The sequence below is a fragment of the Cupressus sempervirens genome, chromosome 8 (genome assembly GCF_028749045.1).
Source record: "Cupressus sempervirens isolate cs-2001-9-10 chromosome 8, ASM2874904v1, whole genome shotgun sequence".
In the NCBI taxonomy this organism is placed as follows: Eukaryota; Viridiplantae; Streptophyta; class Pinopsida; order Cupressales; family Cupressaceae; genus Cupressus; species Cupressus sempervirens.
In genome coordinates, this window is record NC_143125.1 from 576,789,980 (window position 1) to 576,934,158 (window position 144,179).

The 144,179-nt window shown below is 32.9% G+C and overlaps 2 pseudogenes; both read right to left on the reverse strand.

Moving 5' to 3' along the window:
• Positions 1 to 15,901: 15,901 nt before the first annotated feature.
• LOC149543732 (C4-beta,C20-epoxidase-like) lies at positions 15,902 to 87,947 on the reverse strand (annotated as a pseudogene).
• A 39,292-nt stretch (positions 87,948 to 127,239) lies between these two features.
• LOC149543733 (C4-beta,C20-epoxidase-like) lies at positions 127,240 to 134,222 on the reverse strand (annotated as a pseudogene).
• Positions 134,223 to 144,179: the final 9,957 nt, after the last annotated feature.

Sequence of the window (144,179 nt, forward strand, 5' to 3'; positions counted from 1 at the left end):
GTTTTATGGAGGAGATCATACTTTCACAGTTTACATCTAGAGGTGTGTGTAGAAGGACATGATACAAGTTATGATTTGCATGGTTTCTCTGGTCTTCGTTATCTTCCTAGATGTTCAATTTTGCCTATATTGGATTTGAGATTGGTTGGAGATTGTGATCACTGGTTTGTGCTCATGCATGTCATGTGAGATGACATGGTTATTCCTTTATCTCTTTCCTCTGTTGGTTGTGGTGAACTTGGGAGAGCATTGGAGACTTGTTATGAGAATTTTTTCCTACAGGATATTAGTTAATATATTGTGGATGTCCTTGATACTACATGGATTCACTTCTTTGAGATGTTGTGAGTGGATTGGTTATAGATTTGACATTATCTTTTGTAGTGGGAGCTTCTTGGTATATATGTGGCAGGTATTGCTCTTGAGGCTTATGATTGCAGGTTGCAGATTGGATATGTCGGTGATATGAGATTCACTTGTTATACCTTTGAGGTATGGATAGTTGGATGGGTTTGGCACTTGCTGTGGGTGCTATTTCAACTATGGATATTTTGACAACTACAGATACATGTGATTACCTTTGGATCAGGTTATTTGTGCTTGGAATTTTAGTTGGTATAGGATTTTATGATCTTCTAATGCAACAAGTTGGGTGGCTTTCTCTTTGGATGGCTTCTATGTATGTCCAGTTGGAGTGGCATAATAGGAGGTGAGATCATTCATGTTTGAGATGTTGGATACTTTGATTTTGTTGCGGGTACCAGGATGGAGCACTTGGTTTATTTTGATCCATGATGGTGGATGTGTTGGGAGGGATTGTTCCCTTGTTCATTTATGTGGCTACGGATTGACCCTATGCAATGTATACAACAAGTGGGAGATTGTTGAGATAATGGGTGTTGCACACATTGCATAATATTGTTATATTTTATTTTATTAAGTAATGTTGTACCTAGATGGACGTGCAACATGTAAATATTCCCATGGAATATTCTTCATGAGTTGCATTGTAACATTGTGAAAATATTTCATGTAATTATTTAATATTGGGGAAAAGAATTAAATACCCAATATTAAATGTGAGGTCAGTGGGTTAGGTAGCACATGGTTTTAGCACATGGTTTATGTAATACCACTTGGTGGTTTTGTGGGACTTGCTACTATATAAGCAGCCACAAGGGTAGTTGTTGTATAGAAGAGAGAAAAAAAGAGTGACAAGGAGAAGACAAAAGGCAAGAGTCGAGCGGGACAAGGCTTGACAGGTTAGCCAAGGGAGCATTTGTGAAGGTTGAAAGCATGGCATGGGATGTGCGGATTCATGCTTGTTCACATAGTTTGCTCAGTTGTGGCTATGGCCATGAAGGCTTCCATGGTTGTATGGCAATGGTATTTTTGCTGAATAATACATGATGATGGATGCTTTTGGAGGCTGGATTTTTTTCCCTCAATGAGGGTTTCCAGGGTATATCTTGTGTCACAATTTTGTGGGTATGTTGTCTATTCTCTTGCATGTGGATTTTAATTCCGTGTTTATATTAGATTTATTATGGGTTATGTGGAAACGGTTATATTCTTTGTTGCCAAGTTTCCTTACAGCTTGTGCTCATGCTATTTATTTCATGTATTTGCAACTAAGTTAATTAAGGATAATCATAGATAATATCTTAAGATTTTCATTTTAAGTAGTTGCCAAATTATTTTAGTATTTACCAAGTTACAATATTTGCTAATGTAAACCTCATGCATGTGTATTTGCTGAGTTACTACAAAATATAATCTAGTTAGAGTATTGATTTGTATTGACATCTAAGGTATTTAAGATTTATTTAGTGGTAACTAATTCACCCCTCCCCTATTAGTTACTCCTCGTATATTTCTAGCAATTGGTATCCGAGCCTCTTGATGCTTGCAAAGAAGGTTTTAAGGACCTAAGCTTATGATCAAGATGTCTTATAGAAGAGAGATTCCCAAGTTAAATAGAGAAAAAATTGTAGCATGTTAGGAACTTATGAAGTTGCATCTAGCAACCATTAGTGATTCAGATTTGAAATATTTAAATAGGGTAAGTGCACTAAGTTGTGATGCCAAAAAGATGACACCTTTTTCTCTCATTCTAGTTTTGCAAAGCGCACACGTCCTATAGTGTGTACGCACTATAGTGCGCACGCACTATGGTTTGGGTGTGCCAAGTCATAGTGCGTACGTGCTATAGTGCATATGCATTAAAGTTCGTGTGCACTTTTCAAAAAAAAAAATTTTACAAAGCACGTACGCACTATTTACAAGTAAATTTAAAAGGCTTTAAATAGCGCGTGCGCGCTATAGTGCACATGTACTATAGGGTGCACGCGCTATTTAAATCTTTACATTCTACCAAGCCTAATATTTGGCTTTGCCTTGGGGATCCAACCCAAAGCTTTGGAGTCTATAAACTGGTTTGAGACATGTTTTGTTGCAAACATACAAAAAATGATTGATTTTTCTTGTGTGCTCTCCTTCCAGTTTCCTCGTGGTTGAGCATCGATAAAATCAGGTTACATGACATTGTAGGTCTCTGTGTTAGCTACACAACCATATAATTTGTTTTTTATTTGAACTATTTCAAGCCTTTCATCTATAATTTCTTTTGAATGTATGTCCATTTTTTGTCAAAAACTAACATGTACTAATTGGGCTGTAGATTTTAGCTCATTCATCAAATTTTGTAAAAACTTAGTTTTTTAGAAACTAGACTCCATTCTAAACACTTTGAAAAAAAGAAGTTTTGATTTTAGATTAGTTTTCAATCATTTCTAGGGGGAGCACATAGATATTTCACATTTTTGGGATGTGTCTAATTAAAAAATTCATAAAAAAAAAAAATACACATTATAAAATTACCCAAAAAATTTGGGTTAAACTACAGTGTTAGGTAACTTTTGACTGGAGCGATTAAATATTTTAAAATAAAAAGTTAAAATTTTAGGTGGGCCACACTTTGTATGTCATGTCCCCTTTTCAAATAATTAAAAATAATAATCTTTGCTAAGGCAGGCAGGCCGAAAAAGGTGAAGTTTCAGCAAAAGGGGATAATCATTGGAAGCGAATGGACTAATAAATAAAAATTATTATTAAAATATGTTTTATTAACCCCTCTTGGACATGAGTTAGGGTTATGCCCTCTTTTAAGGGGTTTGGAGGCATTCTGGGCTCATTCCAGAACTTGCTTTTTGCTCATTTCTTTGTTATTCTTCAAAGGCTGCCAAACCTGTGGAGAAGGAGACCCAAGAACGGGAGTTTGCAGGTTTCCAAGGAGACCCAAGAATGGGAGTTTGCAAGTTTGTAGGAAGGCTAAGGATGGGAGTTTGAAGCCATTCCATATGCATGCTCATGGAGAGTTTGCCTTTGTGCTGAACAATGCACATTTGTGAGTTTTCGGGTGTCTTTTTTGTAAGTGTTTAGTGTTTCCGATTGAGTATTTGATATCAGTTTGGGTTGCTATTGTATATCAGACTTTTAAATGTTAAAATAGAGCTGAAAATATGTATTTGGATATGATTATACTTCTGTGATATATTATTAAGTTTTTGTGATGATTCCAGGCTATTTTGTGTTATTTTCGGGAGCCCGATAAGCATTGTTTTTGTCCTCCATTTTGGAGCTATTGTGTGCATGTTATATAGATCTGGAAATGTCATTTTATAGACTGTTATGCTGCTCAAATTTCTGTAAAAATTTCCACTTTCAGATTTATTAATAATAGGTGAAGCTGTGAAGCTTTTGGCACTATTTTCGGCATACCCGATTTGGGGTTTCTTGAGAAAATTGGTGGATCTTTGTAATATTGGTTGTTTGGTTTTGAAAATATGATTAGAGGCATGAAATATCATATAAAATCAGTAAAGGGACATTTCAGTGGTATCAGAGCCATGATCTTGCCAGCCTGAGGGTTTGTAGAAGTTTGCATGTCAGTTTTGACAACTACCCAGATCTTACATGTCAATTTTGACAACTACCCAGATCTTGCATGTCACTTTTGACAACTACCCAAATCTTGTGCATTTCATAATTTATGGTTTCATGTTGCTTCTAATCAGTTGCATGTCAAAATCTATGGTTGCATGCTACTTCTAATCATTTGCATGTTAGTTTCTGGTGAATGAGGTGGTTGCATGTTCCTTCTAATCAGTTGCATGTCGAAATCTATGGTTGCATGCTACTTCTAATCAATTGCATGTTAGTCCTTGGTGTTTGAAGAAGTTATAACCTATTGGGGTTACACTCTACTTTATCCAGAATGGACAAGTATAGTACAGAGTCTCAGATGACACGATCTTGGACAATTGATATCCAGAGTCAAAATAGTAGAAAGGATGGTTATTTAGAAATTTGAGATAAACTTAAGAAAATAAGCCATGACATGTCTGAAAAATTGGTTGAGCACCACCGTATAATGAATGACATGTTCTCTGACCCAGCTAAGTTGGATAAGTTGACTAGATTTCTATTTGGCAAATTTTCTCACAAGGCAGATGACACAGTTACCAAGAACTTGCATGAGGAGTTTGAGAAACTAGCTTATAGCCAAGCTGAGGTCTCAGATTCTACTCCGCCACAAGAGGTAGTGAGAAAGGATATTATGCAGATTGATAGTAATGGTCAACTTGATACTCAAATTGAGACAATTGTATACAACTCATCAAAGGATGATGTCATAGGTATTCAGGATGGTATAGTTACAACAGGTAGTGACTACAACGTAGTGGGTTCAAATGATGATTATAAGGATGTTGTTGTGCATGATGGTGAGATACCTTTTAGAGATGAGCAGACATTGAGCATTCATGACTTTGCTGAGAAAGAGTACCAGGCACAATTAGATGCTTCGCCACATGAGGTTGAGGCAGGTAGTACTTCACATGATTTGTGTAGCCAGCTAAAGATGAACAAAGATAGTATTGTGACTTCATTATCTCATCATGATAGGATGCGGGATATGATAGAGGACCACATTCAGATGATTCAGTTACAGGGTAGACATAAGGGAGTTCAGGAAAAGTCTTCTTGTGTTGACTTACAAGCGATTAGGGAAGGAATGGGAATGATGAAGTTGAGTTATTTACATCTTCTATCAGATTGTGAACATCTTCTTAGCCTTGTCGAAGACTATTCAGATGCCTTGAGGAGGAAGGAGGAGGAAGCTGATAGGCTTTCTCACAAGCTTGAGGACACTCGAGCTTCTTTGGTGAATACTCCATTGGCATTACAAGACTGGGAGAGACATGGGGATAAGCATGGCATGGAGTTGAGTTTAGTTTCATCTTGCACTCCTGATACTCATCTTTTTGTGAACGGTAGATCATATGTGGTCGTTGATAATGTTGCGATTTCATCTTGTATTCACATCCAAGATACAGGGACAATGTCAGACAAGTATGTGGAGTTAGTTGGTATTGGTCATATTACTCAAGTAACGATTTTGCTTGAGTTACTAGCTGATTCTAGTTTACAGATATGGACTCGAGATTGTTATATTGGCATTTGGGATTTAGTTGACTGGAGATCTTTAACACTTTTTGGTAGCAGTGTTTGTTTGGGTGCTATCATGGATTTGATTAGCAGATTGCACGGTGTTGTCTTTTCTTGTGCTAGTAGCTTATTTGATGTTGGTATTAGTTTTTATACACCGATGTTGGGCTTTGTTCATATATCCAGTCGACCATACTTGGTGGAATGTGTTGATGATCTTTCATATTTGGCAGTGTGTACAGATGAGTCCCAGGATCATATTGACATTGATGACATCCAGGAGGATGCAGTGGGCAGTTGTGAAGACTTAGTTTCCTTGGGTATAGAGGAGTTGGACAACAGTGCTACAGTTTTTGATACTCCGTATGTTGATATGAGCTTTAGAGTTGATTCACAGGACATGGATGGTAATACTCTAGAGACTAGTAACTTTGAGGATACTTCTTTAGACAGTACATCAAAGGAGGTTTTTAGGAGACAGCCAAGCAAGTGCCATCATGTGTCTAATCAGTTGAGAGTTAGTGACCAAGACATTGCTATCACTTGCCAGCATTTCGATGCTACTCGTCAGTTGTTAGCAGTTTATGGATGGGGTTCTCCTACTAGTGATGAGCAGGAAGGCAGTTATGTTTCCTTGACAAAGTTCCACTCTTTATAGGAGGCTATCCAAATTTTGAGACAATATTATATGCTGTTGGTAGCCGATAGAGATTATCTTATGTAGTGGGGTAGTATAGCATATGATGCATTGTTGGCCAAGGAAGATGAGGTGAGTGAGCTTACTCAGTAGCTTGAGGTAACTTCTGAGATTCTTGAGAGTACACAGTTGGCTTTCAAGGAGTCACAGTTTCATTTGGCTAAGGTGACCATGGAGTTAGAGTGACTATAGTCTTTACCTGATTCTATACAGTCACAAGTTGTAGTGTTTTGTAATCTGAGGATGTCCGTGGCCAAGATTGTCAGAGACAGTGGAGATGGGGATGCATCCATCCTTGATACTAACATTGGCATATTAGATTCATTCCCACTAGAGTCAGGTTCAGTTGAGTTGGATGTTGTAGCATATTTTTGTATACCTAACATGGTGATGGCCTCTAGTACTGATGGCACAGAGACTAGAGATGTATCAAAGATCATGTGTAATGTTGGTGAGTCGGCAATTGGCATGGTTCTTACTAGTAATACTACTCCCTTGGTGATATCTTTGGAAGTAGTAGTCAGTTCCAACATGGTTAATGATCAATTGCAGTTAGTTTCATCTGGATTACAGTCTGAGCCATTGAATGAGATTAGCGCATTCTATCGGCATTACACTGTGAGGTACGCTCATCAATTTACCTTTGATGACCATGTTGATGAGATGATGATACAGAGATGTACTTTGGTTCCTAGTGCTTATCATTAGTTATGGGACAGTTTGATCCCTCAAGATGAGAGTTGTGATGGGTATGACATGGTGATAGGTTCTGCAGTTGACAGCTTGATAATATGTGACTTAGAGCAGGAGTTTGGGAGTGATGCTTTAGTGGGTGTTGTTATTGATTCTACTCCTTTGGCTATGACATCTCCTGACTTAGCTAGTGATCAGTCACAGTGGGTTGTATCACTTGTTCATGGTGAGCTGTTGATTGAGGTTGGTTTTTTTAATCAACATTATATTGCAGGGTATGTACATCAGTTATCATTTGATCCTTGTTTTGAGGAGTTGATGGTAGGAAAATTTGGTTTGGGTTCCATTTCTTACTCTTTATATTGTAATGTATTTTCACCATCAGTAGTGCATGGGAGTTATGGTTATGAGATAGTGGTCGTTGATTTGCAGATTTGTTTTGACTGTAGGAGTTGTACAGTGTGTGGATTCTCCATACTTGGTACAGTTTCATTCGAGAGCATTCACCATTGTTGCAAAGTTGGATTGTACATTCTGTATAGGCCTGTGGGATGCGTTGATGGTATTTACTGTGTTGATAGTTTGATTTGTCCACTTTACTTGGGTTTTGATGTTCTAAGAGTTTGTGTCTCATGGGTTTCTGACTGTGGCAGTGGTGATTTTGGAGTTTGGTTGAGCTGTAATTTTCAGTTTGATTATGGATCCCTCTTGGTCATATTGCAGAGGATATTGCAGGAGCCTGTGTTAATTGGCAGTAGTATAGTTCATGACTACATTTGGGATCTAGGTGGATTGATTGGTTTATTGTTCAGCCATTGCTTGAGGACAAGCAATATTTTGGAGGGGAGGACTTGTCATGTCCCCTTTTCAAATAATTAAAAATAATAATCTTTGCTAAGGCAGGCAAGCCCAAAAAGGTGAAGTTTCAGCAAAAGGGGATAATCATTGGAAGCTAATGGACTAATAAATAAAAATTATTATTAAAATATGTTTTATTAACCCCTCTTAGACATGAGTTAGGGTTATGCCCTTTTTTAAGGGGTTTGGAGGCATTCTGGGCTCATTCTAGAATTTGATTTTTGCTCATTTCTTTGTTATTCTTCAAAGGTTGCCAAACCTGTGGAGAAGGAGACCCAAGAATGGGAGTTTGTAGGTTTCTAGGGAGACCCAAGAACAAGAGTTTTCAGGTTTCTAGGAAGTCTAAGGATGGGATTTTGAAGCCATTCCATGTGGATGCTCATGCCAAGTTTTCCTTTGTGCTGAACAGTGCAGATTTGTGAGTTTTCGGGTGTATTTTTTGTAAGTGTTTGGTGTTTCCGGTTGAGTATTTCATATCAGTTTGGGTTGCTGCTGTATATCAGAATTTTAAATGTTAAAATAGAGCTTAAAATATTTATTTGGATATGATTATACTTCTGTGATAGATTATTAATTTTTTGTGATGATTTCGGGCTATTTTGTGTTAATTGCGAGAGCCCGATGAGCATTGTTTTTGTCCTCTGTTTGGGAGCTATTGTGTGCATGTTATACAGATTTGGAAATTTCATTTTATAGGCTATTATTCTGCTCAAATTTCTGTAAAAATTTCCACTTTAAGATTTATTAATAATAGGTGAAGCTGTGAAGCTTTTGGCACTATTTTCGGCATAACCGATTTGGGGTTTCTTGAGAAAATTGGTGGATCTTTGTAATATTGGTTGTTTGGTTTTGAAAATTGTATTAGAGGCATGAAATATCATATAAAATTAGTAAAGGGAAATTTCATTGTACTATGTTATGTTTTTCTGGAATAAACAATACCACTTTTTGTGGCCCCCTTATTTGAGGACCTGAAACTAAACCATTTTGAAAAAAAATTAGTAGTTTAGAAACTAGATTCAGAGGACTATGACTTTTGTCTTTGTCATATCTTAAAATTTTGAGCGTAACTATCTTAAAATTCTTGTTAAAGTCCAAAAATTGGTGATTTCAGGAAAAAGGTGTCCACTTATACCCCACTTTTGGCACCACAACTTCGTGCACTTACCCAACACTACTTATAAAGCTCCTACTAGTACAATGTCTATAGAAGAAATTGCTCAAAATAAAAATCATAATATCATAGTGATTGACATAGCATCAACTCTTAACTAGGATAAATTTGATGAAGTCAAAGCATGTGCTACTACTCATGAAATGTATATCAAAATGAGGGATATCTATAGAGGTGATGATAATGTAAAAATTGCCGAGGCAGAAAGCTTGAGAGGTCAATTTGATCAGATGAAAATGAGAGAGGATGAAAACATTGCAAAATATGTTGAAAGAATCAAAGCGAGTGTGAGTGCTATCAAAGCCTCTAGAGGAACAATTGAAGATGTAATAGTGGTAAGAAAGATACTTAGAAACCTTCTTCCTATATATGCAATCAGAGTGTCTTCTATTCAAGAGATGAGATGTGATCCAAATAACAAGATAACTTTGGATGCTCTAGTTGGAAGATTGACAACATTTGAACTATATAACTATGATAATTATACTCCTAGCTCTAGCAATCTTGAGTTTGCATTTGAATACAAGGTATCACTCAAGAAGAAAGACAAAAATTCTAAAAGAAAATAATCTAAAAGTGATGAGGAAGATACTTCTAATGGTGATCTTGAAGCCATTGAAGCATTAGTTGCAAGAAGGTATCCCAAAGGCAAAGGAAAGTATAAAGGCAAAATTCCTTTGTTCTATTTCTCTTGTGAAGAAGTTGGACACATTCCTGCAAGATGTCCGAATAGAGAAAACCAAGATGAAAATAAGCACAAAAAGTACAAAGGAATGAAGGATTCAAAAATTTCAAGAACTGCAAGGAAAAAGGTAAGAAATCTTGTTTTATAGCTAAAGATATAGATAGTAGTGAAGATGATGAAATGGTTTATATTGCTATAAAAGATGAATTTTATGATGATGGAGATAAAATGACACTTATCTCTCATGTTAAAAAAATGTAACATGGATTATTGAGAGTGGCTTCTCACAGCATATGTCTAGTGATAAAACAAAGTTTGAACACATGGAACATTATGATGGTGGTAGTGTGAGATTTGGAAACAATGAACCTTGTTGCATAAAGGGAAAAGGTTGTATCTCACTAACCAATGAACCTATCTATGTGATAATGCTTATTTGGTTGAAGGACTAAAGAATAATCTACTAAGTGGCACAATTGAATAACATTGGATTCAAGGTAGAATTCATGAATGGGAAGGCCAAACTACTAGAATGAAAAGGAAAGCTAGTTGGGTCTAGCAAACAAACAAAAGGTAGTCTATTCTACCTAGATCTTAGTGACATTTCATGTTTTATTGCTCAAGTAGAAGTAAATTATTTGTGGCATAAAAGGTTATGTCATGTAAATTTTGATAATCAAATCAAGATACGCAAGAAAAAAGAGTGTAAGAGGTATTCCTAGTTTGAGGAGACTTGATATGGGTCTATGCAAAATTGTGAAATTGGAAAGATGAAAATGACTAGTTTCAAAAGAAAGAACTATCATTTAGAAGAAGTCTTGGAGTTGGTTCATATAGACCTGTGTGGAACTATTGGAATAGAGAGTTAAGATGGAGAGAAGTTTTTTATTTTATTTTTTTATGATTATTCTGGAATGATGACTGCAATGTATCGAAAAGAAAAATATGAAGCATTTCAAAAATTTATGTGGTATCTTGTAAAAGTGGAGAAAAAAACTAGAAAGAAGCCAAAATGTTTAAGATCAAATAGAGGTGGTGAATTCATTTCAAATGAGTTCATAAATTCTAGATTGAAAGAGGAACTAAGAGACAAGTATCAGCCCTTGGTCGACCACAACAAAATGATATAGCTAAAAGAAGGAATAGATCCATCATGGATTTTGCAACAACCTTGATGATAGAAAATAATGTTGCAATCAAATATTGGAAGGAAGAAATCAGTACCATAGTTCATACCTTGAATAGAGTACAGTTGAAGAAAGACACAAATAAATCTCCTTATGAACTATTGTATGACTACGAACCTAAGGTAAGTTACTTGTGAGTATTTACTAGAAAATGATATATTTTAAAGGAATCAAGGAAAAGTAAACTCGATGTCAAAGGAGATGAAGGCATATTCCTAGGATACTCCTATAGAAGTAAACCATACAAATGTTTGAATTTTTCAAATCATAAAATCATAGAAAGTGAACATGTGAGATTTGATTAGTTTGCAGAAAAGAGTGAAGAAGAAAGGAGAAAAGAACCTGATGATGGTGAAATGAAGGTTTTATAACTTTACTAGCATATGCAACACATAAAGGATTTAAAGTATGTCACATCGATGTAAAATCTGCATTCTTGAATGATTCTTGAAGAGGAAGTTTACATAGAACAACTTGAAGGTTTTGTTGATCCTAGAAAAAAGAATATGGTGTATAAATTACACAAATCAATGTATGGTCTCTTGAGAGCTTGGTATGAAAAACTTCATAACTATTTGATAAGGATTGGTTTTTAAAGAATAAATGATAATAGTAGCATGTACATCAAAGAAGGACAAGACAAGAAAATTGTGTTGGCTGAAATCTTTGTGGATGACACTTTATTTATAGGAAATGATGATTTATCCAAGAGATTTTTAGAAGAAATGGGTAAAGAATTTGAGATGTCCATGTTTGGAGAGATAAAATTCTTTGTTGTGTTACAAATCTAGTAGAAGAAAGATGGCATCTACATTACTCAATCCAAATATATCAAGGAGATATTAAAGAAGTTTGGAATGGAAGATTCATGGCCAGTTGGAACACCTATGTCTACTAGAAATAAGCTTTCCAATAAAGATGATTCCAAAGAGGTAGATTAGACCACATACAAATCAATGATTGGAAAATTGCAATATGTAGTGCACACAAGGCCTGATATTGCATTAGCAATTGGAATGGTGGCAAGATTCTCAAAAATCCTAATTAAAATCACATGATTGAAATCAAGAGAGTCATGAGGTATTTAAAGGGTATTGAAGACTATGGATTATGGTACAAAAAAGGAGGTAATTTGGATTTGAAAGAATTCATAGATTTTGATTGGGAAGGAAGTGTTGATGAAATAAAGCGCACCAGTGGTGGAACATTTTTTCTTAGTAAAAGAGTAGTGTCTTGGACAAGCAAGAAGAAAAATTATATTTTTCATTCCACAACTAAAGTAGAATATGTGGCAGCAATAGTTAATTGTTCCAATATTTTTTGGTTCAAGCAACTATTGGTAGGTATGAAGATAGAAATCAAGGATCCAATTATTATATTTTGTGATAACACTAGTACAATTAATATATATCAAAGAATCTCATGATGCATATCAAAACCAAGCACATTGCTATAAAATATAATATTTTGAGAGAATTGGCACAAGATAAAGAGGTAAGATTGTAATATGTGAATACTAAAGAACAAATTATAGACATATTCACTAAGCCATTACCTAAGGATGCATTTTTGTACCTAAGAAGTAAGTTAGGGGTAATTATCCTATCAAAGCTCACTAAATGAAGTTTAGTGATGTATGAACTAGAGCATGATAAGGATTAGTTAGTTGATGTAGTATTGAAAAGGGCACATTGCATATGAATCATTACATGAGGTACATTGATATTCACTAAATATTGTCTTTGACATGAGATTTCAAAGAGGGAGAAATATTTTGTCATATCTCACAAAATATAAAGAGGGAGAGTACAAAGAGGGAGAACTTCTTTTGACATCAAAGAAGGAAAGTTTTCTATTAGAAGAAGATGTTGAAGACAAAAATTTTGTTGACATAGGGGGAAACTAAAAGGCAAAGGGAGCTCTCACTAATAGAGGGAGTTCTCATGGATGAGAATCATAATGAAACTAAGAATATGCTCCTTACTTTATTCTTTCTCTAAAAATTTCATTGTGTTATGGTATGTTGTGTTATCATCAATGCCAAAGAGGGAGATTATTGAAAATAATTTATTAGTTGTGTATTGTCTTTGATGTTACATAAAATGTCGTATCATTGCCAGTCAGCGTATGCCAAGATTACTCAAGCAATAGAGATAGTTTTTTGTGTCTGCCAAGCATTGCATAGCTTGCCAACTTTAGAAGATAATGTCTACTGAGTTCAATCAGTCATTAGGAGAAATTTTGTAGAAATTGAGTGCTAATTGAGCTCACTCGATTAATGAAGGAAATGTTGGACAAACTAGTGCTAATCAAGATCACTTAGTTACCAAAGGAATTTTTTGAACATGAAATGTTAACCAAGTTCCCTTGGTTGATACAGGAAAATCATTTCTGAGTTAGTTTCTACTGAGCAGGGTCAACTAAGGAAGAATTTTCTTTTTTGGCATATTGAGTTCAATTGATTTATTTGTGGTTCTAGCTAACTAAGGAGATGAATACTAAGTATTCTAAGTTGTATTCAAGATGACATGACAATGTGTAAAATATAAATATAAGGTCAAGTTTAGGATTGAATGTGTGGAAAACAATAGAAGATTTGAAGATGCTTAGAGGAATTGAATTAGAAGGATAAGTAGAATATCCTTATTGAGCTGCAAAGATACATTCAATCAGAAAGGATCATGTATACAAGCTAGAATTGAGATATGTAATCAACAGTTTAGTTACATCAGAATTTAGGTCATCTCATTATTACTTTCTAATCATTGTAGAAGTGATATAAATCTCTTAACAAAATTGGATTAACAACTATTTATAAATCCTCTAATAGGGTCGCACCTAAGAGTGTGTTTTTTATCTTTAAATAGGGTTGGCTCCAAATAGGGCTCACCTTAGAAGAGTGAAAATCAGTAAACTAGTTGCAATTGGTAGTTTTTCTCAAATTGGGTTTTCACATTAAATGTTGGTGTCACTTTTGTTCATGCTATTTCTTTTATCTATTTGAAACTAAGATAAATAAGCATAATCATAGATAATATCTTACTATTTTCATGTTAAACAATTGCTCAGTTATTTTAGTATTTACCAAGTTACAACATTTTCTAGTGTAAACCTACTATATGTGTATTTGTTGAGTTACTACATAATATAGTTTAATCAAAGTTTAAATTTGTATTGACATTTAAGGGATCAAAGATTTATTTTAGGGGTAACTGATTCACCCCTCCCCTCTCAATTACTCCTCTTATATTTTGAATAGAAAAGTATCTAGAGAATTAGTGAGACCAAAAGGAAGGACACAAAATTCAAAATATCCAATGTGACATCTAAATATTATCTTTGGAACATTCTCTTTGCTCATTCTTATTTGATAGTAACCAGAATGTAGATCAATTTTTGAAAAGTAGCATGCACCATGCAATTAAGTGATTAAATCATAAATTTTGGGAATACTTTATATATTTTTAATTGTTTTTTTGTTTAAGGCACAATAATTAATACAAATTCACACACTTCCATCTTTCTTCTTTACTATCATTACTAAACATACAAAGGGGTTACTGTTGGGTTGGATATGCCACATATCTAAAATTTATTTAATTATTTATTCTATCTCTTCCTTTTATTTTCAAGGATGTCTATAAGGAGTGTTTATTACCAATATTTTCCCTCTTCTAATTCTATAGAATGTTGAAAGCCTCTTTTTAGAGGAAGTCCTCGAGGAATCTCTTCAAAAACCCTTTGATGTTTATTTGATATGGGTTGGATATCTATATCCAGATAGTCTTCCTTTGTGAGACTATTTTATCTGGTATCATGCATTGTGCAATCAATTCTTCCTAGTTATGGTCGAGTATTCTTTCCATTTTCTTCCATGTTACTATTTTTGGCCTAAGCCAATAGGTATCACTTTTAGCGTAATTTTTTTCCTTTATGATTGAAATACATTATTGAAGTAGGACCATCAATAATAAATCTTCCTATGGAATTTATCCATTGTATTTCCATGATAAAATCATTCTAAATTTTTTTCATATAAGAATTTTGTTTACTTGTGTCATCAGAAGTAACCTCTAATGAGGGTACAATCTTGGTACATTACTCTATAGTTCCATTCCCAAATGCTACTTTAAATTCCTTGAACTCTTTTGTTTGTAATTTTATCCTTTCTACAATGAATGATTGCTAATAAAATTATGAGAGGCTCATATATTTACCAAGGCAATTATCATTTTCCCTCTTACTCTACCTTTAATTTGCATGGTTCTATTGTCATTCTTTTTTGAAATGGAATCTAGAACTTTGTGTTCATGTTCATTAATCTTTGATTTCTTGTTGCCTCCCCATTTTTTCATGTTTCTTCTATTAGGTTCATTTTCACTCTTTTTCAATGGTGGTCATGATCTCATGGTTCCTCACATTTAAAATATAGGCTTTTCTAGATCAATTCTTCTCTTTTGTAATAGTGTTCTTCACTCCAAAGTTTTGTGCAAATAAAACATAATTTTTCTTTGTGATCCCTCTGGTTTCTATTATTTTGATAGGGTAGTTTTGATGTAAATTTTTTTGGTCTTTCCTTTGTTACATTAGATTAAAAAATTGTATCTTTTCGAATGGCTTCTTCAAGGTTTTGGGGTTCGAGAGGTTTAACTTGTTCTTTAAAGGGTTCTTTAAGTCCTTCTATGAATGTGTAGGGGATTTCCCCTTAGGATATATTAGGGACCATTATTGCTAGATCTTGAAATTGATTTGCAAACTCTTCTTCTAATCCTTCTTGTTCAAGGTCAATGAGCTCATGGTACTACCATTCATTAAAGGTGGTAATTTTTTTGAGGCCAAAGGATTTTTTTCCAAACTGCCACCATTTTTGGGTTGAATGCCTTAAATGATGTATAGAAAACTTAATATATTATTAACTATGTGTTCATCATTTCTCGATTAAAATAATAATAAAAAACATTTAAATAATAAAAATCCTCTTCCATAGTTTAATATATCTTTAAAAGATGGAGTGGTATATGTGTATCATGTTTGTATGGCAACACAATTATGTGTAAATGAATTATTGTATGACTTTGAATTCATCTTCTCTATTTTCTTTATGATTCCTCTAATTCTTTCAATAATCTTGATTGAAAGTCGGAGAAAGTAAAAGGCTTGTGTTGTTGTGGATTATCATGTTTCAAAAGTAGTTATGGAGCCAAGATCATGGCATTGCATGCAAAGGTATACAAAAGGGGAACCAATAGACAAATCAACCATCCTTTACAAATCATGCAATGAACTACACATTCATGTATCTACCATTGGTCCATTCCTACAATCAAATTAATAAATATATATTGATCAATAATAAATGTTTAAATTATTATAACTGGGAAGATGGAAAGGACTAATTTAGCCTTGAGGTTGATCCCTAAATTAACAATAAAGTAGTTCAGTGAAGGCCTAATATTGATCTACTTTCCTTTTTTCAATCAAACTTCTAGCCCTTCGTTGTCATTATTGTAAAGTATTGTAAGGAAACCCTGATCAACATGAGTAAAAAAGATTTTCTCCCCCAAAAAAATTCCATGAGATGAGAACTCATTTATTTGCAACCAGGTGATACATTTTTCAAAATCAGAATTGTAGAAAGCATGAGGGTCCAAATCCAGGCTTATTAGGAAAGATACTCTACAAAAAAACCTTCCAAATGCCAATTCATAGGGGAAATATGAGAGATTTCAAATCTAATTCATAATATTGAGATGCAAACAAAAAAATAAGAACATAGAAAATAAGATGAATAGAAGATAAACATAGGGGACCTGATTTAATGTGAGAAACCCTTGCGAGAAACACCTATCCAATGTTACATACAAATAACAATGGAAATTTTACACAAGCTTGGATTTCCTTTACAATCAACCTAAATTTACAACATTTTGACACTCTACCCTCTTTCAATCTTCATAGCCTTCACAATCTCCACAACCTTAATAGCTTGTACAACCTTTTAGCCTACATAACTTGAAATTCCTCACAAATCCTAGAGACATTTATACATTGTGAAATTCATTATGGAATCCAGTGCATTAACTGTCAAGAAAAAAATGGTTATTGATAGCCTTGGAAATCCTCCATTTCATAGTCCCAACTATCACTCAACCTTCTAATGGTCACACCTTCAAATAGTGACTCCCTTTAGCATCGAGTGACTCCCTTTGGCATCAAATACTCCCTTTGGCCTACACACTCCCTTTGCCATCATGATAATCCCTTCAGAATGGGGCACTCCCTTTAGCATCTTGAAACTCAATTTTCACTTTATACACATAGACACCTTTGGTCATGCAAATGCCTTCAATTATGTGAATGCTTCAATCATGCAAATTCCTTTGGTGATGTGGGTTGCTTCAATAATGCAAATAATTTGGATATTCTATCACCACATAGGTACTATACATGGTATTCACCATAGAAAATATCGTCATCTCATCATATGGTGAACACACTCAATTCTCACCATATGGTTATCATCGTACAATATCGAGTCATTCGCAACAATCTCCCACTTGATGAGGTATGTACTCATATCCATAGAGGTACTTCACATGACCATGTCTACCATTACTTTTTCAATAACATCACATAGAAGTGCAACAATAAACTTGTAGCATCAAGAACATCAAAAATAAATTAACCATGTACCATGTCCACTCAAGTCTATATCAAATGAATTCCTCTCAAACTTCCTAGGGAAAACACTAATCGATCCAACAAACATATCTCTAATCACAAGAGAAAATGGAATCATCTACATCTCTAAATATGCATGAGAACCTAAAATTGATCAATCCATCCCATCTCCTATTTCAAGATATAAATATCTTGAAGTACTTGGAAAGTGATCAACATACTCAATACAGATAAACTTAAACCAAGATCAACATGTCAAAGTTCCAACCACGGCCTCAAGAACATAATCATAACAACATGATCTAAAAAATCTCAACTAGAGAGATTACATGCTCTATTTAAACATATCATAATATATTAAATGAAAACATAAATGACACCTTTATCAATGACTCTATTGAGCCCTCAAGATGTCAAATCTTCAATTACATGAAGATTAATATCTCTAAACAACATTTCAAAAAATGTGAAAATATGCTTGCACAACATCAAAATTTCAAGTCTACATCTACAAAACCAATGTAGATTATTCACTACATTACTGCCAACAATCCCCACTAAATTGTGGGTCAGGTCACACATGACATCGTAACAAATATCTTCTAGACAAAGATTGAATTACTCTAACCAGTCATCATGAGATGACTAATTAGCCAAAGAAGCACTGCTAGCATCTTCATCATCACTTTGAGAGGACTCATAATTAGAAAAAATATCCATCTTCTTCTTCTTCATCTTTGCTTTAAAATCCTTTTAGATATGACCATCCTACCTACAGTTCCAACACTTTTGTTTGGACTTGTTTCTAGAATATTTAGGGTTCATTCTGTTCTTTCTTTTGTCCTTCTCTTTATCTTGAATGATGAGAGCCTCCTTAGCCACCTTATAAGATTTCTTATGCATCTCCTCTAATAGAAGTGCAGCAACCACTTCATCCATTTTAAACTGGGTGATAGTACTTCCAATGGTCATTATAAGATGATCCCAAGAATCGGGCAATGAGAACAATAGTAACATGAAACACTCTTCTCACTAATAGACACATTGATAGACATAATTTTTTCAATTACCATATTGAATACATTTAAATGATTGGCCATATTTTTTCTTCTTTCCATCTTCAAAGAGTACTTCTTCTTTCTCAAGAAGAGCTTATTTACAAAGGTTTTTCCGTGATAAATGTATCCAAACTTCTTCCACAAAGAATATGCATTTTTCTCCTCATGAATGTTCAACAAAATAGAATCTACAATACATACCCTTATCAATCCTCTAACCTTTTGATCTACTAGATCTAAATATTCTTGCTTCCTGCTATAAGGCGTGTTGCTAGATATAACGATCCAAAAATCTTGGTCAACCAATATATCTTCAACTTTAAGTTTCCACAACTCAAAGTTTTAGTCATTGAAATTTTTAATTTCTATTCTCCCTAACATACACACCATCTTAACTTCCAAATGAATGCTTCACAAAACCCCACTTGAACCAAATTGACACAGATGCCCTACCCTACCTATAAGGATAATGTAAGAAATTTGTCTTTCTTTGATACCACTTGTTAGGAAGTTATAGTGTGGAAATGTCTTCCAAATGCCAATTTAAAGGGGAAATATGAAACATTTCAAATATACTTTAGAACATTGAGATGCACAAGAAAAAAAAAAGAACATAGAAAATAAGATGTACACAAGATAAATATAGGAGATCAGATTTAATGTGGGAAACTCTTTTGGGAAATATCCCCACAGAAGAACTTGAGTGTCACTTTTTGTATCTAATTAACTAATATTATATATAAATAACAATGGAACAGGCTCATATTGACCTTACAATCAACCTTGCAGTACACCATTTTGATGCTATGCCCCTTTTCACCCATCACAACCTTCATAGCTTGCACATCCTTTTCAGCCCATACTTCCTACAATTCATCATGAGTCCCACAAAAATTTATACATTTTTCAATTCATTATGGAATCTAGTGTAATAACTATCAAGAACAAAATAGTTACTTGTGACCTTGAAACTTGTCCACTTTATAGTTACAATGGTCACTCATCCTTCTAATAGTCACAATTTCAAATAGTGACTTCCCTCAGCATCGATTGACTCTCTTTGGCATTAGATACCCCGTTTGGCCTCTAGAGACTCCCTTCACCACTAGGATACTTCCTTTATAATGGGGTACTCCCTTTGGCACCTAAACACTCCCTTTTCCCTTTAGACACGTGAATTCATTTGGTCAGATGAATGTTTTTGATTATGTGAATGCCTTCATCTATGCATATGCCTTCAGTGACATGGATTTCTTTAGTGATGTGAAAACTTAGGTCATTCTGTCACCACATACTTACTATACTTTTAGTACAATAGAATATTGAGTTATTACCAACAAGGCTCACAAGAATGAGTTTAGTAATCATCTCTACAAGATCTAAAAAAAATAGTCTGAATGAACCTATTCCTTCATTGTAATATAGCACAAGATCTCCATTGGTAAGAATTTATTACAAGAAAATTAAAAAAACTAATTTGTTTCTCTCTCATTTAAAAAACCCAATATTTGAATAATAAAGATCAAAATGTACAAACCTAAATTAGGAAGCAAATAGCTTACCAAAAGTTGGATTTTTCTTCATGGGGCCATATCTTTCAAGAGATTTCAATGGTTGAATCTTTATTTGGCATATTGATCAGGAAAAATGATTCAATACTAATTGAAACCCTGGTAGAATGACTATAACTTCTCCCATGGTTCAAAGTTGTGACCATGTCTTTAAGCTCCACAAGCATCAACATCAATTCATTGCTAAGAGAGAAATTATTTTGTAGAAGATCTTGTGGAACTCCATGATCCATGATTCACTATCCCAAAAAATTTATATTTTTCGCACGCCTTTTTGAGTTTGACAACCTCTAGATGATATTGAAGACTTCCTTCCTCAATTCATTGGGGAAATTCTCAAATATCAATCACAAGAAGATCAACTTTAGGAAGACATTATAACAAGGTCATGATGACATTATATAGCAAAAGACAAAACTAGTCCTATCAATTTTTTTTTTAATTCTTAGGATTTATTCAATGTAAATTGACATCCTCATATTCAATACTAATTTAATTTCAATCCCAAACTTGGCTACCAAGCAAACTAGATGTAAGCAAAACACAAGAAAAAATTTCCTATGTAGTCAATCTCAATTAAAGAACTAAAAGAATTAGATTAGTGTGGGCCCTCCTAGTGAATTTTATATGTTCACTAGAAAATAATAGGTATAATGGAAAATTAATTATTATTATTATATGTTCTTATATGGTCTCTAGTCATACTGTGTCTTGTGCACAAACATATAAATTTCAGATTTATGTGTTTGAGTTCTTCCATGTCTTTTAAAAACAAAGTTGTCATTATATGTTTAATACCAATATTGTTGTTATATATTTATAAATAAGACATGTATATTAAAATTGTGACCTTTCTTTTAAGAGTATAAGTTTTCTACTTGTAGTTCATTGTAACCTATATTGATTCAATATGTTACATCCTCTTTTAAAATGATATGCAATTTCTTGATATGTGAACATGAATTTAGATTAAAGATTATCTTTATTCTATTGGATTATATGATATCTCCACTTGTATGAATATTACACTTGATGGTAAAAAATCTTTACACAATCAAATCCAGAAATATATCAGTTTAATTACTATGGATTGTGGAAATTTAATCTCTTTAATATTACACTATTTAGTCTATTGGATATATGGATTTTTTTTTTTAAATTATATTTTTAAACCAAAATAAAGCTATATTTTGTGTATTTATTTCAAACAAAATTATAGCATATTCTCCTTTAGAAAAGGACCTCATTTGTGCTTTACCAATGAGCTATCAGTCCCTAGCTAACAAGTTTTCTTGTTCAATCTCTATTTCTTGTTGGCTATCTATAATGGATCCATGTGATTGTGTTTTTCTTAGCATTTACAATAGTTGAGTACTCATAATAGAATGACCTATTGTAATGGTCCTAGTTATAGAATTCAATGGGAAATTTATCTTTTTCATTGGATAAGTTTTACTTTGTTAGGGAGGGATGTTGCATTTTTTGATGGAATATATTTTAACAATTATACAACGTATTTTTTTTAATAGTAATTTAAGTAGTAAAAATAAGGTGGTTTTCTATAGTATAGATCATACAAAGATTATCATCAAAGTAAAATTTTCATCTCATTATCTATATGTTTTCTTTCCTTGTTTTAACATTAATAGTAGTCAAAATTATGTGACTAGCTACAACCATAGTGAAGGTAATACTATCAGCTAATAGACAACACAAAGTCCAAGATCATAAGTAACACATTAGCCATCCATTAGAATGAAAACCCAACTACCTATGAGAGTTAACCAAAATACTATCAAAACCATTATAGTCAATAGTTCCATGCCAGTTACCAACAAGAAAAATAATTAAGGTAATAGTATTATAGTCCATATAAAAATTTATATATATATATTGGCCATGTACAAGCATAGTCTAGCCTTCATAAAATCAATCATAAATTTTTTTAAATAAATAACACAAAAGTAGGTCAATCATCATTCATTCTTCTCCTTGGGGTGATTTGGTTTCACCAACAATACGTTCAACTAGTCATCTGACATGCACTTATAGAGTCTCATGACACTCTCATCATCTTCCTATCCCTTAACTCTAGTCTTTTCCTCTGAAGCTAGAGAGTGGTTGTTAGCATAACCTTTATAGAAAACTCTGCTAGAGTGGTGAACCATATGTTCAAAACAACCTATAGGTTTCTCTATTTCTCTAGAGCTCCATCCATAGATTTTTCAATTAATCTTCAACATCTTTGAAAGAAGATTTGTTAAAATTGGGGGGCGGGAGGTGGTCCTAAATAGGTCGGTGAATGGGATGAGTAAAAGGGGTTAGGAATTGAATAAGGGGTTTCTTTGGGGGAGGAAAAAATGGGCTGTCCTCCTTTGGATTCCTGAGAGGTGAAGTATCAATCAAGGGAGAGTTATCATTTGTGTCTAGGTCATTATCCTTGGTTGTAAGATCAACCTTGTTCATGTACTAAAGGTGGCCAAGACATGGGTTTCCTTTTTTGTGGAGGCTTATTTAGTATCCTTGGGTCTATCCTCCTCTTCCTCATTGTAGAAGATCCTCCTAGCTTTTTGCTTCTTCCTAGCATGGGTTATTTTTTCCCTAATCCTCTTAAACTTAAAATCTAAATCTATCTATTATGGGATATCTTGATTTTTCTCCCAATTTTTCTTTTTGGATTTATTGGAAATTCTATTAGATATCTACCCCCCCTAGAGGAATCAACTCCTATCTTACCAAGGTCAACAAAAAGTTACATCATATGCTTGAAAGACACTAAGGGTTTACTACCACTGGAAGAAGGGAAATCCTAGGAAATAATAGGGGAATAAGGAATGTAGTTGGAAAGTAAAACATGGGAGGCATTGGAGGTCAGGGATTGTAGAAAAATAATATTATTGGGAGGGTACATGGCATACTAAAAGTTTTAAAGCCAAAAAAATAAGGCCTTAGTGCAAAATGGTATAATTTTTATGTTCTTCCTTACATTTCCTAACATTCATTATATATGGATCTAAATAATGTAGTAAAAAGAAAGGGAAAAATTTTCATCATGACAATAAAAGTGGTTCAAAGGGGGGAAGTGGTAATACTAACTTACTTTGTGGTAGCCCTCTAAAGTTAGGTATTTCATGATAAAAAAGAAGACATTATTACATGCGGCTTGAAGCTTCTCAATATTAAAGCCACATCTTAACCAAGTCATCTCTTCATACTTGTCTCATCTTCAACTTTACTCACACATTTCCAATTTCTTCCTTCAAGTGAAAAACTAGTACCTTGAGAAATAAATTTCTCATTACTCTCAAAAGTAGTACAATTTATGATAACCTTATAGCCATTCTAGGATTTAACCAACAACACAAACACTAGCTCAACATACCCTTCCATGATATTCATGAACAAAAAGAAACTACCCTAAGTAATATACATCTAGGTAGATTCCTTCTTCCACTATGCAGTTTAAATTATGTCCCATCCCATTCCTTATTGACCAAAAACTTAGGCTCTTTTGTTTCCTCCAATAGAAACATTCAATTATATTTATGTTTGTTTTTTTAATTAGTATACGATTATTAATTTATACTAATATACTTTTATCTAAGAGTTAAATATTATGAAGTATTTGTCTCACTAAACTTGTAAAAGGCACAATCCTTACTCATTTTCTTATTATATATTAAAGGGTTTTAAATCTCTATGGATGATATTATCAAGGAACATGCCATCTCTTATAAATTGTAATTTTTTTTCAAATAGATTTGCATCCTTCTTTTAATAATCTATGGCATTTGAAAGATACCAAATCATTAAAGAGTATTTTCAGTTTTCAATTTTGATGCCATCTTTTAATAGGTAATTGGCCAAAGCCTAAATTAATTATTATTTATTAAAATTTATTATTATTATCGTGTATTGAGCATGAGTAGACTCAAACCCAAGATGTCCCAATGAGAGATGCACAAGTTACCATTGTGGTGTTGGCTCTTGCCATTTATTCTGATGCCATTTTAGTTGGTAATAAAATATATTATTAAAATATATCTTTATTGTTATTTAGATGACTTATGTGGGGAGTAGTTAAAACACTTCGTTGGTGAGGTTGTCACGAAGATGCCATCTCAATCTGAAGAGACCAACAATATCAATTTTGACTTTGAAGAGTGGTCTAAAGAGTCAATCTCACAAGTCATGTATCCTATCTACTAGGGTCCAAATTAACTATTTGAATTATTATGTGTTTGTGATTTTAGTATTGAAGAGGGATCAAAAAATATTTGCATAGAAAGAGGATTTCCATGCATAAAAATGCCATAAGTTTAATTTTAAAATGGTGTATAGATTTCCTTCTTAGGACAAAAGTAAAAAATATGACTTATGGAACATTCTTGTCTAGCCTGGGAGCCTAGCAATTTGTTATCAAATAAAGTCCACTTGTGGCAATGAGGAGATTGCAAGATTCAACAAAGAGAAATTATTTTGTATTTAACCAAACATAAGTAAAGAAATGTAGTTTGAGGGTATGAATCTGATGGGGAGATCTTACTACTTCTCAAGAGATCTTCTAGTAATTCCTAAGACCTATCCCTTGATCTTGCTAGGGTCCTCTTCTTAACCTACTAAGGGATCCCTCCCAAAATCCCTATCCCTTTTATAACTCTCTACCAACTCTCAACTTCCTCCTATGCACTAATTGGCTCAATTAGCCACTTTTCTACCCAAGTTGTTCTTGAGGTTAGGAATAGGTTTCCTCTCTATTCCTTTGTGATTTTCACTCCACTTTGATCCATTTTGATGGCTCATTTTGTTGGGTTTTCTATTAATTTCTTATTTTGCTAGTTTTAGGCCTTGTAGCCTTTTTTCCCCAATTAGGCTTCCTAGAAACTAGATTTCTTGGAAAAACTCTGAATTCCTCCAAACAACCCATTGAACCAACTATGGATTTTTTTCTCTACCCAACTAGGGTAAGTGCACCAAGGTAGTGTACAAAAAGGGGGTATAAGTGGACACCTTTTCTGAAATCAGGTAAACTTGAACTTGGATGAGACATCTGAAGGTCATCCACTAAAAATAACAAGATTTGTAAAAGATATATATTGTAGCACTTTAAATCTACTTTCTAAATAAAAAGAGTTTTTACAAAATGGACAAGATTAGGTGGGTCAAACCCTATGCACAAAAAAAAAGTTCCTAATTTTTTTAGTGTGCAACACACAAAACATAGTTATATTTAGTATTTTGCATATCCCTTTGGTAGAATGATGATTAAGAGTCATATCGAGAAGTTGTGTATTTTTTTATGATTTTATGATGAATATTTTTTTTATGAATTATTGAATAGATTACATCCTAAAATTTTGGTACATGTTCATGGGCTAAGCATAACTTGCACAAAAATAATTGAAAATGGAAACTTTTTTCTAAATGTGTATATAACCAAGTGTAGAACAATAATATATAATTTATATTGAATTTGGTTAAGTATATCAACATTTATTAAAAAAATTATAGACATATGTCTATGAGGAATTTCAAGGCATTGATAAAGTAATTAAAGTTTACAATACTAATATTTTCCAAAAATATATGGTTAGAAAGCTAAGAAGACATGTAAGGTTATGGTGGCGATTTTAGAGATACCCACTTCACCATTAGTGTACTTGATGAAGATAAAGATGAGAATTCATCTTAGAAGATGAAAAAATTTCTAAAGGGAAAAAAATGGAGGTAAACTAGTCTCCCAAGCCTTTGGATCATTTCACTATCACCAAACCATAACTTGATTGGGTTTTTTATTACTACTAGACAATGTTAGATTGAGGGAGGGAGTAAGAGTGAGAGAAAGAGAAATATCAAGTAATGTATTATACTAACAAATGTCTATCATATCCCCCAATCCTTATCTCCATCTCTCTCTCTCTCTCTCTCTCTCTCTCTCTCTCTCTCTCTCTCTCTCTCTCTCTCTCTCTCTCTCTCTCTCTCTCTCTCACACACACACACACACACACACACACACTCCCTCTCCTTCTCTCTTATTCCCTTTGCCTCTTCATATCCCATTCTCTATCTTTATCCCATCCCCACCCTCTCTCTATCATTCTTTCCATTCCTCCCTCCCTCCTTCAATATACCTTTATGTAGTAGTAATACAAAACCCAACCGAGTTGTTAGTCCATATGGATAATGTAGTTAGAACTCAATTACCCAATTGGTTCATTGAGAACTATAAATAAAACAACATGTCAATGGTTATAATGTTGTTTTAGTGCGGTCCACCAGATTCTACTATTATTTCATGCATGATTTTCTATATCAAGTATGCAAGTGTAAGGTTTTTTGTGCTTGGAAATGCTAAATTTAATATTTTTCATGTGACAACATCTAATTTTATGTTACTATCTTGTGATTAAGCGTAAAATAAAGATGCAAATTTACTAATTTTTTTGATTTTATTGTAAACAAAACAAGTAAATGATTAAGGATAAGTAGAACAACATTACTAAAAGCCTTAGTGAGGCAAGATTAAATTAAGAATTCTAATGAGACTTCCTTTTTATCATTCCAAGGTAGACTCCCACGTAAGGATAAATTTATTGTTGATGCACTAAGAACATTAATAGAAAACTTTTGGTGTTGCAACACAAGGGCTTCACCAAACCAAACAAATGTTATCAAAAGATGAATTGGAAAAACAAACCATGAGCCACATGTAAAACATTTTTTGGATATGACAAACAAAATTTTATGAAATGTTTCTTCAAATATTTCCTCAAATTAAAATTAGCCAAAGGTTTTTTGAGATGAAAAAACCATTATATGTTAACATAAATCATACATGCACTACATGTTGTTGTAGGTTTCATGTTGAGTTTTCTATGCATTATCATGTTTACTATTATATATGTTGTACTTTGTATACAAAAAAAATATTGTAGGAATATGGTCTACAATCACCTCCTAAGTCACCGAGATAATTTATTGCAAGTTTACTATGTAAATGATATGATGAGTGCATTTATTTTAAGACCATGTGTTTGAAAGGGTTTTTCCCTGAATGTGGTGGTTTGAAAAATTTTCATAGATGCCTACATCTAGATAGCACACATAAAATTGTAACACACTAGTTTCTCTTCAAAAGTACAAGTCAGTTATATATGGTGTTAAAGATGGAAAAGAAACAAAGAGGTGTGAACTAGTGGAAATTTTTGTATGCAAAACTTATTTTATGAAATTGTTTCAAGAGAAAAATATTTTATGACTACATAGGCCATACACATAGAGCTAGATGGTTAGATGAGAAATTGACGTTGTGTAAGGATACTTTTCCCTTGGGTATGATTGTGTCAGTTGTTGAATTCACTAAATCTTATACACTAAAACATCAAAATAATGTGCAACCAATGTATTATAACTCTATACAAATATCAATTTTTGTACACATAGCATTTATTCATGCACATGATAGTATAGAGGGTGACATAAAAGTATTAAGAGAGTATCACTTCTATATCAATGATCATCAAACTTATTCATCAAAGTTTGTGCAAGGATATTTTAGTATTTTCTATGATAAATTGATTAGAAAGAGATGAAAGATACAATCAACACAATATATGGTCAAACAATTCCACGACACAATTTGAAGAATGGAAAGATGCTATAGTGGTTGAGTAAGATGCATGTGACAAGTGGAGTGCAATATTTTTGGAATTTCATTGAGGTAGGACATGGAAAGGGAGAATGATAGTGTTTATAGCATGTGTGAAAATGAGCCCTTAGTAGAGAAGAATTAAAGTACAAAGGTGGTGCAATATTAGAAAATATTAAAACAATTGTCGAATGGTGTGATTCTATTATGGGACTAGGTAATACAACTAATTCTATGGTTTCTATATAGTTTTGGTTGATACATGAACCTAACACTGAAAATTTACAAGATTGTTGGAAACTTATAGGATCAAGTGAGATGCATTCATTTTGAAGTTCAAATGCTATGCCACTAGCTATTCATACTAGAAAGTTTGCATGCTTTTGCTCTTTGTGTATGCATCATTTATGGGATGAATGTGAATCAAAAGAGTGGGTTGACCAATGGTCTTATAGATCTTTGCATCCAATTGATTTATATAAACTTCCTACAACACTAAAAATCAACTAGGTTGAAGCATCAACAAATTCTGAGTATGAATCTGATCTAGTTAAATCATGTACTAAGTTATCAATTTAATACTTGGTTAAAATAGACTAATTTTAATTTTTTCATTAACTTATCCTTCTATACAATTCATGTCATGTATATGTAGATATTGCATATCATAATAATAATGTAGGAACTAATTACTTTCTATGTCAGTGTATTGAGACAAAAAATAAATTGATACCTACAATCATTGATGGTGAGGATATTGAGTACCCAATAGGATCTGTCATTGTGACAGGCACATGGATTAGAAGGTAGTATAATTTTGTCCCCTACTATGAAGATCTCTTTAAGTAAATTTGTCATGTATATGTATCAATTTTGACTTTAAATTGTCTTTATAATTAAATGTAGGTACCCTTTCAAGAATTCTACCACATGTTTATTTGAGGATTTTGAGACACACAGACATATTCTTCATTACTCTAACTTTATTGTTGCGGAAAATACTCAATTGATACCTTATCATGGTAGGCCTCTTAACAAGAAGTTGTCAAAAGTATGTGAATATGATCAGGAGGCAATACTTGATAGAGTAAGGGTTAGAGTTGATCGACAAGGTTCCCTAGATTGATTGTGTGTTATATACCTCAATCATTCTACATATGGTAATTTAAAATTTTTTGAATATATATATTATGAGAAATGTTGCAACTACGTAGTGATATGCATAGGCATATGCCAAATTTTGTGTATAAAAAAGAGAAGACATATAACATATGCATATTTATATGTCATATTTTGTATAAAAATCTAATAAGAGATGTCACATGTGAATATTTAGATACCAATTTTTGTATATAAAAAATAGAAGACATGTAACGTGTTCATATTCATATGTCATATTCTGTATAAAAATTTAATAAAAGATGTCACATGTGCATATTTAGATGCCAAATTTTGTATATAAAAAAGAGAAGACATGCAACATGTGCATATTTATATGCCATATTTTGTATAAAAATCTGATAAGATGTTACATTTGCATATTTAGATGTCAGATTTTGTATATAAAACTGATAAGAGATGTAAATATTGTACATTATTATTATAAATTTTTTATAAATTTTTTTATAAATCTATCTTTTGAAAAAAAAATTGTGGATTTGATGATATCCTTAAAAAAAAAAAATCAATTATCTTCAACTTATATGGATTTAGATGGCTGTTCTCTTGCATTTTTCTCCTAAATTTCCTAAAACATAAGGAAAAAAATTCTATATTTGGATACCCATTTGACTTCTCTACAACATATGAAAAGATTGCAGTGGGTTATTTTGAACCCTATCCTTGCTATCACACTATTTCATCCCTTTTTAGTCTTAAAATAGCCCTCCGATTGGCACAAGGCATGATGATGACATCGTCATGAGGTCAATAGGGTCTATGAAGAGTTAGAGTAAGGTTTTTACCATAGGTAAGGTTTGTGGTTAAGTTTGGCATGATAGGAAGGTCATTTGACCAAATTGGTGAAAAGTTGCATTGTGCAACTTTGTAACTTTGAAACAATTTTTGGCATGAAAGTTGCAAAGCATTGAAGAGGAGCCCTAAAGGGTGATTAACCACCCAACCACCCTATGTAAAGAATAAGAAGAGTATTTATAGGTTGGTGAACTCATTTGGAGACCAAAAGATCACTTAGTGTTTGTTTGTCTAGGTTGTTCTAAGTTGGTCAGACATAGTCAACATTTGGTCAAAGGTAGACTCAAAGTTGAATTTGATCACTTTTGGTAATATTTAGTCTTTATACATTATTTGGGATCATCCCATGCCTAGTTGAATTCAAATTGGATAATAGTGCAAAAAGTTGTTAAAAATTTGCAAAGTGCAAATTTTGCAGTTTGCAGAAGTGCAATTTTTGCACTTTGCAAAAGTGTAATTTTTTGCAATTTCTTGCAAAAGTTATTTAGAATGCATGACCAAGTCCAAAATTTAGTTGGGAAACAACCAAATGACCTAGAGGACTGAATATGTGGTGGAGATCACCAAATCTTTGGGTTGGAATCAAGAAGACAAGTTTTGGAGCAATATTTTATACCTTCTAGAGTGTTGATCTATACTTTTCCAAGATTTTTTTTTGTTTTTTGTGATGAGATGATTGAATCCATTCCTTGAATTACTTTCACATGTTCAAGGCACTGATTTGAATCAGTACAATATATTAGAACAATTGATTGCATTCATTTTCCTTCATTATGTGCTTTCCTAGTAACTAGGCTTTTGAACTTTCTAATGCATTCCTAGCAATCCATGACTACTCTTTTAGCTCTAGTTGGTTGGGTTTAGGCTGGACCAACCTTTTTTCAGCCACAATATCCCTCCAATGGTATCACCCACGTTGAACAGAATTGTCCCTAAGGGTCTCTAAGCACCATCGGGTTGCAAACTTTGATCTATCATTTCTCTAAGCTTGTGCAACTTATTGAAAAATTGTTAGGTGCTACAAGATCACATTATCTAGGCCTACAACACCTTATCTCAATTTTTAGAGATTCAACTTTTTTTGGATTTGGTGTATGTATCTCACCTATTGCCAAAAGTTGCAATGTTGCTCAATTAAAATGATGAAGGTTGTGTATATTTCAAATTATTGGTCCCTGGATCAAATTGTCTACTTTGTTAGCTCTAGTTGGTTAGGATTATGCTAGGACCAACCTTGTTTTAGCCATAATGTCTCTCCAATGGTGTTGACCACACTAAATAGAAGTGTCCCTAAAGGTCTCAAAGCACCATCAGGTTGTGATCTTTGATCGGGCATTTCTCTAAGATGGTGTGAAGTATTGACAAACTTTTAGGTGCTAAAGAATTACAATATCTAGGCCTACAATAACCTATCTTAGGTTTTAGAGATTCAACTTTTTTTGGATTGGGCATTCATATGTCACCTATTTCCAAAAGATACAATATTGCTTAGTTCAAATTAACAAGGTTGTGTATATATAAAACCATTGGTCCCATGATTGAATCATCTAGTCCATTAGTTCTAGTTGGTTGAGTTTAGGCTAGGAAAAACCTCATTTCAGCCACAACATCCCTTTATCAGTATCAAAAACACTAAACAGAAGTGTCCCTAATGGTCTCTAAGCACCATCAAGATACGATCTTTGATTAGGAATTTCTTTGAGCTCGTGTGAGGTGTTGGTGATCTCTCACATGTGACAAGATCACATTATCTAAGCCTATAATAATCTATCTCAATTTTTAGAGATTTGATTTTGTTTGGATTCAAGATCTGTATCTCACTTATTTCCAAAAGTTGCAATGTTGCTAAATTCAAATGAGAAAGGTTGTGTATATTTCAAACTATTGGTCCTAGGATCAAATCATCTTCTTTGTTAGCTCTAGTTGGTCAAGTTTAGGCTAGGATCAACCTTGTTTTAGCAACAACATCTCTCTAATGGTATTAACCACATTGAATAGAAGTGTCCCTAAGGGTTTCTAAGCACCATCAGGTTGTGATCTTTGATTGGGAATTTCTCTAAGTTCATGTAAGGTGTTGAAAAACTATTAGGTGCTACAAGATTGCATTATCTAGGCCTACAGAAAACTATCTTAGGTTTTAGAGATTCAATTTTTTTTGGATTTGGCATATGTATCTCGCCTATTCTCAAAAGTTCCAATGTTGCTCAGTTCAAATTAGCAAGGTTGTGTATATTTCAAACTGTTGGTCCTACGATCAATTTTTATGCTCTGTTAGCTCCATTTAATTGGGTTTAGTTTAGGGCCAACCTCATTTCAGCCACAATGTGCCTCTAATAGTATCAAACACACTAAACAGAAGTGTCCCTAAGGGTCTCTAAGAACCATTGGGATGCAATCTTTGATTAGGCATTTGTTTGAGCTCATGTGAGTTATTTATGAACTCTTAGATGTTACAATATTGCATTATCTAGGCCTACAATAATATATCACATTTTTTAGATATTTGACTTTGTTTAGATTTGGCATTTGTATCTCGCCTATTGCTAAAAGTTGCAATGTTGCTTAGTTCAAATGAGCAAGGTTGTGTATATTTAAAACCATTGGTCCTAGGATCAAATCATCTATTCTTTTAGCTTTGTTTGGTTAGGTTTAGGCTAGGAAAAAGCTCATTTCAGCCACAACATTCCTCTAATAGTATCGATCACACTGAACGGAAGTGTCCCTAAGGGTCTCTAAGCACCATCAGGTTTTGATCTTTGGTCGAGTATTTCTCTGTACTCATGTGAAGTATTGAGAAATAATCAAGAGCTACATGTTCATAGTATCTAGGCCTCCAACAACCTATCTTAGTTTTTAGAGATTCTACCTTTTTTAGATTTAGCATCCATATCTCTCCTATTGCCAAAAGTTGTACTATTACCCAGTTCAAATGAGCAAGGTTGTGTATATTTCAAAATTTTGGTCTTAGGATCAAATTGTCCATTCTATTAGCTTTGTTTGGTTGGGTTTAGGCTAGGACCAACCTCGTTTCAACCATAACATCACTTTGATGGTATTGACCACATTGAATAGAAGCATTTCTAAGGGTTTCTAAGAACTATCGAACCATAATCTTTGACACAAATACAAAAATTGTGACATATTTTTACTTTTCATGTCTTATTACATCAAAATAAGTGACATATGATTACATGTGTTATAATAAATTTGATAAACATGTTACACTTTTTGTATAAAATAATGAATGGTCACATTGTTGATTAATTTCAAGAAAGTAAGCTAAAATACAAGTTTGTATGCACACACTGAACAAGTTAGATGGAAATCCAAGCATAATGTCTATCAAATTGAATAATATATTATTCCATATAAATCATATAGTTACAAATAGATGTTATGTCTCATCGATACAATACAAAAATTTAATAATCAACAAATTTCAAATGTGCACAGTACAAATACCAAATATATAAAATACAAAAGTCAAATACTCGACAAATGTCAAATCTATACAATATAAATGTCAAAAGTGCACAATACAAATCTTGAATATTTACAATACAAAAGTAAAATATATTTCAATGCAATGTGATGACCACAACTACATATGCATATCACTATCAATATCTATGACTATGTAGGATCATCAAAATTGAGCCTCTTTGATACAGTTTGTGGCTCACCAAGTGTCTATAGAAGAAAAATTAAAATACACTATCCAATATCTTATCTACAAGTAATATGAAAATAACTAGAAATTGGGTTCTAAATTGTGGATAGTTGATTTGTTCATTACCTCATCCCTTTGTCTCATAGTTGGACTGAATGATAATGATAATGGGCTCCTTCATAAATGGCTGGGACTCCTAACAAAATGATGAGGTAGAGTGATGATGGGAGACACAACTCCTAATGAATCAATACTCATGGGAGGCAAAACCACCAATGAATCAATGCTGGTATGAGGAACAACTTGTATGGTAACCAATAAAATGTTAGAATTATAGAGTTCCATTAGGGATTCCAAATAGAGTAAAAAAAAAATTTATTGCAACCTAAGCTAGATCTCTCATGCTAGCAAGAGGTACAACCATAGATGAATTTGTGCTAGTATGAGGCACAACCTATATAGTAAGTGATAATATGTTAGGATTATAGAGTGGCATTAGGGATTTCAAATATAGTAAAAAAATAAAAAGTGTACTACAACCTAAGCTATATTTCCCATGCTAGTAGGAGGTACAACCACTAATGAATCAGCGATGGTATGAGGCACAATGTGTATGGTAAGTGATAAAATGTTAGAATTATAGAGTAGAATTAGTGATTCCAAAAAGAGTGAAAAAATAAAAATATATATTGCAGCCTAAGTAAGATCTCCCATGCTAGCAAGAGGTACAACTACTAATGAATCAATGTTAGTATGAGGCACAAATTGTATGGTAAGTGATAAAATTTTAACATTATAGATTCACATTAGGAATATTGAATAGAGTAAAAAAACAAAAAATTATATTGCATCTTTAGCTAGATCTTTCGTGCTAGCAGGAGGCATGACCACTATTGAATCAATGCTAGTATGAAACACAACTTCTATCATAAGCAATAAAATGTTTGAAATATAGAGTATGCATTAGGGATTTCCATCACACACACACAAGTAATCCAAATTAATATCACAAGAGGACCTCAACTAAGACTCTACATACATACCTCTAGCCTTTGTTGTGTTTAACCTCATCTTTGATGCTCAGGACTCCTAACAAAATGAAATGGGAAAGGATTTGCACGAAGTGTCAAAGAGTGTTGTAACAAGTAAAAGATAAATAAAACATATTAATAAGACAAATTGTTGATAATTACTATAATTTTTTTAAAAAACCATGCGCTCATTTGTAAATGTAACTGTTTAGTATGTATATAGAACCAATGCATGCTATAACCTAAAATTTATGAGAAAGAATATATGAAATTTTACCTCTTCCATTGCCTCAACATCGATAATCTTGAGTGCATTCATCAACTCTACAAAACTCAATTGTTTCTACATATATTCATCAAATAAGTCAACATGTATTCATCAATATTGAGTACATGTATATACATTCATTCATAGTAAATCTTGAAATATAAACTTGACTTTTATTTAATACCCTTTTTGGTTTTGATGTTGTTCTTACTGATTTCCTTCCCTTTCATCTAGACCTTGAGCTACATGGAGTACCCTAAAGAAGAAACAAATATAACATAAGAGGAATCAATAAGACATTATCATGATTTCAACTCAAATCATAAACTTGATATGTGTACAAGCTATGATACCACATAGCTCTCAAGGCTAAAGTTAATGGAAGAAAGCATGGTATCATAAATTTGAGAAATTTCAGCTCTTGGCAAGCCCTATAAAATAGTTAAGAATATTGTTATAATATGAGATAATGTTGTAAATAGAAATAAGGCATTATAACAACAAGAAGATTAAAGGAGGGAGAGAAGACACAAGAAGGACTTGAAGGATGATATTGGAAGGATAATTGAAAGATAGGAAAAATTGGGGCTCAAAAATACTACAAGGCCTAAATTGAAAACAAAGAGATCAAGAAGGAAAAAGAGATACAAATGAGCTTTTGACACCTTGTCAAGAAATAAATATGGAGATTCACATGATCTCCACACTCTTACAAGACGCCCTATGTGATATGGAGGATGAAGTCGTGATGTTCATTAGATGGAGTTCAGTTATGGCAAAAGAAATATATGTGGATAGGAATTGGATGGATTTGATGAATTTGGGAGGATTTCAGTGGTGGTAGGAGATGGAAAGGTATTATTGTAATTTTAAGAATACCAATTAAGAAACAATATTTCAAAGAGATTATACTATTGTACTTTTACTTGAATATTTAAAAAATTTACCTTGGATGTTCTTGCTGCTAGCCTTGCACCTCTAGAAGAATAAGTACTATGTGGTGTTCTCGTACTACTTGTCGCACCCTACATTGCATATTATTTAAACATATCAATCTAAAGTGCTTTAAAAATAAATAAAAATTTACTTTGATGATATTTTGGTGATTAAAATAATATCATGTCAGAACTTATGAGGTTCATTAGATGGGGTTTGTGTAATGCTAGGAGAAAGAGTTGTGGATGGGAATTGGATGGATTTGACACATGGGTGGGTTTCAATGATGGTAGGAGATGGAAGAGGATTTATAAGAGGGGTTTAAATGATGGTAGGAGATGGAAGAGGATCTATAAAAATGTTTTTAGTGTCATACCAATTAAGAAACATTATTTTAAAGCCAAATTATTATTGTACTTTTAAGAATATTTAAATTTTTTTACCTCAAGTGTTCTTGCTCCTAGCCTCGCACCTCTACTAGAATGAGTACTCCATGGTGTTCTTGTACTACTTGCTACACCTTGCATTGTATATTATTCACATATCAATCTAGAGTGATTTATTTTTATCTTTTCACTTTTATGATATTTAGATGATTAAATAATATCATGTCAAAACTCAAATAAATAAACCTATGTTCCCTATCCACCAAAGATCATTACCATCAAATCATCTATGAGTGTTAAATCCCCACCTCCTTATGAATAACAAGTATGCCCATAATGTACACATGGATGAGATGACACTCCATTCTGAGACACCTCCATATCGATACCATAAAACATGTGTTTTAGGAATAAACCACAGACATAAATAATATCAAAAATAATAGATCACACATAAAAGAACACAAGACACTAAGATTTCATGTGGTTCACCCAATTCCTAGGCTACGTCCATCAAAAAAGGAGTCTAATATTATTATGATCCATTGATTACAACTTGATTACAATATGTAATCCCTTATAGCTCAATACTGCTGCAAGAACCAATTTTTGCATCACAACTATGAAACAATCCCTAACCCTAAGCTCTTTTATACAAGTATTTTTACCACTTTAGGGTTATAAATAATAATTACATGTCAACCCATAATCTCGATAAAATAGGGCCCAAAAAAAAATTCTAGGGTGATGCCTCAAGCCCTAAAGAATTTATGAAGTATGTATAGTACTTTTCTAATTAGTCATCACAATCTAACAATTTGTTCACAGCTAAAACAAAAAATTTGATTTGGCCCCGAAGACTATAATGATGCATGTGATGATGATGTATGTGGAACAAGTGAGGATGATACTAGTGGTGTGGGTGACACAAGAAAACATGACACTAGCAATGTAGGTGACACTAGTGATGCAGGAGATGTTGATGGAGCTATCATATGTTGTGATGAACAAGGTGGCATAGGTGATGATGATGGATATTTTGCATGCTATGATGACCCTAAAGGTGCATTTTTTGATTATTTAAGTGTCATAGGTGAAGGAAAACCACCTAAATGTGAGCCATGCTTAATAATAACATCTATAAATGATGTAGCCACATGAAGAGTTTGTAAATCAATAAGCTTGTTTGCAATTGATGGAAACATAATATGAGTCATAGTTTTTTGTGTTTCACATCTCCTCTCATGTTTTGATACCACCCTATAAGCCCCAAGTCTATCCTATGCAGAGCCTCTCCCTCTACCTTGGAACTGATAGATGCCAAAGTAATTTGGCTTCTCGCCAAGGATGAACTTAAAATATATTTTTCTCAAAAAACATAGAGGCACCTCATAATTGTGACATGATGATAGGTCAAATACCTATACCATCTATCCCATAAACATGATCTCGACCTAGTATGAGTGCACCGTTTTGAATTTTGATTGAAAAGATCATTGGAAAAGAGATTGTTAAGAAGGAGATTGATGAAGAAGATTATATGTTTCAATCATTATTTTGTCACTAATGTCAAACCTACTATTTTCTGGTAAGACAATTTATTATAATATTCAAGTACTATCACTTAGTTGATTGATGAAGAGGATTTGATCAACAAGATGTAACAAAAGAACCTAGAGGAAAGGTTGAGTTATGATTATGTAATGAAGTATAATGATTAGTTAAGATAGTGATGACATCATTTATTGATGATCTACTTAAGGTTACAAAAGTGGGCTACACTATGAAAGTTTAGAAGAACAAGTTAAACAATGTTTTTCTTCCAAGCTTGATCGAGTGGATAGTAGGTGTCGAGAAAAGTTAGTACAAGCTGAGTAGAAAAATAGTTGGAGACAAGTGAAAGAAAATTCTAGTGGATGCTGAGTGAGATAGTTGATGCCAAGTAAAGTTTAGTTGATGTCGAGTGATTTCATAGTTGATGTCCAGCAATGTAGTATGTGTCGAGCATTAGAAGATTGATAATGCTAAGCTATTACATTATGAAAAAGATCGTAGATTTGCCAAATATAAGCCGACAAGTTTTTTTTCTTAAAATTTGTAAACTAGGAGGAAGGTAAGGTTGATAAGATGGTGGCATAGAATTTGATGTAAACCATTTTTTGTGTGAATTCAAATGGATTCTAGGAAGAAGTTTCTAGAAGAGATATAAGATATGGGGTAGATACATTGTATGCTACCTAATCCATCGAAACCCTAAAGTGAATGATGGAAAATGGAAAAGTATCTTAATTTCCTATTTATAGGAATGTCTGGTCATGAAGCAAGGTTGTTATATGTGAGAACCCAAAGAGAAGAAGGAATTAAGGATTTTGCTTCATCAAATGACCCAAGAGAAGAATCTACATGGCATACTACGCAACAAGGCTTAAGGAGATATATGCTTGAAGGGTGAAAATTTTATTAGAACTACAAAGTGTAAAGGCCAAAAAAAATAGAAGACTGAACAAAGATTTGTAATCTACAAGAAAAGTTGTAAATTGTATCAGATCAAAGCTCTATTATTACTCTCTAACAATTGTATCAGTCTAGGCTAAATCGTTTGGATTAAGGTTGACCTAACAGTTATTAGTAAATCCTTTAACAAGGTGGCATTCCAAGTGAATGGCCTAAAATCCTCTAACGCAACTCACTTTTAACAAGGTGATTGAAATCCCTTAATCGGTTCACATTTAATAGTTTGTATTGTAACCTTTAATGAGGTTTGTCTTTTATAGGGCATCACTTCAAAAGAGTGAAAAAAGAGTAGCATGTTACTGGTGGTTTTTCCCAAATTAGGTTTCCATGTAAATAATTATGTCAAGTGTGCTGATGAATGTGTTGAGTTTTATGCTTTACATTTATGCAAGTTGATTTGACATTGACATACAAGTATTAGTAAATACACAATGAATGCATGCATGGGTATGAATTTTTTATGGGTTCACTAAATTGTGAAAAAAAGTTTTATTTTATACATCTAGACCTTAAATAATAGATTTACCCCCCCCTCTCTATTATTCTAAAGTAATTCCAACAATTGGTATTAGAGTCATCTACTTAAGAGGACTAGTTTTAAGGTACTAGAAGCACAAAGATCAAGATGTCTAAAAGAGCAGTACCTGAGCTCAATAGAGATAACTTTCCTACATCGAAAAGTTTGATGAAGATACACTTTAGAGGACTCAGAGATCATGCACAATCTACAATTACAATGGAACATGTTGATCCAACAGGAGTCCTAATTGCTAACGATAAGAAGAAAAAGAAAGAACATAATCAAGTAATGTTGGAGATTGCCTCTTCCCTAAGCTATGCCGAATTTGATGATATCAATGGATGTGACACTGTGAAGAAGATTTGGGATGCCCTAACCACCATCTATGGAGGAGATAAAAATGTTCAAAGAGCTAAATCTGAGAGCCTCAAAGGTAAGTTTGATGATATGAGAATGGAAGAAGGTGAAAATATTGCTCAATATGTTGCTAGGATAAAAGAAGTTGTTAGTGTAATAAGAGGAGCTATTGGTCATATAGATGATGATACTATTTTAAGCAAAGTATCAAGAACATTACTGCCTATCTATACTATTAGAGTTTCTACAATCCAAGAGTTGAGATGTATTGCAAGAAATGATCTAACATTTGAAGGTTTGGTATGTAGACTCACTGCTTTTGAGCAATCTAACTTTGATAATTACAAACTAGTGAGTCTTGAATCTACTTTCAAAGCTAAGTTGTTATTGAAGGATTCTGAGGAGGTAAGGAAAAAGAAGAAGAAGAGAAAGATAAAATATGCATCCAGTGACAATAATATAGATGAGGAAGACATTGAACAATTGGAAGCACTATTGGAAAGTAGATTTCACAAAGGTAAAGGAAAGTTCAAAGATAAGTTACCCATCATTTGTTTCAATTGCAATGAAGTTGGTCATATTGCCACAAGATGTACACAGAAGAAGAACTAAAGAGAATGCAACAAATGTAAAAAAAGAAGAGAAGATGATAGCATAGATTACAAAGACAAAAGCAAGAAGTCATGCTACATTGCTAATAAACATGACTCTGATGAACATGATGATGAAGTGGTATATGTTGCAATGAAGTATGAATCTAATGAAGATGAGGCAACTACACTTGTGACTTGTGTGAACAAAAATGATAAATAGATCACTAACAGTGGATGCTCACATCACTTGACTGGAGACAAAAGTAAGTTCATTACCTTATCATGTTATGATGGAAATAGTGTAAGATTTGGTAATGATGCACCATGTTTGATAAAAGGAAAAGGCTCTATCAAACTCACAAACAAGATTTCATGTAAAAATTCTTACTATGTTGAAGGACTAAATTATAAATTGTTAAGTGTGTTAGAATTGAATAATCTGGGATGCAAGGTTGAATTTTAAAAAAAAACTACCAAGATATATGAAACAAATGGGAAACTAATTGAAAAAGGTGATCAAACTAGAAGTAATATGTTCTATCTAGATATAGAGGATGTTCCTTGTCTTATTGTAGAAATTGATGATGTATGGCTTTGGCACAAGAGATTATGCGATGTTAATTTTGATAATTTGGTTAGTATCAGTACCATGAAAAGAGTTTGAGGATTGCCTGAGTTGAAGAAACCTAATAATATAGTGTACAAATAATGTCAGCTTGGGAAAATGTCAAAGTAAAGCTTTAAGAGTAAAGCTTATACCTCTAAATAAATACTACAGATTTTTCATACTAACTTATGTGGACCAATTGAAGTGAAAAGCTACAGAGGAGATAAGTACATAATGATATTTGTTGATGACTACTCTAGGATGATGGCAATCGTGTTTTTGAAATAGAAATTTGATGCTTTTGAAATGTTTAAGTGGTAGTTGGCATGAGTTGAGAAAGAAATAGGTAAGAGTTTGAAGTGCTTGAGATCAGACAGAGGAGGAGAATTCACTTCAAATGAGTTTGAGATGTTATGTAATGATAGAGGAATCAAAAGAAAAACATCTGTATGCAAGACCCCTCCACAAAATGGAATTTCTAAAAGAAGAAATAGGTCTATAATGGACTATGCTAGAACACTTATCATAGAGAAGAGTGTTACTTTGAAATACTAGAGAGAAGCTATTAGTACTGGAATATATACCTTAAACCATGTGCAAGTCAAGAAAGGTATTCATTCAAACCTTTTGAACTATGGTATGGATATCCACCTAATATAAAATATTTTTATGGTATTTGGAAGTAAGTGTTATATTCTTAAAGATGTTAGGAATGGAAAGTTTGATGCAAAAAGTGAAGAAGGTATATTCCTTGGATACTCCACAAGAAGCAAAGCCTATAGTGTTTAAATACTAACACTAACAAAATTGTGGAAAGTGCCAATGTGAATTTTGATGAATTGACAGAAGTACGAGGTTGAACCTATGAAAGAACCAGAAGAGTACAAATCATTTGTATACTTTTATGAAGGAATTCCTGCTGAAGAAAATGTTGCAAGTCAAGTTGGAAATCAACAGCAAGTTTTAGTGATTGTCGAGTCACACCCTGTGAATGTCAAGTTGCATTAAAGAACTAAGCTACATTCAAATGTCGAGTTACAAAATGAAGTAGATGCACATTCTAATTTTGAGAATAGTACACATGAAAGAGATGCTAAGATACCTGATAGAAATGTACATAGTGACTCTAAAGCTTAAAGACAAAATGTAGAAACAAGAGTGGAGAAAAGACTGTCTAAATATGTCAAAAGGCATCATCCTACTGATCAAATCATTAGAAACAGAGATGCTAGGCCAATGACAAGAAATAGATTAAGAATTGAATAATGTTTTTTAAGCATGATGGAGTCCAAAACAATAAAAGATGCATTAAAAGATGATGAATGGTACAAGGCCATGGAAGAAGAGATTCAATAGATAGACATGAACAAAACATGGAGTCCAGTTCCTAGACCAAAAGACAAGAATGTGATTGGCACTAAGTGGGTATTCAGAAAAAGGCTAGATGAGAATGGTGAAGTGATAAGAAACAAAGTAAGATTAGTTTGCAAAGGATATCCACAAGAAGAAGAATTGAATATGGTGAGACATTTTCCCCTGTTGCAAGAATGGAAGGAGTAAGAAATCTACTTGCTTATGCTAAATACAAAGGTTTCAAAGTTTATCTAATGGATGTTAAATTTGCATTTCTGAATGGCATACTAGAAGAGGAAGTCTATATATATCAGCCAAAAGGATTTTTTGATGATAACAATAAGAACATGGTATGTAGACTACACAAAGCCCTATATGGATTGAAGCAAACACCAAGAGCATGGTATGAGAGACTTCATACTTATCTTATGAAGATTGGATTTGAAAGTGTTGATGATAACAATAATTTGTACATAAAGGAAGAAAAAGACAAAGGTATGTTGCTATCTGAAATATTTATTGATGACATCATATTTAGAGGACATGATGCTTTATGTAAAGATTTTGCAAACTAGATGAAACAAGAATTTGAAATTTCTATGTTTGGGAAAATCAATTTTTTTGTAGGAATGCAAGTATATCAAATGAAGTATGGTATATACATCACTCAGTCAAATTATGTCAAAGAGATATTGAAGACATTTGGACTAGAGGATTCCAAACTAGTAAGTACACCTATGGTGATAGGACACAAGTTGTCAAAGAATAATGATTTAGCTGAGGTGAATCAAACATTGTATAGGTCTATGATTGAAAAATTGCAATACGTAGTACATAACAGACCTGACATTACATTAGTTTTATGGATAGTTGCAAGATTCTCTACCAATCCTAGGGAGAATCACTTAATGATTGTGAAAAGAATAATGAGATATTTGAAAGGAACAAAATAGTTTGTTCTATACTACAAGAAGAATGAAAGGTTTGACCTAAGAGCCTAAACTGATGCTGAGTAGGCTAGAAACATTGATGATAGAAAGAGAACCAATGGAGGAGAATTTTTCTTAGGAAAAATATTGGTTACATGGACAAGCAAGAAACAAAGTTGTACTTCCCAATCTACTACTAAAGAAAAATATGTTGTTGCTACTGTAAACTGAAGAAACATTGTACGGATCAAACAACTACTCAAAATAATGAAGGAATAAATCATAGAACTAGTGATACTTTATTGTGATAATACAAGTGTTATCAATATATCAAAGAATCTAGTGATGCACAAAAAGACAAAACACATTGCAATCAAATATCATTATGTAATAGAGTTAGTTCAAGACAAAGAGGTGAAGATGGAATATGTTAACTCAAAGGAGAAAATTGTTGATATCTTCACAAAACCATTACCTAAGGATGCTCATGAGTATCTAAGAGGTAAACTAGGGGCGATATGCCTATCAAAGGCTATGTAAGAAATAGAGGGAGTGCCCTAAATCAAACAAGTTAATGTTCATATAATACAATTTGATGTAGTGGATTTTACTTTAGGAACCTCCTAAAGTAATCATGGAGCTAGAACTACAAATTAGTCACAAGCAAGGTGACAGAGGGAGAAATGAGGAATCTGTAAAGCTTATATCTATATATTTTAGGGATAACAAGTTTTTTGGTATAGGTCTTTGGCATTGTTGTTAAAGAGCAGCAAAGTATATTAAATTGATCAAATAGAGAAAAAGTGATTAGAGAAGAGAGTAAGAACTAGAAAGAAAGAGGGAGAAATTCTAATCTACCTAGTAAGAGGGAGATATAAGAAGGAACTCAGAGGGAGTCTTAAGGAAGAGATTTTTTAACGTAATCAAAAGATTGAAGTTGTTGATAGAGGAAAGAATACAAGTTCTTTCTTTAGTATTTCCTTACTATCTTAACCTAGTCAGATTGCTTGAACAAGATGTTCATCATTTGATTGACTTGGATTGATCAGTCTGCTTTGTCATCAATTCCAAAGAGGGAGATTGTTGAAATCTAATTGAAAAGATCATTGGAAAAGAGATTGTTAATAAGGAGATTGTTGAAGAAGATTATGTGTTTTAATCATTTTTTTTCACTAATGTCAAACCTACTATTTTTTGGTAAGAGAATTGCTTATAAGATTCAAGTACTATCACTTACTTGATTGATGAAGAGGATTTGATCAACAAGATGTAACAAAAGCACCTAGAGGAAAGGTTGAGTTATGATTATGTAATGAAGTATAAGGATTAGTTAAGATAGTGATGATATGATGTATTGATGATCTACTTAAGGTTACAAATGTTAGCTACACTAAGTAAGTTTAAAAGAAAAAGTTAAACAAAGTTTGTTTGCCAAGCTTGACCAAGTGGATAGTAGGTGCTGAGCAAAGTTAGTACAAGCTGAGTAGAAAATTAGTTGGAGCTGAGTAAAAGAAAATTCTAGTGAATGCCAAGTGAGACACTTGATGTTGAGTAAAGTTTAGTTGATGCCAAGAATCAATAAACTTTAGTTGACTCTGAGTGATTTCATAGTTGATATCAAGCAACATAGTCTGTGTTGAGCATCAAAAGATTGATAATGTTGAGCCACTATATTATATCAATGATCGTAGATTCACCAAATATAAGCTGACAAGTTTTTTTCTTGAAACTTGTGAACTAGGAGGAAGATAAGGTTGATGAGCTAGTGGCATCGGATTTGATGTAGACTATTTTTTAGGCAAATTCAAATGGATTCTAGGAAGAAGTTTCTAGAAGAGATACAAGATATGGGGTAGATACATTGTATCCTACCTAATCCATCCAAACCCTAAAGTGAATGATGAAAAACTAAAAAGTGTCTTAATTTCCTATTTATAGGAATGTCTAGTCATGAAGCAAGGTTGTCATATGAGAGAATCTAGAGAGAAGAAAGAATTAAGGGTTTTGCTTCATCAAGTGACCCAAGAGAATAATTTGCATGGTATGCTAAGCAAGAAGGCTTAAGAAGATATTTGCTTGAAGGGTGAACAAGCTATTATAACTACAAAATGTAAAGGCTCAATAGAATGAAGGACTGAATAGAGATCTATAATCTATAAGAAAATTTGTAAGTTGTATCAAATCAAAGCTATACTATTACTCTCTAACAATTGTATCGGTCTAGGATAAATCCTTTGGATTAAAGTTAACATAATAGTCATTAGTAAATACTTTAATAGGGTGGAATTCCAAGTGAATGACCTAAAGTCCTCTAACATGGCTTATTTTTAACAAGGTGATTGAAATCCCTTAACCAAGTCACATTTAATAGTGTGTATTGTAACCTTTAACAAGGTTGTCCTTTCATAGGGCATCACTTCAGAAGAGTGAAAAAGGAGTAGCATGTTACTAGTGGTTTTTCCCAAATTAGGTTTCCACATAAATCATTGTGTTAAGTGTTTTGATGAATGTGTTGTGTTTCATGGTTTACATTTTTGCAAGTTGATTTGACAGTGATATACAAGTACTAGTATATACACAATGAATGCATGCATGGGTATGAATATTTTATAGGTTCACTAAATTGTGAAAAAAGGTTTTATTTTATACATCTTAACCTTGAATAACTTATTCACCCCCCCCCCCCCCCAACCCTCAGTTATTCTAAAGTAATTCCAATACACCAATGAATAGGAAAATTTTTGGTTGCGTGTAATAGGGAGTTGCTAGATATAGGATTGGTGAAAAGAGAACATATAATACCTTTCTTTATGTCTTTATCTTTCATTTTCGGATATGATAACCCATCAACATAAAATTCATGACACCTATCCCTCCATGTACCCAATTTTGTGACCTCCCTAGACACCTTATCTGCATTTTGGGCCATTTCTTCAAGTGTATTCGCTAGCGTTGAGTGGTGAGAAAGTGTAGATGACTACAACCTATTAACCATTTGGGTAATGTTAGCACTATTTTGTGTAAGGAAGTTTATTAGGTCCTCTTGTACATTAGTTAAATGATGTAATTATATGCATGGAGGGTTTATAGGAGGTAGTGGTTGTTGAATGGGAACATTGAGTGGAGGGTTTTATGGTTGTGTCACCAAGGGTGGAGAGTTTTGTGGTTGTGTCACTACAAGTGGAGAGTTTTGTGGTTGTGTCGAGATGGGTGGAGTGTTTTGTGGTTCTATAACAATGGGTGGATGGTTTGATTGTACAGGAGGTGATCTTTTTCCTCTCCCTCATTTTCTTGAATTCCTTGATGCATCTATATAAAAAATATTTAAAAACAATTATAGAACTTATAGATTACAAAACTACATTACAAAATTTGATGGAAAAAAACATAGAATATGAATAGAATGAAGACCTACCTCATTTTTATGGTGCCATGGATGAAAATAAAATCAAAAATCAAAATTTCCCCCAAATTTGATCAGGTTTTAACCTTATCCTTCATATCCCACATTGTTGCTACTGTTTAAGGGTATAAAAATACCCTCAAATGTGAGCAACAGGAAAATATATATATTTCATAAAACTTGATTGGTTTTTAAGAAGCATAATTTGGAAAACCCAATCAATTTATTAAATAAGATAATTCAAAAAGCCCAATCAGGTTTTACAAATTATAATGGTCAGGCTTGGATACCAAGCCTAGCCCATGTTTCACTTTCAAATAACCTAATCGGGTTATTGAGATTTTTGGTTGTTTTTGGGTTTGCAGCTTTTTGTATACCGACTTGGTGACTTGCCCTCTAGACTCAAGGATTTATTGGGTCTTAGGTCTTGACACTATCCGTACAAGGGTGTTCTTAGCGACCCCTATTTTCAAGGATTTTAGGAGCATGTATGCCATTCAGCCTTCTAGGATTCCATTGGTTGTTAAAAAAAACTCCTCTACTCATCTCCTTGCATTCACACAACAAGGAAACACCCCTCTACCCTCTTCCACCATTGATTAGTTCAATCCAATCCATTTATCAAGTTCTCTTGCTAATATTTTGTACAAACCTCTAGCGAGAATGTTGTTGGATTCGCCTAAAACTTGGTAGAAAAAATAGTCCCCCTGCAAGAAATGACTCTAAAATCTGTATTTACACTATATAAATAGTCCCATACTTAATACCAAGAATCCATGGGAGTTCAAATACGAGAACTCAAGTAGGGGCCATATCTACAACACTGGCTCTAAACTATGCAATAAATCAACAAAACACAAACAATTATCAAAATGATCACTAATCTTACAAGAGAATCAAAATAATTTTATAAAGGATAAATAGACAATACTAGGTCAACTTTTAAGTTATTAGTTTAGTCACTTCAATCCATCAATGGCTGAATGAAAGCTCTGATATGCAAATACAATAAATTTCTTGCTCTTCCCAATCCAAAATCCATACAATGTCCTCCCTAATGGTTAGGTTAGGGTTTTCATGACCTTATATGTTCCCTTCCCACATGTTTGGGTTTAGAACACAATTAGCACAATTCCAAGTTTTTAGGAAAAGTTGTAATGACAAATTTTGCAAAAATGTAAGGTTCTCTTGAGCAACTTTTACATCTTTTGCAATTTTGGTAATTTTGTCAAACCATTAGCCTCAATGGTTCAAATTGACTCCAAACCCCTATATAAAACCTTAAAACAACTAAAAATGTAAAATTCTCAAAAACCACTCCATTTTGGGGTCTTGGTCAAAGTTTGACCTTGTGTTGACTTTCTAGAGTTTAAACAACTAAATTCTAAAAGACCACTCAAAATAATTGACTTCACTCAATCTTAAAGCTATACACACTCACAAACAAGTTGGTACTTTATACTTAGTCCTTATTATCTAGTGGTTGGATAAGCCAACCTACAAGCCAAAAATGAAGGTGCTCTTGCACCATTCTCTACCTATAATAAAAAAGTTAGGGAACTTGTGGTGTTAAGAACTCTTCATGGATGCTATCCTTGTCCATACTCCTTAGTCAAAAACCTCAAAAAGTTATCAAGTACCCTATTGACTAACTTTTTCTAAACATCTATTTGGGGATGATATACAAAGCTATGAGACAAGTTTGTTCATAATCTCTTCCAAAGTGTCTTCTAGAAATGACCCATGAACTTCACATCTCTATTTGCCACTATGCTCATGGGTAAGCCATGTATCCTAACTATCTCCTTGAAGAAAAGGTGGGCAATGTGACTAGCATCATGTGTTGTTTTGCATGAAGTAAAATGGTCCATATTACTAAACCTATCCACCATGACAAACACATTGTCCAAACCAGTTGGTGTTCTAGGTAGCCCTACTACAAAGTCCATGATGATGCACTCCCAAGGTCTATCTAGGATGGGTAATGGTTGGTAGAGACCTACATTTGATGATGTCCCCTTTTCCTTCTAACACACTACACACTACTCTATGAATCTCCTTACATCTTTTTACATTTTAGGCCAATAAAACATTTCTACTAAGTCTAGGGTCTTGTTCAACCCAAAGTGTTCACTCAAACTCCTATTGTATTTCTCTTGAATAAGATTTCCCTCATAGAGCCTCTTGGAACACACAACTTCATTGAATTGAATAGTAACTCTATCCACAATGTGTAATCAACATATTCACTATGAAAATGATTATCCAATTCAGTGCATACCTTATGCATCTCTAAAAAGTCAGCATCCCCTTTATATAGGTCTTTATATTCCTCAACTCCAATGCTCTCCAACTAAATCTCTAGAATAGTGATCAACCTCTTGCTAAGTGCATCTATAACCATTTTATTAACTCCCTTCTTGTTCTTGATAGTGAAGTTGTAGGACTACAGTGGTTCCATCCACTTGATATGCCTCAAGCTAAATTTTTCTTTAGTTTTGATGTAACTTAGGGCCTAGTTATTAGTGTAAACCACAAACTCCTTATACAATATGTAATTCCTCCACTTTTTAAGGGCTTTTACTAAAGAATATAGTTCTAATTCATAGGATGAATACTTGGACTTTGCCCCATTTCACCTTTCACTAAAGAATGCCACTGGCTTACCCTCTTGGCTTAGGATTGCACCCACTACAATGTTACTTGCATCACATTCTACTATGAATGGCTTATCAAAACTTGGAAATAGATGGGTTGGGTAGCCACTTCCTTCTTCAACTTCTCAAAACCTTCATTGGCTTCCTTGGTCGACACAAACTTTTTCTTGAGTCCTTCTTTCATGGTGTCAAGGATAGGTGCACAAATTTCATTAAAAATCATTATACACTTCTTATAAAATAGAGATAGCCCACTAAAAATTCTAACTTCAGTCCCTATCCTAGGAGTAGACGAACTTAAAATGACCTCAACCTTGTTCTTTTCCATCTTCAAGTTTCCTTATAACACTACAAATCCTAGATAGACTAGTTTTTGTTTCATGAACTCACTTTTTTCAAGGTTTATGGTGAGTTTTTCCTCTTTGACTTTCTTCAACACAAGTTCTAGATGTTTCATGTATTCTTCTTTGGTTTTACTAAAGATGAGGATATCATCTATGTAGACTACCACAAAGACACATATGCAGTACTTTATAACCTCATTTATCACCCTCATAAAGGTACTAGGTGCATTTGCAAGCCCAAATGGCATTACTAACCACTCATATAACCCCTCTATAGTCTTTAAAAGTTAATTTCCACTCATCTCCCTCCTTCAGTCTGATATGATAGTATTCACTTTTTAAATCAATCTTGGAGAAGTATTTAGTACGTCTTAAGAAATCCATCAAATTTTCTTTTCTAGGAATAGGAAAACTCTATCTAATAGTTATTCTATTTATTGAGCCAACACCATTAGAATATCACATGATCTTATACTCTTCTTAATTAGACCTTGATTGAAAAGCTCTTGGACTTTCCTTTCTATCTCATTATTTTGTTCTAGTTTCATCTTATATGAAACCTTGTTATAAAATGATGCTTTTGGCACAAAATCAATTTTATCGCTGATTTCTATCTTTGGTGGTAATGTAGCTAGGGTACCTTCATAGATAATATTCTTGAATTGATCTAGTAGTTACTTTAGATCTTTTAGCATTGGTGATTGTTTAGATATCTGCTCCTCCCTTGGTTTCAATAGTATGGCATAGCCAACTCCTTCTTCCTTCTTTATATCCTTTAGGAATTCATTCACACTAATTGATAGTGTATTGGAATCTACCTTCTCTACTGCATCTTCTTATATTAAAGAATGAGTCCTATAACATACTCCATTCTTCTTGAATAATTACTTGTTATCCTTGACATAATTTATTGCATCCCTATCATACTACCATGGTTTACCAAGCAACATATGGCCTACATCCTAATAGCCATATTTTTATTGTGCTAAAATTGTAAAAATGTAGTTTGAAAATGTTTTGAAGAAAATTGTACAGTTAGGGTTTTTCATATATTTTTATCAAGTTTCAAATGTAAACTCTAACCTAGTAGGTTCATGCCCTAGCCCATTTCAAAATATTTTCCCTAGCATAGGATCTTACAAATGTTCTAAGCGTTATGACCTTTACCTTATCATTGAAAATTTCCTTGTTCTGCGATCAAATTTGGTCTTTACCCTAGGTTTTAGGCTTAAAAGGATATTGCATTTCATTTTCAAATTTCTATCTCTTGTTATGATCTTATGATTAAGGATTTTATGGTGGAGTCAAAGATCTAAGGTTCTCAATCTCTCAATGTTACAAAACAAGGGTTAACACATGATTGTAAAGGTTAGTTGTTGGGTCTCTTAATGATACAATATCCAATGCAATCATAAAAGAATGGAAGTATTATATGTGGGCTTTGATCTTATGCTCATGTTGGAACTGTATCATCATAAATGTTTTATGATGGTTAGTAGTAGTAGATGAAGAAGTGTAGAAGTGTGAAAGCTTTTGACTGCACCCCTGATCATATGTAAAAATAAGAGAAGTGGAAAATTGTAAGGTATAAAGTCCTAAGGTTGTCTAGTGTTACAATCTTACAAAGTAGGGCCAAGCACATAAGTGTAAGGGAATTCAACACATGACAATAAAGTTCCTTGAAAATACAAAGATAGAAGATTATGACACCATGAAAGGAAGACATGAAGGTTCTAAGGCTATGAAACTAGGTTAAGTGTATGGATGTAAGGTGAAGGCAGTGGATAAAGGAAAACTTCTAGAGTTATGATGATTGTTTATATGGCTATGATCATGAGATTATAAAGAAGTAAAAGGTAAGCTCCATTTCTACAAGTAATTGTAAGTGTAATATTATAAAGGTTCAAATGTATATTATTGATGCTAAGAAGAGATTGTAAACTACCTAGTGTAAGTTTGTAGTCTTAAAAATAAAATTGCAGTTAATGCTTCTAATCTTACACTAAGTTGATTGGCATAAGGTCATAAGAAGTAAAAAGGGGCTCTCCTCTAATACGATATAGGATTGATTGTAAGATCATAAAGGTCAATTTTCTTTCTTACGTAGATATGAAGTGTATGAATTTCAAAATGAAGCATAAGATCAAAAACCCTAAGTATGACATGTAAAAAAAAAAAATTTCTTTCTCTAAGCTAGAAAATGACATGAGCTTTTTGACTAATGAAAATTTAAGAAACTATGAAAGAGTGATAAGATGGATAGTCAAGTTCACACTCAATTGAGGTGGCAGAAAAACTTAGAATTAAAGCTTGTACATTCAATAAATTAATATAGAAAAATAGACAATGAAGTATGCATAGCATAAAAGAAAACTTTCCAAACTAAATAAAGATACCATTCACAAAGCATGAAGAGTTTGATAATTTGTAGAGCTTTTATATCAAAGTTACAAAGTTTTTAGTACTAGGTTCAGAGCTTCCAGATTCTTGTTTTTATTCCAAATGTGAGATAAAGAAGCAGAAGATATTTGAGCTAAGAATATGGAGATTGAAGAAACATAAAACTTAAAGGGAGGAAAGACTCAATAGAGAAATTTGAACAAATTTAAAGATGAATGGATGAAGATATTCCCAGATTCTTCAAATGCCATCTCTATAAATGACCCCAATTTCATAGACCATTATGCATTCTACAGGGATTTAATTTTCCCTGGTCTCAATGGGTATGAGATTTCTAGATATTTCTACAATAATAGGTTTGAGAAGATCTCCATCTACAATTGACAAAGCAATAGTTTGGCAAAGCTACCATTCCCAAAATTTTATGTAGATGTTGATTTCGTGAAGACCCTAATCAAGTCTTCCATTCCAGCAACCAAATCATTCCACAAACATGATGGGAGCATTCTATGTACATTGGATCATGCTTCATTCATTGGAGCTTTTGTATTGGAGGTTCGAATTAGTGTCACACTGGATATAGATTAACTTCAAGGGAAGTTTGAGAGAAATAAAAATTTCTACACTAGGAAAGTTATGATATACAACATATCCATATGGATGTCAAGAAAGTGATGGATTATCCTAAGAAAGTAGATAAGATGATATCTTTGGGAAAGTTAAAAAAATATTTTCAAAAGACTATATATGGTGTCCACAAGGTGGTGGGGAGTGATGTGTCTGATATGGTGTATGGGTCAATCTACATTATAGCCTCAGATATGCAAGATGATTTCCACAATGTGAAATATGAAATTATGTGACCTACATGAAGCAATTAGAAATCATAGCTCGATGGTAGAAGGGACAAAACAAAGAAATGATAGTGACAAGTTCTTAAAGTGTATACATGCTCATCTTGGAGATACATAAAGAAAAGCTGTCACTTGCTAATTTTGCAACCACTTACCCATTTTTTCCAAGTACAAGGAATGTTTTGTTAACTGAAAAGATCAAAAATATCTTTGTATTTTATTTTGCTAAAAAAAATTAATTAATTTTCCTCCCATCTAAAGCCTATAGAAATCCTTCTCCATAAAAGGATTCCCAAGATGTGGAGTAAGGGTCCAAATTTTTCTCTTTTTTTAGTGCTTAGGCTAGCTTACACTAGGTCCTAGTTTTATGTCAGTCACATCTTGTCTAAATTTTTGTATTATAAGAACTTAATGGATATTGAATGAAAAAAATTTGACAAGTTTTGAGATATATTTTGAGTCTTGTATCATAAATATATTGTTCTCAAGAAGATTAATACAAGAGGAAGTTTTGAATATTTGTGTCTTTGAATTTTGCCTCCATCTTCATGTGTTTGCTACTTTGGGATTGAGTGAGTGAATTAAATTTCAATGTAATGTAGTTGGGATAGGTTGTATGTCAATTCACTATTGTTTTTAATTCAATCAATTAAGTAAATTCTTCTATGTATTGATAGGGTATCTAGATATATGGGAGGGATATCATAAGAATGGGATTTAGGGTTGACAATTGATAAATTTAATTGCAAGTCAATTAAATGGATCAAGATTTACTAATATGACTCTATGTAGAAATGGATAAGGTATTGGTTGTTAGTTGAGATTCAAATTGGAACATTCATTTGGTTGCATAATACACAACTAAATCAAAATCAATTTATCTAAAGTTTGTAATAGAGAATTTCATGTTGGCCAATCACTTATTGTAATAGCTTGTTTTGAGTTTATAGTTAGTTTTTGTAAAACAAACAATTAATTATGATTTCAAGAACATTATAGACCATTTTCAACTATAAGGGATGAATATTGTGTAAAGAAGACCAGTAAATAAGTGATAAAATACCTAGGTGCACCAACCTTGATCCTATATAGCCTAAATTGTAAAAATCCCTTGTGCTTTGTCAGGTTGGTCTAGATCTAAAGAAGGTTTTTGTTGAATATGGGAAGTAGCTAACCCCTAGGCATTCACTAATGTTCTTCATCCTAGTATTGTTTTAGACTTGTAGCTTTAAAAAACCAACACATCCATTGGTAGCACATCACAAAGTATCCTTACATGATACTTACCTATGGTGAACTCAACCCATACTTGGTCATTAACTAATATGTTTTTCCCCTTGTTCAACAAAGTGACTTTGTAGGGACATTCATGGGGTATCTTGCTAAGTTTCAACTTCTGGACTGCCTCTCCTGAGATGACATTATTAGTATATCCCTAATCAATTATGACCCTACATACTTTTCCTAATATCTTTTAGTTGACTCTAAAAAGAGCCCTTCTTTGTTTGTGCTCATCCTTGGTAGGTTCTTTGATCAATATCCTCCTCAACATGAGACTCTTTCCTTTCTCTAAATCTAGGGTCAAGTCTAATTATTTTGGATAGTCGTCTTCTTGGACATTGGAAACCTTCTTCTCACCTTGTGAAGATGAGCATTTTCTAGGGCATCTATATGTAGGGTGAACCAACTACCCATAGTTATAGCACTTCATGGATGAAAAATGGGACCTCCTTCCAAAAGCCACTGATCTACCTCTACCGATGTTGTAAGAACTTTTGCCTCTTCCATATCCACCTCTATTATTTGGTTCATGTTCTTTCTCTTGAAAAATGGATTCACCTTGGCCCTTATTTTCATTTTCTTCTCCGCTTGAACCACCTCTATGACCACCTCTAGTGTCTCTACCTCTTCCTCTACCCCTGTTATTGAAATCTTTCTTTTCAAAGTTTTTGTTCCACTTTAATAGCCATCTAATAAAAACTATGAAGGGTAGCAAGTATAAAGAGACTCAACTCTTCTTGAATGTTCCATCTAAGTCCATTTAGGTACCTTAACACTTTAATGGTTTCAATTTTTTGAACTCTATACCTTAGGCTTACTTTTTGGAACTCTTCTATGTAAGAAGCTACATCTAGCTCCCTTTGTCTGAGATTTTGTCTCTTCTTATGTAATTGGATGCTAGAATAATTAGGTAGATATTTATTTTTCACTTTAGCCATCATTGCATTCCAATTTTTTATTGGCTTCATTCCCTTCTTCTCTCTTTCTTATTGCAAGAATTTCCACTAGGTTATGGCTTGTCCTCTTAGCCTTGATTTAGCTATTTTTACCTTTTGTGCATCTATTACTCCATTACATTCAAAGTGATTTTCCAAGCCTTCAATTCACTTCATAACTAACTCTACATAAATTCTTCTATTAAAGATAGCAATACCTTCTAATTCCTTTCCACTTAGTACCTTTAAAGCTTTGAGGAAAGGTTTTTCTACCACTAAAGGGTCTAATTAAGGTTCCATTTCCCCTTCTTCTTCATTCATTCCTTTATTCGTATCCACTTCTAGCTGCTCTTTCATCTTTCCTGTAGTCTCAACAACTTCTTCTTCTTTTTTGTTCATCTCTTTCATATATTCCTCAAGAATATTTTTCTTCTCTTATTTTTAGGTCAAATTTCTAACCAACTCTACATTGGTCACCCTGGTGCTTTCTTGTATGGATCCACTTACCTCTGACATGCACATTGTATTTCTCAAGCGTTTTAACTAGCTCTGATACCACTTAGATGGGGAGATCTTACTACTTCTCAATAACTCTTCTAGCTCTTCCTATGACCTATCCCTTGGTCTCTCTAGGGTCCTATTCTTATTCTACTCAAGGATCACTCCTAGAATACTATCCCTTTTATAACTCTCCACCAACTTCAAACTCCACTAGACATCAACTTCCTCCCATTCACTCATGGGATCAATTAGCCACTTTTATACCAAAGCTATTCTTGGGGTTAGGAATAGGTTTCATTTCTATTATTTGGTGGTTTTCCCTCCACCCTAATCTATTTCAATGTCTCTTTTCTTAGGTTTCCTATCAATTTCTTGTTTTGCTAGTGTTAGGCCTTGTAGTCTGCTTGCCCCAGTTAGGCCTCCTAGAAACTAGGTTTCTTGGAAAAACTTTGAATTCCTCCAATCAGCCCCATGAAGAAACTATGCATTATTTATTCTATCCATCTAGACTCAATGATTTCTTGGGTCTTGGGTCCTAAAACTATCCATACAATGGTTTTCTTGTCAACCCTTATTTTCAAGGATTTTAGGAGCATGTCTGGCAGTTTTCCTTCTAGGCTTCCATTCGTTGTCCAAAACATATCCTCTACTCCTCTCCTTGAATTTATTTTTTTAAAAAGGACACACCCCTCTAAATTCTCCCACAATTTATTGGATTAACCCAATCCATTTAGAAATTTCTCTCAAGCTACTATTATGCACAAACCTCTAGCCAAAATATTGTTGCACACGCCTAGGGCTTGGTAGTAGAAATAGTTACCCTACAAGAAATGACTCCACAATCCATATTTACACTATAAAAATTATCCTACTTGATTCCAAAAGGCCATGGGAGTTCAACCATGGGAACTCAAGTAGGAGCCATATTTACAACATTGGCTTTGAACAAGGCATTGAATCACCAAATCACAAACAATTATCAAAATGATCACCAGTCTTACAAGATAATCAAACCAATACTACAAATCAAGTTTCAATTCTTTATTTTAGTTGGTTCAATCCATAAATGGTAGAAGGAAATCTCTTGTTAAGTTATTAAGCCTCTTCAAAGTAACTGAGCTCTAATACCAATTGTTAGAAATAGATAATACTAAGATGGTGGGGTGAAACATTATATTACACAATTTTTCCACAACCAAATATTGTTACTTACTTTATATCTTTCATATGAAAGTAAACCAAAAATGTTGAACAATGAATATAACCAACACATAGAGAACTTATGACACCATTATTTTTTAACTAGGGAAACCCTGGCTAAGTGAAAACCCTAGTGGGGATGATACCAACTAGATGATTTAGTAAACAATAGGATCTCATTAAGGATATTGACCCTATTAGGAGACTATGAACTACATATAGTGTCTCGAGTCCTTGTTAGAGGACTAGGGCTTGTTAGAAGCCTCAACCCTATTAGGAGTTTCTACAACCTTGTTAGGAGTTGGTAGAACAATTACAATGTATGCAAGAAGAGCCCATTGCCCTAACATGCAATTATATAATTTAGTTTCTTCACAACATAAATATACATATAGTACATACTTGTTATTATAACTCACACTTTCTTTGATCTTACATCATATTTGGCATCATAGAAGGCTAGAAAATGGTTCTCACAATACTTCACATGTCACATATAATCACATAATTTTCACAATATCTACACATCACACACATTCACTGCACAACTCTCACTTTATCTACACAACATAAGATCTTTACTTATATCTTGCACATTCAAAAATTGTTTCTTAGTTGGCTTCTATGTCTTCATACACTTGAAATAATATAAAATAATATCCACATAGTCAGCTTAAAATGACTTAGTAATTATTTTGAAATGAAAATAATTCCTAAAGGCGTATAGCTCTATTTTTTGCTATGGTCTATTCTACACTATTAAATATCAACATACTTAAACTTACTGTAACTTGCACCATACTGACCATACACGCATGCAGACTGGTACTCATCACCATGTGTCACAAAGATTTCCTCAACTATGCATAACTAACTCTCTATGCATCATCCATACTATTAATATTTGTTCATTGTACTACTACAAACTATCTAATACTTAGAGAATTTTCTATCTTTGAATGCATTAATGAAATGTTGAGTATATGTTTCCATAGATGACAACTATCAAGACATCTAACTGACCATATTTCCAATAATCTCCCCCTTTGGCATTGATGGAAATATTTGGGAAAATTGGATAAGTCCCAAAATGATGTCATACATAACAAAAGTAAATAAAATAACTACAAAAAAATTACCTTCAAAACATAACAATTTTATTCTTTGTTAGATGGATCATTGCTTTCCTTATCACTCCTTTACATTGATACATACATAAGCTTCCCCTTACATATACATTTACATCTTTAAAATATACAATTTTACTCTACATAATAACAAAATTCTCCCCCTTTGACATCAATATCACAAAAAGTTGCTGCCTATTGTTGATTAGGTCATCATTCTAGATATGTAATTTGCAAAATCAATCTTTAGTCTATCAAAGTTCTTCCAGTTGCCTTTGACTATATCTGATATATTGATGAGTGTGCAAAGTGTATAGGATGCCACTTCAACTATGCTTAGGTCAATATAGGAAAATTTTTCATAGGAATTCTTTGTTGAAAGATATTCCTCCAATTTATTCTCTAAAATTACAACCTTGGGTGCCAAATATTCTCTGACAAAAGAGAACCATCTTAATACCTATTCCTTGTAAAGTTCGATGCTTTTGATAGAATTGTGGATTTTCTCAATCTCTTTCTCAGAATCTTCAATTTTGGTCTTTGGTTGCTCAAATTTTGTAGTGAGTGACCGATGCTCACTCATACAACCTTTGATGTTTCCATCAAAATCATATAAGTAGGTGTAAGACATTGTCCATTGTCCATTGTCCATAAAAATTCTTACCTTCAACAATACACTTTTTGAGTTTCTTGATGTTTCCATCGAGTGCTCAAATCATTGCACACATTGGTGTACACTGTATTAAATAGGGTTGCATCATGATTATTCTCTTCTTGTGCTACTACTACATTAGCTAAGGTTGTGAATTCCACATCAAATGTCTTCACCAGCTTTTTTTCCTTGGATTACAAGTTTAGAACTACTATAGTTGTGGAAACTATCTTTTTCATGCACTCCAAGACTTCAACAAAGGTCTTCCCCAAAGACTTTACATATATTTTTCTCTCAAACAATTGTCTAAAAGTGTACATTAACTCTTTCTGATCTTCATCATCAGATGGAATAGGTACTGTTGCTAATGTTTTAGCTACTAATACTATTCAAGATATAGTAGTCTTTATCGTATGTTCCTCTGCCTTATTCTTTTCATTGGCCTTTTTCTTCTTCTTCTTCTTCTTCTCCTCTTCTTCTATCTTTTTCTTTTCCTCTTCTTCTTCTTTTTCTTCTTCTCATGTTCTTCTTTCTTCTTCTTCTCCTGTTCTTATTTCTTATTCTTATTCTTCTTTCCTCTTCTTTCCTTATTTTTCATCATCAACATTGTTATAGGCATTGATATTGCCAACAATATTGTCTCCATACCCTATAAATGGATTCTCCTTTGTATCCATAGTTATGTGCAAACTATCCAATTCAAAGATTTAGTATCCATAACAATATGAGGTGGAAATAGTGCTTGCTATGTCTCTTATGCCTCTTCCTCTTCACTAGAAGGTGTATCTATCTATACATATACTATACTCTCAGCCTTATCTTGTGCACTCTCCTTAGGTACTGAGGACATATATTTCACTATATCCTCCTCTATTTCTTCTCTTACCTCCTCATAATTGCATCCCATTAGAAGAATATTTCTACTTTTGTTCCTCAGTAGGGACTCAATACCCTTCAAAATTTTGTTAGATTCCCCTTTTGGTCCAACATCACATATCTTATTTATGGATGTGATCCTCATATTCAAATCTTCTCCTACTGCTCTTTTCTTCCTATTGATCAATCTATTATATAAGTCTTTACAAATTTTATTCAAAATGCTATCGAATATCTTATTCCTCAAAATTATATTTCTTATTATGGAATTCTCTAAATACCTCCTATCCATATTGCTATACATGCTATAAAATTTATTCAACTGAACAAAACTATTATTATTTATACATTGCATGTTTAGATTTTCTACCTTTTGTTTGCATGCCTTCTTACATGTAGTTTTCTTGGCTTCCTACGCATCTTGCTCAATAGGTTTATCTTCATCATCATCATCTAAGCTTCTAGAACTACTCACTTGCATGGTTTTCTTTCCTTTTCTAGGCCCACTATTGATCCACTTTACTCTTTTCTTTATTTTAGGTGTAGGTTCTTGCTTAAAGGTATGTGCAGGATCATGGTCAACTAAACTATGCCCTTAGGTGGCAATAAAAAATTAGAAAATCAGGGTTATGTCAACTTGACATGCAATTTTCTACTTGTTATTAACTTTATATCAAAAAGTTGAGAGAAAGGAATCTCTAGAAAATTGAATCTAGTTTCTAAACTACTAAGAATTATCTCAAAAAAAAATTTGATTGGTCAAAATTTTGAATTTTAATGCAATATTACAAAAATTTCAAAACAAAAATAAGAAGTAGATGTATGTCTGACAACCTTAATCAAAATCAAATGATAATATTTTTTAATAATATTCTAGATATAAGTAGTAGACTTATGCCTGGATGTGACACATATTTTTGGATATTTTTATTCTAAATAAATAATAATTAATTAATTTTTGACTTTAGTATTTTTGGAATAAAAAAAATCTCGTGTCTGACCACCTTAACTAATTCAAAACTCTGTAAAATTCAATTTTTCATTTTTTTCCTTATAGTAGAAGAAACATAAAATGTAATGCATCTTTGGATTTAAAAAATTTTGTACCATTTGACAGTTATAGTTATTTTTCAAGTAGTGTGTTAGTCAACACTTTATATGTAACTCCATTAGAAAATAAGTAATAATTACTTACTAAGCTCATAATTTGACAAACCTTACATTTATGGAAAGATAAGAACATTCTTAAGAAACCGTTTTCATTTCATCAAATTTTGGTGAAAAAAAAGTCGTCAGCTACATGTTTGAAGTAAAAATCACATAAAAATAGGCCAAAAGCACATTTTTAGGATGTTTTTAAAGTTGGTCATATACATTTGGTATCAAAAAATATAGTAGACTTTATAAAGATATAAATTGTTTTCACTTAGTATCAGGGTGGGTGGGAAAAAGGTTGGAATAGATTTTGAAATGGTTTGAGATATTTTAGAACTATAGATTTTTTAGATCACCACTTTTTGGCACACCATGATCCTACACATACCCTTAACCTTCACTAGTCTTCTTGACTTCCTCTACACAATAGGTGCTTCCACTTCTAACTGCCTTCTTGCTTTCTCATAGCTTGCTCTTATAGGTTTCACTTGCACAATTGATGCATATGGTGCAATGGGAGGTTGCACACATGGTTGTGCTATTGTTACACCTTCTAAAGGCTTTTCCATTGCAATAGTTGTTGCTACCAACACTTATGTCTACTCACTAGCCTTCATCTTCAATGCAATTCCCTTCAACTCATTGAATTTTTTCCTAGTCATACCAAATTCCTTTAGTATGGAATCTACCTCCTTTTATACTATCTTCTTGATTTCTTTGTTATGGAGCTTAGACTCTAAAATCCTTAACCTTTCATCATATATTCCTAATTTGGGACATTCTATGTTCTACTCAGATTCAAGTATGATCTATGCCTACCCTTTAACTAGTTCTATGCTCATCTCATAGCCCATAGGCTCAATAAACCTCACTCTAGGTATCACTACTTCCATGCATGTTTTATCAGTCTCCACCATGAAGCAAAAATCATTGTTATATTTCTCTACCATAGAGGGAGGTATCTTATACCTCAATTTCATCTCAAACTAAAAATTCTTCATCATCCTATCAATATCAATGTCTCTAACTTTCTCAGGTTTAGATTTGTAGCTTTGAGTTACAATCTTCATTGTGCACTAATTGCTATCCCAATTTATCACTCTGAGAAACTTCCTTGTAACATAGAAGAACAAATGAGTCAATAATGACTCAAATCTAAATATTGCGCTATTTGTTTTCTTTATCTTTTCAATATTGTCCAATAGCTGCACTATGAGAATGTCACACAAATTTACATTTCTCCTTTTAACAACCATAGCATATGTTGTATGAAGGAATCTATTTGGTACAAAGTTTACCCCTATTCCCTAGTTCAACTTTTACCCTAAAATTTTGGTCAACAATTTGACTCCTTTATCCTGAATAGGATCAACCCTCATATACCTTCCGTCAAACTTAGTTTTTAGGTTTGTTTCCACTATTTTTTTGACACTTTTCTCATTAAAAAGATTACAACCTTCATTGCTAAATCATGTGACCTTTTGGATGAGGTCATTGTCAATGATATTTTCGGAATCACTTAACTTGAACATATCATCATGTACTCTACTCAATATAATTTGGGTTCACTCGTAATTGTCAAATTCTATGTAGAACATATACTTCACCAAATTCAAATCCTCAAGGTGTGCATACTCAAACTTCGTGGATAAGTCACTATTACACATGACTACTAAGTCCTTGTGAGTCTCCTCATCACCTATATTCTCAATTTTGCAATGTATATAAATCCTTATATCTTTGACATGTAACACATTTTTTGGAACTTGAAAAAATGTGCCTAGAGGATCATCTAATTAAGAAACAAATGGATGTTTCTTGAACTCATATCTTGGTCTATCACTAACATCATACACTCTTTTACTATCCGTTCCTTTATAACTATAAATACTTCAAGAAAATGGATTTAATACTCCCTAAAATACCTCAAATTCATGAATTAGGGCTTCTAGAACTTTCATTTTCACAAACTTTCTTTGCACTTCAATTGATGTCAAATCGCTCTTCAATTTTCTCAAGGCACTTCACATGAAAAAATGGTACGTTAAATCTTTCTCACAATCCTTAAATCATTTCAAAATAGACTATGCATTATCTATCACAAACTCAAAATATTGTCTCTATTTACTAGTGACCTTGATCTTACAATTTTGGCTTGTTGCAATCACATGAAGACTTACACAATGAATCATAGCTTTCTTTCTATGTCTTCTACCTCTTGCTAACACCACAAAATCTAACTCACTCTCTAACATTGATTCTAACCATTGGTGCTTTGATGCTCTTGCAATAGCTTAATTCAGATAGGTTGAGCCACAAAAAATTGTGACTTCAACTTTCCATCATGTGCATCAAAAAATTGCTCTTCTAATACTATATGTGAACTCTCTAGATTACAATCCTTCACAAATGCTTCTTTGAATTCCTCAACTTATTCTTTGACTACTTCTTTCTAACTATTGTTGCCTCCATTTTCATTCCTTCTATCATTCTTGTTAAAGTTCCCTCTATCCATTCTATAGAATTTTGTTGTGTGTCCAAAGTTATTACATAACTGACATATAGGTGTATTTATCCTCTAATTTTTCCCATTCTGACTTTCAGGTGCTCTGTAGTTCCTCGCAATATGTCTAGGATTATTAGATTTGTAACAAAAAAATTGCTTTCTCTCACCATCATGTTTCTCTACATCATTCAAACTACTTTTTGATCCAATTATTCCTTTTCCTGTAGGGTTTGTATTCCTAAAGATTCTAGTATTCTCATTATTACTATCAAACTTAGGTTTCTTACATTCTATTGCCTTATGTCCATAACCATGACAATTATAAAAATAGAAATTAGTTATAGGTTTCAAATACTTACTTGTACAATCTCTTTTCATATGTCCAACTTCACTACATATGAAACATCTACCTATGAATTCATTTCTTACCTATTTGGATGAATCATCTTGCTTAGGTTCTTCAACTTGCTCTATTGTTCTAGGTTCATCAAGTTTTTCTACCAATTTAGTTTTCTTAGTTTCATCAGTAGGGTTTAATATAGTGGAAAATTTTCATATTTTGGTGAATTTGAGGTTGTTTTGGTGTTATTTTTCATTATTTGTGAGCCCTTCCATGGTTTCCCTGGTTGCCAAGCTTTGTCATGTTTACCTAGTTCCCTAGCATTATCATGTCTAGTAATCACCAAGGAAAACTTTACATTTGAGTTCTTTCCTGGTGGTATTCGCCTTTTTCACAAATGACCAGGTAATGCTAATTGGCTAATGTTCGCCAAGTTTCAAGTTTCCATTTCATGTAGTATGTGGGAATTTTTCAACACACTTTCATTTTACTGTGGAGGAGTTGGCTCATTTCACCTTATAGAAAGTGGAGGAGTTAGCTTGTTTTTCCAACACACTTTCATTTTGTTGTGGAGGAGTCGGCTCGTTTCATATGGTAAATTGGTAATTGATTTGTATAAATCCAAATTTTCCCAAGCAATGAGACATTCAATAAATACCACTAGCACTCCATCAAATTTTTGGAAGCATAGGACACATCACGAGCATGAATCAGACTCTAGAGATAGCTTCCACAAGTGGTGGTATGTGTTGTAAAATACTCTCCTTGAGCTTATCTAGTTTAATTTAATAAGAAGCTTATCTAGAGTTTCCTTTCGTATCTCATTTTCATTAGAAATTTTTCAAAAAGTGGATGCAATGCTACAAGTTGGTGGTGATGTTAATGGTTTTTAAAGCTTGCATGCATGGATATTGACCACCTTTATTTCCTTTGTCATGGAATCTCAATTCACCAACTATCAAAAATTAGATTTGAAATTTGCCTTTTTCTCTTTAAGTTTCAATTCCTAGTTTGATACTAATACTACTTATTCTTAGGGAAGTAAAACAAATTGTTAGTGGATTGAGATGTTAGGAGAGGGTGAGTCTCTAACTAATATTGCTCAGTCTTAGGGAAGTGAAATTGAAGGGGTTGTCAATGGAAGGCTACATGTTGACAATGGTAAGACCCCCAAGGGCAGTGAAGGGATTAATATTACATCAAAATGCCCAAAACCTAGAGATACTATCATAAAGGCTTTCTTTGGAATTGAAAATGTTTCTGGTACACCAACTTGTACAATGTTTCTGGTCCACCAACTTGTTCAAATAAAAGTGCAAAAGGAAATCACAATAGCTCACCACCACTAGAAGATCGAGTCATTATTCAATTAAATCAAAATTCATCAAAGGAGGATAACAATGTTTGAACAACAAAAGATGTTGTAACAGAACATAATATTGATGTTGGTAGGAGAGTCAGTGAAAGAAGTTGAGTCTCACTTTTTGCCAAAAAGTGGAAGTTTTTTTCCTGTTTTTGAAATTTTTTGCCAATTCATGTCAAAATTTGAGGTATTTGGAGATTAAATATAAAAAAACTCTAGCAATAAAATTTTAAGTGTTCAAAATCTAGTTTTTAAATATGTAATATATTTGTATACCCATATGATAGTTTTTTTTTTGGTATGGATCTTTAAAAACCACTTTTTCAAAATGCCTATTTTAGGACCATACCACATTCGTGTATGGACACCATAATTTGACACAAATAAATGAATTTTCCCGAATCCTTTTAAAGAGAGTTACCTAATACACCTAAGATTGATGAAAATATTTTTCCTTAATTTTTTATTGAATAATTTTTTTATTATTAATTATTAATTGGCTATAGAGGTAAATTTGAAAACCTCTTGTGTATGGACCACATAATTTGATCAAAATCTCACTTTTTTCAAAAAAAAAATTTAAACGTCAAAAGAATTGTATGTAGATTGACGACATATAAATTAATTTAAGAAAAATTATAAAATAAAAAAGTTATTAAAGTTTTAGTGAATGTCACTTTTCAACATTTAGGAGATAGTTTTGATTAATAAATAATGGAAAAATAGAAAATAAAGTAATAAAACTATAAAATTTACATTTTTGAAATTAAAACAACAAGACCTATAATGGGTTTTTGTCTCGTCAAAAAATTCAATGGGACTGACTATAAAAAAATTACAACAATACCAGAAATTGTCGATTAAATGCCTTAGAAAAAAATAGGATCATAAAGGCATGGCTTTGTGGGACCAAGCCTATGTCATGCCTTTCCCCAAGGCAAAACCCCATGCAAAAGTTGGGAGCCATACCAAATTCTCGCTCATGTCTCAAGAATCGAGCACCCGATTTGTAATTCAAAAATCGGGTGCCCGATTGCTATGAACCGCTGTACCTGACTGTTTAAAAATTGGGTACCCCATTCTTTTTAAAATCGGGTACCCGATTTATAAATGGGTACCCAATTTTTAAAGAATTGGGTGCCCGATTCTTAAGCAATCGGGTACCCGTTTCTAATGTACCTGTTGGGCCTCAAAAGTTGTCCCATCGACCGAATTTCAATGATTGAAGTGATTGAATAACAGTTTCGATCTGCAAAAATGAATTTTGTCATGTTTATTCTATTTTCTTGTCCTCTTATACAATTTGCAAGCTACTAATTCAAATTCAAAATTGGTGCAAACATGGGATCAAAACAACGAAGAAAGAAGAAAGCAAAAGTTTTGATAGATGAGGAGATTGCAGCAAATAAAGAGAATGAAGCCCAACGTCAATGAGAGAGAAGATAGAGAATTAGAGACTTGAAAAATGTTTCAAAGGAGAAAGATATTGAGGATACCATGATGGATGAAAGGTCAAAGAAGAGAACCCAATACAAGAAAATTCAGGTGCACATTCTAATCATGCATTCAATACAAGTGTGTCTCCAAACCCTCAATTTTTTTCTCATGATGAAATTGGTGATTTTTTAGAAGCAGGTTACAATTTAAACAATTTAGATTTTCTTCATGAGAAGCAATTGTCAAACAATCATGCACAAAACACTCCAATTGAAATGCCTACCCCAAAAGAAATACCAAGAAAATTTGAAAATGATATTCAAATCCCAAATAACAATGAAAATAGTAAAGTGTCTAAAAATAAAAATTGCATGAATGTAGACATGGAAACACCAACTACTGAACAAACATGTCAGGATGATACTAAAGTGTCTGAACATAATTTTCATATTCCTAATGATGTGTTAGATAATCTTGAGGGATTGGTTTCATGGAGACAAATTAGGACACATGCTAATAGATTGTATAGGCATTTTTTTTATAATAAGAAATTTGGGTTTCAATGTCAACTAATGTTGCAACTAATTAAAATGTCTAAAATGCAAAAAGTAATGAGAAGGTTGGGAATGTATGCAAAACCCAAGAATAAAAATGAGTCTTTAAAACAAGTTGTATCCACTATTGCTAGTGCCTTTGATGTTATCGAAAAGAGAATTCGGTCTAAAGATAAGAATGCAGCACGAGCAATAACAACAGGTTTAGTTAACAAATCAACATTTGACAAAAGATTGATAAGCAACATAAGTGGATATCTTAATGTGAATCATAAGACTTTAGAAAGAGTTGTAAAGAGAAGGGTTAACTTTGAATGTGATCCAGCAAATATTTTATGGACTTCTAGTGGTAGACTCCTGAGATGTGATATGAAACTTACTATTGAAGTCAAAAGTTTGATTGAAATTTTTTTGCATGATAATTCAAGAGTATAAATTATTTCAAGAGATTTTATTAAATTGAGAATTGAGTCAAAAATATGTGATCCACATCCTAAACACCTTTTGGACATGACTCAAATTGAATTGTTTAAAAAATTTGTAGATGGTAAGGTATTAAATATTACCATTAGTCAAAGATCTTTTGAAAAGTGTAAACCATGGTATGCAAGGATTAACAAGGAAAGAATCACATGTTGTAGTAAAAATCATATTTAATTTCATTACCGTTATGATGTATTTTGATCTATACGTGGTACCATGCATAGTAAAGAAATGTTGCAAGAATGTGGTATAAAAATACCACCTCAAACTATAAAAGATTTCATATCAGGTTTGTTTTGTAAGCCACCTAATGATCAATACTTTCTTTTCAATGCATGTCTTTCTAGTACATGTGATATGTGCGGCAACCTTTCTTTGTCAGATGAATGTTTGCATGAAAATGCTTTGACTACTTTTGGACAATAATTAGTTGAGGTAAAAAGATTCAAAACTATTGAATATCCATTGAAGGATGGGAAGATTGGAAGAAGGTGTGATCTAGTTACAGATAAAGTTAGTTTTCATGTATTTATGGATGAGTTTAAGAGTGTGATCATACCAAAATATGTTAAACACTCTCAATATTCTAGATGGCTTGATGGACAATTTCGCATATGTAAGAATACATTTCCAATTGGTACTATACTTTCAATTGTTGACTTTGCAGAGAACTACACACTTGCACCACAAGAAGAGGTACAACCAAAATATTACAATTTAGTGCAAGTAACAATTTATGGTCATATAGTTTATAGGCATGCACCTGATAGTACAGAGGAGGATCAAAAAATATTGAGAGAGTGCCATTTTTATTTAAGTGATAATAAACTCCATTCATTGAGTTTATCCAATATTGTTTCGAGGTCTTTTACAATAATTAAAAAGAGAGACAAATTCAAATGACACAACATTGGATATGGTCAGATAATTGTACAGGACAATTCAAGAATGCTAGAATGTTCTATTGGTTGAGTAGGACACATAGACGAACTAACATCCAACATGTGTGGAGTTTTTTTGAGGCTGAACATGGTAAAGAAGAACATGATGGTGCTAGTGCATGCATGAAGAGAGCCCTTAGTAGAGAGCAATTAAAATTTGAGAAAAAAGGTAAATTCCAAAATGCACATGAGATTGTCGAATGGTGTAACAAATATTTATACACGGGATCAAGTCAGAACTCTACAATCAAATGTTTCTTCTAACTAGTTGAAGAGAATAATATCTCTTTAAGATATGATTGTGATACAATTAGTGGGTTGGCTAAATGGCATTCATTTAGGAGTTCAAATTCTAACACTTGGACTATATGGACTAGGGAGCTTGCTTGTTTTTGTCAATTTTGTCTTGCAGGTGAATGGGAAGAATGTGAGAATATAGAATGGGTTTAAGATTGGCAACAAAGATAATTAGCACCTACTGACACACATTTTGAAGAAGATGTAGTAAATGAAGGCCAAAATGTTACTTTTGCATCAGAAGACTATGATCATATTTTAGACCTCATAGAACTTGGTATGCACAATTTAATTAGATTTTTTTGTGATCTCATGCTTCAATTTATATAATTTGCATATGTACACTCATGTGATTAAAGTGTTTCTATACTTTATCTTATCTTGTAGGACATGTTTATGCTATTATTGCACCTAGTGATAATGATGAATAGATTGAGTATTGGCTAGCTAGATGTGTGGAACCTAAGAAAAAATTGACATGTCATCTAGTAGACGATGATGGTTTTGAGTATCCAATCAGGTCTGTTGTTGTAGCTAGAACTTGGCTACATAGATACCTAACAAGAAGAAATAGTTTGCTAGCATTTGAAGACTACCAAACCGAAAAGAAGATTTTACACTATTCTCATTTGGTTGTGGCAACAAATATCAAATTAGAAAGATAGAAAGGGAGACCTGCCAATAAGGTATAATGGACAATTTCAATGGATGAGCATGAGACAATCATAGATGCATTGCAAAAGAGAGAGGATGTAGATGGTATAGTGGGATGACTACATTTAAATCAAACACATGTAAGTTTTTTCATTATTGTATTATATATATATATGTACTTATATAATTTAATTACATGTATGTTTGTGTTGTCAATACCAATTTAGAGAACTTATATACCTCTTATTCAGGTCTCAATTACAATTTATGCAAATTTAAATGTTAAATTGGATCAAACATCAGCATCTTGTGCAATTTCACATAGTAAGTACATACAAATTACACATATATTTACATAGTTCAGATACCTTGAATATTAATTTATGTGTTTATTAACATGTGTGTTTTTGTTTTACATTTTTATTTTACAGGACCTTATTTGAAGAGATGTGTTGAACCAATTTTATGTTTCAAATGAGTTCACTGAACTATAAATATATCATTGACATTGTCTTACATATATTGTGAAAATATGTAACTATACAAACTAATTCAAAAATGAAAGTTTACTTCTATTTGAAAGTTAAAGGTATGCACTTGATAAATTATAAATTAATTGTCAATTTAAGTAATGACCTCCTATTTTGTTCCATTACTTTTACATTGAAGCATGTTTAAATTAATGCTTGTTTGAAGTTTCAAATTACTATTGATTGTAATATTAAAAACAAGTCACTTGCACATGATAATTTAAAGATCATTACTCATTGTATTGATTATTTGTTAGATCATTACTCATTGTATTGATTATATCTTACATTACCAAACAACACATTAAGATCACTTATGATACATTGTTAGGTATGTTATCCATACATTTGTGTCTTAAGGGGACATAAGAGTCCTAATAGGTAATGTTATGTCTGTTACAGGTTATGATAGGTATTCATATGTTTACTACCACATAATAGGTCTTATTAGGTGACAATGAGTCTTACATTACCAAAAAACACATTAAGATCACTTATGATACATTGTTAGGTACGTTATCAATACATTTTTTAATCTAGTAGGTCAATTTTATTTGTATGAATCTCAATGCATAAATTTGATGTGGTATTTATCCAATAATTCTCTATAGATAGTTAAAATTATCATTCATCTTGCATATATACTTACAAAATGTGTCATATGTTCATGAATAATATATGTTAGAATAAAGAAAATGGTTTGAATATCCTTAAAGCATGGTGAAACATAATAATATATACTACATACACAACCATGATAAGAAGTCATAAAAAAATAGTACATGGTCTAACATACATCATAACATGATCTATGAAGTGAAAAAATACATGGTCTAACATACAGTTTTAACTATCCTAACACAAATTGTATACATCATAACTAATATTCATCATAAAAACACAATCTATAGGTGCCAACAAGACCTAATCTATCTGATCAAATTTCCTCTTTACTCCATGTGAAGAGGACTCAGATGGATCATCATGTGTAATATGAGTCATCTTGTCATGTCGAACACCTTATGAGGTAGATGTATCACCCTGTGTAACAAGAGGCATGTCTCATCATGTACATAATTAATTCAAATCGGTCTCAAAATCTAGCTTGCAAATAAATTAAATATTCACTACATAATAAAATAAATTATACCACATGAGATGGGTTTCCCTCAGTAACGGGAGGAGGCATATCAACTAGATCTATATAAATGCACATATCTTTATTAAAATCATATCAATTAAATAAATAAAGTTAAACACTTAAGTCAAATTTAACGTTAAATACCAAATTTTTAAGTCTAATCATAAAATAATAGTCCAAAAAAAAATATCTAGGTTAGTTCAAGGTTTCTTTTCTTAAAATTGGAGCCACCAAGCTAATTTTTCTTTCATGTACACTTATTTTGTGACACTGGGGGATTCTATGAACTCATTATGGATTATACCTGTTCATCTCAGGATGAAACAAAGTTAAGATTATGACAAGGTTATGGTTTGCAATTTTGTTATGTTAACAGTTTTCATGATGGCTAAGCTTAAAATTATTATAATGATTATGGTCCTTTAATGTTAGGGAACTTACCTAGGATTATGGTTTTAGTTAGAATTATATTTAGGTTTCAGATATTTATTACATGGTCCTGTTGTTTATAGGATATATAATAGATGGCATTAGGATGAGAGTTAAGGTTACAATTATCTAATGAAAGCTTAGAGATAGAATTACATTATTTGATTAAAAAATATTTATGATTGTAGCTTGAATCCTAACTATTGTCCACTTTTTAATGCAAACTATAAGTGTAGATCATGTCAGGTAATGAACTAATACATGTGAACCCTATCCCTAACCATATAATAATCCTAATTCTAATCATAATCCATAATTCATTACCTTATGAAGCTTTGGCTATCCATTTTATTGCGAGAGTAATCCCTTGGCTATCCACAAAATGTTCCTAATAGATTTATATAGAAGACCAAACTGATTTAAATAAAATGAGCAGGAAGAAGAGAAACTTACACCCAATACGAGGAGAGAATATTTAAACGTACTTGAATTCTACCAATCAAAGTGAGATAATTAGAGCTCCAGTTGTTGAGTTTTCCAAAGATTTTCTAGTTGATATAAAGACACATTTCATTTATATGTTAGGGTTTACTACAAATGGAATCCCTAGGTACCTAACCACTTAATTATGAAATCTCCATCCAATACCATATTTACTACACAAAGTAGGGGACTCAATATTTAGCCCCAATAAGATAGATGTAGAGACATAAATCTTACTACTCGATACAAAGAAAGATGTCCAACTTGATCATTAAATGACTCGTGTTGCACTCTTGTAGCTTAAAAAGAATACAAATAAATTATCAACAAACTATGTACATTAGATACTTATTAATTATGATCTAACCCCATTAATTTCTTTACTAAAACCTTGACACCAATCATAAGAGAGGACACCATTTGACATAATATTCGATGGAGGGCTTGCAACATCATCATAGTGAAACCCCATTCTACCCTTTTCTAGACATTTTCATAATCAATTACTTGAGCATGCCTACACTCTATCCTAGAAATGTTTCCCAATCCAAAGTCTTCCAATAGGTTATCAAGTTCTCCAATATGCATAAATATCCTTAACAAAACACTTTTGTGTAGGGTTAATGATCTTGGGTAGGATATCTTCTAGTCTAGAGGCTAAGACCTTGGCAATAATTTTGTATGATATGTATTTAGGAGTGTCTTATCTCTAATTTTTAATTAGATTCTTATCTCCCCTTGGGGATCAATTTTATGAGCCCTCCATTGATTACTTGACGTAGGGATTTCTCATTACTAATTTTTTGGATGGAGGAGCTGATTTGTGATAGAAATGGGTTTATCACTTGGAATAATGCATCTTCATTCTAGGAATGATGGTTCTCATTTTATCCCTATCTTCTAAATCATTTTGAACTATCATCATCTTCTAACCAAAAAAATTGATAGTAAAATTAGGCACTTCCAACCCAAGATAAATAGAAATTAGTCCACCATAACATAATTATCTAGTTAGGGAGTGGGGTGTCAGAGTTCTTCAATACCCTCCTAATTAGATATTACATGATTCTTAAAATCAAGCCTTAATAGGGATTGTAATTTTTTTAACTTAAATAGTCACATGTCTAGATAATTTTCATACATGTGTTAGTACATCACATGGTTCTAGGATTATATAGTTAAGTAAATAATGAACTTAGGAGTAAGGATTTAAATGGAATTAGGATTAAGATTTAAATGGGGTTGAGAGCTTTTAATATTAGAGTTTACCAGTTTGGATTGGAGTTTAGCAATTAGGATAATAGGATTAGGACCTATAATATGACCTATGGGATAACATGTTTAGATAATTTAAGGATTTACTTAGAAATTCAAGATTGTGTCCTTGACTTAGACCTTACAATTTTGGATTTTGTATATTACATGAAATTTTAGGATCTTGGGGTTTAGTAAGTTTAACTTTACTAGGTCTAATTAGGGTTTATCATTTAGGATTAGGCTTATAATTTAATTTAGACATTTGATTATTCATCTTAGTAGGATTAGGGCACACAAATTTACATCAAGTTCTAGATATCTACCTGAAATTAGAGTTAAAATTATTACATCTTAGGAGAACTCTAGAATTATATATAGGATTAGGTTTTGGATTTAAGATCATAGGATTTAAATTTAGGGTTGATAGATTTTAATATTAAAGAGCTTGCAAGTTTGGATTAGGATTAGCCTGTATCTAGTATTTAGGAATGTGGTTTAACATTAAGGACTAGGGCTTAATATGAAGAAATTAAAGTTATGGTTATGATTATGATTAGGGAACTAGTTTAGATTATGGAACTAACTTAATATAGTTAGGAGTAGGGTTCAAGTATTGGGAAGTTAGAATTTAGGTTGATCTAGTTAGGATTCTAGTTTGAAATTTAGGGTTAGAGCTTATCAATGCTTAGGGTTTAGAATATTAGCAATTTAAGGTTATGTTTGTAGGATTAAAGTCTAGTTTAAATATCATGGATAGTTATCAAATTTATTTAAAACTAATAGATATGTTTCAATTTTAACATACATATGTGTGTGTGTGTGTGTGTACATGTGTGGTTATTTAAAATTAATATATTTACTACAAACACATGTTTACATAAAATCAATTATGGATAGTAATACACATTTACATACATTAACAATATTTAAATTTAAACATGTACATGTAGTATGTGAATACATTATTTAATTATTTATATATTACCTGGTTTAGGTTTTAGCAAATTAAGATTAAGGTTAAGATGATAGTAAGGGTTATGATTAGAGTTAAATTCAATACAAATTAACATTATAGTTAATCCTAAATGATGCCCAGCCAAGGGATCCAAAGAACTAATCAAAAGTTTTACTAAGAAAGTAATAACATACATACAATAATTTACATTTATAAAGAACATAAGAGATTGCATTCCTTAATGAGTACATTTACATTTAATCTTTAAATAATTATATGTAAACTAAAAGTAAAATAAATAACACATCCACATGAAAGAATATTAACTACTTTAGTTCAATCTATTTAAATAATTTATATATACATTTGTTTCGAATGCCACTTGGCAAATTAATTCGGAATGCACAATCATCCACTATACATGTCACAGGGTATGAAAGGCTGAAAGAATATACATTTATAAAATATTTTACATCATCCATTTTCGATCCATGAAACAAAGTACAATACAATTTAAGTAAAATCATTTTAAATACTAGAATTTTTTTGTTTGGATCCCTTGGCGGGGGCTGTTATGTGATTAAGTACTTAGTTATATATGTTTAGGGTTTTATTTATATGGTTAGGTCGAGATTATAGTTTAAACAATGAATTTACGTCGAGGTTATAGTTAAAACAAGGTCGAGGTTATATGGTTCTAGGTTGAGGTTATATTTATTTGTAAAATTACATGTTTAAACAATGAATTTACATCTAATCTAATCATTCAACATTGTAATAAATACATAAATTAAATACATTTCAAAACATCTAAAATAATAATTTTTTTAATAAAAATTTACGAAACTATATTTTAATTAACAAATACAAAAAATTAAACATCTACTCATTAACAATGTAAATTTGTACAATTTTACATATATTAAAAATGAAAAAAACAATATATTAACATACATATTAAATTTAAAATTGAAAAAAATAAAGTAAAATAGTATAAAACATATTAAAATACTTGGTGTATTGAAAACTAGCAGCAAGGGCGTGGTCGATAGGGCTGAAAATCGAGATCCCATTTTTGAGGTCATGAAAATGACCTCAAAAATGCCAAAAAAGAGTTTAAATAAAGTCTTACAAATCAGATACCTGATTTATAAGTAATCGGTGCCTGATTTATAAAAAGTTGGGCACCCGTAGCTTAATTTTAGAAACGGGTAAAAATTGGGTACCCATTTTTTAGAAGTACAATTCTGTGGATCTGACTGTGAAATTGCGACTCAACTTCTTGTGGTCACCCAGGAAGAAAATAAAAAGGAATGTAAAAATGGGGTAGGAGTGGGAAATGAGAAGGACCTTCTAGGTTGATTGGGTAACAGCTGGTTTATCAAACTAGTCACAAGCAATGATGAACCCCCAACAGAATGTAGGTGTACGATTTGTACCTGGAAAACTAAAAGAGATAAAAAGTTGTAGCTAAAGGTCAACACTATAGAAAAACATATTGGTAAGGTTTATGAAAAACAAATCATAGATGGAAAGGAAGTAGCAGCAGTGAGATGGAAATCAAAGGAAGAATCCCTTTATGTTAAGTATGCCATAGAATATGAAGAGCATTTCAAGAAAATAGTGGTAATTGGTAGTGGTAGTAGTGGCAATCCAATCAAGGATGGGATTCAAGAGGCAACCAATGATGAAAACTAGGAAAAGACTATTCAAATGAGTGTTATTTTTTTTATTCTATCTAGAGGGCATCGTATGAGAGACTTTTCACAATATAGTAATTTATTATCTTTTTTGAGAGTTCATCACTATCCTATGTTAGGTTAGTCAATATACAATGGATGGGAAATGGAAAGCTATCTTGCTAAGGTGGAAAAGAAAAATGTACAGGAAAGAGTAAAAGAATCCAAGTTCATTTCATTATCCTTAGATGAAGTCACTACAATAGATAACACTGCTTGGGTTTGTATGCATGTATATACTATAAAAGAACATGTCTATCAAGCTAATCTACTTTGTGTTTGTAAAATGAGGTCCAATTTAACTACAAAAAAATTATATTTAGAATTTAAGAAAGATTTGAATGAAATTTCTAATATGGATGACTTGACAATTGCAAAGAAGTTAGTGTGTGTCAAAGCTGATAGAGTTGTAGTAATGCAAGGGCAAAAGACTAGTCTTTGTGCAAGATTACAAACTAGTATTACACCTTACATGCTTGGAATACACTACATGGCCCACCAAATGAATTTAGCATATAAGATTGTAAGTAGTTTTCCTATAGTGTCAAAAGTTGAAGATCTAATCCATAAACTCCACCCCTACTTTTGCAGAAGTCCTAAACGCTTTGCAAAATTTAAGATTTTTTCTAAGTAGACCAAATGGATATCTTTGCATGGACTAGTAAAATGAGTTCTAGCAAAATATCAATCCTTGATTGGAGTTATATATGAGCAATTCCTTATAGTAGAAAAAGCTCCTAATTTGATAAATAAGTTAAGTGACATAGATAGCCTATTAACTTTAGCTAGTCTTCTCCCTGTGATGGATTTAATGAATAAACTTGTTAAGAAAGCCCAAGATAGAACTATGCATATTCATGAGTATAGTGATTTACATAAAATGAAATGCATGGCTCTAGATACTTTGTATTTAGATCTCTCAGGTCATAACCCAATTTTTTCAAGGTGGGAGATAATTATAGATTTGAATCATGCTAAGAATTTTTTACAATTCAATGGAAAAAATGAGGTATGTGTGTTTGTAAAAGAATTTGAAATACCAATCCACCAATCTAAAACAAACAAGAGAGGTAGAGTACTACTAGTTGGAAAGGATGATTTTGATAATATTGTTAAATCTATTAGTGAAAATATGAAGTCTATTTCCTACCAACTTTCAAGTGAGATTTGTGAAAGATTCTCTTGAGAATAAACTTGTGAAGCCATGAGTTGTGTGTTTCCTCAATTTTGGAAACACTTCAGACATAATCTAAGTGATATACAGTTGTTTCATAATAAACTTGATGAATTGATAACATGGTTTTCAAAGCATACAGATTGCAATGGAAAACTAATACAAGGAATCTTAGATTCAAATAATCTTAAAAAATAATGTAAACTTTTTGCATTGTGTATGAAACAACCAAATGGAAAACTTTGAGAATCTATTTGATCTTGGTGCAATAATAAGGCTTTGGAAAAGGATAAGTCAAAGTGAAGTATTGTGTACTTCAATATTAGAATATTTCAAACTTGTTGATTTATGTCAAACAATGATATTAGGGTCGGTGGAAGATGAGAGAGTTTTTAGTGCATTGGGGTTTTTGAAATCAAATATCAGAAACAAACTATACAAAAAATTGGAAAATTGCTTGAGGTTGTTTCTAACTCAATACAATGTTAGATATTTTCCTTATGATAGTTCATTGGCCATTTGGAATTCCATGCGTGAAAGATGAGGCCTTTGCAACACTTCAAAAGATGGTGGTGCTACTACTAATTCCAATAAAAATGATGAATTTAGGTCTCAAATTTAAAATGAAGATGAAGATTTTATCGATTTTGAATACCTGATTCAGAATGAAGAGGAACCTATTAGTACTAGTCAGTTTCAGGATCTAGAGCCCATATGGGATATAGAAGCATCACATTTGAGACTGAGTCAATGAAGAGATTTAGCAATGTAGCATTCAATTGTATGGAATTTATAGCTATATTCTACTTTAGTTCTTCAATATTCAGTTATATTACAATTACAATTTACAAAAATTGAGTTCAAGATTTTTGTAACTATATTGTTGACATAATGTTATTTTTGTAGCTTTAAGGAGTAGCTTATGCTAGCTTATTTTTGAATGCTTGTTTGTTTGGAAAGTAAACGCAAGCCATTTGATTAATTTAACTCTAGCCCATGGTATGGTTATCTTAAATCTCATTGAGAACACCTCATTTGTAATTGGCTTGAGAAAATTTTAGTCCCTGGTTTTTACTATAATTTTGGTAGTGAGATGAGGGCATTGAGTGAATGATTTCCATAAATAGTTGGGCACTGTATCTTTCTCTTGATTTATTTATTTGATAATAATAAAAGAGATAATAGAGACATGTGCAAAGGCTATAATATCAGCTTAGAATATGAGTCATGACACTTTTCATTAACATTAACATCACAGAGAACTACAAAGCGTAATGGAAATACATAGAGTTGGAAAAATCGGTGCTCTTAAAGAAAATTATACTTGATCTAAAAAATGACAATAGATTGGACCATTTCTAAGCCTTGGGAACTCATATTTATATCAATTGAGTTGCAACAAGCTTTAGGCTTAGAATGGTTACATGATTACAAAATAAAAAAGATAACAACAATTAAGATAATCATTACAATTTGTTGAAACCTTTTGTAACATCTTTTAATAGAAAAAGGGGAAACAATCACAAAATGTGACAAGTGGCAAGTGATCATTAAGCCTATCTTCCGATTCTAACTATAGCATTACCCATAGTGAATGTTCTGCAAAGGTAAGGTGATTTGTTATGATGAACAACTTCTCTTTGATATTCTTTTGCAACACTTGTCCTCCAATTGATTCCCCAAGGCCACCTTCTTTTCTGCTAATCATCTTCTACTGAAAGGATTTCCTTAATATTTTTTATAACCTCCCAGATGGAAATATTTGTATCCACAACAAGCCATGTGGTGTTTCTAACTGCTTCTAATTCACTAATGTTTTTAGTCCATTTTGCATTTGTGATGTCTTTACCCTCTATAGTAATTTTGTTCATATATGCTTCAATTTTGTATGTGATATCAATTATACCATATGCAACTTGAGCATTTGATTCACCCCTTGAAAATGCTACAGATCTTGGATGGTCTAATATTAGATCAAAAGATTCAGACCACTCCTGCCAAGATTTGACATACCCTTCCTTGCTCAAAATTGTTGGAATGTAATCTGGGGTACCTAATGGTATGCTTTTCAATTTTCCCCTTATTACTTGGATCTTACCATTGAAGAATGAATTCATTTCTTTAACTTGATTTATTATTTTCCTTATAGGAACAATGATCTCCTTAGGTAGTTCCTTTTTTTGTGTGAGTAGAGGAACTAACCTATCAAAGAATTGAATTAATGGCCCCCACTAGGAAAATAATAGAGATAATAGTGATAATTCCTTAGAGAATTGGTATTCATTACTCTATAGAGTATTGTACATACTATGTACACCTATAGAGGCTCTCCTTAAAGTAGTGATTCTATGAATCAAAAATTATTTCATTGTCCTAATCTCTACATCCTTGCTAATCTCAAACTCATCCACATCATATGTGTTACTGGATGTGGTTCTTCTACTATCTGGTTAGTTTAAATATTGTGGTCTTGTACCTCCCTTACTGACCTTTCTTCTTTTTCAAATCCTACTGCAAAACATATATTCTTTTCATTTCCTCTTCATACTTCTTCCTAACATTAAGGTACTTTTCATATGTCTACACTAATTGTTCTTGAAGAATATCGATCTTGTTCTTTCCTAGCATAGAAGCAGTCGTATGGAGGTTTTAAAATTGATTTGAAGAAGTTGAATGTGCATTCCAAAAAATTACATTACTTGTCGGTGTTTCTTTAATTTCCATCAAGGTAGGCTTCTATGATTCTGGAGCTATACTCCAAATAGCCATTGTCTTGAGTTATCTATATAGAAGCCTATTTTGTATAGAAACCTTTTTGTCTTTGAAATATTGCTTCCAATTTTTCTAGGTCAATAGGAACCGACATGGGACCCTACAAATCAAATGCTTCAGCAAAAGAATTCTTACGTAATGTATAGAGAATTCTTATATCCTTTCTATGAAAGGACCAAGTGGTTGGATTATATGCATTTACCAGTGCCTTGATAAGGTCAACATCTACGTATACCTCTAGTATGATCAACTTCCCCAAGTTCTTCATCCATGGATGTGAGATGGGAACCTTATGCACCCTATTCTTGTAAAAGTACCAAAATAATTTAGTTCCATTGGTGTCTGGTACTTGAGCATCTCTTAAAAAGTTGTAAGGGCCTCTAAACACATGGATATTAGCACTTGAGCATTGGAAGATTTAGGGAGAATCTTCAATCATTCTTCTACAAATTTGGTAGACAATGAAACCTTGTTTCCCTCTGTAGTGCCCTTCTTTACTGATGATTCTACTTCTACCATTCTGATCTTACTGCAAATTATTTTTGTTCTATTAGCTCTGGATATCTAAGATTATGAGATTATGAAACCTTGTTCTATTAGCTCTGGATATCTGAGATTATGAAACCTTGTTCTATTACCATTCTGATCTTACTTAATGCATAGAGAATGCTCATATCCTTTCTATGAAAAGACCGAGTGGTTGGATTATATGCATTTACCAATTCCTTGATAAGGTCAACATCTACGTATTATCAACTGCCCTAGGTTCTTCATCCATGGATGTGAGATGGAAACCTTATGCACCCTATTCTTGTAAAAGTACCAAAATAATTTAGTTCCATTTGTGTCTGGTACTTGAGCATCCCTACAAAAGTTGTAAGTTTCTCTAAACACATGGACATTAGCACTTTGAGAATTGGAAGATTTAGGGATAATCTTCAATCATTCTTCTACAAATTTGGTAGACAATGAAACCTTGTTTCCCTTTGCAGTGCCCTTCTTTACTGATGATTCTGCTTCTACCATTCTGATCTTACTGCAAATTATTTTTGTTCTAATTTTGTAAATATGTTATCATGGTTTTGAAACTTCCTTTTAACCCTCCTGGTTTATCCTTGTGATGTGGCTACAATGAGATTCCCCTTCTATCACAACTTCAAAAGTTAAACTTTTTACATTGCAATCTCATAGTTGTCAAAACCCATTTCCTTCTAACCAGTGTGAAGTGGCGAAGATGGCTCCACCTTAACTTTTCATAGCTTCATAGCATGAGCATATCTTTTTATCAAAACCTCAAAACACAAAACTCCTTACTATCTTGGTCTCACAGCTGCCAGAAGTCTTTTCCCTTCAACCACTATGAACATACAAAAACTGCTTGAATTAACATTCCATGGTCTCCCAACCAAGAGACTAACTTCCTAGAAAAACTCTTCGATGATGCAATCTCCTTTTTTCTTGACTTCGCAACATAAAAGTTCACCTTCATCATTTAACTGTTGATGCCACAAAATCTCCTTTTGACAAAGCCACAATGTTAACTCCTTTATCTTTTCAATCAGTGATGGTGTGATCTCTACCCTCCTCACAGTTTCGCAACACAAAAACTATTAACTTTCACTTTGACAATGACATTGTGATAGACCTGCTAAAGCCTTTCTCATGGTTTTGCAACCACCAACTTCAAACTAATGAAACCCTTTGCGAACCTTCGATGCCATTAACTTTGCTAATGTATATATTTTTCATCTAATACAATGAAATGATTCACCCAAAAAATTGAAATTTTACTATGATTATTATTTTTTTTTGTTTTAAAATAACACAATTCACCCACATTTTACACGTTGTTTGAGAGACTATGAATGATTCACCAATGGAGATTGATATTTTTTCTTTGTAAACTATTTTTTTCACCCAAATTTATTTTATTATTATTGTCAAGTATTTACACCTTTTGCTAAGTTTTTACACCTTTTCTAAAGGAGGGGTTTCTTAAAGTATACCCTGTTCATTAGACCATTTGAACTTTTCTTGAGGAATCAGTATATTACAAACTTTTATCCCACAAATGAATATTGTTACTTATTTTGTATCTTACATATGAAAGTAAACCAACAATGTTGAATAGTAAATATAACCAAGCACATAGAGAACTTATAACACCATTATTTGTTAACTAGGGAAACCCTTGCTAAGGGAAAACCCTATTGGGGATGATACCGACTAGATGATTCAATAAAAAATAGGATTCTATTAAGGATATTGGCCTTATTAGGAGTCTATGAAGTACATATAGTGTCTTCAATTCTTGTTAGAGGACTAGACCTTGTTAGAAGCCTCAATCCTCTTAAGAGTTGCTACAACCCTGTTAGGAGTTGGTACAAAAATTAAAATGTATGAAAGAAGAGCCCACTACCATAACATGGAATTATACAATTTAGTTTCTTCATAAAATAGATATACATACAATACTTTCTTTCTTTTTGTAACTCGCACTTTCTCTAATCTTACATTAGATTTCCCTTAATATAAGTCCCGCATATGGTTCTCACAATACTTCACATGTCACATCTAATCATGTAACTTTTGCAATATCTATGCATCACACACATTCATTGTGAAACTCTCACTTTATTTATGCAACATAAGATATCTACTTATATCTTGCGCATTCACAATTTTTTGCTTAGTCAGCTTCTATGTCTTCACATGCCTGACAAAATATAAAAATAATATCCACATAGTCAGCTTAACATGACTTCATAATTATTTTGAAAAAAATAATTCCTAAAGTCATATAGCTATATTTTTTGCTATGCTCTATTCTATACTGTTAAATACCAGCATAGTTAAACCTACTGTAGCTTGCACTATAATGATCGTATGGGTAAAAGTACAAAGTTGTGTCATCTTTTAGGCTAACTTATCAGAATGACTGAATTTGAGTATTTCTATCTAAAACTCAATTTTTTTCAAACATATGATCTTGTTAAATTTATTCTAGCCAAGTTATATATGGTTTCACATTTTTTCAATTGGAAATGTCTATTAAATGCATGTTTTCTACTAGTTAACTTATCCAATTACTAAAGAAATATAATTATTTCAGAAAATTGATGTTTCAATAACTCTTACTATTTTTTATGATTTTATTTTGATAACATATAAACACCATTTTATAGATCTCAAAGTCAAGAATATTCACATATAGAGTTCATAGTGTTTTAATTAGATATAGTATTTTGTAATTAAAAAATTCTACAAGTACCTATTTTAACACTCGAAAAGATGTCAATTTTGAGAAAGAAAAAAAATATTAAATAAAATAAATAGAAATAGAAAATTATATGACATTCTAGAGGAGAAAGTCATCTTTTAGAATCTATAAGTTTTCTTTTGGTTGTAATAGAATTATTTTGAAAAATGTGGTGGGAGATGAAAACTATCGATTTGAATAGCTTGAAGTTTGAATATTATAAAACAAAAAATATAGGTCTAAAGCCATTTTTTATTTTTTATTTTTCTAGCCACATATGTTATCTATAACATAATATGAGATCAAAGGGAAATAAGCTTATTTCCATATGGTTTTGTGCTAGGAACTAGACCCCTAATTTCCATCATTTTTCAGCAACTAAAAAGTTATCATTAAAAAATAGGAAACTATATCATTTCTTATTCCAAATAATTATTAAAAATTATCATCTTAAACTTCATCCATTTCTACAAATTTCATTAGTTTACTTCATTTTAAAATTCTAAATAATAATATCAGTTTTATGTCACTGAAGGAGAACAATTATACTTTTTTAGCCTTTTCCTTTGTAAAAGGGTGACATAGATTTGTACTTTTACCCGTATACACATGTGCACTAGTACAAATCATCATGAAGGTGTCACAAATCTTTCCTCAACTACACATTAGCTAAATCTTTACACATCATCTATACTATTAAGATATGTTCATTGTACTGCTAAAAACTGTCTAATACTTAGATAATTTTCTATCTCTGAATGCATAAATGAAATGGTGAGTATATGTTGCCACAAATGAAAACCATCAAAACATATAATTGTCCATATTTCCAATAGTGCGCACCTTTTTTCAATCTTTTTGCAACATAAAAAACATAAGGCATCAACACTTAAGGAAAGGTGCGCATGTGCCCACCTCCCCAAGGTGCGCATGTGCACACCTCCCCAAGGTGCCCACATGTGTACCTTTCATAAGAAACCATAAGGCACACATAAGGGTGCACACATGCGCACCCCATCAAGGTTTACATGTGCACACCCTTTACACAAAAAAGCACATGGGATGATTTTTCCCCTTTCCACCTAGAATTCATAGATGCACAAATGTGCATATGTGCACCTCATCAAGGTGTGCATGTGCCTAGGTGTGTATCAGTAGTAAAATGGTCATAAAATAACTATTAAGAACACCTTGTGCACCTGTAAGGGTGTGCAAGGTGTGCTATTTTTTAGTAGGCTTATGGGGGAGAAATTGACTGACTTGATTATTTTTTAGTGTTTTAGGCTAGGTTCTTTTGTTATTTTGGGTTTGTTTTGAGTTTTTTGACACAAAATAACTAATTTTTTCTAATTTTAATAGATAAAAGGGCATCCTTAACTTGTCAGGGTCATAAATTTTGACCTTAGAATTCAAAACCGTTTACATCGTTGGAAAGAACTAAAAATTTAATTTTAGTCTCTAAAATAGTGAGCCTTTAGCTTCCCAATTTTAGAGATCAATGAAAGTCTCAACTTGAAATTTTGAGTAGAAGACCTCCAAGAAAGCCAATTAAAAATGCCTAGATATGCTTGTTAAAAAAATATGAAAAAGTTTCAGATATTTGATCATTTTGGATAATTTGGATCACCTGGTCTTTGATTAGGAAGGATCGGGTAGTTAGAGAGAAGAAAAAATCAACGAATAGACTTCATAGTGCACGAAGATGTACATAGCATGAAGGTGTGGTGCATAAAATGCAAGTGCATAGATTATCATAGCATGTTCATTATCAACAACAATAGAGATCTCACCTAAGATGGTAACCTTCACCTTCAAAGGAATCAAACGTAAGTTTTGATTCATGAATTTACACTAAAGATCAAAGATACTGAGGTTGGACACATGGACCAGAATAGGTCGCTCGTCTTATGGAACTATTAATGAAAATAGCCAACATAGGTTCCTTAAGATTTTAGATAGGAGAAGTAGAAGAAGTTCAAATCTATGAAAATGTTTGGCTATAAAGAGGCTATAAATCATCAAAAATGGAAAAATAAGTACACTAGAGTGGGCCAAAACTTCATCTAAGAAAAATTTAGAAACTATTTTCAAAACTAGGAACTTTAATTGTTTGGTGAATTGAGCACCTTGCACAAATTTCATCAAGGTGTGTAGGTGTGCTATTCATAGAGGTGGGGCTATAATTTTGAAGAAGTAACATTGTGCCAATAGTTAACTATGAGTTCCTAATTTAAAGTTTTACATGCACCAAAAACACAATCTAATGGTAGTTCAACTCCTAGAAATGCCCAGAGAAGGTCAAGCTTCCATTTCTAGAGCTTCCAGTTACTCCCAAATCTTCTTGCACCTTCCTTCTTCTTTTATTGTTTTAAGTCATATAAAGGCACATACACCCTTTAATTGATATAAACAATGGTGGAGTTCTACTTATCACCATTTAGAGATTCTATTTGTATATAATTAGATTTCTATTATTATTTTAGAACCATATGTTTGCATTTTAACATCTCTCACTCTCTACAGAAATTGATGAGACGATTTCTTATAAATTCAAGAATGTAATATGTATTTCAGATCATTATTTTGATGCAATAATAAATGATTTTGGTGCTCTCATTTTGAGTGTAGTTTTTTTTGTTAGAGTGTGTTATTTTTGTGGATTCTTGATCATGATAATAATGGAGCCAATAGTTTTGTTCTATTCATTTTATTGTGCAATATTTTAGCTTTTATGTTTATCACGTGTTGACAAATTCTGCTGACATACCAAGTTGGAGAAGTGATCACCCTATTGTTCCTATATAGCTTCTCATCTCATATGAGTACACTTTTTGTGGCCTTGCAATTTGATAAGAACTGAAAAATCTTTTAGTTTTACTAAGTTTCAATCAACAATTGCATCAATGGATTTAGAGAGCAATTTAACTCGCAGATGTGTTGTTGCCATGGTGTATGTCTATTAGGAATTTCCCTTTCATGATATTTGTTTTCAACTCGTGTTACCTTATCTTCGTTATTTGCTTTGCGAACACTTGATTAAATAAGGAATTCATATAGTTTCATTATTAGATCACATTTAATCAGAAAATAGAGAAAACCAAAACCATATCTCTTTTGTGCTTAATTTTGAAACAATGAGCAGATTGAACATCTTATCTGAAATTGGTCAGAAACAAGAAAGGGCTTTTTGTGAACAAGCACATTTATCTTCAATTCAGCAGATTCCAATAGGTTGCAAGATGACCAAAGCCTTGGAGTTGATCCCAGATCAACTTTTCAAGGGAGGAGTTTGAAAGGATTCATGTCGTCAAGCATCATACAAGATGATAGTTCAACAGCTCTGATATGTAAATACAACCAATTTCTTTCTCTTCCCATTCCACAATCCATACAATGTCCTTCCTAGAGATCAAGTTAGGCTTTGGATGACCTTATATATTCTCTTCCCACATGTTTTGATCCTTAGTTTAGGTTTATAACACCATTAATCCCAATTCCAAGTTCTTAAGAAAAGTTGTCATGACAACTTTTGCAAAGTTGTCATGGGCAACTTTTACATCTCTTGCAATTTTGGCAATTTTGCCAAACCATTAGCCTCAATGGTTCAACTTTACTTAAAACCACTACATAAGAACTTAAAACAACTAAAAACATCAAATTCTCAAAAACAACTCTATTTTAGGGTCTTGGTCAAAGTTTGACCCTTTGTTGACTTTCTAGCATTTAAACACCTAGAATCTAAAGGACCACTCAAAATAATGGACTTGACTCGAGGTTAAAGCTATACACACACAAAAAACTTGGGACTTTATACCTAGTACTTGTTATCTGGTGGTTTCCTAAGCTAACCACAAAGCTAAAAATGAAGGTGTTCCTGCACTAGAGTCTTTCTTTATTAATACCCAATTATATATATATATATATATTTTATAGTGAAGAATATTTTCAAATCAATAGAAAAAAAAATTCTTTTATTTTAAATTCAATATTACATTTTCAATTTATTTTGAGACTCTTTTAGGTAATTCTTTTTTTTCTTATAATTCTATGAAAGGTCACAAGGGAAATGAATTCAATTATAAATACCAATGATAAGGTATATTTTTTAGTAATTTTGATGTATCAAAATGCAAATGGGCATATGGTCATAATTCATTGTATGAGGTTTGATAAAGGATTTCATGTGAATTTTTAGTTTTCTTGCATATGGCTCTCTATCTAAGCTTTCCTTCTATTCTCTCCACTTGTCACATTACATTTATTGTAGGAGCTTTTACGCTAGGTTATAATGGCCCTAGCCAATGGTGACTGTTACTGGTGTTTACACTACTGCTTCAAATTGCCATGGCACCTCCATAGAACAAACACTCATGCAAGTTCGTCCTAAAGGTTTTTCATGAGGTAATCCTAATATTATCCTTCCTTTACAAGAATTTGATGCTGCATGTGATTGGTTAGAACAACATACCTCTTAGAGTAAATAATTAATTACTTATTGATTATTTATTCTATTTACTTAAGCTTACTTAGGTAAATGCATGTTGCTAATAGTTGTAGAGATAAGTTGTTGACAACATGGGAGTTTGTTCCCTTCTAGCATGTTCCACCTTTTTGTGGAAGAGTGCCTAGTTGTCAACCTTAACTTCTACCACTTTCCAGCTTGTTCTACAAGCTTCCATGAGGCCTTTATATTTGGGCTCTCTCTTTGTATTTTCTCATTACATTTTCATCGTAAATACATTTTTATTGTTTTGCAATATGTTCTCTCTTATGTCCATTTAGGGTTTTTCCAAGCTCCACCTCTTCCTTCTTGGTTTCCCTTCGATAGGTTATTTGCATGCAAGTGATCTTAGTGAGCTATGGAGTTGGATTTCTTCAACTCCTACATGGTATCAAAGCCACCTTGTTGCTGCTTTGTTGAAGGTTTTTTGAAGCCACGATTTGAAGACACAAACCCTAGTTTATTTGTGCATTTTTTTTTTCAATCCGAAGGAAGAGCATTTATTCAGAGCACATTAGGCCCAAGTGGATAATGCCATTGAATCCAAAAGGCCATTTACAGTTAGGATTCATATATAACTTGTTGATTTCAAAGATAGAGCTCTAGAAGGAAAAAAAAATTGTTTTAGGCCTTGTCGTACAGACTGTACAGACATTTTTGACAAAAATAAATTAGTAAATAAATAAATTTTTGGGAGCGTCATCCTAGCAAGCTACTCTACAACCTCCTTCACCAGTGTGGTACTATAGATCCACCATGGCACAACCCATCTGTGGTCGCTGCCCCGTGGCCACCCTGGCACTGCCATCTCACCAATTCTTTTAGCCTTGCTACCTCCTGCACCACCATTGCTCCATCTATGCAGTTAGCAATACAGTTGGCTATTTTTGTGCCTAGTCAACTCGCTCACGTGGAATTTTGTGACACTTGGCAGTTCTTGGTACTGAAACGTGGCATGGGTTCCATGTGGCACTTTGCCATGTGGACCCTACCACATAAACAATTTTTCATGTGGCTGCCATATGGACCTGCCATGTGGCACCTTTTTTTGTGACGACTGTCAGGTAGTCAAATTTTTTGCCATGAAATGCTAACATCAACATGATGTTAGCACTGCATCAACATACATCTTGCACCTCTCCAAGGTCATTTTGGACCTACTTGTAATTATTTGGCCATAACTTGAGCATATGGTGGTATTTTTTTAATCCAAAAGAAGCACTAGAAAGCTGGTTTCAAGATGAAGATATTGGTCTAAGTGTTTTTAGGTTTTGATGTAGTTTAGTTACTCATTTTTTTAGTTGAAGTCTAAAGTTTTATTTTTTACTCGAGCAAGTTTTTCTTTTGCATCCCATGTCATTTTTTTGAAAATGTTATATTTTTGGAAAGCTAGTTTTGTCACCTTTTCAAAAATGTGGTCTTTTTCTTTAGATTCTAGCCCATGCTCTTTCTATCATGTTTTTGGCATTTTTTCTCTATGGTGGATATCTTAGGTGTTTAGGTTTGAGGGTCATTTTCTTGGCATGAAATATTTTGTTTTGGGCTATACTACCTTTTGTGTTAACTTTTTTCCTTTTATGATCATTGTAGACATCATTTGTAAGAACTTTTATGTATACACACTGAGATAAAGTGTCACTTTTACATTTAGGATTCATCAACATTGTTTTGAGATAGTTTTACTTGCACTATCTTTATAAAGCACCATGGGGGGGATAGTTGTTTTTGTTTTAGGCCTTCTTCCTTTTTTTTTTCCATGCAGTGTTAGTGTGACCATGTCTTTATAGATGTTTGTACCTCTTCCCTCTCTTATCGTTCTTGGTTTTATTTGCAGAGGATTTGGCCCACCTTCTCAGTTGCCTATCATCTCACCTCATCTGCATTAAGGGGGGGTTATGTTATTGTTCTAAAGCATCCTTGGTTTGATGGTTCAATAGTGTGAGCTATATATTCAGCGGTTGATCCTATATACAAGGTGATTGTAGTAGTTGGCTACCTATGCATTTTGGTGAGATGGATCATCTACCATATAGACACGCTCAGTTTGTGCCTTCTTCTTCCATGGAGGTTCTTTAGATCAGAAATTTTTTTCTGATGGAAGATTTTGTGGCTTCTTCATGCTTTAGTGATTCCCTTCATGATCCCTCTTTGTTCTTGTTTTAGGGGACATTCCACTAGTTGGAGGCTTCTTCAGTCCTTCACTAGGTTCTTACCTCTTTTTGGGGGAGCTAGATTTTTCCCATGTGGTTTTCTCTCTTTTCCCATTTTCAAAGGTTGCATTTCTTTGCATTGTACATGGGTACCTAACATGGCCTTGTTATCAGGACCCATTCTACATTTTCTCTTAATTTTGTGAGCTTAAGGCATTCCCCTAAGTTGCACTTAAGGGGGGGTATTAGAGTAAATAATTATTTATTTATTCTATTTACTTAAGCTTACTTAGGTATATGCATGTGGTTAATAGTTGTAGAAATAAGTTTTTGGCAACATGGGAGTTTTTTTCCCTTCTAGCATGTTCCACCTTTTTGTGGAAGAGTACTTAGTTGTTAATCTTATCTTCTACCACTTTCCATCTTGTTCTACAAGCTTTCTTGAAAGCTTTATATTCAAGCTCTCTCTTTGTATTTTCTCATTATATTTTAATTGTAAATACATTTTCATTGTTTTACAATATGTTCTCTCTCATGTCAGTTTAGGTTTTTCCCAAGCTCCACCTCTTCCTTCTTGGTTTCCCTTTGACAAGTTATTTGCATGCAAGTGATTTTGGTTAGCTATGCAGTTGGATTTCTTCAACTCCTACAATACCTTGATTGGGTATTTTGTGGGTAGGACTCCTCCTAAAGCTATGCTCCGTGAATGAGTTAACAAGAGTTGGACTCCTCATGGAGTCCATCTTGATAGTGTACAAAACCTTTCCAAATTTTTTTTATTTCTCTTTACTAACTCGTCGCAAGCAGATGCGGTCTTTAACAATGGCCCTTGGTCTTTGTGTTTGTCTCTATTTTTTTTCAAAAATGGTCATGAGACTTCATAGTCTCTAATGAGAAAGAGCTTAGGGTTCCTATGTGGTTCAAGTTCTGAGGTTTACCCTTGCCATGTTGGCCTTTCATTAAGTCCATTGCCAAAACCCTTGGTAAAGTTGACACAAAGGAGCTTGGGAAATTTTGTAATGCTTTCCCATAGAGACGCATTTGCATCAAGGTTGATCTTTCCAAGGATCTTAAGGATTCTATGGAAATCTAGATTGGGGCTCAAACCTTCTCTCGGAAGGTGTTCTATTTGAACCTCCCCAACACTTGTTAAAGGTGCTAATCCATAGAACACAAGATCAGCGATTACCCTTTGGCTATGCCTAGGGTTAAGCCCACACCTAAAGAAGTTGTTGCCAAGCTAGCTGAAGGGGAAAATAAAGAATGGGTTACTATTAGGTGGAAGGTAAATATTACTTTGAATCCCTTGGCCCCTAAATAGTCTTATGCAGTAGTCACCGTGGTCCCTCCTATCCCAATAGGAGCATCAATTCCATCTAGTGTAGGGTCGCAAGTAGTTTCCACATCACCTATTATGGGTGTCTCATAGGTTTCAACCTTTTTATTTCATAGGGGATTAAGGTGGATGTCAGGGCTTCTACCTCAGATGTGGTTCATACCCCTCTTGTTGCTTCTTCCATAGTACCACAAGTGATGCAATGTTCTTGTAGTCCTTCTGGACATGCAGAGATGCCAGAGGTGAAACAGAAGGCTATAAGTACAAAAGAGTTTCCTTCTGATTTTAACCAGGCTTCTACCTTCTTACAGACTAGCTACTCCTCTCTTGAGGATGAGGATAATATGGAAGAATTTTCATGATTTTTTTTATCATGGAATGTTTGAGGTCTTACAGACCTCTCCAGAAAGTACTATGTCCAAGGCACCCACTGTAAACTTGGTAATTTATATTTTATCTATCTACAAGAAGTTAAGATATCTTATTTCATGCTCTCTTCTACATGCCACATCATTTGGTAGGATGGTGTTATGTTTTCCTCTCAACACAAAGCTGGGAGAGGTGGTGTAGCTACTCTCTTGTCACCTCATCTTCATTTTGCTATTATTTTGCATAGTTCTAACCCCATGCATAGAATTATTTGGCTCTTTCTTTCCATCAACAATCATTCTTTTGGAGTTATTAATGTTTATGCTTCCAATGATGTTGTGGAAAGATCCCAGATGTGGGGTTGGTTGGCTGACAACTTGCCTCCAGCTACTTGGGTTATGTGTGATGACTTCAATATGGTTGAAGTGGCCTCTAATAAAGATGGCATTCTACCCTTTTACTAGATATCTAGGGAAAGGGAAGCCTAGTATGACATACACAATAAATTGGGCCTTTCTGATCCCAATATCAACTATTTCCAAGATAGTGGGGTTTGGCACCCTTGGTCGAACTTTTGAATTAGCTCTAACCTAATTTTAAAACACCTCGATCATGCCATGATTACTCCACAATCTTTTTTTTCATTTTCTGAGGATAGTGATTTACTTGTCATTCCCCTACAAAATGTGATATTATCTAACCACTATCTCATTTGTTTTATCATTTCATGGAAAACAGTTTTCCTAAAAGTAATCAAGTCACAGTTCTTCCTCAACACATCTGTGTTGATGCATGCTTCCACCATCACGCATATCCTACATGTCTGGAATCTGGAGCCATGTCCGAATTCTCATAATGGATGGATTTAATGGTGAAATGATGCCATTACCAAAACTACATTTTTTCTGTGCATCTATGGGCTTTAGTTGGTAGTTTTCATAAAGTATTCTTATGATGCCAACACTTTTGTGCTCAAAAAAGCCTCTAAGGCTCTCACCCTTAATCCATTTGATGTGAATTTGCAAATTCAACTTGCCAAGCTTCACCATGGCAAACAAGTTGCTAATAACTATGCCACTCAAGGAGCCCAAAACAAAGCCCATCTCCATTGGTTGGAGGTTGGTGATAAAGCTTTGAAGGAGTTCTTCCAAGCTCTTCGAGGCCATCATACCAAAGTTGGGATTAAAAAAATCAAACAAGGAACTGTTGTTCTTTCCATTCTCCCTGACATCCTACAAGCATTTTTTCATCACTATGAGAATATTTTTACTTTGTAAGGAAATTTAGCTCCTTGGGAGGAAGCTCTCAGAAAGTGTATCTTTGTTACTCCAAATAGCTTAGCAGTTGAGCAACATGCTTTTGTGAGCAACTTCTTTCCCTCTGAGACCTTAAGGAGGTGGTCTACTCCATCGTTGATGATAAATCCCATGGGTGCGATGGGTTTCCCTATGAATTTTACAAACACCTCTAGAAGCATATAGGTCTTGATCTGCACAAAGTTTATCTTGAAGCCTATCATAGTAAAATCTTAGAAGCCATTAGAAATAAAGGAAATATCAAATTCATACCTAAAGTTGGTGATCTAGAGGACATCTACAATTGGAGGCCAATTACCCTTTTGAATGTGTGTTATAAGATTATTGCCAAGGCACTTTCTCTCAAAATCTGATACCTGTTGCCTTTAATTGTGCACCTTGAGAAAAATTGCTTTATTAAGTCCAGATTTATTCTTGACAACATTATTGATGTCTAGGAAGGAATGAAGTGGGTTCGCAAGTCCAATCAGAATGTTATTTTTCTAAAGATTGATTTTGCTAAAGCCTATGATCGCATTGAATAGTCCTTTATCTTAGTTATGCTCCAAGCTCTGGGTTTTGGTTCCAATTTTTTGCAATCTATGGAGATGTTCTTTGGCAATGATAATTCTTGCATTACCATCAATAAGTCACAATTAGAGGCTTTGGCCTTTTTCGTTGAATCCAACAAGGTTGCCCTTTGGCACCGATGCTTTATGTCCTTGGTGCTAAAGGATTTTTGTATTTGCTATCTCATTTGTATCTTTTGGGATGGTTCGTGGCATTTTCCTTACCTAAATCATCTTCCCAGTTAGTCAATGGTCACTTTGTGGATGATTCATTTCTCACTCTTTTGGAGGATGAACAAAACATCAAAAATGCCTTAAGTTGCCTAAACACCTTTTTTCAATCCTTTGGATCTACTATTCAATGGTATAAAACACTCTAATTCTAACAATCATTCTTGCCAGCTCCACCTTGGCTCAGCTAGTTTGAATGGAAATGGGTTACTCATGAGGAGATTTTTTACTTTCTTGGCACTCCTTTTGCTTTCCAGGCTTTGGCTATTGAACTTTGGAATGTTGTGCTTGCCAAGATCACCAAGAAGCTTGATTATTGGCTTATGAAACCACTCTCCCTTGCTGGAAAATTCCAAATTTTCTCAAAGGTTCTTGCGAGTACTCATGTCTATTATTCTTCTTGTTGGCCTCCCTCCAAATCCTCCTACCATAAATTGGAAAGATTGCTTAGAGGTTTTCTCTGGGCTTCTAGTTCCAATCATCATGGCTTTCACAGAGTTTCCTAAGGATTTTGTTGTATCCCAAAAGAATCTAGTGGTCTTGTCATTCTTTCCACTCAGAAACAAGGCCTTGCTCTTTGTGCTAAATGGATTATGCGTGCCATCACCAGAGATGAAGCCTAGAAGATTTTGGTTTGATATTGCATATCTTCCAACTTTCCTATCAATAGGCTTGCTTGGAAAGGGATTGGTTTCCACACCCTTCTCATCATGCATGATCCATTGACCATACATGGCTCAAATTTTATCTAGATCATATGGAAGGCCTAGGAACCTATCAAGCCTTAGCTTCGATGGGCTAGTGATGAGTTCCACAACGGCCACTCTTTGAATCAGCAAAACATTTGGTGGTCTCCCTTGTTTTCCATTCAAGGTACTCCCCTTTCCAAGACTCAAGGTGCTAGTGCTCTTTTTTTTTTCAAATGAGGCATCAAAACTCCCAAGGATCTCCTCTCGAGGGTTACCATGAGTTTTAGATCCTAGGAAGATATGCAAGTCCAGTATCGCCTTATCCATTCAGATCAATAACTTATGACCTATTGCTCTCTTCAATTCCAGTTCACTTATTTCACAAAGTGGGCATTCAATCTATTTGACCTTGGTGGCATGATTGGAAGTGGTATCTTGTCACTCATTTTTCCAATTATAAGACAAGTCTAGGCTATAGATGGCTTTCACCCCATCTTTCGATGGTGGATATGCTCAATCAGATATGGCATTTGCAATCTTCTCTTTCTCAATGGAGAAAATGATTTGATATCATTTGGAGTGCTGTTATAGAACCCAAGATTTCCCATTTTACTTGGTGTCTTGCCTTCCAAGGTCTTCCCCTGAGGCCTTGGCTCAAGCATATTGGGTTTCTATATCTCATATGCCCTTTTTGTGGGCAATTAGAGTCTTTCATGCATATCTTCTAGTTTTGAAGGTGTGCCCAGAATTATTGGCACTAGATTTGTGATTTTTTCAAGCCATTCAAGCCTGAACCCTTTTCTTGGCACATGGTTATGCTGTGTGATTCTCCCAAAATCCCTCAAAAATTCACCTAGATTTGGCATACTTTCGGGATGGAATTTTTTTTTAATTTGTGGAAAGATAGGAATGTTGTTCCTTTCACACACATTTTTCTAGATATTAATATTTCCATGTACACTAAGGTGTGCATATGTAATAACGTAATTATGTAGATTTAGGTGGAAGGAAATAAAGTTTCTCTGGAGATGGCTCACCTGTAGGAGCTACTGAATCACTAGGGCAATGCCCCCTACACTATTGCCAAAGTTCCTCCAGATGTCTTGGAAAATTCTTTGACACCTCATGGCCACCATCTGTGGCACCATTCCTCAGGTCACCACTCGCACACCCCATGCTCCCAAGCTTCCTGCCACTGCTCTCCTAGTCGTGGAGATGGTGGATGGAGGCACCACTCAACTTCTCTACCCCATCGTGGCTCTGGCTGGTCTCCATATCCTCCTCTTGATGCTTGGTGAGTGCTTTCTAGAAAAAAGGCTCACTTGGATCTAGCAATTTCTCCTCCGTGGCTAGAGATAAAAGATGTGGAGGCTACCTCTAATCGTCTTGCTACTGCTGATAGTGATGGTTGGACTATTCCCAACCTTCCCTCCAATCCCAAAGATGATTAGGCATCTCATGATCGTGATGAACAACCACCCTCGGCAGGCACTTCTTTGGCCACCTAAGGTTACTTTATATGTTTTTTTTTAATGAATAGTGTCTGATTCTAGTTGCGGTCGTGTGAACACATTTGTGTGTTGATCATGTATCCCTCGCCCTTTTTTGTGAATTGCAACTTCGTATATTATTTTTTAATAGAAAATGACTATTCATCAAAAAAAAATCATGGTGTATCCTAATCAAGTGTTATATATATATATATATATATATATATATATATATATATATATATAATATTTTAAATTTTAAATTTTTTTGAGACTCTTTTAAATAATTCTTTTTTTTCTTGTAATTCTATGAAAGGTCACAAGGCAGATGAATTCAATTAGAAATATCAATGATAAGTTATACTTTTAACTAATTTTTATTTATCAAAATGCAAACGGGCATACAGTCATAATTCATGGTGTATCCTAATTAGGTGTCATATATATATATATATATATATATATATATATATATATATATATATATATATATATATATATATATATATATATATATATATATATATATATATATATATATATATATATATATATATATATATATATATATATATATATATATATATATATATATATATATATATATATAGACACATACATATATATAGATAAACATATATATGTATGTATGTATGTATATATGTGTATATATTATTTTAAATTTAATGTTACATTTTCAATTTATTTTGAGACACTTTTAGGCAATTCTTTTTTTTTCTTATAATTCTATGAAAGGTCGCAAGGGAAATGAATTCAATTAGAAATATCAATGATAAGGTATATATATTTTAGTAATTTTTATGTATCAAAATGAAAATGGGCATATGGTCATAATTCATGGTGTAATCTAATCAGGTTATATATATATATATATATATATATATATATATATATATATATATATATATACACACACACACACATATATATACATATATATATATACACATATATATATATACACACACACACAAATATACATACACACACACACACATATATATATATGTATATATATAGATATACACACACATATATACATATATATATATATGTATGTATATATATGTGTATATATATGTGTATATATATATATGTATATATATGTGTATATATATATACATGTATATATGTATGCACACATATATACATACATACATATATATATGTACCTATACATATGTATATGTGCATACGATCATAATTCATGTTGTATCCTAATCAAGTGTCATATATATGTGTGCGTGTAGGTATATGTATATATATATATATATATATATATATGCATACACACACACACACACACACACACACACACACACACATATGTACATGTACTTATACATATGTACATATACCTACAGTATATGTACATATATGTGTACATGTATATATAGACACATATATGTGTGTTTGTGTGTGTGTGTATACATATATGTATGTATGTATGCATCTATGTATGTATGTATATGTACATATATATGTATGTATGTATGTATATGTATGTGTTTGTATATATATACATATCTACATATGTATATATATGTGCGCATGCGCATGCACACACACACACACATATATATACATATATAATTAGAAACTTACAATTGGAACAATTGTTGCTTTGTCATTGATATTAGAATTATTGATGAGACATATTGCTACCTAATCTAAATGTTATATCTACTTTGATTGATGAAGAGGATTTGAGATGTTGCTCATATCAATAACACCTAGACCTAAAAGGTTGATTTATGCAAAGGAAATTATAATGAATATTTGATTAGTTAGAACTATGATGACACAGACTGATTGTTCATATCAAAAGAAAGTTAAGACAAGTTGAGCAATAGAGTAAAAGGCTAAAGAATTCCAAGTGATGCTACTATCAACTAGGCCATAGTTAGTGCCAAAAAAATCTAATGTTGACTGAGTATCATGATTGACCAAGTGATCTAGTTAATGCCAAGCTAAGAAGTTTTATAGTGACCAAGTGTTAAGTGATGATTGAGTGCTAGAACTTAGATATTTCCAAGTAACAATATGATAATGAATTCAAGGAAATCATGATTCCCTGCTAACTCAGTTGATTTCTTGGGAGATGTAAACCATGTTCAAGATAAGAATGATTAGTTTGACCATTAAATTCAAGGTAAAGATTAGGTAAAGATCTAATAGACAAATTCAAAAGAAGTTTCTAGAGAAAGATCAAGAAGATGGACATATACAATGAATCATGTTGAATTTGATCAAGATCTATAGTGATTGTGGAAAATGGTAAAGAATGAATTTCCTATTTAAAGAGGTATAGATCCGAAAAATGTGTGTGTGTGTGTGTGTGTGTGTGTGTGTGTGTGTGTGTGTGTGTGTGTGTGTGTGTGTGAGTGAGAGAGAGAGAGTGTGTGTGTGTGAGGGAGAAGGTTGGTCATGGAGGCACAAGTGTGAGTGAATGCAAAGCTAAAAGAGTGCTTATGCAAATGCTGATGTTGATAAGTGAATTTGAGAAGAAGTATTAAGTGTTGTAGAAGAGGAAGATTTATTGCTTGAAAGGTTTCCAAGTGAATTAGAATAGAGATGATAATAAAGAGCTTATTAATGAATCAACATATGAACAAAATAGAGATATGAACTTGCAAAGTGAGTTGTAATCACATAGATCAAACCTATTATTTTCTTGTTTATCATTGTAAATAGTTTGTATTGAAATTCTTTTAACAAAGGTTGACCTAACAGTCATTTGGAAGACTTAATAAATGGAACAATCAAAATCCTCTAACAAGGACACTCCTAATAAGGTGATTAAATTTTTAACAAGGTTACATTTAATTGTGTTTTTTGTAACATAAATAATAGAGTTATCTCCTTATAGAGCTCACTTCAAGAGAATGAAAAGTAGTGACATGTTGCTGGTGTTTTTGCCCAAATTGGATTTCCATGTAGAAATCATAGTGTCAAATCTATGTTGAATTCTTTATATGTTTAAATTTGATGATGTTTTCATTAGGAAAAGAAAGTTATGTTCATGACAATATTTTTAGCAGAAATCTAGGAATGGTAGGATTAATAGAACAATGAGTGTTTGTTTTTATTTTTTAAATGTTACATAAGGACCTTGAGTAACTGATTCACCTCCCCCCTTAATTCTTCTAAAAAAATTTAATAATTGGTATCAAAGCTCAATGCTTATATAGAAAAGTTTAAAGGTAATTAAAAGCTAAAGATCATTTCTCATAAGAGAGATGTACCCAAGCTTAACAAGTAGAAATTTCCTACATGGAAAACCTTGATGAGGTTTCACATATCCAATATTAGTGATGCTACTCTCACCTATGTAGATAATGAGTATGTGAAGATGACCACTACTCCTTTAACAACTGATCAACTAAAGAAAAAGAAAGACCAAATCTAAGCAATATTGGAGATTTCCTCCTCCCTAAGCTAAGCTAAATTTGATTACTTAAAAGACTTTGATAGTGCAAAGAAAATGTGGGGAAATTTGAAGACCATATATGGAGGTGATGACAATGTCCAAAAAGTGAAATCTAGAAGCCTAAGAGGTAAATTTGATGACATGAGAATGATGGAAGGTGAGAATGTAGTTGAATACTACAAAAGATTCAAAGAGGTTTTCAATACTATTTTTGGTACAAATAGAGAAATCAATGATGAAATAGTGATAAGTAAGTTATTAAGGACTCTACTCCCTATTCATGCCATTAGAGTCTCTACAATCCAAGAGCTGAGATGTACACTAGGTAATACTTTGACCTTAGAAGGTGTAATTGGTAGACTTACTACTTTTGAGATATCTAACTTTGATAACTACACACCTACTACTATTGAATGTGTCTTCAAGTCAGAACTAGTTCTTAGGAAAAGAAAAGGTAAACATGTGAACAGTGATAGTTATAGTTCTGATGATGACATTGATGAACTTGAAGCCCTTATTGTAAAATGATTTGGAAAAAAATAAGGTAAAGTACCTATTATTTATTTTTAATGCAATGATGTAGATCATATTGCTATTAGGTGTTTGATAGAGAGGATAAGGATCAAAGGAAAGAAAGAAAGTATAAAGGAAGAAGAGATGACTAAGACTTCAAAAGAAGCAAGGATGACAAAGATAAGAAATATTGTTATATTGTTGAAGAAGAAGCTAACAATGAATCTGAGAGTAATGATGATGAAGTTGTCTATGTTGCTATAAAGAAGATTCTGATGAAGATAAGAGAACTAAATTAATTTCATACATAAACAAGAATGATAGATGGATAATTGATATTGGATGCTCAAATAATATGGTTGTTGATAAAGGTATATTTGAAGATATTGGTCCATACAAAGGTAAATGTGTTAAATTTGGTAATGATATTCCATTTGTTGTGAAACATAAAGGAACTATTCAATTGATTGAAAAAATAACATGTGATCATGTTTATTGGGTTGAAGCACTTAACTCTAAACTTTTGAGTCTTCCATAGCTGAAAAAATTGGGTTACAAAGTTGAATTTTATAATAGGAAGGCCAAGATACATGATGTTGATGGTAAGCTAGTTGGGAGTGATGATTAAACAAGAGGTAATTTATTCTATCTAGATCTATTAAGTGAGACATGTTTATTTGCACAATAAGAAGATAATTTGTTAAGGTGTAAGAGGTCATGTCATGTAAATTCTAAAAATTTGGTAAATATCAATAAAATGAAGAATATTAAGGGATTGCCTAAACTAAAAAGGCCTAAAAATGCTATGTATAAACAATGTCAATTACAAAAGATGGCTAAGTCTAGTTTCAAGAGAAAAACAAACACTTCTCATAATGTTTTGAAATTGGTTCATAATGAGCTATGTGGACCCATTGATATTCAAAGCTACTATGGAAATAAATATTTCATTCTATTCATTGATGACTACTCTAAGATGATGACTGTGATGTTTCTTAAAGTTAAATTTGACATTTTTCAATTATTTGAGTGTTATTTAGCCAAAGCTAAGAAAGAAATAGGGAAGAGTCTAAAGTGCTTGAGATCTAACAGAAGTCCAGTCAATTTGTTTCAAATGAGTTAAATATATTCTGGAAAGTAGAAATAGATCAATATTGGATTGTGAAAGAACATTAATGATGCATAAGAGTGTGTATAAGAAATATTGGACATAATTTGTTAGTATTGTTGTCTATACCCTAAATAGAGTACAAGTCAAGAAAGGTATACATGCTACACTTTTAAACTATGGTATGGATATGCTCCTAATGTGAAGTCTTTAAAAAAAATTGGAAGTAGATATAATAGGAAGGGAAAACTTGATGCAAAAAGTGATGATGGTATATTCCTAGATTATTCTACCAAGAGAAAAGCCTATAAGTGTTTGAATTCTAACACTAACAAAATTGTGTAAAGCGCAAATGTGAAAGTTGACAAGATTTCATAAAGAAGTGATAGTGCAAGTAAAGAACAATAGAAAAACTAGATTAGATTCATCTATGTGGATGATGGTGTTCCAAGCACTCCTAATAATCAAGAAAATCAAGTTCCAGTCTCTCAATAGATAGAAATTGATGAAGTGCAATTACAAATTGTCGAGTAGTAGAGAGTGGGTGCCAAATAATAGATTGAAGGTGTTACGTCACAGATAGGCAATGTCAACCATTAGGGAGATAATTCTAAGTATGCAGAACATGAAGCAAAATCTGAACAAGAAAGAGAAAATGAACCCAAAATTATTTTCCAAGATGAACCTATAGAAGAATAGAGAAGGAAACTACCTATGTTAGTGAAATATTTAAGAAGACATCATAAACTTGAACAAATCATTGGTGATGTTAAATCAAGTGTTATGACAAGAAAAATACTCCAAGATGATACATGCTTACTTTGTGAATTTAAGCACAAAATAGTAAAGGCTGATTTAGACAATGAATATTGGATTCAGGCAATGCACAAAGAAACTGACCAAATTTAAAAGAACAATACTTGGACTTTAGTGCCAAGAGTGAAAGACAAAAATGGAATTGGGAAAAAGTGGGTTTTAGGAACAAGTCCAATGATAATGGAGAAGTAACAAGAAACAAGGAAAGACTGGTATGCAAGGGTTATGCTCTTGAGAAGAAGGATTTGAATATGGAGAAACTTTTACTATTGTGGCAAGACTTGAAGAAGTCAAAACTCTTATTGCATATTAAACCTACAAGAATTTGAAGGTATATCAAATGTATGTCAAATGTGCATTTTTAAATGGTATATTGGAGGAAGAAGTGTAAATTGACAAGCCTGGAGGATTTGTAGATCCAAACAAGAAGAACACGGTATGTAAACTGAACAAAGCCCCTTATGGATTGAAGCAAGCCCTAAGAGAATCATATAAAAGATTATATAACTATTTGGTGAAGATTGGTTTTGAAAGAATAAATGATAATAGTAGCCTATATTGGAAGAATGGTAAGAACAATAAAGTATTGTTATCTAAAATATTTATTGATGATATTATATTTGGAAGAAGAGAAGCATTATGAAAATCATTTGTTGATGAAATGAAGAAGGAATGAGTTTTAATTTTTGGATTAGATTGTGTATAATTTTTTACCATCAACATTCCAGATCATACGACATGATCCATCATCAGGATGCAAGAGAACAGGAAGAACAAAAAATGATAGATCTAGAAAGCCACTTAAAAATCAAGAAAGGGGGAAAGCTTGGGTGAGGAGAAAGAAAAAAGTACCAAGGTGACAAGACAAGACACTGACCTATAAGAATATATAAAAAACTGATTGAAAACCACTCCTAATAAATGGAACTAATAATTCAGAAAAAATAACGATACAAAAGTAATAATATAGCAAGAATAAGAATTGATAGCTCAACACATGAATGAATAAGCGAATGAAAGTATGAACATGATAATAACACTAAACACAAATAATAGTAATAATAATAATAGCAATTAAACTAAGATTAAAACATAATAATGTTAAAAAATAATAACAAAGAAAATAATAAAATATTATGACTACACAAGATATAATTGAAAATAATAAAAATCTACAAACACCTATCCTCAAAGAAGACAAAAAAAACTAAATGTATGTGAGTGTGTGTGGGTGTATATAGATAAGGAGCACAAATAAGGATGTACAAGTATATAAAATCACTGAAGAAGCATAGAAAAGGAAACAAGACAACACCCAAAATGAAAAAGAATGTATATATATTACCAAAAAATATAAAAAATTGAAGGAGTATATATATAAAGAGTAAATATAAGATCAAATATATAAAGAAAAGTGTATATATATAAAATATATATATATATATATATATATAAAATATATATATATATATATATATATATATGTATATATATATATATATATATATATGTATACATATATATATATATATATGTATACATATATATATACATATACATATACATATATATATATATATAGATATATACATATACATATATATCTATACATATATACATATATATATATGCATATATACATACATATATATGCATATATACATACATATATATACATATATACATATATATATACATATGTATATGTATATCTATATATGTGTGTGTATATATATATATGCATATAAACATATGTATACATATATATCTATATATGTATATATATATATATACATATGTATATACGTATATGTATATATATATGTATATATGTATATATATGTATATATATATATACATATATAGATATATATATATATATATATATATACATATATACATATATATATATATATATATACATATGTATGTATATCTATAAATATCTATATATACATATATATATATATGTATATATATGTATATGTGTGTGTGTGTGTGTACATATATATACATATATATAGATATATATGTATGTATATGTATACATATATATACATATACAAATACATATATATATACATATATATATGTATATATATATATATATATATATATATATATATATATATATGAGTGTGTGTGGCATAATAATAATACTAACAACAAATACAAATACAGAAAAAGATAACCCAAATAATAATAGAAAATAATAAGAAAATAAGAAATATACAAAAATAATAAGAAACGAAATAAATAGAAATAACAAAAAAGACATAAAGATAACAAGGGGAGAGATTAGGGTGAAAGAGAGAAGAGCCTAAACAAATCTGACAAGAAAATGTAGAGATATGACCTATAGAAAATATGAAAAGAGCGAAGGGGATAAGAACCACACGACTAAAATAAAAAGAAGAAAGTGAAGGCCTCAACCTAGGGTAAGAAGATGTGGGGAAGATGGAAAGACAAGGTATGAAGGGGCGGGGGGGGGTGGGGAAGAACCAAGGAAAATCCTAAGAGGGAAAGAGAAACCAAAGAGAAAAGCAAAAAAAGATAGTCAGGACACAGGATTCTTGCTGCAAAGGGAAGATAATAACAAATGCCAAGATGTGCTTAAGCTCCAACTCTCTTCTTTATTGAGGTTAGAGGGGTTGTTATTGATTTTGATGGCCTCATTGAGCTTGCATTTGAAGAAATTGTCCTCTTTATATATAATCTTGGTATCCTCTAAGTAAATGTGATGCTTGGTCAAGGAAGAATTCTCAGCAAGTGCTGACTTAAGAATTTGTTCATTTTTGATGTCAGCAACATGCTCTTCAATTCTAGTGATGAATGAGCGACCAATTTCTCCAATGAGGTTCCACAAGAGCACGTGACTTTATAGACCCCAAACTCAATAAGAGCATCCCTATGGTCCTTGGTGGGAGGGATGTAGTGCCTTAAAGTGGATATGGGTTTGAATGTCACTCTAATGCCCTTTCTGTTAAGAAGTTTAGAGATGTTGTGTCAAATCCCAGCTACATAGGGGATGGAGAAGAATGGGGAGCTCTCAAGGATAGAGGGAGCACTACTGGGTGGCGAAAGATGGAGAGATTTGGCCAGGTGGAAGGCCTTAGCAATGTGTCTGCTAGAATATCTATTCCACTTGAAAACTTGACAGAGATGTTGAAGTTCTTGGTTAGAGTTATCATTATCACAGATCTTGTGCACTCTAAGGGCTAATGTTTTGAGGATACCAACCTTTTTCCTGGGGTGGTGGTGCAAGGAATCATTAAGATAAAGGTCAGTGTGTGTAGCTTTTTGGAACACCCGCTGACCAAGAGACCTGTTAGGTTTTTTTAAGATTAAAACATCCAGGAAAGGTAAGCAGTTGTCTAATTCAATCTCCTTGGTGAAAGAAATGGAGAGAACTATATATATATATATATATATATATATATATATATATATATATATGCATACATATATATATGTATATGCATATACATATAAATGCATATAGATATATATATACTATATATGCATACATATATATATATATATATATATATATATATTTGTTTATATATTTATTTATTTAATATATATATATATATATATTCATATATATATACTCCTTTAAGTTTTTATATCTTTTGGTAATATATAAATACATTCTTTTTCATTTTGGGTGTTTTTTTGTTTCCTCTTCTATGCAACTTCAATGATTTTAATATATACTTGTGCATCCTTATTTGTGCTCCTTATCTGTATACACCCACACACACTCGCATACATTTAGTTCTTTTCATCTTCTTTGGGGATAGGTGTTTGTAGATTTGTATTATTTTCAATTATATCTTGTGTAGTCATAATATTTTATTCTTTTCTTTGATATTATTCTTTAACATTCTTATGTTTTAATCTTAGTTTAATTTTTATTATTATTATTACTATTATTTTTGTTTATTTTTATTATCATGTTCATACTTTCATTCGCTTATTCATTCATGTGTTGAGCTATCAATTCTTATTCTTGGTATATTATTACTTTTGTATCTTTATTTGTTTTGACTTATTAGTTCCATTTTTTAGGAGTGGTTTTCAATCATTTTTTTATATATTTTTATAGGTTAGTGTCTTGTCTCATCACCTTGGTACTTTTTTCTCTCTCCTCACCCAAGCTTCCCCCCTTTCTTGTTTTTTAAGTGGTCTGCTAGATCTGCAACTTATCATTTTGTGTTCTTCCTATTCTCTTGCATCCTGATAATGGATCATGTAGTATGATCTGAAATGTTGATGGTAAAAAATTATACATAGTCTAATCCAAAAATTAAAACTCATTGTCATGGATTGTGGAAATCTTATAGATCTGATGAAGAAGGATTTTAAAATGTCTATGTTTGGTGAAATCAAATTCTTTGTTGGATTACAAGTATGTCAAATGAAGTTTGGTACTTTCATTACATAATCAAAATTTGTTAAAGAGATACTAAAGAATTTTGGTATGGATGATTATAGGCCAGTGAGTACAGCTATTTCTATAGGACATAAGTTATATAAGAGTGATGATTCTATTTATATGAGTCAAACCCTATATAGATCCATAATTGGTAAATTGCAATATGTTGTTCAAAGTAGACCAGATAATTTTTTTGGTAGCTGGGATAGTTGCTAGATTTTTAGCAAATACTAAAGAGAATTACATGATTGCAATAAAAAGGATAAAGAGATATCTAAAAGGTATAGAAGAGTATGAATTGTTGTACAATAGAAACAATAAGTTTGAACTAAAAGTTTTCAATAACTGAAATTGGGCAGGAAATATTGATGATAGAAAAAACACTAGTGGTGCATTCTTTCTAGGGAAGAGATTGGTGTCATGGACAAGAAAGAAACATATTTGTATTTCTCAATCAATAGCTTAAGCCTTGTATGTGGCAGGTACAGTGAACTATTCAAACATTATGTGGATCAAGCAATTACTGAAAGGTATAAAAGAAGAGATTACGAATCTAGCGGTTATCTATTGCGATAACACAAGTGCTATCAATATTTCAAAGAATCCAATGATGTACACTAAGAAAAAGTACATTTCTATCAAGTATCACTTCTTGAGGGAATTAGTTCAAGATAAGGAAGTAAAGATAGAATATGTGAATATCAAAGAATAGATTGCTGACATATTCACAAAACCCTTACCTAAAGATGCTCATGAATATCTTAGATGTAAATTAGCAGTGGTTCTTCTCACCAAAGTTACTTAATGAGACAAGGTGCATTGCAGCACATGTAGTAATTAGCATATCCTACATAGTGATGCAATAAAACTCTATTTTGGAAAACTCCTAAGGTATAAATTTCAATACAACATAATAGATCAATCATAAACAAATGACAAATATCAGCCAAAGATGCAAAATCTACATAACTTAGATGTATGAAGAGATTGAAGCCATGAAAGCTAAGTGTCTTTTCTATATACATTAAGTGTCATTGGCATTTTTGTCAAAGATGGAGCATATATAAAAGAAAAAATTTACAAAGAGGGAGATATACTCAGAGAGAAATATAGGCAAAGAAGGAGACATAAGTAAAAGAGGGAGAGATAGTTATGAAGAGATACTAAGATAAAGAGAAAGAAAGTGATATACATCAAAATAGGAGTATATTACTACAAAAATTAGACTATTATCTCAGAGAGAGAAATCTTTTGGATTGTATGGTAACAAAGTGAGATACATTTAATACATTGAGATATTGTTAATATTGAGATGTAGAGATGTTGTCATCGATGCCAAATAGGGAGATTGTTGGAAACGTACAATTGGAAAAATTGTTATTTTTTCATTGATGAGACATATTTTTACCTAATCTATATGTCATATCTACTTTGATTGATAAAGAGGATTTGAGATGTTTCTCATAAAAATAGCCCCTAGAGGAAAGGTTGAGTTATGAAAAGGAAGTTACAATGGACATTTGATTAGTTAGAGCATGATGAGACAAAGTGATTGTTAATATCAACAGAATATTAATCCAAGATGAGAAAAAGAGTAAAAGGCTAAATAATGTTGAGTAATGCTAGTGTTAACCAAACCATAGTTAGCAGTGAGAAAATCCAATGTTGACTGAGCATCGGTGTCGACCAAAAGATCTAGTTGATGCCAAGCTAAGAAGTTTTCCAGTGACTGAGTGTTAAGTGATGATCAAGTGCCCAAACTTAGATTTTTTGAGTAATAGTATGAGAATGAATTCAAGGAAATCATGATTCCCATACAACTCAATTAATTTCTTGGGAGATGTAAACCATGTTGAAGATAAGAATGATAAGTTGTATCATAAATTCAAGGTGAGAATTAGGTAAAGACCTAATAGATGGATTCCAGACAAGTTTCTAGAGAAATATTGAGAAGATGGATATATACAATTAATCGTGTCGAATTTGATCATAAATCCTAAAATCTACAGTGATCATGGAAAATAGTAAACCAAGAATTGACTATTTAAATAGGTACAAGATTGAACAAACAGTGTGTGTGCACTCATGCGCATGCTTTTGTATGCAAGTGTGAGTGTCAATTCAAGTCTGAAGTGCATTTAAAAGAAGGTTTATTAGAGACACACAAGTGTGAGAGTGAATACAAAGTTAAAAGAGTGGTTACAAAGATGTTGATGTTGATAAATGAATTTGACCATAAGGCTCAAGTGTTGTAGAAAAGGAAGATTTATTTCTTGATGGGTTGTGGAGGGAATTGGAATAGAGATGAAAATGAAAATCTTATCAATGACTCGGCACATGAACTGAATAGAGATCTAAACCTGCAAAGTGATCTGTAATCACTTAAATTCAAACTACTATTTTCTTTCTTATCATTGTAAGATATTTGTATTGAAATCCTTTTAATAGAGGTTGACCTAATAGTCATTTGGAAGACTTAATAGTCTCTGTAAATCCTTTACCTAGGCGACATTGTAAATGGAATGATCAAAGTCCTCTGACAAGGCCACTCCTAGTAGGGTGAATAATTTTTTTAACAAGGTCACATTTAATAATGTGTTTTGAATCCTTAAATAGAGTTGGCTCCTAATAGAGCTCACTTCAAAAGAGTGAAAAGTATTGACATGTTGCTAGTGGTTTTTCCCAAATTGGGTTTCCACGTAAAAACTCTTGTGTCAAATCTATCTTTGATTCTTTATATGTTTCACATTTGATGATGTTTTCATTATCAAAAACAAGTTATGTTTAAGACGGTATTTTTAGTAGATACTGAGCAACAACACGATTAGTAGAACAATGAGTGTTTATTTTTATTTTTTTAAATGGTACATAAGAACCTTGAGTAATTGATATAAACCACCCCCCCCCCCCCCCCCCCCTGCGCCCTCCCAGCCCTGCCCCTGCCTCTTAGTTATTCTAAATATTTCTAACAATAAATTTGTATATACATATATATAGGTACATACATACATGTGTGTGTGTGTGTGTATATAAACACACACACACACACACACACACACACACACACACACATATATATATATCTGTGTGCACATGTGTGTCTATTAAATATCTCTATGACCTTTGCTTGGCCCACATTTATCTATTTTTAGTCATTTTCATTCACTACTTTCTCTAAAATGTTTGGAATATTACTAATGTACTTTCTTATTGATTAGGGTTACTTATATTCAATTTTACCCACCTTGTAATATTTTACAAGATGAGGAAAATTTGAAGGTGACTTACTACCCTTACTGACATTTATATTTCCTTTGTGGTCATTATTCTTTTAACCTCAATGCTCCATTTCTAAAAATAATAGCAATAAAGTTATTCTTTGTAGGAAGTGTTGAGCCAATCTAGTTGTTAACAAAAAAGAATTATATGATGCCACATCAATTGCATAAGTATGAGAATCTTTCTTTTTATAGTATTAGTATTACATACTCTTTAGAGTGTTTTGTACACTTATGAAAAAATAATATAGAATAAAATCTATACAAGTACACGTTCAAGTATACTAAATTTTAGATAGCCACTCTTAAATACAAATTTTGTATATAAAAATTTATATAAATTAATAATTTTTTATTAATATATGTGTTAATATATTTTTTCTAAATTTTGATTATTTAAACTTAATAATATATACACAATTTTCTATGTTTATTATTATATTATTATAACTGAGGTAGTTGCTTAATACTAGAGTCTATATTTTAGGATGAGGTCATGTACAAAATTTCCTTCTAACATAATCTAATGTTGATACAAGATGCATATTTATAAGTATAACATAGTACAAACCGTAAAATATTAAATATTATTTGAATTACATGTAAGTGGGGATCAGAAACAAATATTTAAAGACCATGGAATTCTCTTAATCGTAACAAGTCTAGTCAATTAATTGAAAAATTTACTTCTACTAAACCCAAACATGATACTATTACCTCAACATCTGGTAATTATGGTATAGTGGAGTAAAGTAGTATAAGTGAATCATTGAATTTTCATCTAGACAACATCATTAATACCAATTCAATTAGTTTTTTAATGGTAAGCACCCCCTAAGAGCCACTTTATGGTTTTACTCATAAAGTTGTTGAAATTCTTAGTCAAGAAGGACTTCAATTTTGAAGCTTCAACATTCTTACTAATGAAGTGATGTCATAATAAGAAATTCACTTGATAATTCATTTAAATAGGTAGTCAATTCTTCTCCTCCCTTGCTTTTCATGAAAGATAGATTTGGTGACACTCCATCTGGCTTCATCTCAAAGGTTGTAAATTCTTTTAAGGAGGAGGGTTTAAACTTTAATCATTTTGATATTTTGAGTGATAAAGATGTGAGACAAGGTTTGATTTAAATTCTAAGTATTTGAGAGATCATGATTTTATATATTCTATTTGAATGGTGAATAGGATTTTCATACTAATTCTTTTCCTATAGAACTATTGAGATAAATTTTGTATTAGTAAATATTATATAGTGGCTTCCTCCTCCTTTTTTTAAAAATAATATCAATTTTCTTCTAGATTGGACATAAGGGACATAAATTGTGCCCTCAAAAATATTTGTTCTTGATGATAATTAGATTGAAAAAATTAGAAAGAAGTAGATTAAAACAAAAACTAAACAATATATACAAGAGACATTGAGAGGACCTGACAAAATATAGGAACTATCTTCTATAATGTTAGCATGCGTTTGAAGCATAACCTAGATGTGCCATTGTTTTGAAATTCCAAAATTGTTTGCAAATTTGATATTGTACTTTAATTTAATATTAAATTTTTGTTACCAACTAATTAAATGACCATTTATTCTATATTGGATAGAGAAGCACAACTACTAAATCAAGTTGATCCATTCATTCGTATACCATTACACATATTAAATATTCACTTTGTCAATATTATCTATGACATATACAAATCCTCTCAAATCAATCATTTCATCATATTTGATGATGTGATCTTGAAACCTTAGTTATAAGCATAAGACTCACCAAATCAGTTATTGTAAAAAATAAGAATGATTTGAAATTTCTACCTAGAGTTTTCACAACCATCAATTTAGAGAACTCAACTAATAGAGATTTTTCTTTATTAATAATCATATATATTGAAGTTGATAAAATCTCAATGCCATGTCTCCCAAGAAACACCTATAGGCAAACACACCTCTCAAAGAAAGAGAGAAGCAAAAGCCATGGAGGCTAGAATTCAAAGATCCATAGATGATACATTCTTGATGAAAAAAAAGAGAAATTGATATTAATCAAAAGTCATTAAATTTACAAAAAGAGATCAATCCTTGTAAACAAGATCAAAACTCTAATAAGAATCTATTATAGGTTGCATGATAATAATTTATAAAAGAACTAATTATTATAATCCTAAAGTTTAGCTTAAGTAAAATAAAGTTAATTAAAAAAATCTAATTACTATAACACCCCCACTTAAAATAATAAGGAGTAGCTAAAAACCTAGAAAATACTACTAAAAGTAGATTTGGGTCCTGATGAACAAGGCCTTATGAGGTACCCTAGCACAACCAAATATTTTAAAGAGAAGAAATAGAGAAATCCACATGGGAAAGTCTACTCCAAAAAGAGATGGAAAGAATGTTAAAAGAAATAGTGAAGGACTAAAGAAGCCTCCAAGCTTGAAATTGTCCCAAAATATAGAGAAAAAAAAAAAGATGATCATGTAGAACACCGCTAAAGCATGTAGAAGTTGTAAACTCTATCAAAAGTAACTACTAATTTGAAGAACCTCCACTAAAATAGAACATGTCAATTTAGAGAACATAATAATTTGCATAAGTTCTCTTAGAAGACACTACTCAAAACACGAGGTACACAAAGGTATACAACTAAACTAAAAAATACAGATGGCATGAAATACTAAAGCCTGAAGAGTTGATCAATCAAACATGGAAGGATGCAGTCAAAGTAGGAAAAAAAAAGAGTTTCTATATGGTAAATGATCCATATCATTGAAATGCATAAGTACCTAGCCACTGCATCAACCTATTACATAGGGAAAATTATTGAATATATCTCACTCCATTGAATGAAGCAAGCATAAGAACTAATAGAAAAATCTCTCCAATGCAAACAAGGGTGAGGTGACATGCAAAAAGAAAAGTGGGAGAAAAGAACAATATATATATAGGAACCATGATTAGGATGCACAAAAGAATACATATGTGTGTATTGAGGAGATCAATCTCAAACACATTAGGAGGCTATGTCATAGAAGGAAAACTTAGTGGACAAAGGAAGATGGCAAACAAAGGAAAAATATTGACTGCCCATGACACTTTAATCAAAATATTGCATGTACAATAAGACATGGGATATGGTGAGTCTCAAGAATACAATAATTTTCATTAATTTCCTTAGATGACACTACTTGAATTAGAAGGAAAAACAAGGCAAAACAAGGTAAAACAACTAAAACAAAAATACAGATGCAATATGTCACTTTATCTTAGTGTATTTGCAATAATGCATACAATAGATGTCTACAAAGACTATAGCATACATAAGGCTGATAAAATAGATAGTACAACCCATGATGAATCATTTGAAGAAACAAAATTGACTCCCAAACTTGAAAAAACCAAGATATCCACTACAATACCAAAAAAAAATTGAATAGAATGAGCATAGAGAGAAACAAAAGCTATTAAGGTTGGAATTCCTAGATCCATTGATGTGACATTCTTGATGAGAAAAAAGAGAAATTTCTTTTAATCAAATGTGAATAAATTACAAAGAGAAATAAATACTTATAAAGGAGATCAAATCTCTAATAAGAATCTAACCTAAGTTGCATGACAATAATTAATAAAAGAATTAATTATTATATCACTAAAGTTTAGCTCAAGTAAAATAAAGTTAATTAGAAAATATCTAATTACTCTAACTAACTAACTATATATATATATATATATATATAGGTTTCCATCCAAGCCTACATTAATCTCAAATTTTTTCATTTCCCAAATGAGCGCCCAAGCCTAAATAGGTGATAAAATCACTTTTAGAAAAATCCCAAAATACAATTGGTCAAGGGTGACGCTACATACTGAAATACATATTCACCCAAAAATATTGGAGTGGAGGCATTAATAAAAAGGTTTTTTCTAAAATTATGTGATTCTCAACATGGTGTGTAAATGTGAGCTATAAGATTACTAAATGATAGGTGCAAAGACAAATCCATTTGTAACTTCTTTCAAATAACAAACATAAAAATGAATGATGCAATCGATAGCCTATAATTGTTTAAAGAGAATGTTAATAGTAACTAGAGAAGGCAAAGGATTTGAACCAAAAATTATCTTCTTCCATCTGTCTATGTCATAAATAAGATGAATAATATGTGCAAGGATGATAGGATAATTAATAAGTAAGTTTCTATGTTTGTTTGCTACAAAAATATCTACTCTTTTTTCATCCTTATTGTGGAATCAAAATTGCAAGCCAGAAATTAGAAAGGATGTAGAAAAAATTACCAAAATAAGATAAATTGATCTTGGAAAACAAAAAAAAAAAGCTAATGACTAAGTAATGTTTAATCATGTTGCATGTTTACCTAGAAATGTGAGTCATTTAAGTCAATTCCAAGAGCAAAGAGGATATATTTGTCATGATTTAATCCCAATCGATAGAATATTCACCTTGATTTTCACTCCTTAACATTTGAAGAGTTAAAACCCTTTTTTGATGCTAAAGAATTGTTGAATCTTAAAATTAGAAGATAATTAAAAAAATTGGGATGAGTAGCATGTCCTCAAGTAATCAATGGATTTCAAAGAATCCATGATTATTATTTAAATAAAAACTAAACTTGCACTTATGCAAAAAAATATGTCTGGCTATGAGAGACATAAATCAAGAAGTAAGAATCATATTTCTAGTTAAAGGCCCGTTTGGTCGCTAGGGAATTGGAAATTACAATTCTAGTCTTGTTTGGTTCACCTTGAATTTGACTAGGAATATGTTAATCATCTATCTTTTTGTACAAAAATGGAACTAGAATAGGGAATACAAATCTATTTTATTTAAAATTCTTTTAAACAAATAGATATAATAATGAAAATGTTAGACACAATGGTGCCATCCAAGAAAATGATAAACAATAAGACTACAAAATCTCTCTCTCTCTCTCTCTCTCTCTCTCTCTCTCTCTCTCTCTCTCTCTCTCTCTCTCTCTCTCTCTCTCTCTCTCACACACACACACACACACACACACACACACACACACACATAGCCTACAAATTCATTAAGAAAATAAACATAATTGAAAATAAAATCAGTATCATTAGTAATTGTCCTAGTCTTTCTAGTAAATTATAAATGTCATATTACAAGCATTTTGTCTAAATCAATGTTCAATATATAATTTTTAATGTCTTTAGGTTCCCAAAATTCACTTGATATACTTTTGTTCCCTTCACAAATATAATATAGTCATTATTTTTATTACCTCATTCAGCTTGGCCATCTCTTTTCTTGTTTTAAATCATGATAGACAACAATGAAATTTCAATATAAATAAAGAATATGAAATTTTCAAAATGTTTGTGTAAGTACAATGGCAAAATCAGATGAGTAGGGGACTCTGTCATTGTATGAAATGTTTCTTTGTGACAACACATGGACAATGTAGGAAGAAGTAGCTAGCGTGCAGGGAGTTTTAAACCCTAATCCTTAAGGTAACCAAGATTTTCATTTTGACCTAGATTTTAATGGCTCCATTTCAAATGCTTGCCAATCCAAGATTGGCTCACCCTTTCCATCTCTATCTCTCTCTACCATGTCTTGGGCTATCAATTTTTCCATTTTCTTTACATAGTAACCATGAACTCAAAAAAAAAAAAAATTTGGAAAAGTAAGATTGAGAATAGGAATAGCTAATTCAAATAAAATGGATTTTTGATAATGTACAAATGCTCATTTTGGAGACAAAATGGGAATACACATTCCTATTACCTATTAAAATTTGGTGCACCAAATGAAAAATTAAAAATAAATTCTAATTTTCAATTCCTATCCCCATTATATTCCAACAACCAAATAGGCCCTTAGACAAGGAGAATTTAAGCAATGAGTGTTTGAAAAATTGTATAAAGAGGCATCTCAATATCAACTCCACACATTGTGAGAATGTGAAGGAAGAAATAAGGGAAGAAGATGTTGATTTTGATGAAATTTAATTTAGTTGTAAAAAAGAGGAATCTTTTGAATTTTTACAGAGGTATTCAACTAATACAACTATGGAATCTCCACAAGGACCTAAATTACAAATTTATAGGTTATTGGACATGATGAAAGATAAATCGATGAGGATATGTAACTAGTTTACATCAAATTTTGTTGTAAGAATTGTAAGATTAAATTACTAGAGATTTTTTTAAAATAATTATATAGATCTAATTATTTGATTTTTATTTAATATTTGTATCATTAAGGTCATGTTATGTTTGAGTTATAAAGATATTGATACTTAGTTCACATTCCATATCTCATATGCACATCCATTGAACATTAAGATACAATTGCTAACTATAATATTAGTTCCTACCATAGGCAAGTAACTATCACTTTCCTTCAATTCAAAACTATTTTTAAGGGACCAATCCAATTTAACAATTTTTGAGTCTTTTTCTATTTGCCAAAGTCTAATTATTTTAGTCTATTTAAATAATATATATAATCATAACTTTTTTCAATACTATTAGTTGTTAGCTAAAAAGACAATGAGATGAATAAGATTTTAAAATTTTAATTAAAAGAAAATTAAAATGACATGATTGTGGTTGGACAATTCTTCTTTAATGCATCATTAAATAAAATTAAATCTATTAGATTCACTCTAGATTTCTCCAATTCATTTCATCTCTAGGTGAAGAATTAGCAAGGTGCTTTCATTCAAATTTCACTAATTTTTTAGAATTTAGTTTAGAAATTGTTAGCCCATTACAAATTTAAGGGTTTGTTTAATTAAGATATCTCAATTCAAGAAGAAAGTTTTTAGTTTGATGTTCTATCTACAAGTATTTGAGCAACATTCTCTCTTTGAGTTTCTAGCATCTATTTGCTCGTCAACATCTCTTTTTCTTGGTTTTGGTTGTGTATTCATATTTTTTTAGGATTTAATTTCTTGTGTTGGTTTTAATCTAGCATTAATTTTAATTTTTGGGTATGATTTTGAGGATTTAATTTCTTATGTTGGTTTTAATCTAGCATTAATTTTAATTTTTGGTTAAGATTTTGCGTTAGGGATAACTTTAAGGAATGCCCCCCCCCCCCCCCCCCCCCCCCCCCTCCCAAAATTTATAAAATTGTGGCTAATCACATGTCATTTGGGTAAAAAAAATTAATAGTGTTGGCGAATTATGCGTCAATCGATGGATATTTGGTGGCGAATTTTTTAATAGTTTAGACAATTTTTATAAAATAATGGCGATTATAATTTTTGTTTTTAATAAAATTATTAATATTGATGGTGAATTATGTTTTGAAATGTAATTATGTTAAATGTACTATTTGAGAACTTAGACCGTCTAATGATCCAAGATCAATGGCTGAGGTTTAATTTCGGCCAACATTTCTTGAAGGAAGAAGAATTGTTGAGGTTGTCACCGAAATGTTGACAAGTATCAAGGTAAGTTGTCTATGGAGTACAGTGTCACTCATAAAAAAAAAATTCACATAGGCAAATGGGAATTTGGCGAATGATGATCTTCAAAAGAGACACTCAATTAATTCCATGGTGAATAAGAGCAAACATTAAAGAGAAATATGGGTGAAGAACCCGACTACCAAACTGAAATTACATAATAATAGTGGCGAACGTTTCGACCACTATATGCATATTTTATAAAATTTGGGCGAACCGGTCAACTAGTATACGGTGTTTTTTTAGCCAATTTATATAGCCCAATGGGGACATATTAGCCAATTGGTGAATAATAGCCACTAAAAAAATCCCTGTTTTGCGTGTTATAAAGTTCTATTTTGTCAATTCAAGTAACTTAGTTTCTAATTGTTAGCCCAAATTTCTTATGGATCTCATAATTAGTTGTCAGTGTTTAATTATTTAGATGAGGGTTTTAATTGTGCTAATTACATGTGCCTATTGGTGGTTGTTTATCTTCTTTCATGGTTTTAACTATAAAACATACCAAAATAGAGGAATAACCTATGTGTTAACCCCACACAACTCAACAGATGAAAGACCAAATCACTCAATCAACAAGGGAGCTACTTGGAGAAAGTACAAAACCAAGAGTATGCTAAGTAATGTTAACACCTATCAAAATAGCATGTTAACCCACATGAAAAACACAAGCTACTTTCCAGAACAAACACATATAGCAAGAACAGAATGCTTCTTTGTCTTGCCTATGACCAAGTACATAGCAGAATAAATAAGGAAGGAGGCAACACAAGTGCAATAGGCTAGAAGTATGCAAGATTGATTGTTTTCTTTCTATTAACCAAAAATGAACTATTACATAACAGAAATGTAAAAACTACAACTAACTACAATTGTTGTACATAAAATAAACTTGTAGTAAGTATAACTACATACAAATAAGTTTGGAGCTACTTAGAGGTCCCATAAAAAAACTTGGAGCAATCACTACTCAACAGATTGAACAACTGTTGCTACTACTACACAAAATACTCAAAAACATTATTTGTTGCTATTGCTACAAAAACTAACTCTATATATGAATAATAACGAAATGAATGACATTCCCTCTCTTTTTTCTTTTTGTTGTCCACAAAATTTTCCCCCTTATTTTTCAAATTTGAACTTGCCTACCCACAATAAATGCATTTGACTATTGGAGTTGTAAATAGGGGATGGTATGTATGTGGGCACAAGACAACCAAAAACCATTAATATTAAAACACTCCCCCTTTTTCTTGAGACAACAAAAATAAGGATCAGTGCTGATCCAAACCAATTATGCCAAGACTCTTTCTCAGGTGCACAAAAGTTCCAATGCCTAAAGTCTTAGTGAATATGTATGTTAGCTGCTACTCCAACTTACAAAATTTCATCTTGATATCTCCATTCTCCACCAACTCTTTGATGAAGTTATATCTAATCTTTATGTGCTTGCTTCTCCCATGGAAGACTAGTTTCTTTAATAGTGCAATTGAGGAGATGTTGTCACAAAAAATTGTGGTTCCATCCTCTTGCCTTTCATTCAAATATGTCAAGATCCCCCTTAACCAAATAGCTTGACATAATGCTACATCCACTGCTATATATTTAGCCTCTATTGTAGATTGAGAAACAATAGGTTCCTTCTTATATGCCCATGAAATTGCACCTAATCCCATATGGAACATGTATTCGAAAGTGCTCTTCCTATCATATAAAGTTCCAACCTAATCACTATCCATATAACTAACCAACTTAAGATAATTATCTACAGTATAAAAAATCCCAAGTTCTTTGGTACCATTCACAAACCTTACGATCCTCTTTTCTACTTGCCAATGAGAATCCTTTGATATTTTTATAAATTTGGTAATCAAACTTACTCCATGCATCATGTCAAGCTGAGTTATTGTCAGATACATCAAACTTCCAATCATACTCTTGTATAGTGTTTGATTCACACTTTTTCTACAATCTTCCTTTCTCAACTTCAAACCTACTATTGCTATTGTTGGGGTTGCCTTACTATTTTTCATTTTGAATCTCTCCAAGATCTACCTTGCGTACTTTTCTTGAGAGATGAAGATACCATCATGCATTTGTTTTACTTCTATGCCTAGAAAGTACTTCAAGAGACCTAGATTTGTCATCTCAAATTCATTCTTCATGGCCTATTTGAACTCGCTAATTAGGAAATTATCATTTCCAGTAAAGTTTAAATCATCTACATATAAGACAAAAATCAACACTTTACCACTTGTTGCCTTGATGTAGAAAGTGGCCTCACTGTCACTTTTGCTAAATCCATTTCTTATCAAATATGAGTCAATCCTACTATACCATGTCCATGGAGCTTTCTTGAGTCCATAAAGAGATCTCTTCAATCTATAAACCTTTTGTTCTTCACTCAGAACATCATAACTAGGTGGCTGCTCCCCATAAACATCTTCTTTCAATACACCATTCAAGAAAGCAGACTTCACATCCATTTGATATACCTTCCATTTCTATTGGGCTGCAATTTCTATTACAGCGTAGATTATTTTCATTCTTGCTACCGAGGCATGTGTCTCATTATAATCTTTGCCATACTACTACTTATACCCATTGACCACTAAATGTGCCTTAGACCTATCTATTTTTCCTTCAACATTGCACTTGATCTTGTAAACCCATTTCACTCCAATTACTTGCTTCTTGGGAGGCAAAGTAGTTAACTCTCATGTCTTATTTCTCTCAATAGCATCTATTTCCTCATCCATGGCATTACACCATTTTTCTTCTTTCATAACTTCTTCAAAGTAAATTGGATCACTATGATAAAATAATTCAAAATTAACACTCTCATCATAATCTTCCTCATACCTTTCATCTTGGTATATCTCCCTTAGACTCTTAGTCCTTCTTAACAATAGAGAGGTAAGAGTAGGATCTGAATTTTCAGTATTGTTGCTACTACTATTTAGCATACTAGCTTGAGGTTATCTTGAAGTGCTTCGAGCCATCACTTGGCATGTAAGGGGCTACTTGCCTTTTTTCCTTTGTCTACAATCATCAATATTTTTTGCTCCATCATCCTTCTCATCACTAATGTCTTCCTCTTCCTTATCAATACTCAGCACTTTTCTTGAAGTACTTGAAGATACATCAACCAAGCCATCCCGTGATTGATTTTCAAAAATCTCCACATCTCTTGAAATGATGATCTTCTTATTGATTGGATTATATAACCTATAAGCCTTTGATTCTGAGCTATAACTCATGAAGATGCACTTCACACATTTGTCTTTTAGCTTTAACCTTTGTTTCTCAGGTACATGTGCATATGCTACACATCCCAACACTCTCAATTGTTCAACTATCCATATGTTCTTTGACCAAGCCTCAAGTGAAATCTTGTCACGAACTGACTTTGTGGGACACTTGTTGATAAAATATAATGCTATTGCTATAGCTTCTACCCAATATTCAATTGGGAGACTTTTTTCTTTTATCACGCTTCTAGTCATTTCAACAATGGTTCTATTTTTCCTCTCAACCACTCCATTTTGTTGTGGAGTATAACTAGTTTTAACAATATTTTTATGTCATTCTACCCACAAAAATTTACAAACAAATTGGAGGTGTACTCCACTCCTCTATCTGATCTAAGGACTTTAACATAGTGTCTACATTCCTCTTCATCCAAGGCTTTAATTTCAACAAATTTATCAAATGCTTCAGATTTTATCTTCAAAAAATACACCTATGTCCTACAACTGAAATTATATATGAATGTCATAAAATAAGCACTCCCTTGATAGAAGTAGTTTGCATAAGGCCTACTAAATTAGAATGCACCAAATCTAATTGTTTCTATAATTTCTAAAAGTAAAGGGAAGCCTATGTTGCTTACCCAAAATACAAGCCTCACACTTGTCATATGAAACTACTATGCTTGGAAAACCATCTACCATTCTTTTCTTAGACAACAAATTTAAACCAACAAAACCAAGATGTGCATACCTTAAATGTCAAAGCTTGGATGGCTCTTCATTCACACTCTTAAGAGCTTATTGGTGATGTACTATTATACATGCATGCTTGGGAGTTGCAGTAATGACTTAAGAAGAGAAGCATGTCTCTATCCTCAACAAGACCATCCAATTATTTGTCATTTAGACTACTACAAGAAATCTATTACTCCCATCCTTCTCATGAATGATGCACTTGTAATTTTCCATTAGCACTTGTCATTTTCTATCAACACCTTGTAATAAATTTTGAATGAGTTGTCCAAAACTCATCAAGTTGTGCTTCATACCAAGGGCAAAATACACATTATATATCTCCTTCTTCTCACCTTAGTTGGCGTGGACCATAATAGATCATTTACCCACTATGGGAATGGTTCCATTATTCCTCATCTTAATTTCAAACTTGAAAGTCTTATCAATGAAAGAAAATAAACTTTCATTACCACACAGGTGATTGCTACAACTGCTATCCAAGCACTACACCTCAGGGATGCCTTCTTAACCAATGTTACACATTATGAAGGTTGTGGGACTGTTTGCATTTTTCATATTTACATCAGCCACATTTGCATTTTTCTTTAATTGATCACCCTATTTTTTCTAGCATTCACTAGCATAATGCCCATACTTATGATAGTAGTAGCATTCAAAAATGCTCCTATTGGAGTTGTAATTCTTCTTCCCTCCTCTAGAGCTATTTTGAGAGGTGATTTCTCTCTCTTGGTTGCTTTCTCATTCTAATCTTTCTACACCATCATTCCTTTGACCATTCCTTCCATGACCTCTACTTCTTGAGCCTTTATCGGAGCTATTTCTTTCTCTTCCCCTACCTCTTGAATTATCTTGAGCCTTGAAAGACTGCTCTTGAGAATTTGTTTTTGATAGATTGATCCAGTGTTCATTGGTTTGAAGAGTTCCCATCAACTCATCCATGGTGAATGTGGTGAGGTCTTTTGCTTTCTCAATGGTCATCACAAGGTTACCATATTTCTGAGGTAAACTCCTCAATATCTTTTGCACAATCCCCTGCTCTTCATAATCTTCTCCATTTGATTTAAGCTAGTTTAATAAAGTGGAGATTCATGAGTTGAACTCTTTAATAGGTTCATTGTCCTTCATCTGAGGGTTCTCAAATTTCCTTCTGATTAGCTGTAGTTTCACTACTCTGACCTTATTAGTCACCTTGAAGTTCGTCTCAAGGATATCCCATGCTTCCTTTGCATAATTTACTGCTACAATCTTAGAAAAGATTGTCTCTATCATTGTTGCTTCAATCAAACTTAATGCCTTAGCAACCTTTCTCCTTGACTCTTTCAACTATGTCTTTTGTGGGTTTGTGAGGGCAACATACAGTGTTAGGTCTGTAACATCATAGAATCCATTGATTACAAACTCTCACAAATCATTAACTACCATTATGGTTTTCATCTTCATTGCCCAAATGTCATAATTTTACCTATTAAAGGATGGTGGTTGTTGTCATATCTTTATTGCATCTCTTGCCATGTTTCATACACAATAAACTTAAATACCCAGAAAAAAGAAATGTCTAAACTCACAAGGATTTAGGGCCAATTAGCTCTAATACCATGTAAAATATACCAAAATATGGGAATAACATACATGTTAACCCCACACAACCCAGCAAATGAAAGACCAAATCACTCAATCAACAATGGAGCTACTTAGAAAAAGCACAAAACCAAGAGTATGTCAAGTAATGTTAACACCTGTTGAAATAAAGTGTTAACTCACGTGAAAAATACAAACTGCTTTCCAGAACGAACACATATAGCAAGAACAGAGTGCTACTCTATTTTGCCTACGACCAAGTATATAGTGGAATAAACAAGGAAGGAGACAACACAAGTGCAATAAACTAGAGGTATGCAAAATTGATTGCTTGCTTCCTATTAGTCGGAAATGAACTATTATAGAACATAAATGTAAGAACTACAATTATTGTACATAAAATAAACTTGTACCAAGTATAGCTGTATACAAATAAGTCTGGAGCTACTCAGAGCTCTCATAGAACAGACCTAGAGCAATCACTACTCAACAGATTGAACAACTGATGATGTTGCTGCACAAAATACTCAAAAATATTCTCTGCTACTGCTGCTGCAAAAATTGACTCTGTATATGAATAATAATGGAATGAATAACATTCCCTCTCGTTTATTTTTATGTTGTCCACAAAATTTTCTCCCTCATTTTTCAAATTTGAACTCACCTACTCACAATAAATGCATTTGACTGTTAGAGTTGCAAACAGGGGGTGCCAAGTTTGATAGATGGGCACGGACAACCAAAAATCATTAAATATTCCAACATTAACAGGCGGAGCAAAATTTTATTTATTTGAAACTGAGTTGCTAATCAAGGTTTCCTTTGATTTTCTATCCAACTTTCCCATACTAGGGTTTTGTTTTCATGGTGTTGAATTTCTCACATGACTGTGATTAATTATTTTCGATTGATTTTTCCCTCTAGATATTCAGCTCTTTTGGTTCCTTATATTCAGCGGGGACTCGCATTTGTTGGATGTGACTATTAAAATTGTTAATTGGTTATCTGTAGTAACTCACACTAGCACACACTACCATGAGATTAAAAATCGATCATCATTCTTCCATTGGATAAGTGAGACATTCTAAGCCATTGCTATTGAAAAGAGCTATTGATTATTTATGTCTAATTCAAGAATTTCTTCAAATCGTAGGAGCGATAAAGGAAGAGACGATCCCCGAATTAAGCAAAGGTGAAGTGATTGAAGCAACAAAGCACCTTCATTGGTTTGAGCTTTTTTCTTAGTATTTTCTCATGCTTCCTTCTCATCTAGTCACTTCTCTTCTAGCTTGACTCAGATTGCGTCTTTGCAATTCTAAAAATATCGAGGGTTTTTTCTAGAAGATTCATACATTTTGTTTTGGCCACTTTCTTATAGTTCAACCCAAATTTTGATAAGGATTTCATGAGATTTTTCACTTTGGCGAGATTCACATCTTTATTCAAAACTAAAACACAGCTTTTCAAATTGCGGCTCTGTTACATTTATTACCTTGTGACATAACCTACGATATTTCTTGTTTCATTGCCTGTATATTTTTGGCTCTAATTTAAAACTTGAGGCTTTCTCAACTACTTTATTGCATTATGTTGTTGCATATTTGATGGCTATTGTTTACCAGCTTACAGAGAGGTACAAGTTTTCATAAGATTTATCTTTCAGCAATATCGACTGTGCTAAGCATGGATTACAGATCACTTAAAATCTACATATTTTGGTTTCCATTTGGCAATGGGAAGCACCCAGCTCAATCATGTTTCTTAGTCGGCAGTTTCGTCAGGCCTTCAAAGAGGTGTCAATGGATGCAAAGAAGGCTATCCGAATAGTGAATAAAGAAGGCGTTGATTCCAATGTATTCTTTTCATTTTGCAATACAAGGATATCAGATTGTGCTATCAAGTGGTAAAGATCGAAATATTTTGTTTCGGATTTTTTGCTCTTGATAATCAAGATTCTATTTTGATATAGGGAATTCATGTAAATGGTTTGTATAAGGTGAACTGTACAGGGTTAGATGGTCGAATAGTTTTATAGTCTCATGTAGTTTATATATGCATACAAGCAAATTTAAAATGTGGTCAGTAATCCCAAAATTTTGTAGCAGTGTGATAGTGTGATGGTTTAGATAGACACATACAATATCACAAACTTAGATATATTTAGTTGTAAGTCTATAATAAAATTATTACAACTATACAATGATATAACCTCATGGCTCTCGGGGGGCCATCAGTCTTTCACATTGGTAATAGCTTTTTCCATCTACTTGATAGTAACCGTTGGTGATGCACACATGATATTTACAGAACATGACTTCTTTGAGTTTCATGGTATTTATTTGATAGATTCCATATGACTTTGTAAACATTTTTTATTATTATCATAGCACATGATATTCAGGTGGAAAATCTTGCACTTTTTAGTGTTATCTCTTGTTTACACAGAGGCTATGAATGAGGATTCCATTGTACAAACCATTATATGTGAATTTGATGTTATTTTCCTTTGCACGCTACAATTATGTGTATTTGAATCATGGCTTTCTACTTTGCTAACTAGAATCTTTGTCTACATTGTAGTATTCTATAGCTCTACCTTTATTTGTGCTGGTCATGAGATTTTTGAACCAAATACATTGTTTAATGAAAAGCTAGCGTGATTTGATTCCAAATGTGTACTAAGGGTTTTTTATGTTTTATTATGGTACAACTTTCCTTTCCGAATGGCCTTTAGGTTCCTTATTCTAGACATGTATAACCCAACTTTGTCATAATTGTTCATAACACTTGTTCTATGAATTGCTCGGCTGATCACTTTGACAGCTAAGAACTTTTCTTTACACTAACATGTATCAAATATCACATATCATTGCATATAGATAAATCTGAAATCATTTAGCGGAATTCATTGAATTGTCTTTGTGTTTTTGTAAGCATTAATGTCTTTTTAAAATGTTGAATTCTACTTCCTTGTTTCATGCAGTGTTCCATCTTTTTTCCATTCCTCTCTTTCTTGAAAGAAAGTTTCGTTGAATAATTGACAGTGAATATAAATAATTTGTTTTCCTTATTTTAACTGTACTGAGAGGAAAGCGGATGCACTAAGAGAAGAAGTGATTGAGTCCCTAGATTTAAAGAATGTAGAAATAGAAATTATTTCAATTGTTGATGGTCAGAAAATTTTAAACACAAGAGTACCTCATTATCTTTTTATTTCTCATAAATTAGATGCATTGCTACACTTTTCCATCTACAAATAGTGTGTCTAGAACATGCATAACACATGCCCTGTTCCTCCTATTGGTGTTACATGTAGTTAGATTGGCCTCTAAATTTCTTTTACCTTTTGTGAAAAATATAAGAAAAAAATCTTGTTGATGTGGGTCATTTGCGATTCTTTTTGGTCATTTGCAATTCTTTTTTGTCCATACAAAAGGCTTGAGAGTAACAATGATTTATTAATAGATCAATTGTGCTACTAAAAAGGTCAATATAAGACAAACTAGAGGAATTTCCCCAATCCATAAGATCTAAAAGAAAATAGCATTAAAATTTCTAAAATTGATAGTTGAGACCCAGTTGAATTTCAAAACATTGAACTTCTCTCTTGCAGGTCAAAAAGATTATAACAGACTAAGGTCGCTTCAAATTGATTTTTATGGTTTGACCATTTTCCTCTATTAGATATGCTAGCTTTCATAATATTTGAAAGAGTGTATTGGATCCATTAATCTAGACATTATGCTCCTGGATATCCAATTATTTCGGTTGAAATGGAATTAGGTATAATACTAATAGCAAGCATATGACTAATTAGCTATGTCTAACTGTGATATTGTCAAATAAATATTTTAGTTTGGAAAAATGCTTGCAACTCTGTATATTGTCAAGTGTAATGCTAAGTTGTCATAGGGTATGGTTGTCTATCTAGATTTCATTTCTTATTGAGGATAAGAATCAGTTGACTAAATACATAAATTCTATGCAAATAACTATCATGCAAATATGTTTTTCTTTTAGCTTAATTTTACATTAACTTATGAAAAATATGTGGTAAAAATGACACATTTTTTTATCAGATGCCCTCAAAGGTCTACGATGAATTTGTTAATCTAATATTTATTTCAGTTCAATATAGATATAAAATATTGAAGGGAGCAATATTTATATTCACACAACTTATGTCTATATCTTTTGCGATGAGAAATACTTTTTTAAGGGTCATTGTTCAAAATTTCATATACATTAGATCTAAGAAACTAAAATGAATTGTACTTAAAAATGTAGCCTATTATTTTCCTATCTATACTACAACACACTACTATTGTCAATAGTTGAGAAGAAAAAGGCACAACGCATATATTCTATAGACTGGTTTACAAGTTGCATGCCTTCAAAATCATATCTACCTATAGAGTGTGTTGATTACCACTTCAAGATATTGACAGTTAATCGAAGTCAATCTAGGAAATACCTAGTCTCACATTGTCACTGATTAAAAGATCCCATGCTATAGTAGAAAGTGAAAACAAATATTCTCAACAGTTTAGCAATAGTGACAATACACTCCAAATGTTGTTGCTGGAACATTTTATTCATACTGACATCCTCTTTATATGGCTCCTAGGCCATTGTAATGTAATATTGTTCTCAAATCGTTTCTTGAGGAACTAATTATCTTTAAAGAAATTTAAGCAATACTATGAACATATTCTTAACTATGTTATTTGCTATAAAATGATAACAATGAAGTCTACAGAAACACTATTTCCAAATGGATAAACTTCTCTGGATATATTAAATCATCCTTCTACATTTAATATGGCTCAAATGAAGTAAATAGCAAACCTCATAACTAAATTACAAGAAATTCATCTTTAGGAATTAAAAGCCCTTCATGACATATGCTTGTGCCCCTTGTTTATTACAAAATATTTAACATAATTGCTCTCAATGAAGAGACGATATTTATATCTACTATTCAAAGCTAAGGAGGTAAATATCTAAGATCAACTTGATTACTTGTTACTCAGCTTTAAACATCGCAATCATAGACATCAAATATAACATTTTAATTTATCTTGTAATTGTTTAGAAATAGAGAAACATCAATGTCAGACTTCTAGAAAGACTGGGAAAGATGAGAAAGACATTGATACTTGAAAAGATAAAATAATAATAATAACATAAAGCTCGAACGTAGATTTATATAATCTACGTTAACACAATTTGGCATAACAAAAAAAAAAAGTGCTATAATATAAATTTGACAACAGTAGAGCTGCTATAGATGTAACAAAACATCATATACCAACCAATCATTTTAGCACTTTGACATGTTCCCTATCTGCTTTATAATTTCTCAAATTCCTTCTGTAATCTAGTCTGTGTTGAGAAAGATGTGTCTCAACCTTGCAATCCTTTCTTGGAAAATTTCAAAATTTGTTTGTGGAAGTTTTCCACTTGTTTATGCATTGGAAAATGGTTAGTGAGTTGTTAAAATGAGTCTTGTCCATAGTAGAGTATAGGTAGGTCATTTTTAGAGCCTTGATGACTCATTTTGTGACTTTTATGGGGGTTTAGACTAAGAGACAAAATTGTGGACGGGATTACTATTTTAACCTGGTTGTTTTTCCATATTGGAAATGTAAATGTCAAAAATGGGTAACATGTGGCATGGTAGTTTTGCCCATGGTTTTGTAAAACCATAAGTGGTTTCCAGGTTGTAGAATCACTATAAAAAGAGGGTTTGGGGAGATGTTTGTGTAATTGAGTTTAGTTTGCAAGACTGGTGCAAGAAGGAGTCTCTCCAAGTTTGAGTTGTGGTGATGAGCTCCTGTAAGAACTTGCATTGCAAGTGTATTGTAATCATCTTGGTTTGATAATACATTGTGCAAGTTTTGGAGGGTGGAGTTTTTCTCCCAAAAGGGTTTCCCCATAGTAATCACTGTGTTGTATGTTATTTGTTATTTTGATTGTGTTATTATGCATTTCTTGAGATCTTTGCAATAGTTACATTGATTTGCATAATCGTCCTCTTAAAGATTAGCGTAGGAAGTGATTCCACGCACCTTTGCTTCCTTACAAGTGGTATCAGAGCCTGGCCAATTTTGGTTCTATTTGTTGGGTACAGGGTTTTTTGAGCTAATCAAGGTTTGAGTGGGAGCTTGTGTAGAGCATTTCATTTCTGTGTTGCAGGATTGAAAAGATGGCAAGCATGTCAGGGAGAATTGATGTTGAAAAGTTTTCTGGCACAAACTTTGAGATGTGGAAGCTGAAGATGGAAGATGTGTTGATTGATCGGGATCTATGGGATGCAATTGATGAGAACAAGCTGAGGCCCATAGATTTGACTTTAGCTGCACAATATGATGTGACTGATAGAAAAGCTAAAGGTCTCATCAGATTATGTCTTGCAGACTCGATTATGATTAATGTCCATGAAGAACCTACTGCAAAGAAGCTTTGAAAAAAGCTTAGTGAGATCTATCAAGCAAAATCACTTGTGAATAAGATTTTCTTGAGGAAGAAGTTGTATTCCTTGAGAATGGAAGAAGATGGACAAATTTTTGAGCATCTGGAAAGGTTTAATTATGTGGTGTTCCATGTTCACTACCATTCATGGCTTTTAGTGCAATAGCAAATGGGCCCTACAACTGTGACTTTTGCAAGGTGTTCGACAAGTGGGAGAATGTTGAGAAACATGTGTCTCAACCTTGCAATCCTTATTTGGAAAATTCCAAAATTTGTTTGTGGAAGTTTTCCACTTGTTTATGCATTGGAAAATGGTTAGTGAGTTGTTAAAATGAGTCTTGTCCATAGTAGAATATAGGTAGGTCATTTTTAGAGCCTTGATGACTCATTTTGTGACTTTTATGGGGGTCTAGACTAAGAGACAAAATTGTGGATGGAATTACTATTTTAACCTGGTTGTTTTTTCATATTGGAAATGTAAATGTCAAAAATGGGTAACATGTGGCATGTTAGTTTTGCCCATGGTTTTGTAAAACCATAAGTGGTTTCTAGGTTGTAGAATCACTATAAAAGGATGGCTTGGGGAGGTGTTTGTGTAATTGAGTTTAGTTTGCAAGACTGGTGCTAGAAGGAGTCTCTCCAAGTTCGAGTTGTGGTGATGCGCTCATGTAAGAACTTGCATTGCAAGTGTATTGTAATCATCTTGGTTTGATAATACATTGTGCGAGTTTTGGAGGGTGGGGTTTTTCTTTTGGAAGGGTTTTCCCATGGTAATCACTGTGTTGTATGTTATTTATTATTTTGATTGTGTTATTATGCATTTCTTAAGATCTTTGGAATAGTTACATTAATTTGCATAATCGTCCTCTCAAAGATTAGCGTAGGAAGTGATTCCGCGCACCTTTGCTTCCTTACAAGTGGTATCAGATCCTGGCCAATTTTGCTTCTATTTGTTGGGTACAGGGTTTTTTGAGCTAATCAAGCTTTGAGTGGGAGCTTGTGCAGAGTATTTCATTTCTGTGTTGCAGGATTGAAAAGATGGCAAGCATATCAGGGAGAATTGATGTTGAAAAGTTTTTTGGCACAAACTTTGAGATGTGGAAGCTGAAGATGGAAGATCTGTTGATTGATCGGGATCTATGGGATACAATTGATGAGCACAAACTGAGGCCCACAGATCTGACTTTAGTCGCACAATATGATGTGACTGGTAGAAAAGCTAAAGGTCTCATTAGATTGTGTCTTGCAGACTCGATTCTGATTAATGTCCATGAAGAACCTACTGCAAAGAAGCTTTGGAAAAAGCTTAGTGAGATCTATCAAGCGGAACCACTTGTGAATAAGATTTTCTTGAGGAAGAAGTTGTATTCCTTGAGAATGGAAGAAGGTGGACAAATTTATGAGCATCTGGAAAGGTTTAACTATGTGGTGTTCCATGTTCACTAACAGTCATGGCTTTTGGTGCAATGGCAAATGGGCCCTACAACTGCGACTCTTGCAAGGTGTTCGACAAGTGGGAGAATGTTAAGAAACATGTGTCTCAACCTTGCAATCCTTTCTTGGAAAATTCCAGAATTTGTTTGTGGAAGTTTTCCACTTGTTTATGCATTGGAAAATGGTTAGTGAGTTGTTAAAATGAGTCTTGTCTATAGTAGAATATAGGTAGGTCATTTTTAGAGACTTGATGACTCATTTTGTGACTTTTATGGGGGTCTAGACTAAGAGACAAAATTGTGGACGGGATTACTATTTTAACCTGGTTGTTTTCCCATATTGAAAATGTAAATGTCAAAAATGGGTAACATGTGGCATGGTAGTTTTGCCCATGGTTTTGTAAAACCATAAGCGGTTTCCAGGTTGTAGAATCACTATAAAAGGAGGGCTTGGAGAGGTGTTTGTGTAATTGAGTTTAGTTTGCAAGACTGGTGCTAGAAGGAGTCTCTCCAATTTCGAGTTGTGGTGATGTGCTCCTGTAAGAACTTGCATTGCAAGTGTATTGTAATCATCTTGGTTTGATAATACATTGTGCAAGTTTTGGAGGGTGGGATTTTTCTCCCGAAAGGGTTTCCCCATGGTAATCACTGTGTTGTATGTTATTTGTTATTTTGATTGTGTTATTATGCATTTTTTGAGATCTTTGCAATAGTTACTTTGATTTGCATAATCGTCCTCTCAAAGATTAGCGTAAGAAGCGATTCTGCGCACCTTTGCTTCCTTACAGTCTGCAATTGAGAGAAAACGAAAGGTGTGTATCGGCGTGGATTATCTTCATTCACAAGGGCCTATCTTGGCACCATCTGCATAATTTAAGATAAAAGGAACAGATAGACGATTCCACCACACTTCACTGATCACGCGGTGAACCGAACACATGTACCTACCATTGCTCCATGCCTGCCATCAACCAATCTTCAAAAATTTCACACCCAAAAATACCTAAATTATACCTTAAAGAAGAGACGGTTAATTTATACCTTAAAGAAAATACCCAAATTGACAATAAGGGAGTTTGGTGAAGGCTTGACGTTGATCCACTCCCCTTCTTTGGATCGAACCTGAAGCCCTTCCTCTTCCTCATTGTGAAGGATTGTCAAGCAACCGCGGTCTGCGTGAGCAAACAGAGCTTCCTTCCCACTACATTTTGCGTGAAATGTATAGCCATTTATTCTCAACAACGCTTTACATTTTTCAAAATCATATTAATAGAATGTCTCGACATCCAAACCCAGGCTTACAAGAATGAGCTTGATTATCCTCTGTGCAAGATCTGACAGAAATAAACTAAAAGCACCTATCGCTTCACTGTAATATGAAAGAACAAAAATCTCAATACTGAGAATTTTCATAGTACCAGAATTGTAAACAACAGTTTTTTTTTCATAGTACCACAGTGTACCAGCTATCTACTTTCATTTAGGAGATATTTTTGGGACCTGCTATCCTCCTTACGAAAACAATATATCAAAAGTCAAACTTTTTATTTTTCGACGATCTGTAGAAACTGAATGCAGTAACATAAAGAAAATAAAATAAAATAGAGATTTTTTATACAAGCCTAGCTCTATTAAGCAAGACCAATTTCTTTTATTCCATTAACACTAATTAATCTAATTACATTACCTCTTTATATTATAGAGGATTGCAGATTATTTGGCCAAATTTTCTCATCTAAACTAATTGTCCAATTCTACAATCATGGATATCACTCCACTGGAAGCAACTCAAACAAATACAAATTGCTAGGTTCTCAAATTGATCTTCTTGCATGCGCGTGTCATTTGAAGAAGACTCAAACACAACTCTTTCTAATTGATACTTTAACTAGCATAAATGGTGGAGATAATCTTAGATTTACATTTTCTTTAATTAGTCTTTGTTGTTGTGCGGTGAACTACCAGATCACACTTGATGATGGAATTGGGGTCAAGTAGCAGTAATCTACATACTCCCCCTTGATGTTGAGACTCTCAATTCAATCTCAAGGTACTCAAACTTAACTCATGTATCTTATAATGCAACTCTTCATTATTGGAGTCTTATAGACTAGCATGGTACTTCTGATAGAAATCAACTATCTCTTTATGCATTTATGTCCTTCATGAGAGATCACAAGATTTTTTCTTCCCCTCCCTTCCCTAACATAGAGAAGACTCGCGACACATCCATGTGCCAATCAGAACAAGCAGTCACCAAGTACTTCACTCACATATCTAAACCTTGATCCACCACTGTCAGTTTTGACATGAAAACTTGGAGGTTTGTACAATATTTTTGTTACTTTCTGCCAACACGATCCATTGATCCATCCATAATCAATTTGTATATGACCTTTTGAAGATTGCTCACTGCAATCTCTATTCCAACATGACTCTTCACTATGACTCTTCAACCTGCAAATGCTACAAGGGTGAAGATCCCAACATTTATCTTATGTATGTCCATCTCTACTACAATTGGAACATGAAATACATTCCTTACTCAAACATGATTTATTCCAACCTACAGTACTACCAACATCAGATCTATGATGAGCAACATTAGATCTCTCTCTTTTACCATATCCAAGGCCTTCAAATTTTGATCTCCAAATGGGTTTGATAGGCTCCTTCATGCCTTTCCTATGCTTTCCTAATCCACTTCCTTGAAAACCCATTTTTTACATAATCTTCAAGCCAATATTATTCTTAAAACAAAATTTCTCACTATCCAGAAAAATTTCATCCACACTTGTAGATGGTTTCTTACCTTCATCTTCAACTAACAAACCATGAGAACAAACTAAATCTTGTGTGCTACAAGCAACATCGCAAACAAATGGTTTTGATTTCAACATTTCTTTTTCTTCTTTCAAAACTTTGAACTTTTTACCCAAATCTTCATTCTCTTTCTTAATTTCATCAACTAATATTAAATTATTTTTCAATTCAACATTTTCTATTTTAACATTTTCTAATTCTTTTTCAAACATCTCAATTTGACACAGTTATTTATAACTTTTCTTCCCAAACTTTTTAAAATTCTCTAAGAATTTTGAATTACACTTCTCTAACTATCTCAATTCATCGTTCAAAATATTTTGTTTAGAAATAAGAAATTCATTCTCCTTCTTAACCTTCTTACTTGATCTTCCCATTCATTCAAAGAATTTCTTTACACAAATAAATTACCTTGGAACAACCTTCTTCTTGCTGTAATTTTTCTTTGGAGCTGCAATTTAGTTTTTTCAAACAAAATAACCAATCTCAACTACGAACCTACAATTTCCTTCTCTCATTACTTCATCTCAATCTTCTACAAACACTTCCGAGATCTTATCAGCCACACAAAGAAAATAGAATAAAATAGAGATTTTTTTACACAAGCCCAGCTCTACTAAGCAAGACCAAATTCTTTAATTCCGTCTACACTAATTAATCTAATTACATTACCTCTTTATATTACAGAGGATTGAATATTATTCAACCTGATTTTCTCATCTAAACTAATTGTCCAATTCTGCTATCAAGGATATCACTCTACTGGAAGTAGCTCAAACAAATACAAATTGCTAAGTTTTCAAATTGATCTTCTTGCATGGGCGTACCATTTGGAGAAGACTCAGAGGTAATCTTAGACTTACATTTTCCTTAATCAGTCTTTGTTGTTGTGTGGTGAACTACAAGATCACACTCGATGATGGAATTGGAGTCAACCAAGCAGTAATCTACATGATTGTCGAAAATACAATGATTTTTTTTCAATTTTGTTTTTATTTTAGATTACATAACATAGAGATTATGCACAATGTTAAAAATAGAAATCATGAAGAACAAATGTTAAAAAATACAGTAATCTTTTCTCAATTTTATTTAACATGGAATGAACTCAATTTTATTTAACATGGAATGAATGTTAAAAATTTGGGAAAACATCTTGTATACATTTATCTTTTGTAGAAATGACTATGAATGAATAAACCAAAACAAAAAAAAAAGTGGATAAACATACAAAAAATTAGAGTTTCCTTCGTTTGGCCATATCTTTCGAGACAAATCATGGATTGTATCTTGATTGGGCATATCAACCAAGAAAAATGATTCAAGGGTAATCAGATCGCCAGGTTTACGCATGTAACTCTTCGAAGGATTAGAGGATGTGACTATGTCTTTAACTTCAATGGGCGTCGACAACAATTCCTGGCTAACTAAAAAAATCTTTTGTAGAAGATCGTGTGGCACTCCATGATTTACTAGCCTAAAAATCCCCCAATCTTCACAAGCTTTTCGGAGTTTGACAACCTCTAGATGATATTGAAGGTGGTCTTTATCAAATTCCTAGGGACATTGTGAGATGTCAATTACAGGGAGATCAGCTTCTTTCATGATGCCTTTATGAGAGACAAGAATAGAATCAATCTGGCAGAATTTGATGGGTGGATAGAGATAAAACACAGAAGAATGGAGTAATGAACAAGTAGATATTGAAGTGCTCCTTGCCCATAATTCTCTATTAATTCATGACCTGCATACCTCATACTTGATCAGATGGAACTCTCTCATATTAAACATATACACACACAGTAGCCTCGTATAACTTTTGATCTAGCATCTTCTGTACGCCTTTTAAGAACAACTTACAATTAAATTCCCCATTCCTAAAAATGCAAACGTATCTCCTAGCAAATCCCCTTCCACATGGTATCATTCATTCTTGAAGGAATCTACAAATATTTATTATAGCAAAAGTTTTGTAGGTTACTATTGTGAGAAATATTAATATAAATTTAAATTTCAACTCAATACTCACAACCCTAACCCTAAAGAACTTTGTTTAGCACTTAAAAGTTGCTTGGCACATGAAGGTGCCGAGTGCTAGAAATTTCTCCGCACTTACTCAACACTTGAAAGTGCCAAGTGATAGGCAATAGGTGTCGAGTGACCTCGGCGCAAAGAGGAGCTCGACACTTGCACAGGAAATGCTCGGCACCAATAAATGTCGAGTGAGGTCAGCTCCAGTTGAGAAAGAAGATGCCGAGTGTTCTATTTCAAACTCAAGAAATATACCTTAGGAAATATTTCAACGTGAATGCTTTCACCAGTAAAACTAGAAAGCCAAAGCTTTAAGCTTTCAAAAAAATTTCTCAAAATGCAACATACAAGGAAAGATCAATAGATTCAAGTATGCTTCCTTGCTTTCTATTCAACTAAGATTTAAACTATTACAAAATCTGGGAGCATTTGGCTTCAACTAGAAAAAATCCTAAAATAGCCCTAAACTGATTATGCTTCAAAAAGCTTTAAACCTGCAACTCTAATGGCTACATACAAAGGTGCCTGGAGCAATCACTGCTTCAATAGGACGAATCTAACAATGAAAAACTTACAAAGTGAGCAAGGGAAACAAGTGCAACTACAGGCACAAACTTCCTTTCTTCTTCCTTCTCTGCTCAGCTCTACAACTTCTCTCTGATCTGCTTGATCTCTCTTGATCTGCACTTGATAAAAATGAATGTAGAAACATTCCTTTTGTCACATTCTATTCTTTTCCCTCTCAATGTTCAAATTCAAAATCTCACCTACCAAAATGAATGCATGTCGTTCATGGATGCCTGCGGTGACCTAATAGGGTAGATGGTTGTGGGGCTCGAGGACAACCTGCAGGCATTGACGTTTAATTTTGACCACTCCTCCTTTGTCCCGAGCCGAACAAACAAGGATCATAGCTGATCCAAATCAACTACACCAAGACACTCTCTTAGGTGTACAAAAGATCCAATGCCTAATGGCTTGGTAAAGATGTCTGCTAGCTGCTACTCAGACTTGCAAAATTCCATCTTGATATCCCCATTCTCCACCAACTCTCTAATGAAGTGATATCTAATCTCTATATGCTTGCTTCTCCCATGGAAGACTGGATTCTTGGACAATGCAATTGATGAGATGTTGTCACAATAAATTGTGGTTCCATCCTCTTGCCTTTCATTCAAATCTGTCAAGATCCTCCTTAGCCAAATTGCTTGACATGCTGCTGCATTTGCTGCAATGTATTCAGCCTCTGCTATAGATTGAGCAACAATAGGTTGCTTCTTGGATGCCCATGAAATTGCACCCGATCCCATATGAAACATGTATCTGGAACTGCTCTTCCTATCATCTAAACTTCCAACCCAATCACTATCAGTATAGCCAACCAACATGAAATCAACATTTGCAGTATATAAAATTCCAAATCTCTTGGTACCTTTCACATACCTTAGGATCCTCTTTCCCGTTTGCCAATGGGAATCCTTTGGTGTTTCCATAAATCTAGAAATCAGACTTATTGCATGCATTAGGTCTGGCTGAGTTGCTGTCAAATACATTAGACTTCCAACCATACTCTTGTATAGTGTTGGATCCACTCTCTTGCTAGAGTCTTCCTTGCTCAACTTCAGACCTATTGTTGTTGGTGTGGGGGCTGCCTTGCTATTTTGCATTTTAAATCTCTCCAAGATCTGCCTTGTATAGTTTTCTTGAGAGATGAAGATGTCATCATCCATTTGTTTTACTTCTATGCCTAGAAAGTATTTCAAGAGACCTAGGTCTATCATTTCAAATTCACTTTTCATGGCCTCTTTAAACTCACCAATTAGAGTCTTATCATTACCAATAAAAATCAAGTCATCTACATACAAGACAAAAATCAATACATTACCATCTACTGCCTTGATGTAAAGAGTGGGCTCACCATTTCTTTTTTCTAAAGCCATTGCTCATCAAATATGAGTCAATCCTAGTGTACCATGCTCGTGGAGCTTGCTTGAGCCCATAAAGAGCTCTCTTTAATCTATATACTTTGTTCTCTTCACCTGCAACTTCATAACCAAGTGGTTGCTCCACATACACTTCTTCTTTCAATACACTATTAAGGAAGGCAGACTTCACATCCATTTGAAATACCTTCCATTTGTGTTGGGATGCAATTGCTATGACAGCATGCACGGTTTCCATTCTTGCAATAGGGGCATAGGTCTCATCATAATCTCTTCCATACTGTTGTTTGTAGCCCTTGACTACCAGCCTTGCCTTATGCCTATCAATCTTGCCTTCAACATTGCATTTGGTCTTATAGACCCATTTCACTCCAATCACTTGCTTCTTGGGAGGCAATTCAGTTAGCTCCCATGTCTTATTTCTTTCTATGGCATCTATTTCCTCATCCATAGCATTACACCATTTCTTCTCCTTAATAGCTTCCTCAAAATATACTGGATCACTATGAGAAAATAATGCAAAATTAACACTCTCATCATAATCTTCATACCTTTCATCTTGGTATATCTCCCTAAGACTCTTGGTCTTTCTTGGTAACAAGGAGGAGAGTGCGGGATTAGAATCTTCACTGTTGTTGCTTTTTTGACTAGCTCGATCTTCAATGGTACTCGACACTGACATTCAATCATGCCTAGAGGAGCTCGGCAATGTCTGAACCTTCTTGGCTTTTCTTCTATTTGCTCCTTCTTCTTGTTATTCATCAGCATCTTCTTCACTCATAATTGGCACTTTATTGGAAGTGCTTGGTGGCTCATCAATTGAACCATACCAAGACTGACTTTCAAGAAATTCCACATCTCTTGAAAGCATCATCTTTTTGTTTAGTGGGTCATACAATCTATATGTCTTTGATTCTGGGTTGTACCCTGTGAAAATTCATTTCACACCTTTTTCATCAAATTTATGACTTTGCTCTTTAGGCACATGTGCATATGCAACACATCCAAACACCCTTAAGTGTTCAACTGTCCATCTTATTCGTGACCATGCTTCCATTGGAATTCTGTTACGGACTGCCTTTGTAGAACACCTATTAATTAGGTAAACCGTTGTTGCCACAACCTCTCCCCAAAATTCAATTGGGAGACCTTTCTCTTTCATCATGCTCCTTGCCATTTCAACAATGGTCCTATTCTTTCTTTCAGCCACTCCATTCTGCTATGGTGTATAGCTGGTTGTGAGCTCTTTCCTAATGCCATGTTTCCTACAAAAATTTACAAAAGAATTGGAGGTATACTCCCCTCCTCTATTTGATCTTAGGACCTTGATATAATGTCCACGTTCTCTTTCAGCCTGGGCCTTAAATTCTACAAATTTATCAAATGCTTCAGATTTGTTTTTTAAGAAATACACCCATGTCCTATGACTGAAATCATCAATGAATGTCATGAAATAAGTACTCCCCCCAATGGAAGTAACTTGCATAGGACTGACTAGGTTAGTATGCACTAACTCTAATGGATATCTAGCCCTCTTAGAATTTCCAGAATTGAAGGGAAGCCTATGTTGCTTACCCAAAATACAAGCCTCACACTTGTCACTAGAATTTCCTATTCGTGGAAAACCTTCTACCATTCTTTTATTTGACAATAAATTTAAACTAGCATAGCCAAGATGACTATACCTGAGGTGCCATAGCCATGAGGGGTCTTCAATCACACTCCTTAGAGCTGATTGTGTGGGAGGTGCAGCACTAACTTGAGATGAGAAACATGTCTCAATCGTCAAGGGAAACATTCTATTTTTGGTCATTTGAACTGTTGCAAGTAGGTTCTTGCTCCCATCCTTTTCTTGAATGACACACATGTCATTCTCCATCAGCACTTTGTATCCATTTTGAATGAGCTGACTAATCCTCATCAAAATTGTGCTTCATACTAGGGGCAAAATACACATTTTGTATTTCTCTTTTCTCACCTTTCTTGGTGTGGACCATAATAGATCCTTTTCCCACAACTGGTAGGGTTCCATTGTTACCCATCTTAATTTCTTATTTGAAACTCTTGTCAATGAATGAAAACAAGGTTTCATTACCACTCATGTGGTTGCTACATCCACTGTCGAGGTACCAAACCTTAGGGCTTCCTTCTTCACCAACATTACACATGATTTTCACTTCCATATTCACGTCAGCCACATTTGCTTGTCCTGACTGATCATTCTACTTCTTCCAGCATTCATTAGAATAATGCCCATATTTATGATAGTAGTAGAATTCTACATTACTCTTATTTGAGTTGTAATTTCTTTTACCTCCTCTTGAAGTATTTTGTGAGCTACTTGCTCCATCTGCTCTTCCTGAGCTTTCTGCTGCAGCATTTCTTTGTCCTCCATTACCTCAACCTCTACCTCTGGAGTTCCTACCTGAGCCATTTCTTCCTCTCCCCCTTCCTTTTGGATTTGTCTGAGCCTTGAATGCTTTCTCTTGGGTAGAAGAAGATGTGGATCTATTGATCCTATACTCATAGGTTTGAAGAGAACCCATCAACTCATCCATTGTCAAAATAGTGAGGTCTTTTGCCTCTTCTATTGTCATGACCAAATGGTCATATTTATGAGGTAAACTCCTCAATATCTTTTCCACTATTCTCTGTTCTTGATAGTCTTCTCCATTTGACTTCAGTTGGTTAATCACATTGGAGGTTCTTGAACTGAAGTCTACAACTGATTCATTCTCCTTCATCTGAATGTTCTCAAATTCCCTCCTTATGTTCTGTAGCTTTACAGTACAAATTTTATCAGTTCCCATGAAGTTTGTCTCAAGGATATCCCATGCTTCCTTTGCATAATTTTCTGCTGCAATCTTTGGGAATATAGTCTCTGTCATTGCTGCTTCAATCAAACTTAATGCCTTAGCATCCTTCCTCCTTGACTCTTTCAAATGAGTCTTCTGTGCATTTGTGAGGGCAGCATACTGAGTTGGATCAGTTACATCATTGAATCCATTAACTACAAACTCCTACAAATCATTTACAACCATTATAGTCTTCATTTTTTTTGCAAATATATCATAATTCTGTCCATTAAATGATGGTGGTTGCTGCCATATCTTTCCTGCATCTCCTGCCATGATCAAATATCTCAAGAAAAAAATTCCCTAACTCATTTTTGATGTGGGGCCTAAAGCTTTTATACTATGTGAGAAATATTAATATAAATTTAAATTTCAACTCAATACTCACAACCCTAACCCTAAAAAACTTTGTTTGGTACTTAAAAGTTTCTCGGCACATGAAGGTGCCGAGTGTCAAAAATTACTTGGCACTTGCTCAACACTTGAAAGTGCTGAGTGACAGGCAACAGGTGTCGAGTGAACTCGGCACAAAGAGGAGCTCGGCACTTGCACAAGAAATGCTTGGCACCAATGGATGCCAAGTGAGGTGGGCTCCAACTGAGAAAGAAGATGCCGAGTGTTCTATTTCAAACTCAAGAAATATACCTTAGGAAATATTTCAATGTGAATGCTTTCACCATTAAAACCAGAAAGCCAAAGCTTTAAGCTTTCAAACAAATTTTTCAAAATGTAACATACAGGGAAAGATCAATAGATTCAAGTATGTTTTCTTGCTTTCTATTCAATTGAGATTTAAACTATTACAAAATCTGGGAGCATTCGGCTTCAACCAGAAAAAATCCTAAAATAACCCTAAACTGATTATGCTTCAAAAAACTTTAAACCTGCAACTCTAATGGCTACATACAAAGGTGCCTGGAGCAATCACTGCTTCAATAGGATGAATCTAACAATGAAAAAATTATAGAGTGAGCAAGGGAAACACGTGCAACTGCAGGCACAAACTTTCTTCCTTCTTCCTTCTATGCTCAGCTCTACAACTCTTTGATCTGCTTGATCTCTCTTGATCTGCACTTGATAAAAATGAATGTAGAAACATTCCTTTTGTCACATTCCATTATTTTCCCTCTCAACGTTCAAATTCAAAATCTCACCTACCAAAATGAATGCCTGCCGTTCATGGATGCTTACGGTGACCTGACACGGTAGATGGGCGTGGGGCTCAAGGACAACCTGCAGGCATTGATGTTTAATTTCCAACAATTGCGAGGCTATAGAAGAAAAGTGGGCGTAAGCATGACACAAGTGTAAGAATGATGGTGCCTCCAAAATAGATAGAGAAGTTAAGAATGATGGTGCCTCCAAAACAGACAGAGAAGGTACTATCATGGGCCACACTAAATAATTACATATCTCCCCGAGCTTTCTATTTTTGTATCTCTTGATATTTCTTCGTGCATGAAATGATAGAGCTTTCAATCCTTTCATATGATTATTTTTAGATTATGTGGAGGCATCCTGTCTCTTTTTTTTTTTGAGTTAATGAAAATAGCTCAAATGTATTGAATTTGAGTTCAATTAAGTTGTCTGTATCTCAATGTGTTTATATAAATAGAAAATATAGCAACAAGATTTGATGTATCATGTTTTGTTATATTCATATTTTGTTATATTCATATATGATGGTTGCTTTGTTAGAAATATTAATTTCTACTTTTAAAATCTATTTAATCATATCTGTCATTAAATGTTTTTAGAATTTTAATTTTAGGTTTAGGTTTAGTTTGTGTTGTCTATAGTAGTTTCCCAATCTCTGTAGATAATTGTCTTGTCAAAAAATGTCAAATATTTCTAGAGTATTGTAAACTTGCCTATAAAAGGGAGTGCTATGTATCCATTTTTGTCAATGAAAAAGTAATCAAATATTGTGTCACAACACATTGTGTTTTGTATTTTATTTTTGTGTGCCTATGCCCACCCATCAGAATGGTATCAAAGCTAGGTTAAGAAGTGGAGTTTGAAGGATTGTGCATAAGGAGGATTGCAGCAGAGAAAGGGGATAGAAAGTTATTGTGAGATCAATAAGTTTCCTATTGCCCTATTTTAAGTTTGTTATATCTGTGAATTTTGTTTATAAGTTTCTATTAGGCATGGCTTCAAGGCAAGGATTTTTTTAGTGGCGATTAGTCGCCAGTTGGTGAATATGTCCCGATTGAGCTATAGAAATTGGTGAAAAAAAACACCATATAATTGTTGACCGGTTTGCCCAAATTTTATAAAATACTCATATAGTGGTCGGAACATTCGCTACTATTATTATGTAATTTCAGTTTGGTAGTCGAATTCTTTGCCCATATTTCTCTTTAATGTTTACTCTTATTCACCATTGAATTAATTGAGTGTCTCTTTCGACAATCATCATTCGCCAACTTCCCATTTTCCTATGTGAAATTTTTATTTGTCCTAAGACCCAATTCACCATGCATCACACACAATGGGGTCCCAAATTCCTGCCCTATTCGCCCACTTGATTACTTGAAATTACGCGAGCTTCACCAAATATTAGTTCTTATCATACGTAATGGTCGGCCCATTCGTCAAAATGAAAATGATTTATTTATTGTTGTCTATTTAAGACATATGAGTTTCATTATTGAAACATGCAAAAAGAAGAAGCCTTCTTCATAGTATTGCGATCAGTACAGAACCGGAATGACTATGACTACGAGTCCATAGTATTTTATTGTAGCCTTAATTTTATGGAGATGTCATAGTAAAATTTAAATAGGAAGAGGAGTAGGACTAATGAAGGTGGAGATGTCCAAGAGAGGCCAATGAAATGCAAAAATATATCTTCATACTTTGGCGAGGGTAGACGCAACAGTGTTGGTCAAAGTAAGGAAGGTACATCATCAGAGGAGCCTATACAATCTCAACCTACACAAGAGTCCATTCAACAAATTGGGGAGCCTGATAAATCTAATGACAGAGTTACAGAACCTGGTATCTCTAATGAAGATGACCTTGAAGAAGAATATCTAGTAAATAACTAGTACCAAGACGAATCAATCGATTTCAGTGATGATGATGGTGCAATTAACAGTAACACTAAAGGGAGAGGAAAATCGAAAGAAAAAATTGATCGTCAATGGGAAATGGCCAGGAGATTTAAATTTGATTGGGCAGTAAAGTATCCATTCATTGAGACCATGGACAATCCAATTGTAGGTGAGCCACCAGTAATTTGTAGTTGGAAGTATAAAAAGGAAAAGCTGTTGCAGCTTAAACTAGACACCATAGAGAAACATGTTGGTAAGATTTACGAAACTTCAACTGTAGATGGTAAGGAAATAAAAGTGGTAAGATATAGAAAAAATGAGCAATGTTAACATAAAAGGAATGCTGAAGAATATTATATGTTTCAGAAATTTCAGATGAAGCCTGCTGAAGTTCAAGGTTCTATTAATGCTATTTTTGCAAAAGCAACTGAAGTAGAAGAACGTGGAAAAGTTGTTCAATTAAGTAATGTTTTCTATATTTTGAGTAGAGGGCATCCAATGATAGACTATCCAAAAATGAGTGGTTTTTTAAGCTTTTTGAAAGTTCCTAACTATCCTATCAGTCATTGGTCAATAAAAAGTGGAAGGGAATGGGCAAGTTGTATTGCGCAGGTTGAAATAGAGGATGTACAAAGAAAAATAAAAGAGTCAACCTTTATTGCATTGTCCTTAGACGAAGTTATGACAATAGATAATATGTCATAGGTATGCATGCATGTTTATACTATACAAAATAATGTTTGCCAACCACATCTACTATTTGTTGCTAAATTGAGAGACAATGCGACAGCAGAAACTTTATTTTAGTTAGTAAAGAGCAATTTAATTGAATATGGAGCTATGGATGAATTGACAATAGCGAATAAGTTGGTCTATGTTGGAGTGGATGGAGCTTCAGTAATGCAAGGTCAAAGGAATGGTCTTTGCACAAAGATACAGGCTTCTTGTTCACATATGTTGTTGTCATTCACTGTATGGGCCATAGAATGAATCTTTCTTTTAGAGTTGTGAAGAAGTTTCCTACGATAAACAAGGTTGAAGATTTAGTAAGAGAGTTGTATGCATATTTTTGTCAAAGTCCCAAGCGTTTTAGGGAATTTCAGCACTTTGTTGATGGAATTACTGATGGAAACAAGCTTCTAAATGATGTTGATACTAGATGGATCTCTTTGGATGGACCAGCACATTGAGTATTTTTTGAATATCAATCTTTGATTGGACTGATGTATGAAAATCAGGACAATGCAAAAAATTAGAGATGTGGCAACCTGCTTCGAAGGTTAAGAAATATAGAGACACTTTTGACTTTGGCATCTCTTCTTCCCATGCTAGAAGAAATGAGGTTAATTATCAAAAAAGGCCAGCAAAGAGCCATGTATATTGTAGAATATGCTCAGTTGTGTAAAATGTCATGCCAAGCCCTCTATAGTCTCTATCATACTGACCTAAATTTATCCAATGATAGATTTAATCACTGGTGAAAACTAATAGATTTGGATGATCCTGATAATTATTTAAAGATCATTGAAAATGGAGATTTATGTGTTTGTGTAAGGGGATTTCAGATACCAATGTACTACAGTGCCCCAAAGAAGTGAGCTACAAGAGTTACAAGGGAAGAGTTTACCAAGATCATCGAGTCTATAGCATCTACTACAAGGCACATAGCCTATA